The sequence below is a fragment of the Mustela erminea genome, chromosome 4 (genome assembly GCF_009829155.1).
Source record: "Mustela erminea isolate mMusErm1 chromosome 4, mMusErm1.Pri, whole genome shotgun sequence".
NCBI classification, from domain to species: domain Eukaryota; kingdom Metazoa; phylum Chordata; class Mammalia; order Carnivora; family Mustelidae; genus Mustela; species Mustela erminea.
In genome coordinates, this window is record NC_045617.1 from 47,437,139 (window position 1) to 47,581,317 (window position 144,179).

A 144,179-nucleotide genomic window follows, 5' to 3' on the forward strand; every position below is an offset into this window, starting at 1 on the left:
ATGGCACACAGTACTGGCAGGGTAGATGGAGCATGTTAGAACTGGCTCCTGCAAGCATCCTGATATCTAGGCTGGGGGAGGGCATGAAAAATGGCATTTACTAGCACCTATGATCTCAGAGAAATCTCTTGCAGATCTCTGCCCTCTGGCACACATTCTAAAATTAGTCAATAAATCACCTTCATGTGTATCCTAGGCATGTTTCAAACATGCTTCTGTGCTTTCTCAGACCTGAGTTATTTAGTTTACTTGCTCTTTAAGAGAGCACTGGGCGTGGTGCATAAACAGTGAATTCTGGAACACCAAAAAGAAATAAAATAAAATAAAAGCAAGATTTAAAATGTAAAAAAAAAAAAGTGGGGACTCATTTTCCTGTTGGCCTCAGATTTCCTAGACCTAAATCTCACTAATTTTCAAAGCTCTTGGAGTTAGGCTGCACTTCTTTTCAAGGCTAGATATTATGGAGACTTGTCTTCCCAGTGCAAGTTCACAGGACCAAGGGTTTCTAGTATGGGGTCTGATCTTCTTACTCCTCCATGCTTGTGATGTCCTTCCTGTTTATTGTTAGTCATGCTGGGGATTTGATTGTCAACCACATCTCTGCCTCTCCTCTTCCTTTCAGTGTGGGCTTCTCCCTAGGATTATATGTAAAAATCTCTTCACCCAGTCTTCAGGTCATTTTCAGAGTTGGGTGCATAAATGTAGCTGTTGCCTTCATATGTCTGTGGAACAAAATAAGCTCAGGATTCCCTTACTCTGCCATCTCCTCCAGTATGCTTCCTCATTTCTAATTATCTTTGTATTTTGTTCTATTCTGCTAAATTTATTAGAGTATTAGTTTTTACAGAGAGTCAAATTTTGAAATTTTAAAATCAACTTCTATTACTTTCAAATTTAAGCAATTATTTTAATTATTTTTTTTTCTCCAACTTTGCTTATGTTCTCTTTTGTTGTTCTCCTGACTTTTTGAGCTTAAATAAAACCCTGGACATTGTCTTCATAAATAAATTTGGTCATATATCTAAAGTTTCTATTTTCATGTCCATCCTCATTCTTTTCTCCTCTTTTCTCTTTTAAGATTTTATTTATTCATCTTGAGAAATAGAGAGAGAGAGAGAGAGAGCATGAGAAATAACATGAATGGGGGTGGGGGGGGAAGGAGCAGAGGGAGAAGCAGACTCCCTGCTGAACACGGAGCCCAATGTGGGGCTCAATCTCAGGACCCTGAAATCATGACCTGAACCAAAGGCAGTTGCTTACCTGACTGAGCCACCCAGCCACGCCATCCTCACTATTTTCTAAATCAGTTTCTCAAGTGATTTAAAGTGTTGACATATTAAATTGTGCCACAAAAAATCTTGTTGGCTTCAGGAAATTTATTGAAAGATTTTTCCTTTTTAATTTTTTTAATGCAGCCAAATATTATGCATAAAAGGGCAATCAGTTAATCTTTATAACTTGGATACTTGAAAGATTTTACTGGTAAATTGTTTGGACCTCAGTAATTTTTTAAAGTTAATTTTTGTAAATATTCATTTATGTTAGTTTGTAAACAGTTTATAACTGAATTTAGAACAACTTAAGTGTCCTTGTCTTTTTTTTTTTTAAGATTTTATTTATTTATTTGACAGACAGAGATCACAAGTAGGCAAAGAGACAGGCAGAGAGTGAGGAGGAAGCAGGCTCCCTGCTGAGCCGAGAGTGTGATGTGGGGCTCTATGCAGGGCTTGATGTGGGGTTTGATGTGGGGCTCTATGTGGGGCTCGATCCCAGGACCCTGGGATCATGACCTGAGCTGAAGGCAAAGGCTTTAACCACTGAGCCACGCAGGTGCCCCCAGTCTCCTTGTCTTTAAAATGGGGGTTTCTACTTTTGCTTTTCATAGGTGATATGTTTGATGCTTTTTGTCTTGTGTTAAGTGTTTTTGTTTCGTTTTTCCCTTATTTGCTTTTTTAATGCACCCATTCCCTTTTTCTAGATTTTTTCACTATTTTAAACTATCTTTGTTATTATTATAAACTTCAAATTCAGAGATTTTAAAGATTTCCACTATGTTTTACATTTGATGTGTAGCTATACTTTTACTTATTCAAAAATATGCCCTAAGTTTTCTTGTCTAATCATCAGAGTCTAGTGTAATTTCATCTTTTGGGTTATTCTTTTGTTTGATAAGGAATATAGCATAATTTTAATCATCTGTTAATATATTTTATGCTTTATTCTCTAATTGTTGTAATTTCATTATTTTTTATAATATACATTTTTTCTTTCAAGAGGTTTTTTTTTTTTCTTATTCTGTGTTCAGTTTTACCTTAGTTTTAGCAATCCGTGCCCTCTATAATACCCACCACCTGGTACCCCAACCTCCCACCCCCCCACCACTTCAAACCCCTCAGATTGTTTTTCAGAGTCCATAGTCTCTCATGATTCACCTCCCCTTCCATTTTACCCCAACTCCCTTCTCCTCTCTAACACCCCTTGTCCTCCATGATATTTGTTATGCTCCACAAATAAGTGAAACCATATGATAATTGACTGTCTCTGCTTGACTTATTTCACTCAGCATAATCTCTTCCAGTCCCGTCTATGTTGCTACAAAATTTGGGTATTCATCCTTTCTGATGGAGGCATAATACTCCATAGTGTATGTGGACCACATCTTCCTTATTCATTCGTCCATTGAAGGGCATCTTGGTTCTTTCCACAGTTTGGCGACCGTGGCTATTGCTGCTATAAACATTGGGGTACAGATGGCCCTTCTTTTCACTACATCTGTATCTTTGGGGTAAATACCCAGGAGTGCAATGGCAGGGTCATAGGGAAGTTCTATTTTTAATTTCTTGAGGAATCTCCACACTGTTCTCCAAAGAGGCTGCACCAACTTGCATTCTCACCAACAGTGTAAGAGGGTTCCCCTTTCTCCACATCCTCTCCAACACATGTTGTTTCCTGTTTTGTTAATTTTGGCCATTCTAACTGGTGTAAGGTGATATCTCAATGTGGTTTTAATTTGAATCTCCCTGAGGGCTAATGATGATGAACATTTTTTCATGTGTCTGATAGCCATTTGTATGTCCTGATGGGAGAAGTGTCTGTTCATATCTTCTTCCCATTTTTTGATATGTTTGCCTGTTTCGTGTGTGTTAAGTTTGAGGAGTTCATTATAGATCCTGGATATCAACCTTTTGTCTGTACTGTCATTTGCAAATATCTTCTCCCATTCCGTGGATTGCCTCTTTATTTTGTTGACTGTTTCCTTTGCTGTGCAGAAGCTTTTGATTTTGATGAGGTCCCAAAAGTTTATTTTCGCTTTTGTTTCCTTTGCCTTTGGAGACATATCTTGAAAGAAGTTGCTGTGGCTGATATCGAAGAGATTACTCCCTATGTTCTCCTCTAGGATTCTAATGGATTCCTTTCTCATGTTGAGGTCTTTTATCCATTTTGAGTTTATCTTTGTGTATGGTGTAAGAGAATGGTCGAGTTTCATTCTTCTACATTTAGCCGTCCAGTTTTCCCAGCACCATTTATTGAAGAGACTGTCTTTTTTCCACTGTATATTTTTTCCTGTTTTGTCGAAGATTATTTGCCCATAGAGTTGAGGGTCCATATCTGGGCTCTCTACTCTGTTCCACTGGTCTATGTGTCTGTTTTTATGCCAGTACCATGTTGTCTTGGTGATCACAGCTTTGTAATAAAGCTTGAAATCAGGTAACGTGATGCCCCCAGCTTTATTTTTGTTTTTCAACATTTTCTTAGTGATTCGGGGTCTCTTCTGATTCCATACAAATTTTTGGATTATTTGCTCCAGCTCTTTGAAAAATACCAGTGGAATTTTGATCGGAATGGCATTAAAAGTATATATTGCTCTAGGCAGTACAGACATTTTAACAATGTTTATTCTTCCGATCCAAGAGCATGGAATGGTCTTCCATCTTTTTGTGTCTTCTTCAATGTCTTTCATGAGTGTTCTGTAGTTCCTCAAGTACAGATCCTTTACCTCTTTGGTTAGGTTTATTCCCAGGTATCTTATGGTTCTTGGTGCTATAGTAAATGGAATCGATTCTCTAATTTCCCTTTCTGTATTTTCATTGTTAGTGTATAAGAAAGCCACTGATTTCTGTACATTGACTTTGTATCCTGCCATGTTGCTGAATTGCTGTATGCGTTCTAGTAGTTTGGGGGTGGAGTCTTTTGGGTTTTCCATATAAAGAATCATGTCATCTGCGAAGAGAGAAAGTTTGACTTCTTCATTACCAATTTGGATACCTTTTATTTCTCTTTGTTGTCTGATTGCTGTTGCTAGGACTTCTAATACAATGTTGAACAAGAGGGGTAAAAGTGGGCATCCTTGTCTTGTTCCTGATCTCAACGGGAAGGCCACTTTCACCACTCTTATTCTTTATTTTTAAATTGGGATTTATTTCTTAGTAGAAGCATATTTTCAAGTAATTTCTTTCCAAGATTGTGGATGATACATTTTTCTCAATATGTCTGTATTTTATAATAACTTTCTATTTCCTTCATGCCTGAATGGGAAGTTGGCTTAGCATAACCTCTTTAGCTCATCAACTTTTTTTCCTTCAAAATTATTCTGTGTTTTTTTTTTTTTTTCATTGCCTCTTGGCATTTCACATTACAAAAGAATAGTCTGAAGCCAACCCAATTTCACTGTATTTGTTAGTAACATGTGCTTTCTGGAGAATTTCTTGTTAGATTGTTTTGTTTATTCTTCTAAGTCCAATATTTTGTTACTCTTGGATTTCTTTTCAATATTATTATAGGCCCACTTCAACCAAACCATCATCTTTGACAAATGTGTCCACATTTCTTTTATCACAAAGTGCTGTTGATTTTTCACTCCTAATCATCTCTGGAATCGTTCTCAGTCTCCTCTGCTACCCATCAAGGTTAAAACAAAAAAGAGCCATTCTTATCTCTTACCTGGACTCTCACTGTAAGAGCCTCTGACTTGATTCTTTAGAAAAAACTCTGCATTGTAGCAAGATAAACTATTTCCCCCAAATTCAAATCTGTTCACCTCACATACCTGCTTAAATGACCTCAATGGCTTTTGAAGAAAAAGCAAAATTTCTAACATGGTCAATTTGTTAAATTATAAGAGCTTGAAAAAATTATATCAATGAAATACACATATGTGAATGTATGTGTATATATATGTATGTATATATATACACATATAATGTATGTACACACACATAAAACATAATGTACATAAATCTAAACAAAAGTTTTTATCAGCTGTTGCCTACTCTTACCATGAAAAAATTACTCTGATATGTCCTGCCATATTCTGTTCTATTTCATAGTTTTTTTTTAATGCTTTCATGAACTAGCAAATTGATTTCTATATATATATACATATGGGTATGTGTACTGGGCTATGGTGTAAAAAGTATTTTTTTTTTTGGTAAGAAAGAAAATGGTAAAATAATAATAATAATAAATGGCTGAAGTCTCTGATCTACAGCAGACCCTACTTACCCCTTCATTATCATCTTATACATGTTCCTCTTGAGTCTCTTGGCCCCAGTCTCATTGGGCTTCTTATGGTCCCTCAACCGTGTTATGCTCATTTTTACTAAAACACTTTACATAGTTTATTTCTCTGTCTGGGATGTTCCAGTTCCTTGGTTAATTCCCACTGCCTCTCAGGGCTCATATGAAATGAAATTTCTTCAGAGAAACCTCTGACTTCCCGACTAGGTCAAATCCCTCCATCACATACTCTTATACACCATCTGCTTCTGACCTGGTTGTAATTTTACATTATTTATATGATTATCTGTCTTTCTCTCCAATTACTGACAAAGGCAAGAATGTGGCACATATCTCTTTTGTTTAATTTATCCTGTGTATTTTGTAGAATGGGACCCCAAATAATTATGTAAGTAATAAATGAATGTATATTCACACATTGTTTTGTTTTAGTTTGGGAAGATTGTTTTTCACTGTACCTTTGGTGACTCTTTGTTTCTAACTTCTTACTTCTTCCTACTCTTATAACTTTCTTACGAACATCTAGACTTCATACAATGAATACATACATTATTTTCCTTCCATAGTGACTCAATATTTACTATTTTCCTTTACATTCTGAAACATATTCTCAAGTTTATTCTTCTCATTGATTACTCTATTTAAACTATGCCATTTTTTTGCTGTACCTACTTTTTATTTATTGCATATTTAATTTTCTTACTTGAACTCGTTATATCTCACTCCCTTATCTTTAAATCTATTTTACTCCTTATCCCTTTCTACTATTTCATCATATAAACCATATCTTCTTTCACCTTATGGAATCCAAATATTTTTCTAAAAATTTCTTCTGGTTTTTATCTTATAACTTATTATCTAAAGTTTATTCTTTTAGAACTAAGGAGAATCAGATAGTATTCATTTGAGCTTCAGGGATTTTTTTCCCCCTTAATCTCCTTCTCCCTCTTTCTCTCTCTATCTCTTTTTTTGGCTACACAATGTGTGTGTTAATCACTGAATACTTGGGAGTTGTAGATTCTTAGATCTCTAGCTGTAGGATGATGTGACACACCAAATGCCTAGCCCAAAACAATTCTCTAATGAGGCTCTGTTGGCATGAGATGGAAACTCTTCTGTTTCATTGTCTATTTCTCTGATGCACATTGTAATTGCTCAGTATTTTTATAGTTTTACTGGGTAGGAGTGTGGTATGGGATGAGAATTGATATTTTGGCTGATTCAGAAATTTGGCTAAACGTTGATAGAGAAGCCCTGCTCACTTACCAGGTTAATGGATGTGTACTTCTCTGAGCTGGGGAATAGACAATAGGGTGTCAGAATCTCTCTCTCTCTCTCTCTCTCTCTCTCTCTTTTTTTTTTTTTTGCCTACTCTCAAGTTCGCAGATTCATTATGTTTAATGAAATAAAACACAGATAAGTGAGTGCTTGTTTTTGAAACCAGCTCATTGTCTTTGTAATTAGTTAAAATTTTTTGTATATGAAAGCAACAGCTTAACTAGAAATCTTAGTTTTTATTGTATGTGTTTTTTTTCATCTATATTATAAAATGAAATTAAAATTGTGACAATGAATTCTCATAGATCAACTAATCCTTTGCAGGAAGCTTAGAGATTGGATATTTTTAATTTGAGAAGATAAAGGAATTCACGTTTTGGTATCAGGCAGGAAATCATACTTAACCATCTCTTTAGGATTAGTTTTTTAAACCAGATTGGGAATGCTTCATTTATCCATTTTGGGTAGATGCCAAGGCTGTATCAAAATATTTTTTCTAGGGGATATTTCTTTCTTATGAGATTAATGATAAATTATAATTATATATTCCCCACATCCTTCAAATGAGGGGGTTTCTGGAATCTACAAAATACAAAGAGTTTCTCTTGTACTGTGAAATCATAGAAATGTTAACCATCCCCTTTGTACCTTTACTTACCTGAATTCTCCAAGATAATACAAATTTTTGATTTTTAAGATTTCCATGTTAGCTGAAGGAAACTTTTGGATGTTATTGGTTGTGTTATTACCTTGGTTGTGATAATAGTTTCATAAATGTATGGTTATTTCAGACCCATCAGATTATACACATTATATAAGCATAGTTTTTTGTATATTAATTATACTTCAATAAAGCTGTTAGAAATAAATTGCCAAATTGGCATATTTCTCTTAATAGTCTTTGGGATATCTGAAATAATGAGAGTTTTATATATATATATATATATAAATATATGAGAGTTATATATATATATATAAATATATATATATATATATATATAGTAGAGTTTTATCATCTAGTTAGTAATGACAGGGTATATGAGAATGCTTCTGTTTGGGTTTTCTTATTGCTTGTCATGTTTGTCACCCTGATTCTCAGGCTTTGATACCCCAGAGCTGTCTAGTATTCAATGGATATTTATACTTTCATCATTTCTTTCTCAAAAATCTTACCATGAGTGACAATTTCCCAAAATATTTTTACTTATTATTACTCATCATTGAGCCTCTGTTTAGATGTATCTTTTAGCAACAGATATGAATAATAGCTCAAGGGAAAGGGGATATTGTGTTTTTCCCTACAGGTACAGTTAAATCAAGACATAGGATAAGCCAATTTTATTTCTTCAGCATAAACATGGTGAACAGTGGTTTCAACTTATCTTCTATCTGTGTACTTAAAAGAAGCATTCTCCCCCTACAGAAAAAAAGTGCTATCAATTTTGTTATTATTAATCTTTAGTGGTAGTGATAGAAATTGTCATTCCATTCTTGTTAGCTTATATCTGTTATGCTACTCACTCTAATAAATATGTGATGACAGTTTCAGCAAGCTGATGAAGTTCAGGTTAAGTTTTAGAAGAAAATTATTTCACATTTTATCAATTCCAGGTGAGAATACTAAAATGACTTAATCTGGAATATTTAGTAATGCTGGTCTCTTAAAAATATTTGTAAAACTATATTTAGATTTATCATAGAAATTGCACTTATTATTGTAAAGTTATGAAGATTATTGAGTTTAACAGCCTAAATTTCTTTTTCATTCGAAACTGCAGGCAAAGGCCTGGAGACAGTATGTGGAGAATGACCTAATAAATTTAGATTTCCTATGGATGAAAACTTGAATGAACCACTGGCACAGCTTATATTACCTTCTAGCACTATGGTATTATCTAATGACTATTTGGGTAATATAATCTTCAGTTATCTATTAAATTGATTCCACACAAAAAGTAATTGTATCTTGTCAATCAGTAGATACACATTGAGATTTGCCACATGAATGTCTTTTGGAAACTAAATTGAGAAATGTACAGTTGTCTGACATTCAATAGCCCAAAAGAGGCTAGCTAAAATTGGGTGTGCATCCAATGACTATTTTTATATTAATCTAAGTTCTAAAGAAGCCTGAGAGATTGGACATGGTAGAATTGCTTTTCTAGAATTCCAATGTGTAGGAATCACTTAGCAGTTTCTGGGCTTTTCCAGAGGGAATTTATTCAAATCTAGTTATAAATTTGGTGTGTCTTGGAAATGGTAAGTTCAGGAACCTTATATACCATTGCCTTGGACTGGAACCATCCTTAACTTTTATTTCTAAATAATATGTATGTATAGCTATTTCTTAGTTTATTGACTTTAGAAATCATATGTTGACTTCCTTCCATGACAGAGAGGGCTTATGTTGAAATACTTCTCATTCCCTTAGCACCATCTCCTCTTAACATAGAAGTATCAGGATTTTGGTTGGGTCAAATTAGTGTTTAAATTTTTACAACATTCAGGAGTCTAAGATGATGGAGGGGAGGGAGACCTTAGTTTCAGCCGGTCTCAAGATTTCAGCTAGATAGCTTTCAAATCATTCTGAGTACCTGCAAACTCAACAGAAGATCTCAGAAAAGTATAGCTGCAACTCTATAAATAGAAAAGTGACCATGTTCAGCAAGGTGGGAGGTTTGAAGAAGTAAATCTGAGGTGATGTATAGGAAGAGAAAACACAGGGGGAGGGAGCCTCCATAAGCTGGCTACCAGAAAGTGATATAGCAGAGAAGCACAAAATCACAACTTAAAAAAAAAAAGTCTGCTCTGTTGAGGGATGTCCTTGCCTGAAAGGCACTCAGGTGAAAAAGTGGATTGGAATTCTAAGAGGGACAGTGTGGTCTCAGGATCCTCGGGGCCACAGGAAGACTGGGGATGCCTGAGTATGGCAGAGTTCCCAGACATCAAAGCAGGGAAGTTGGCTTAAATCAGTGAGCTCAGTGGACTCTCAGCTTGGGGGTGCCATAAACCATGAACCACTACATAGTTGGGTGACTGTTCTCCAAGCAGAGGCCCAAACAAGTGGCAGAACTGGTGAGACATCCCTTTGTCTCCCAAGAGGAGTGGCAAGGGTGTGCACTACAGGAGTCTGCAGGATCTAGAGAATGGAAATGGGGTCCTATGCCTGAGACACAAATGCTCAGTCATAGGCTGGGTGAGCACAGAGTGCTGATGGAGACCAGGGAGCAGGAATGATTGACAGCTTTTCCCTGAGAGTGCACTGAGGAGTGGGGCCCCATGCTCTTGGCTCCAGGGGTGGAGATTGGAAGGCTGCCATTTTTTATTCTCATCCTCTAAAGTTGTACAGAAAGTCTTCAGGGAACAAAAGCCACAGAGAGCAATGCAGAACAGATTATTTAGCCTTGCCCCCTGGCAATGGTGGTTCAAGTGCCTGTAGCAAAAACACTTGAGAACCAGTGCAAAAGGCCCATCCCCCAGAAGATCAACAAGAACATGTAGCAAAGGCCAAATTTACCAATAGTTGAGAATGCAAAACTCCAGTGTTAAGGGAATACAGCACTTAGAATTCATGTCCCCCCCATAATTCTTTATTCTTTCAGTTTTAATTTTTCTCTTTCCTTTTTAAACCAATTTATTTTATCAACTCTTTTTTATTTATTTATTTTTTTAAGATTTTATTTATTTATTTGACAGAGGGAGATCACAAGTAGGCAGAGAGAGAGAGAGAGAGAGGAGGAACAGGCTCCCTGCTGAGCAGAGAGCCCAATGCGGGACTTGATCCCAAGACCCTGAGATCATGACCTGAGCCAAAGGCAGCGGCTTAACCCACTGAGCCACCCAGGCGCCCTCAACTCTTTTTTAAAACGTGTTAATTTTCATTTTTACTGTTACATTCTATCCTTTCATAGAATTAAATTTTATTTTTGTATATATGTAAGTTTTTCCTTCTTTACAATTTTGGGATACAGTTCCTTCTAACCTAGTGTACTAACCCAGGACCTAGTTTACTGCTTTATTCTATTCACCTTTCTGTTTATATTCTCTGTTTTTAAAAATATATGTTTATAAAAAATAAAAAATTAAAAAAAATAAACAGGTTTAAAAAATGTAAAAAAAACCAATTTTATGTATTTATTTTTATTTTTTTCATTTTTGGGTCTCTTCTGATTTGTTTAGTGTATATTTCTCTGGGGTCATTGCCATTTTACTATTTTATTCTCTTGTTCATCTATTTTCTCTGAACAGAATGACAAGATGGACAAACTCACCTCAAAAAAGAGAACAAGAGGCAAAGAAGCAGTACTGACTGCCAGGGACCTAATCAGCATGGATGTAAGTAAGATGTCAGAACTAGAATTCAGAATAAATGATAGTAAAGATATTAGTTGGGCTTGGAAAAAGCATAGAAGACACCAGAGAATCCCTTTCTAGAGAAATAAAAAACCTAAAATCTAACCAAGTTGAAATAAAAAAGACTATTAATGAGATGCAATACACAATGGAGGTTCTAACTGCTAGGATAAATGAGGCAGAAGAGAGAATTAGTGATATATAAGGCAAAATAATGGAGAATAAAGAAACTGAGAAAAAGGGAGATAAACAACTACTGTATCATGAGTGGAGGATTTGAGATAGTGATACCATAAAGTGAAACAATATTAGAATAACTAGATCCAGGAGAAAGGAAAGATAGAAAGGAATAGAAGGCATACTGGAACAAATTATAGCAGAGAACTTCCCTAACCTGGCATTCAAGTTGAGGAAACACAGAGAGCCCCCTCAAAATCAATAAAAATAGGTCAACACCCCAAAATATAATAGTGAAATGTGCAAATCTCAGAACAAAGAGGAAATCCTGAAAGCAGCTCAGGACAAGAGGCCCATAAACTACAAGGGTAGAAACATTAGACTGGCAGCAGACCTATCCACAGAGACCTGGCAGACCAGAAAGGACTGGTGTGATATTTTCAGGTTGCTAAATGAGAAAAATATGCAGCCAAGAATACTTTATTCAGCTAGGGTGTCATGTAAAATAGGAGAGATAAAAAGCTTTCAGGACAAACAGAAACTAAAATAATTTTTGGTCACCAAACTAGCCCTACAAAAAATATTAAAAGGGATCCTTTAAGTGAAGAGAGAGCCCCAAAGTAACCAGAATAGAACAGAGACAATATACAGAAACAGTGACTTTACAGGTAATTCAACAGCACTAAATTCATATCTTTTAATAGTTACTTTGAATGTAAATGGGCTAAATGCTGAATCAAAAGACACGGAATCATATTGGACAAAAAAGCAAGACCCATTTATATGCGATCTGCAAGAAACTCATTTTAGACCCAACGACATCTCCAGATTTAAAGTGAGTGGATGGAAAGCCATTTATGATGCTAATGGACATCAAAAGAAAGCTGGGGGTGGCAATCCTTAAATCAGACAAATTAGATTTTAAATCAAGGACAGTAATAAAAGATGAAGAAGGACACTATATCATAATTAAAGAGTCTATCCAATAAGAATATCTAACAATTATAAATATATATGCCCCTAACTTGGGAACAGCCAATTATATAAGCCAGTTAATAACAAAGTTTAAGAAACACATTGATAATAATACAATAATAGTAGGAGACCTTAGCACCTTACCCACAGCAATGTATAGACCATCTAAGCAGAAGATCAATAAGGAAACAAGGACTTTGAATGACACACTGGATCAGATGGACTTCACAAATATAGTCAGAGCATTTCATCCCAAAGCAATAGAATAAACACTCTTCTTGAGTGAATATGGAACATTCTCCAGAACAGATCACATCCTGGGCCACAAATCATGTTTCAACCAGTTCCAAAAGACTGGGATCATTTCATGAATATTTTCATACTATAATGCTTTGAAACTTAAACTCAATCATAAGGGGGAATTTGGAAAGAACTTAAATATATGGAGGGTAAAGAGCATCCTACTAAAGAATGAATAGATCAACCAGGAAATTAAAGAATAATTTAATAAATTCAAGGAAACAAATGAAAATGAAAACACAACTCTTCAAAACCTTTGGGAAGCAGCAAAGATGGTCTTAAGAGGAAAGTGTATAGCAACAGAAGTTCTTCTTAAGAAACAAGAAAAATCTCAAATACACAACCTAACCTTCCACCTAAAGGAGCTGGAGAAAGAACAGCAAATAAAGCCTAAACCCAGCAGAAGAAAAGAATGAATAAAGATTAGGGCAGAAATCAATGAAACAGAAAACAAAAGAACAATAAACATCTCAAAGAAACTAGGAGATGGTTCTTTGAAAGAATTAACAAGATTGATAAACCCCCGGCCAGACTTATCAAAAAGAAAGGAGAAAGTACCCAAATAAATAAAATCATGAATAGAAGAGAAGAGATCACAACAGTGAAGGAATACAAACAACTATAAGACTATATTATGAGCAACTATATGCCAACAGATAGGCAATCTGGAAGAAGTAGATGCATTTCTAGAGAGGTATAAACTACCAAAACTGAACCATAAGGAAATAGAAAACCTGGACAGACACAGAATCAGCAAGGAAATTGAAGTAGTAATGAAAAATCTCTGAACAATCAAGAGTTCAGGGCCAGGCTTCCCAGGGGAATTCTACCAAACATTTAAGGAAGAATTAATACCATTCTTCTGAAGCTGTTTCAAAAAACAGAAAGGATAGGAAAACTTCCAACCTCTTCCTATAAGGCAAGCATTACCTTGATCCTAAAACCAGACAGAGACCTCACCAAAAAGGAGAATTACAGACCAATATCCCTGATGAACAAGGATTCAAAAATTCTCACCAAGATAATACCAATAGGATACAGCAGTACATTAAAAGGATTATTCACCATGACCAAGCTGGATTTAGCAAGGGTGGTTCAACATCTGCAAATCAATTAATGTGATACACTACCTAAATACAAGAAAGGACAAGAACGATATGATCCTCTTAATAGATGCAGAAAAGGCATTTGACAAAATAAAACATCCTTTCTTCATTGAAATTTGCACAGTATAGGATAGGGGAACATAGCTCAATATCATAAAAGTTATATACAAAAAGCCCACAGTGAATATAATTCTCGAAGAGGAAAAACTGAGATCTTTTCCTCTAAGGTCAGGAACATGGCAGGGATGTCCGCTATCACTACTGTTGTTCAACATAATACTGGAAGCAGTCTCAGCAATTGGATGGTAAAAAGAAATAAAAGTACCCAAATCAGCATGAGGAAGTGAAACTCTCACTCTTTGCAAATACCATAATACTCTATGTGGAAAACCCAGAGAACTCTACCCCCAAATTGCTAAAATTCATACAGGAATTCAGCAAAATGGCAGGATATAAAATCAGTGCACAGAAATCAGTTGCATTTGTATACACTTATAATGAGTCAGTAGAAAGGGAAATTAAGGAGTCAATCCCATTTCCAATTGCACCCAAAACCATCAGATAACTAGGAATAAACCTAAGCAAGGAGGCAAAGAATCTATACTCAGAAACTTATAGAACACTCATAAAAAAGCTGAAGAAGACACAGAAATGGAAAAATGTTCCATGTTTATGGATTGGAAGAAAAAGTACTGTTAAAATGTCTATTCTACCCAAATCAATCTATACATTCAATGCAATCCCTATTGAAATATCATCAACTTTTTTTTTCCACAGAGTTGGAACAAATAACTTTAAAATTTATATGGAACCAGAAAAGACCCCTGTAAAGCCAAAGGAATGTGGAAAAAGAAAACCTGGTGGCACCATATTTCCAGACTTCAAGCCCTATTATACAAAGCTGTAATCATCAAGACAGTACGGTATAAGGCACATAACTAGAGGTGCCTCCACAGGGTGCGGCCCAGAATAAAGATGGCGCCGGCTTGCCGTCTCTTCCGGCCAACAAGGCGCCAATTTCACAGTTTCGGTTCCTGAAACCTATGGCACTTCCTCCTCTCGCCTGATCTTATTGGCTCTTCCCCCTCTGTCCTCACTTCCCTTCTGCTGCTCTATATAAGGTGTGCCCCCGCACAATAAAGTGAGATCCTGCTTCGACAGACCTCCCGAGCCTGGTGTCGTTCCTCTGCGCGTTCCGGGTTCGCGACACTCGCCATCCCGCTCAGCCCCTAGTGGGGGTCTCCGGCCGGCCCGGCGACGCGCCCCACAACTGGTGCCCCATGTGAGGAGTCTCTTCCGCTGACGGGCCAATCGGTCAACGGGTGAGTGCACCCCCATAAGTTATGGGGCAGTCCTCTTCTAAAAACGACCCCCCTGTTGAACCAAAGAGGTTCTACCCCTCGCTAGACCCCTTTGACGTGGCTCCTTGGCCCCCGGACCTCCAACCTGGATCTCTGGCTGAGGGCCCCCCTGCGCGCCCCCCTTCTACTAACCCCTTTATCCAACCGTTAGCGCCTACCCCTCCGCCTCCATACTGCCCTCCTCCTTCGGAACACCACACCCCCGAACCCCCGGGTTGCTCTCTTTACCCTGTTAATGTGAACCCCGGGGGCAATCGACCTGCCCCCTGGTACCCATGGGAACCCGGGGACCTCAAGGAACTTAAGAAGGCAGTTCTGGAGGATGGGCCTAATGCCCCCTGGACTGAAACCATCCTCCGCGGACTTGCATATTCTCCCTGTACGGCGGCAGACTGGCGCTCGCTCGCCAGGGCCGTAATTCCGGGTGCCCTATATATAAAGTGGACAGCCTTATATAAAGAGGAATGTCAGCAGATTGCAGAAAGAAATGCCCGAGCCAATCCAGCCATCCCTATAACTATGGGAATGCTTGCTGGGACTGATGGCCAGTATGCCTCCGGAACCCAACAGGCAGCCATCCCCCCCCCTTACCAGGACCAAATCCGAGCCGCTGGGCTCGCGGCTTGGAGCAAACTTGTAGAGGGGCCTTCTGAGTCACTAATAGCAGGGTTACACCAGAAAACTAATGAAGATTTGCCCTCTTTCATTGATCGGGTGGAGAAATCCGTTAAGAAAAAGATGCCCCCTGGGGATCTCGGAGACCATTTCGTCAGAATGGCAGTATGGGAAGGAATGACCCGAGATTATAAGATGGCCTGTGCTGGCCTAAAAGAAAGATCTATGGACTGCTGGGTTATTGCTACAAAAGACATTGGGTCCACATCGCATCAGGCGCGAGCTATGGCGGCAGCCTTAAGAGAGCATCAACAGGACAGCCTTGAGACGCTAGTGTGTGTAATGCAGCAGGCATCATTGCAGCCCCACCAGGCCAACCTTCCCCGCCTGTGCTTTGGCTGTGGGCAAGAGGGGCATTTTAAGAGAAACTGCCCCCTAGGGCGCAAACCAAGCTCCCCACAACCTGCTGATATGCCCCGAACACCATGTCCTAAATGTAGGAAGGGGTTCCATTGGGCCAAGGATTGTAGATCTAAGTTTGATATCCAAGGCAAACCTTTAAACTCCAATCGGGGCAATCCCCAGCCCCGTTAAACAAGGGGAAAACACCTGTCAAGGCTCATTGGACAGTTCCTTTGGTCCCAGGCCTCCGCCCCAAAATGCGTCTTACCATCGGAGATAAGTCCTTTAAATGCCTCATTGATACAGGTGCTGAACGCACTGTCCTCAGGCAAGAGGAAGTCCCCCCTTCTTGGAAACTTGTCCCCGGCCCTCCCCTACTGGGGGTAGGAGGCCAGTCCAGCTCTTATGAGACTGCTAACCAGTTATGTTGGGTAGATCCAGATGGCAACAGAGGACAGATTCGCCCCCTAGTGGCCCCTGGCCTCACCGCTAACCTACTTGGTCAAGATATTCTAGGGGCAACGGAGGCCTTCATTACTACTGACCATAAGGCCTTCTTTGATGATGTACTAGATGAGGAAAAATACCAACAGCAGTTCCAGGAAGGAAGGGACTCCCATCCTAATTACCGAGAGGACCCCTATCTTGAGAGCATTAGGCAAAGGTATCAGTCCCCCCCAATCCTAAAGGCCACTGCCCTGCCCCAGGTCCCTAAGATTACCTGGAAAGAGGGACCTCCCATTTGGGTGGAGCAGTGGCCTCTCCCTTCCCACAAACTACAACAACTCCATATCTTAGTGCAGCAACAGTTCGACCTAGGACATATACGCCAGTCCCTTAGCCCTTGGAACTCACCCATTTTCGTTATCAAAAAACCCAATGGTACATGGAGATTACTACAGGACCTGCGACAGGTCAACAATAAAATGGTCCCCTTTGGAACCCCCCAAAGGGGACTTCCATGGATTCCAGCCATTCCATCCAACCATTTTATTACCACCATTGATATAAAGGATTGTTTCTTCTCCATTCCCCTCCACCCTGATGATATGGAAAAGTTCGCCTTTTCCCTGCCCGCTCTTAATTTCTCCGGGCCCGATCAGAGGTTTGAATGGACGGTCCTCCCCCAGGGGATGGCTAATAGCCCATCAATCTGCCAGAACATATTAGCCCAGATTTTTACATCATTTTTCAGAAACCCAGACATTCTATTTTACATCTATATGGATGATATTATCCTAGGAGCGCCTGACCGCTCTCAGCTTGACCTCCTCACTACTGAGTGCCTCTCTATTTTGGCCCACCATAATTTCAAGGTGGCCCCTGAAAAGATCCAAAGGATCCCCCCTTTTAAAATCCTTGGATCCTTACTCTCCTTGGATACAGTGTCCCCGATCAGACCCCAATTAAAGATTCAACCCTCGTACATCCTACCTCAGTTACAAAAACTACTTGGTGAAATAAATTGGATGAGGCCATGGATCTCTATTTCTACTGAGAAACTCACCCCTCTATTTGACCTACTCAAGGGCTCAAATCTTTCGTCTGATATCATTCTAAACACAGAACATATCCAAACACTCAATGAGGTCCAACGGGCCATTGATAAATCTACCTTAAAGCGATTCACTCCCTCCGTGCCCTTAATTCTATATGTTTTCCCTGGGGAATCCCTAATGACAGCGCTATTAGCCCAACAAGGAGAACCCATTCAATGGATCCACCTTTCAGTGGGGGGCACCCCGCGAGTATACGCGGCGACTGACCAACTCGCTGACTGCATCACGAAAGGGAGAAACAATTCGCTCCGTTTATTTGGACAGGATCCAAGTAGCATTGTTATTCCCTACCGAACTCAGGACTTCACATGGCTCCAACGCAATAATGCTAGGGTGGCCATAGCCTTAGAAGGATTCTCCGGAAATATAGATTGCCATTATGGGCCTTATAAATGGATGAATTCCTTCGGTAAGCTGCAGTGGAAGATCCCCATGCTATTCATCACCCAAGCAGATCCATCCTTTCATACAGCCTTTACAGATGGAGGAAAAGTAGGATCTTCAGTAGTGATCTTCCCCCCTCACTCTGATACTGATAGAACCCCTACCCTCAGAAATCTCTCATCCACCTGGTCCAGGGGTCCGCACAATTTAAAGAGCTTTATGCTGTGGTCCTAGCCCTTTCCACCATTAAGGGTCCCCTCAATTTATTTTCTGACAGCCTCCATGTGGTAAACCTCCTACCCAACCTAATCGATGCTCACATCAAACTAGATTCTAACCCCATCACCCCACTTATGATCCAAACCCGAACCCTCCTAAAACAAAGAACCAGCCAAATATACATTCAACATCTCAGGGGACACCAAGGACTTCCGGGTTTCCTATCCCAAGGTAACTCCTTGGCTGACCAACTTGCATCTACTCCCCAATGTTACTCTGTAGAAGAGGCTGCTCACTTCCATAAACTTACACACACCAATTGGAGGGGACTCCATCAACGCTTCCCCCAGGTACCCATTAAAAATCTCAAAAAAATCATTCGAACCTGCAAATCCTGCCAACCTTTCCTACAAGTTCCCCCACTCCAGGGGCCGGGGTGCAATCCTAGGGGGCTACACCCCAATCACCTCTGGCAAACAGATGTAACCCATTACCCCTCCTTTGGTAAACTTAAATTTGTTTTCGTGTCCGTTGACACATGTTCACATGCTTTCTGGGCAACTGCCCATGCCGGCGAAAAGACTAAACATGCTGTCAGCCATTTCTTACAATGTTTTGCCACTCTAGGACTCCCCAAACAAATTAAAACTGATAATGGTCCTTGCTTTACTAGTACAACCTTTAAAACCTTCCTCTCAGAATGGAACATCTCCCACTCCACCGGCATTCCTTATAACCCTCGAGGACAAGCCATTGTGGAAAGACAAAACCGTACCCTCAAAGACCAATTACAAAAACAAAAGGGGGAATCCCTTCCCCCACATGATCAACTCAAAAGGGCACTGTTCACCCTTAATATTTTAAATTTTTCAAAATACGATCATTTGACAGCGTTCCAAAGACACTGGTCCGCCATAACCCCTTATACCTCAATATTGGTCAGATGGAAAGACCCCCTGACTGGGTACTGGAGGGGACCTGACCCCCTCCTCACTACAGGTAGAGGGTTTGGATGCATATTCCCCCCGGAAGAAAAGAAGCCTATTTGGGTGCCCGCACGAGACATCAAATACCTCCCAGCCCCAGAAAACAACAATAACCCAGACCCAGAGAGCCCACGACTCTCTGAGGAACCTTTTCTCCCTATCTGACCCACAGATCTACAGTCGAAAGATGATATTATCAATGTTCCTGACCCTACTGGCTCATGCACAAGTCACTAAGAAGACCTGGAAAAGAGGCGTCGCGAGATGTGGAACAGTCCGTTCGGGACCGGCTTCGGTGGCCTTCTCCCATACTTCCTCCCTCTTCTGGGCCCCCTCTTTATTCTGCTCCTTGTCGTTTCCTTTGGATCAATAAGCTAACTCAATTTATACAAAAAAGGATGGAAGCCATTCAGTTAATGAATGTTCAAGTACATTACCAGAGACTGGCCACCCATGATGAAGAAATCTATCATTAATCTTTATTGGCCAATGACGGGTAAGACCCCATATCGGTTGGGGCAACCTAAGACAGGCCTTAAAGGAGATGCCCCCCCGTAGCAGCATGATATTCAGTGACGGGTAAGACCAATGAGAGACACAGAGCAACCTAAGACAGAGGACATACCTATGCTGTATGACCCTCAATGACGGGTAAGCCTGTTGTCTTGTCACTGGCAACCTAAGACAGAAGTCATGCCTACAAAAACAAAAGGGGGAAATATAAGGCACATAACTAGAGGTGCCTCCACAGGGTGCGGCCCAGAATAAAGATGGCGCCGGCTTGCCGTCTCTTCCGGCCAACAAGGCGCCAATTTCACAGTTTCAGTTCCTGAAACCTATGGCACTTCCTCCTCTCGCCCGATCTTATTGGCTCTTCCCCCTCTGTCCTCACTTCCCTTCTGCTGCTCTATATAAGGTGTGCCCCCGCACAATAAAGTGAGATCCTGCTTCAACAGACCTCCCGAGCCTGGTGTCATTCCTCTGCGCGTTCCGGGTTCGCGACACTCACCATCCCGCTCAGCCCCTAGTGGGGGCCTCCGGCCGGCCCGGCGACGCGCCCCACAGTACGGTACTGGCAAAAAAACAGACACATAGATCAGTGAAACAGAAGAGAGCCCAGAAATGGAAACTCAACTCTATGGTCAACTAATCTTCAACAAAGCAAGAAAAATATCCAGTGGAAAAAAGATAGTTTCTTCAACAAATGGTGTTGGGAAAATTGGACAGCCATATGCAGAAGAATGAAACTGGACCATTTACTTACACCATACACAAAAATAGATTCAAAATGGATAAGAGACCTAAATATGAGACAGGAATTCATCAAAATCCTGGAGGAGAACACAGGCAGCAATGGCTGTGACCTTGGCTACAGCAACTTCTTGCTAGACATGTCTCCAAAGGCAAGGCAAAAAAAGGAAAAAAAAATATATTGCTGGGACTTCATCAAGATAAAAAGCTTTTGCACAGCAAAGGTAACAGTTGACAAAACCAAAAGACCACAGACAAAATGGGAGAAGATATTTGCAAATATTTTATCAGATAAAGGGTTAGTATCCAAAATCTATAAGGAACTTATCAAACTCAACACCCAAAAAACCCCCAAATAATCTAGTCAAGAAATAAGCAGAAGACATGAACAGATATTTCTCCAAAGAGGACATCCAAATGGCCAACAGACACTGCTCAACATGACTCAACATCAGGGAAATACAAATGAAAATCACAATGATATATCACCTTGCAGCGGTCAGAATGGCTAAAATTAGCAAGTCAGGAAATGCCAGATGTTGGTGAGGATGTGGAGAAAGGGAAATCCTCTTACACTGTTGGTAGGAATGGAAGCTGATGCAGCCACTCTGGAAAACATTATGGAGGTTCCTCAAATATTTGAAAATAAAGCTACCTTATGACCCAGAATAGCACTACTTGGTATTTACCCCAAAGATAGAAATGTGATCTGAAGGGGTACTTGCACTCCAATGTTTATAATAGCAATGTCCACAATAATATCCAAACTATGGAAAGGGCCCAGATGTCCACAGACAGATGAATGGATAAAGAAGATATGATCATATATATATATATATATATATATATATGATATCACACACACACTGTATTATTACTCAGCCATCAAAAAAATTAGATCTTGCCATTTGTAGGGATGTGGGTGGAACTAGAGGGTATAATGCTAAGTGAAATAAGTCACTCAGAGAAAGAAAATGATATGATCTCACTCATATGTGGAATTTAAGAAAAAAAAACAGAGGATCATAGGAAAAGGGAGAGAAAAATAAAATAAGCAAAATCAGAGAGGGAGACAATCTGTAATAGACTCTTAATCATAGGAATCAAACTGGATTTGATTCCATAGAAATCATGGGAATCATGATGGAATCATAGGAATCATGCTGGAGGGGAGGTGGGTTGGGGGATGGGGTAACTGGGTGATGGACATTAAGTAGGTCACATGAGGTAATGAGCACTGGGTGCTATATAAGACTGATGGGGGGCACCTGGGTGGCTCAGTCTGTTAAGCATCTGTGTTCAGCTCAGGTCATGATCCCAGGGTCCTGGGATGGAGTCCTGTATCAGACTCCTTCTCCTTCTGCCTCTGCTGCTCCCCCTGCTTGTGTTCTCTCTCTCTTCCTTTCAGATAAATAAATAAAATCTTAAACAAACAAACAAAAAGACTGATAAATCACTGGCCTCTGCCTCTGAAACTAATAATACATTATGTTAATTAATGAATTTAAATAAAAATATGCCTTAACAAAGAGAAAGAAAAAAATGAAAATAAATAAATTTTTATAATATTCAAGTATTGTTTACTTTTTAGCCAATGGGTACATTACCTTAGTATGATACTTTTATTTAGAGTCCCTCATTCAGTAAGTTAATGCTTCTGCATTAACATCTTCCTCTTTAATTGTTCACTCCTCCCCTTGAAGTTCAATAAGGCTGTCATTTAAAAGTATGAATTGCCAGAATAGGGCATGTAATGAGTAAATGTCTAAGTGCTAAATTGGGAAAGAATGAGTGTAATGTACAGCATACTGGCTTGTTGCATGCACTTAGGTCTGATAGACTTAGGATGAAATTCTACCTGTGCCTCTTACTGGCCATATGACCTTGGGAAAGTTATTTAACTTTCTATATATCTTTGCTTGTCTCAGTTTCTTCATTTGAAAAATGAGAATGATAGTAAATATAATTCATGGAGTATCTATCATATACTGGGCATAATATATACATGCTTTCATTTAGTTCTCATATTAAAATGGTTTTATTTTTGTATTATGGATGAGAAAACTGAGAGAATTCAACTGATTTGATCAGTGCTTTGCAGATAAAAAAGTTGAGTGAAACTGGGATTTGAACCAAGATAACAAAGGCTATACTTGAGCCTGTACCTTTTTATAGGATCAAATTACAATTTAAATGAGATAGTTCCTAATAAGGTGCTTTTGTAATGGCAACTTATCTGTAGCAGATGTTCCACTGATGATACGAGTTGTTATTAACTTATTAATTTTGCAATAATCTTCATCCTGGTATTAAGCATTACTTGAATTTCTTAACCCAATTTTACATGTGATCTATTTTCATTTATTTATCCAATAATAATTTTGGTCTCAGGCAGTGTTGCTAGTTTCTAGAGATACAGTGATGTCTCAGACTTCATGGAACATACAGACTTAAAAGAACTAAAGCAATTTAAATATCTTTTAGAATTATAATTAATGTTTGGTGTAAATATAGATGTTATAAAGGCACACAGAATTAACCAACACAATCTTGGTAGAATTAGAAAAGGCTCAAAAGCAATTTCTATACTGAATCCTGAAGGAAAAAGGAAGCATTATATAGCTAAAAGGGTAGAGAAAAAAAGAGAATGTTCCAGGTATGAAGTACACAAAATAGACCAAGCAACACCTGGGAATTTAAAATAGTTTAATACAGCTAGGTTGTGTATGACTGCTTATTTTACTTTTCCTTGCTGTGTAGCAAACTATCCCACAAGTCCATGGCCTATGTTTTACTCATGAATCTTCATGCTAGGCAGTTCATCAGAATGTTTATATTTGCTCCATTCACCATAGGTTTAGCTCAAAGCCTTGGAGTTGAAAAAATATGAAGGTGACTTATTCATATATCTGGTGCCTAGACATAAGTTATTAGGGTTGGAAAAGCTGGACTTTATGCCTCTCCCTCTATCTCTACATGATTTCTCATCATGATATCTCCAGTATAGTAGCTGGGCTTCATATTTGGTCATTCAGGGTAGAGGAGAACATCAGTCTGAAACTATATTGACATTATGACCTGGTACTGGAAATCATGCAGCATTACTTACACAGAATTTCACTTATCAGAAGTGAGTCACTAAACTCACTTCTCTCCATCTCCCAAGGTCCTCTGTGTTATTCCTTATGCTCCACAAGTAAGTGAAACCATATGATAATTCACTCTCTGCTTGACTTATTTCACTCAGCATAATCTGTTCCAGTCCCATCCATGTTGATACAAAAGTTGGGTATTCATCCTTTCCAATGGAAACACAATACTCCATTGTATATATGGACCATATCTTCTTTATCCATTCATCCATTGAAGGGCATCTCGGTTCTTTCCACAGTTTTGTAACTGTGGCCATTGCTGCTATGAACATTGGGGTACAGATGGCCCTTCTTTTCACTACATCTGTATCTGTGGGGTAAATACCCACTAGTGCAATTGCAAGGTCATAGGGTAGCTCTATTTTTAATTTCTAAAGGAATCTACACACTGTTTTCCAAAGAGGCTGCACCAACTTGCATTCCCACTGTAAGAGGGTTCCCCTTTCTCCACATCCTTTCCAACACTTGCTGTTTACTGTCTTGTTGACTTTGGCCATTCTAACTTGTATAAGGTGGTATCTCAATGTGGTTTTGATTTGAATCTCCCTGATGGCTAATGTTGATGAGCATTTTTTCATGTGTCTGTTAGCCACTTGTATGTCTTCTTTGGAGAAGTGTCTGTTTATGTCTTCTGCCCATTTTTCGACATGCTTATCTGTTCTGTGTGTGTTGAGTTTGAGGAGTTCTTTATAGATCTTGGATATCAGCCTTTTGTCTATAGTGTCACTTGTGAATATCTTCTTCCATTCCGTGGGTTGCCTCTTTGTTTTGTTGACTGTTTCCTTTGCTGTGCAGAAGCTTTTGATCTTGAAGAAGTCCCAAAAGTTCACTTTCACTTTTGTTTCCTTTGTCTTTGGAGACATGTCTTACAAGAAGTTGCTGTGGCTGATGTCGAAGAGGTTACTGCCTATGTTCTCCTCTAGGATTTTGATAGATTCCTGCCTCATGTTGAGGTGTTTTATCCATTTCAAGTTTATCTTTGTGTATGGTGTAAGAGAATGGTTGAGCTTCATTCTTCTACACATAGCTGTCCAATTCCCAGCACCATTTATTGAAGATACTGTCTTTTTCCACCGTATATTTTTTCCTGCTTTGTCGAAGATTATTTGACCATAGAGTTGCAGGTCCAAATCTGGGCTCTCTACTCTGTTCCACTGGTCTATGTGTCTGTTTTTATGCCAGTACCATGCTGTCTTGGTGATCACAGCTTTGTAGTATAGCTTGAAATCAGGCAACATGATGCCCCCTGTTTTGTTTTTATTTTTTAACATTTCCTTAGCAATTTGGCATCTCTTCTGGTTCCATACAAATTTTAGGATTGTTTGTTCCAGCTTTTTGAAAAATGCTGGTGGAATTTTGATTGGGATGTCATTGAAAGTATAGATTGCTCTAGGCAGTATAGACATTTTAACAATGTTTATTCTTCCGATCCGTGAGTGTGGAATGCTCTTCCATCTTTTTGTGTCTTCTTCAATTTCTTTCATGAGTGTTCTGTAGTTCTTCGAGTACAGATCCTTTACGTCTTTGGTTAGGTTTATTCCCAGGTATCTTATGGTTCTTGGTGCTATAGTAAATGGAATCAATTCTCTAATTTCCCTTTCTATATTTTCATTGTTAATGTATAAAAAAGCAAGTGATTTCTGTACATTGATTTTGTATCCTGCCACATTACTGAATTGCTATGTGAGTTCTAGCAGTTTGGGGGTGGCGTCTTTTGGGTTTTCCATATAAAGTATCATGTCATCTGTGAAGAGAGTTTGACTTCTTCTTTGACAATTGAATACATTTTATTTCTTTTTATTGTCTGATTGTTGTTGCTAGGACTCCTAGTACTATTGGGAGATGGATAAGAGAAGTGAGTTGGGGGAAATTGGAGGGGAGACAAACCATGAGAGACTCTGGACTCTGAGAAACAAACTGAGGGTTTTGGAGGGGAAGGGTGTGGGGAGTTGGGTTAGCTTGGTGGTGGGTATTATGGAGGGCATGTATTGCATGGAGCACTGGGTGTGGTGCATAAACAATGAATTTAGGAACACTGAAAAAAAATTTAAAAAAAAGAAAGGAAGAGAGAGAGAGAGAGAGAAGGAGGGAGATAGAAAAATAATTGAGTAGAAATAGTAGAAAAGTAACGGGTGTGGAAAATAGGGAGGGGTTGGTAAAATGATACAAAATTTCAGTTTTGAGTAAGTTTTGAAGATCTAACATGTAGCATGGTGACTATAGTTGATAACATTATATTGTACAATTAAAATTTGCTGAAAGTAGAATTTAAATTTTCTCACCAAAAAAGGGGTGAAGCATAAATATGTGATTTGGTTGAAGTTTTCATTAACTTTAGGAGGGAAATCATCTCACAATATGCATGTGTATTAAATCACCAGGCTGTACACTATCTGACAGTTTTGTCAGTTATTCCTTAGTAAAGCTTTAAAAAAAAAAAAAAAGTGAGTCACTAAAGCTGGACTATATTCAGGGGAGGGAAATTAGCTTTCACTTTTTTAAAAAAAATCAATGTTTATTTTTTATTATTTTTTAAATATTTTATTTATTCATTTGTGAGAGAGAGCATGAGAGGGGAGAAAGTCAGCTGGAGAAGCAGACTCCCTGCAGAGCTGGGAACCCAATGTGGGACTTGATCCCAGGACTCTGGGATCATGACCAGAGTTGAAGGCAGTTGCTTAACCAACTAAGCCACCCAGGCACCCCTAGACTTCACTTTTTGAGCGGGAGTAGTATGCCTCTGTATCAGCATCATGGAATAGAAATATTGCTGTGGTCAATTTAGATACTACAATCTGCATGGCATTTCTATTTTGGTGTGTTTTATTGGGGAAGGGAAACATGAGAGCAGGGACTGGTGAGAGGGAAGTCTAGAGACGTAAGCAGTCACGGGATTCTGTGTGGTCATTTAGAACATCTGATAGAGTTAAATTATATTATGAAGGCAGTGTAGCACTGTGAGCGTATGTGTGTGACATAATCAAATTAAACTTTTTTTCAGAATTATGTGGGCTGTGGAGTAGAAGAAGGAAAAGTGGAAGCAGAAATTACAGTTGGGAGGTTGCTGTAATAATCCAGTCAGGAATTAATGCTGCCCTAAACTACAGAATTTGGAGACTGGTGGAAGGCAGTTTTGAGATCTTTAGGAGGTAGAATCATTAGCACTTGGAAACTGATGGGCCAAGAGAGGTAGGTAGTTTTCTGACTTAGATGACTATGACAAGGCACATTGGGGAGGGTGCTGTGATATAATATATGAACATAAGAGACAGAACCAGATATGGGGGGGATGGAGAATAAAAGATATTTAGTTTTATACATGTTAAGCATGAATAAAAGTATGTGGGAAATAACCTGTTGAGATATCTTATTGGTCATTAATAAAAAAATGTGGAGCCCAGCAATAAAATAAAGTTTGGTAGTCTTCAGCCTATAAGTCTTATAACTAATTAAATTAAAGGAATAGAAGTGGTTGCGGTCACTTAAAGAATGTTTGTGAAAACTAAAAAGAGAACAATTCTAGGACAGGACCCTGAGAAACATTACAATTTAAGGAAAATTATAGCCACCTGAATCAAAAACTCCACATACATCTTCTAAAAATTATACAAATAAAAGAGTAAGTAAAATCACACAGATACATGCCCACAACATAACTAGGAGATGAAGAATACCATAAATTAATTTATGGAGAAGAAGGGAGATAGATAGATAGATGGATAGACAGATAAACGCAAGGGCAAATCTGGAGCACACACCAAAGTAGAGTCAGGTGGAGACTTCATGAAAGAGAGAAGGCAATGTTAGTTTAGTGGCAGTGTAATAAATTTCATTTTTAATATGACATTGTATTTCAGAACACTTAACTCCAGAAAGTCAAAAAGAAGTTGGCTCAAAGGTTCAGAAAATCTTAGATAGAAATCTGGACAGGGTCCCACTTGTGGGGAATTAAAAAGACTTGGTAGTGAATAAATTGAGGGGAAAAAATGGGAAATGAAGCTACAAGTAAGCAAAGAATTACTAACTAAAAAGACAAACCAATTCTCTTCATAAAAAATGCAATGTAGTAAAGAAATTACAATTCATTATACCAACAGAAGAGGGTGCTCTTGAGCTAGGAAAACTAGTAAGTCACCAAACGCCTCATACCTGTCTAGATAGAATTATTTATTTTTGATAATCTAATCTAAGGCATTTAAAATAAACAGAAAATAGCTGACAATAACCATAAAGAATATTATAAAAATAAGACAGTAAGAATCAAAACATTTATGTTAATGAAAATTTTTTAAAAAAAGGACCATAAAAAGTAGGAAAATTGTATTAAATACTAATAATTAAGCATTTAGGTATATTGAGAAACCGATCATAATCATAAATTCAGAAGGGGATGGGGAAAGGAATATGATAATTAAGAAAACTCCAGAAAGAAACAGAATTAAAAAACAAAATCATCTCAGGAATGAAGACTTAACTACAAGCTGACCAGGATAGAATAGAATCAATTGAAAATATAACACAGGGGAAATGTTTTTAAATATTTAAGAGCATAAAAACAAAATAGAAAAACAGAGGGAGTGATAGCTATAAAAGATAGGCAAAGATGATCTCACACACATATAATTGGAGTCCTTGACTAAGAAAAACAAAATGATGGAATAAAGATGTTATTAAAGTTATAATTTAAAAAACTTCCCAGGTGGTGAACTCAGAGAAACATACTGGTAAAACTCTTAGACTTTAATGAAAGACAAAAAAGCCTCTGGGACTTCAGGCAAAAAGACCAAATAACCTACAAGGAAACAAAGTTGAAATCAGAGTTTGTGAAAGCAAGATAGAAAGCAAGACAACTTTGGTGCAAAAATGTTTATAAAGCAAGAGAAAAACATGTGAGTTGAAGACTTTATATCTAGACAAGTTGTTCTTCAAGTGTCACTGCTATATAAAAACAGTTTGAAAATGTGAGAACTTAAAGAGTACTGTATTCAAAAATATAACTAGAGGGTGAGCTTTATCTAACAAAAAGAAGACTGAAGAAACCCAGGTACAAGGATTGATGGTATATATTGAATATATTTTAATGTAAGGGTACATACAAATGGTAGAGGAAGATTATGTAAGCATTACCTGTTCTGACAAAATAGAAATAAACCAACTGCTTACAAGTGATAGGGGAATGGGGAGGGAAGATAGAGAGTAAAATAAACTCCTTGGTGTACAAAAAATATGTGCAGTCAAATATATCATTTAGAATTAACAAACCAAACATAGAAGCCTCAGGGAAAAGCTGTTTTTGGCAAAAAACAGAGGGAAGTTATAACCTCTAGAAGAAAAGAAAAAAATCCTTCTAAATACCAAAGAAAAAGTGAAAAGTGAAGAAATACCACATAGAGAGGGAAACATGGTAAATACAAATTTTATATATATATATATATAAAATATAACATAAAATAATATTACAGACCATAACCATATAGTTAAATGAAAAAAGCAAACACAAGAAATGTATATAATATGGTAGCATTTGTGAAGAAATATGGGTGAAAAAAGAATAAAGATACCGAATTTTTATAAAAAAAAAAAGTGCAAGATGGATGTACCAGGACTTAATGAAAATGATTACTCATCAGGGGCAGGTGAGACTGGGATGGAATGATAGGATAAGAATGAGTCTTCTTTTAGTTCACTTTCCAATTTGAACCATGTGAAAGTTTGTGCATATTCCAAGAGTAAAATGAGTTTTTTTTTTAAATGAAGAAAATAAACCATAAAATTACATACAAGTAGAAACAAATTAGCATTTTTGTCCAAGTGATAAACTAACCATATATATATAATTGATTTGAGTAACTTTGAACTAGTACTCTGACTATAAACTTGTAATTATATTCTAAAGACAAAAATATTTGTGATAAAATATTGAACTTCATATGATAATTTTCTTTTTGGTGATGAGATTGTAGTAGATGAGATTGTAGTAGTCTAAAATAATTTTTATATATTATATGATAGAGCAAATTATTAGGTATACTGCTACAATAGTTAGAAATCGGAGTTCTCTGTACAAATATGCAATAGAGAAAGGCAAAGAACCCTGTGAGATTGCATTAAATTGTTGAAGAATGTGAGGTCAGTGAAGAAAAGAAAAAAAACAATTTTGAAAGGCTTGAATATATTGAATGCTGGTGGGAAAGAAACAATAAAAGAGAAGAGTAAAAATAGAAGAGAAAAGGAATAATGGATAAAGCAAGTTCCTGAGGGTGTGAGAAGAATGGGATCCTACTTTTAGGCAGAGGCATCAAACTTAAATGGAAGAAAGGATACCTCATCTACTAAGACAGGAAGGAAGATGGAAAGGACAGGGACAAATGCAAATAAATGTATGTGTTTGGGATAGGAAGCTCAAACACTTGAATAACGGCTCCTGTTTTCTCTGTGAAGCAGGACAAGGTCATGTGTTAAGAGTGGGGGGGTGATGAGGTAGTTTAGGTGTTTCTAGGAGAGCTGAGATTTGTAATCCACTATGGAGAAGGAGTTAGAGACTTGACTGAAATAGCATGGAAGAATTGCCAGCAGCACTGTGGATCTTGTTCAGGATGAAGACCATCAATTTGCATTGGCATTAATGGATGTGTTTTTATGATTTTATTCTGCTGTGTTCTTCAGCCTTAAATATAGATAAAGTAGACATGTAGATTTGGTCCACAATGGGGGTTTCACTAATCCAGAGCAATTGGAAAAACAGTGGGTTAATATTATTGAGAATGTTGGCAAGAAAATGTTTATATAATAAACTATAGATTCTTAGATAGAGAAGGAAGCAAAGACAGAAAGGTGCACATAGGGAAAAAGTAGAATCATCAGGTGTTTGTTGTATTGAAGAATATGTAATGAAGAATTAAGCGAGGGATTTAGAAGGAAAGGGCAAATGTAAGGGCCTATTTAACCAGAGCAGCTCCATCCTGACCCTGCCCACCCCCACCCCCTTTCAGGGAACTTACTTAAAAACAAGTCCCAGGTAACAAAGCCCAAATACAAGGGTGGGTCAGGCCAGGTGGAGTCATCAATCAGTGGGGGCACATACTGTCTCCTAGCTACCAAGCAGTATGGGTCCAGCTCTTTGGGTGCCTTTTGGGCACCCATTCTGACCAAGGTGATAGGCTAGTTCAAATATCTACTATAGGGTAAATTGTAATTCCATTGGTCACTTATGTGTGACCTAGCAGGACTGTGCAGCTTTCTCTGTGTTATAATCTCATTGGCCACCTGTGCATGGCTAGGCCCAACCACATGGCCTTTGTCCTTAAAAGCTAGTCTAAAAGGCAGAGTGTTGTCATCTCTTTGCAAGAGACATCCCTGGCTGGTCAGTTTAATTCTTGATGCTTGGCGCGAAATAAAGCTTTTCTTGACCTTTGCTTTGTATCAGTCTCGCTCCTTTGACCACGGACCCATTATTGGGGGACCCAACAGTAAGAAGTTGTGACAAAAAAATGAGATAGTTGAATTTAGGTTTTTGGAGGTAAAGCAGTAATGTTACAATACAGGTTTGTCATAACAGAAATGACTGAAATAAAGTGGAGGGAAAGGTAACAGAAGATGAGAAGGTTGGGAAATTATGAAACTGGGATTATGCCTGACAGGATGTCACTCAAAATGATGGTGAAAGTGGCATGTAAAGGAAGACTATGTCAGGTGCTGCATTGTTCAGTAAATATGAGGGAATTGTCCATGGAATCCAGGGGTACTCTGAGTACAAGGAAGGGTGGAATATGGTATGGCTGGAGAACTTGGACCTCTAAGGATGTTGGGGTTAATGTATAGCATGAAATCATCCATAATACCTGGCTTGCTAAAATGTAACACTGAGGCGGATGGGGGCAGGGAAGGTTATGCAGAAGGGCGTAGGCCTTCGAAATGCTGAGGCCTACCTGAGGGCTCTGCTTTTGGAATGCTGCAGGGAGTTGGCTTCCCTGAAGCTTTCCTAGCCCAAACTGCCGCCCTGTGATCTAAGAGATGTATGTATTGTCCCCTAGGCTATGTTTAGCAGAACTCAAAGAACACACTGATTAGCATACTGTATTTTTCCTATAAACAGATCCTCCTAGTTCCTGTAAGACCCCTGGTCGCACATCAGTGCTTAAGAAACAGTGATAAGGATTTGTAATTATCCTGAAGGACCAATAAAAGCAGGAGCAAAGAAGAGCAAAGGGTTTTTGTCTCTGAGCATTGACCTCCCTTGTCTTCTCTCTTTTACAACAAAGTCTGGAATAACCTATCATCCATCAGTACAGGGATTGCTGGCCATTTCCAGCAAGTGGGGACCCCGACATGATCATCTTGCAATGGATACTGGACAGACCCCCTGCATAAACGTAAAGTTAAGTGTGCAATAAGTTGGCATCAGCTCACAGCCAAGCTCAGGGAAGTTTCAGGCTTGAGTATTTTTACGGAATCAAAAGTTCTCTAAGAACTCCAGATACGGGGCAAAGTCTCTCTCTCGAACAGAGACAATATATTAAGGTTTTAAAGGGCTATGGGATTACTATAAATGAGAAACACTTCCCTTAAGGTGAGCAGGGCCTCCCTAATGGAGGGCCAATGTCAGGGTTTGTTAGAGGTTGTTATTGAATAAATCCCATGGTTCCCTGACTGAGGAACTTTAGATTTAGAAGTACGGGAAAGAACCTGAAGGAACTTGAAACGTTGCCATAAGCAAGGTAAAAAGGTGTCTCTTGCTTCTCTTACTATGTGGGGTCTAGTCAGGTCAGCCCTGGCCCCTTTACATACTGAGGATACTTCAAAAGTCTTTAAAGAAAAAGAAGGGGAACCTATGACTCCTTCAGCTCCCCAGATTTGCCCTTTAACTTCTCAAGTTAGACCCAATGTAGGGAGAGGGGGATTTTACATGATTGGTTTGTAGCACCACCAGATGCAGAGGACCTGAACTCTGCGTCTTCATTCTGAGACACCAAGGGTGTAGACAGCCACCCTCTCCATTTGGGGAGACCTATGAAGAAGCAGTGAGTATCTCAGAGTAGAGTGAGGTTTCAATTAAGGCAAGAAGTTGAAGTGAATTTAGTGGCAGGGCCAGGGACTGAGGGCTTCGGGAAGCATAATGATAGTATTAGGAATGGGACGACAAGGTCAAGAAAAGTCAGTCACAGAACACTATCATAATGCACATCTCTAATTGGTTGCTTCAGAAAAGAATCACGGTAGGCTATTTCCTGTTCTCCAAACATACACAGTTACTCAATGACTTATAGCAGGAAAGGCAGACTAAAACCTGTAAGACTTCACAAGTAGCAGTGTTCAGTTACACATATTCCTGTCTCCTTTTATGATAGATTTACTATAAAAAATTTTTATTTTCCCATTAAAAAAGCATTTAAGGAAGCAAATAATATAAAGTCCAATGTGATCATTAAAATGGAATCTAATGTAAAACTCAAGCTGATAATAGCTCCTAAAGTTTTAACTATGGACATATAGGAGTTTATTTCAAAATTATCATGGCCAGTGAAATTAAATGGACTCTGGGTTAGAAACTGACTTCCAGAAAGTGAGTCATAAACTCAGAACTCAATTTCATAGTAACAAAAGCCCACAGAACTTGTAGCCATCTGTAAAGCTGTAACTAGGAAACTCAGAAGTAAATAGGTCTCTTAGGAAATGTGGCCATACAGTTAAAAAAACAGAAAAGTAATGAAAGCACTGAGAGAAAATTTTGAGGCAAAATAAACATTCAGATGATTTGCTGTACTGCACACTGTGATACACATAACATATACATCCAAATATATACATACATTCATACACATATATACACATGTATCATATGTATATTCTACATATAAAAATTGGAGATATATGTGTGTTTGTGTGTATATATATATACAATTACTATTTTTAAAAAGAAGGAACTTTGGTAGAGCTGATGGCAGTAGCAGCCAAAAACCTTTCAGAGATTTGTAAAGAAACAATTCCTACTCTCAGACAGAAAGGTTTATTTGAAAGTTCTTTATGATAAACATTTACCTTTAGTAACATCTCTACATTTTACAAATATCAAATAATTGGTGTTTTTAAAGCCAAACTTCTAAAAAAAATCCAGTATAGTTAACATACGATATTAGTTTTAGGTATACAATACACTATTTAATACTATATATATAGTTTTATATCCTATATAGTACTGATTTAACTGAGCAAACATATATACAGTGCGTGTGATAGAATAAGGGGAAAATGTGGGCTCCTTGAGGAGTGGGACTCTATTTGATTTCTCCTTATATCTCCAATCAATAGTCTAGTGCTTGGCCCACAGCTGCCACTCAATAAACGCTTGTTGAAGGAAAGAGTAAATTAAATTTAATCCAACCTTCATGGAGCAGATAATATAATATTAACTACACTGGAATTGGTACAGGCAATAATAGAGGTGGAGTTACAGTGTGATGGGAACAAAGAGGAGGAGGAGATTAATGATTGGCAAGAAAAAAGCTCTTTAACTTCCCATACGATATGCTTGAGTTCAATAGTAGCACTCATAAAATGAAAAGCCCTGTAATATATTTATCTGCCAAAAATTTGATTGCAGGTTGCTGTTCAGAGAGGGAAACTAAAATTAGAAAGAAACTGCCTGCGTTTTGATACGGAGGAAAAATATAGTTTTCACAACATACTTACGGGAAAAACCAAACCCAAAGACAAAAGCAACCTCCATTCTCCTAAGGTACTGAGTGGAAGATGTTTAACTAAATGAGGTTCTTATGCAGATTATAATAAGAGTAAGAAAGAAGAACAAAACAGGGTAGAGTGAGATGATGTATGAAAGGAAGAAAAAATGATCATTAACAACTCTTCTGTTCAGAAGAAATGCCTTTAGTTTTTCAGTTGAAGGCTTGCAAATTACCTTCTCAGAAGATATTTAACCCATATTTAATGCAAAGAAGCAGACAGAAGAGGCTCTCCTGTCTCAAACTTTTTGTTTGTTTGTTTAAAACTCATTCCTCTGCCCATTTATTTCTTCCTTCGTTTAGATCCTCTGGTACTTGAGACTTTATCTTGGAAGAAACTTTGGAACTTAGGATAGGTCTCTGAGAGGTATGTGAATCAGTCCAACCCATTTAGATGAAATGAGGCAGGTTTGCCTTGGTCTAATTATCCAATAGTTTTTGGTGGCAGAAACACTGTTTCACACTTTAATAATATTGACATAATCCTTGCTGAATCATATTGACAGAATATTAGGATTTTTACTTCTTTTCACTGTGGTCAACTCTTTATGGTCAAAGTGGCAATAACAGGTGGAATTTACTTGGCAACATTATAATACACCTGTGCAATTAATCATGCAAGATAAAGCATTAACTTTTGGCCTAAAGCATTTACTTTTTTTAGATTACTGAGAAAAAAGTGTAATGAAATTTTTGATAATTCTTGAAAGCATCTTAAACAGAGAATTAAGACAACCCTTCCAGGCTTATGCTTGGGCATACTGGCTCTGGAATGCACTGGTATCAATTCTTCTCACTCTGACTTCTGGATACTGAACATCTCTTTCTCTTTTTTGGACCAGGAGGGAGAGAAAGAGAGGGGGAGGAGCAGAAAAAGAGAGATATCTTAAGCAGGCTCCATACTGCAGCATGGAGCCTGATACAGGGCTTGATCTCACAACCCTGAGATGATGGTCTGAGCTGAAATCAAGAGTCAGGCACTTAACCAACTGAGCCACTCAGGCACCCCTTGAAAATCTCTTTTGCCTGCCATCTATAAAATATAGTTCTCCACTTCTTGGGCAAAAATTTCACCTTCAAGTTTATTGTTAAATTGAGTAAACTGCCTGAAATCTAGTAAGAATGGGAAAGTGGATATACTGGATAATTATATAGTCTGGTGAATACCAAATACAACATATGAAAGTTGTCAAGTTGTAAGAAATATAACATTTCTTTGATTCAGAGCTGTGGGGATTTTTTGATGGTTGCAGCTCAGGCTCTCTCTGTGACCAGCCTTCACCAATCTTCCATCCCTTGAATATACTCTATATTTTCATATTCCTTTCCTTTGTCCATACTCTCCCTTTGTCCAGAAATATCTTTCCCTTCTTTCTGTTTAGAAGTGACCTCTTCTGTGAAGTCCTAATTCCTACACCAGAATCTTTCCTAATCCAGCTATTTACTCTGTTATACTTCCATAACATTTTTTGTAACTATTTTTTGTTGTGATAAAATATATGCAACACAAAAATTGCTGTTTTGCCCATTTTAAGTGTGCAGTTGCATGGCATTAAGCATGCTCGCTTTGTTGTGCAAACATCACCATCTACTCCCAACCGTTTTCCATCTTCCTAAACAGAAACTCCATACCCATTTACAAGTAACTCCCCCTTCTCTCCTCTTAGCCCTCAGCAACCACCACTCTGCTGTTTCTACGAATCTGACTACTCTAAGTACCACATATAAAGTGCAGTCATACCATATTCGTCCTTTTGTAATTGGTTTATTTCACTTAGCTTAACATCCTCGAGATTTACCATATGGTAGCATGTGTTAGAATTTTCTTCCTTTTTAAAGGAAACATACTCTGTTGTATGTACAGGCCACATTTTGTTTATGCATTCATCCACTGATGGACAATGGGGTGTTTTGACTTTTTGGCTATTGTGAATAATGCTGCTATGAATGTTGGTGTGCAAATATCTGTTCAAGTCCCTGCTTTCAATTCTTTTTAAAATATGCTCAGAAATGGAATTGCCATATCACTTGATAAGTCCATTTATAATTTTTATACAGCTTTCCACAGTGGCAGTGCCACTTTACATTCCCATCAGAAATGCGCAAAGGTTCCAATTTTTCCAGATCCTTGCCAAGAAACTGTTATTTTCAATTTTTAAAAAATAATAGCCATTCTAATTTGTGTGTGGGGGTATCTCTTTGTAAGTTGGACTGATTTACATTTCCCTAATGATTAGTACTGTTGAGCATCTTTTTATGTACCTTTTTGGCTATTTGCGTATTTTCTTTGGAGAAATGTATGTTTAAGTCTTTTGTCTCTGTTTTAATTGGGTTATTTGGTTTTTGCTGTTGGGTTGTAGGATTTTTATATATTCTGGACACCTTATCACATATAGGATTTGCAAATATTTTCTCCCATTCTGTAGATTGCCTTTTTACTCCTTTGATAGTATATTTTAATGCATGAAAGTTTTAAATTTTGATGTAGTCCAATTTTTCTTTTTTTTTTCTTTTGTTGCCTGTGCTTTTGGTGCTATAGCCAGGAAATTAACAAATCTGATGGCACGAAGTCTTTCTCTATGTTTTCTTTTAACAGTTTTATAATTTTAGTTCTTACATTTAGGTGTTTGATCCATTTTATTTTTTGCATATGATGTAGGTTAAGGGTCCAACTTTAACTTTTGTACATGTATATTTAGTCTTCCCAGCACTATTTCCCATGATACTTTCCACATGTATTTATAATTATGTACTTTCCTAACTGGAGTAATGTCCTCATAAGCTGGATGTCATGCAGGGGCAGGAGTAGCATGGACAGAAGTCCATATTTTCAGTATTTTCTGATTTCTCTTGTGTTAATACTCTCACCATGGCCAAATTTAAGCTAAAAACATGACGACATCACTGAACATGGAGTTAGGGGTACAAACTTGCAATTATTTTACTTTGTATTTCTAGCACCTGGTATATAGCAAATACTCAAATCTCACTTGTTAAATTTTCATTTTATAAATACTTTTGAGTGGCTTTCTGTGTGCTAGGAAATTGTACTAGGTACTATGAATGCATTTTGATGGAAAAAAAAATACACAGTTCCTACTACCTTCATGCATCTTACACTCTAGTGACAAGAGAAATAACTGCAGAAGTAAATCAGAAAATAACTAATAATTACCCATTAGAATAAGTAAGATGAAAGAAATAAATAGGGTATGAGATGGGATTAAATAGTCCCCTTTAAAGAGAAGGAATTAGGGGAAACAAAGCAAGCATGGTGCTACCATACATGGAGGGAAGGAACTGATTATGGGAACAGCCAGGGAAGAACACTTTTGGTAGAAGGAAAAAAACCTGTGCAAAGGCCTAAGACAAATGACCATGGCCTCTGTGAGAAGTTTAAGGGTGCTATGTACCTGGGATAGAGGGAGATGGGGAGAATGACTCACAGTGAGTTGTAGAGGTTGGTGGGGGCCAGAACATATATGGCCTTGGAGGCCACTGTTGGGCGTGGGATTTTATTTAAAGGGTAATAAAAAAGCCACTGAAGGGTTCTAAGCAGAAAGCAGGCATAATTGGTTTCTAAAAGCGGATTTTTCTGGTTCTATGTATAATTTGAAAGCCATTGCCGAAACAAGGAAGCAGTGTAAAGTTTTAAAGGGCTGCAGATGAAATATGGATATGAGAAGGGAGAAAGAGAAAAGTGGTTATATATGAGACTTTATTTTGAAGATGAAACAGAGAGGACTTTATGATTTATTAGATACCAGAAATTAGCGTATGAAGTGTCCTTTAGCCAGTAACTCTGGGAAAAGAAAGTTGGAAAATAAGCAATTCATTCTTTTTTTTTTTAATTTATTTATTTTTAAAATTTGTTTGACAGACAGAGATCACAAGTAGGCAGAGAGGCAGGCAGGGGGTGGGGGTGGGGAGCAGGCTCCCCGCTGAGCAGAGAGCCCAAGTCAGGGCTCAATCCCAGGTCTCTAAAATCATGACCTGAGCTGAAGGCAGAGGCTTAACCCACTGAGCCACCCAGGTGCCCCAGTTCATTCTTTTTAAGAAGTGCCCAGCTATGAGCTAGGCACTTTGAGTTATATAAAAGAGCTAGATGACACAGTCTTTATACATACAGATTCATACTCTAGTGACACAAATATTTGAAATTGTAATAACCAGAGTATACAAAGTCATAAGCTAATATTCTGTTTGGGGTGGAGGGTATAAGTGTACAACAAATTCTGGAAAAAAAAAAAAAAAGATCCTAGTAGGTCGAAAGTTTCATGGGGAATGAAGTCTCTGAAGGAAGTACAAGACTCAGCTGGGCAGACAGGAAGAGCCAGAGGCCCTCACAAGTTCAGGTAACTAGAAAACCACAGACTCTGTCAAGAAGGCGGCCTATGAAGTGGAGAGGAAGACAGCTAGCCCAACTATACAGTTGCTGGATGAAGATCATTGGAGGATTAATGGGAAGTGGCATCAGAATCATCAGAGATTTTGGTACTTAATTTATAAAATCCTTTCCCTTAATTTATTTTATTCAATGCTCATCATGAAGTAGGTAAAGCAACAGGATTACTTCCTTATTTTATAGACTGGAGGTGGGATATTTAAATGGTGAAGTGTTTTACCCAAGTTTACAGGGCCAGAGTTTGAATTAGAAGTAGGACTCAAAGCTTCTCGTTCTCTTAGCACTTCTCTTTTTACTACAAAACTTGTTTTGCTGTGGCAGAATCAAAATTAATGGTTTGGTTGTCTGTTTTGTTTTTTGAGGCAGACGGTTATGAATGATTTAAAAAAGAAGACTATACTGATTTCATTTAAAATTGAAAGCCATGTCAAGTTTGGTTTTCAGGATATTGATCATGTTTACTTCCAGATTCATGTGGAATACGTCATTTTTTCCCTAGCACAATTTAGCTACCAAGATGACAGGGGCTGGAGTTTCTAAATTAAAAGGGATTTTTTTTTTTAAAAAATTAATTAATTAATTTATTTGAGGGAGAGAGCACAAGCAGGAGGAGGAGCAGGCAGAGGGAGAGAGAAAAGGCTCCCTGCTGAGCAGGGAACCCAAACAGGGGCTAGATCACAGACCCTGGGATTATGACCTGAGCAGAAAGCAGACAGCTTAATCAACTGAGTCACCCAGGTGCCCCTGTAAGTTAAGAGGGCTTTAACATTTACCTCCATCCTGACCCATGACCCATACTTATGAAACCACTATTAAAGAAACAAAACAAATCTTGTCATGGAGCTTTCTTTTTGAGTCAACTGCATGATTTGATAAAGAAAAAAAAAAAAAAGAAAAAAAGAAAAGCCCCTGGCTACTATGTTCAGTTTCCATAGATTTTACCAGAATGACTGAATGGGTAAAATATGATTTTTATGATTTCCTGATTAGTTCAATTCTCCTCTTTCATTTGACTACATGGTGGTTTCCATAAAGATTCTGAAAGCATTTTGTAGACATGAGACTTTTCAAGAGGATGATGGTCAAAATCAAACTTTAGAAAACTGAAAATACACTCTGCATGGTGACCTTGTCTCTGTAAGATTAGAATCTTTGTACTTTCTCCATGGAAGCTTAGTGTACAGGTATCACTTTTAAAAAATTATAAATTTATTGGGCATAGTACTCTATTATAAAATAGTGTTGTTTGTGTGTGGCTCATATGTGTGTGTCTATAAGAATCATGCTTGCTTCAGTTAAATTCAAAGGTTTATTAATATTAAGAGGAGCAAGCCTTATGCCATGGACACAGAAAACTCTCAGTCCAGCACAGAATGGGATGAGTAAAGTTTACATGAGAGACAGAGAGCCATGGAAAATTGAAGAGGTGAGAGGAAATACTTTAGACATTTAAACAGAATCTAGAAGAATGTGTAGGACTTTATCAGGTAGAGATGGAGGTAGGACATGCTCAGCAGGGGACAGCAAAGACTAAGGCCTGATGTGAGAAAGAGATAACTGTATTTGGGAAACTAGGAATAATAAAAGTTTATAGATTTATTGGGTACAGATTAATGGTGAAAAGTAATATTGCAAAAATATTTAGGCCAGATTTTTAAAAGTGAACTTAATTTGGTATACAATATGTAAGCATTGAAAAATATGGAGTAACAGAGCGATAAAAATCACAGTGGCTTTGATATAGAAATAGAATTAGAGCAGAGAAAAATCAATTGCTATAGGATTGTCTAACAATCCATACAACTATGTATCCATAGTGATATGGATACATAGTTGATTAATGGTCAGCCATGGTTATTTCCTAAGTACATTTTGTCAGGCATTTTTAACTTTTATAAGAGCAACGTATTTTTTCCTTGAGTGTACTTTACTACTCTGGCTGCCATTCTGTATGAGATCAAAAATGTGAGAAGCAGAGGTAGAGAAGCTTCAGTATTTTCTTGTGCTTACTCGACTGATTTTGCTGACAGTTTGCTTCTTCCTTAACTTGTGAGGGCCTTCTGGAGATGTGGAAAGGGACAGTCTTAACTGGTAAGGGGCCATCCTATAGTTAAGATTGCATAAGGAGAAAGGATTAATCATATGTAGAGAAAGCCCTGAGACCAGTGCAGGAAATTCTGAAGGAAATCATGAGATGAGAGAAAGATCTAGAAATCAACTCCAATATTCTACCTTCCCATCCTCTGTAAGTCTGGTGTCTCTAAATATGTTTCAAGGCCCAGCACACCTTTTCCCAGGATCTTTCTGAATCATTTGGACCAACACGCAATGGCTCAGCATCCTCAGCCATCCAGTATTGACCCAAGCTTGATAAGCATCTTCTACTTTGATCCTTGTGTTCAAAGCTCTATTCTAGTCCCCTTCTTGTGTACCCACATTCCCCCTTGTACTTGGACCCCGATTTAGTCTTGTTTGTTTTCCTGAGTCCCTGACTTTGAATGCAAATGCAGGATCCTGAGAGACATACCACATAATAAGTAACCTACTGGATAGCCACTATCTCCACCTTGCTTTTCCTGAAACTCTGCTTTTGCCACTACCTTAAGATGCCCACCTCTCATGCTCTCACCTTGTTTTTCTTGTTGCTTGGACTGTAAATGGAAATGCCATATTCCCCAGACCACCATGAGACTCCACTTTCACTCTGCTTCCAGAAGGTGGGTTTTTTCAACTCAGCTATTCAGTGAACACCTCTGATGTTACTAGCTTTGCCTGATGATTCCTGAGTTCAAAGAGATAAAAGAACATTTTAAGAAGTCAGGCCCAAATGAGGAATTATGGAGGTAAGGAACAGAGTGCTATGTGAGAGAGAGAGGAAATATGAAGACTTTGTTAACTTTGTAATTTGCTCATTTTTCTTAAATGGGAAGCTCAAACTTGAAGCACTTCTCAAGTTTAAGAAATGAAGCTAATTATATCAAATAATTTTTGTTGTTGTCCTTTTACTTTATTAAAAATAAACTAGGGGGGAGCCTGGATGGCTCAATCGTTAAGCATCTGCCTTTGGCTCAGGTTATGATCCCAGGGTCCTGGGATCAGGACTCCCTGCTCAGCACTGAGTCTGCTTCTCCCTTTCCCACTCCCTCTGCTTCTGTTCCCTCTCTAGCTGTGTCTCTCTTTGTCAAATAAATAAACAAAATCTTCAAAAAAGTGAAATAGGGGTATATTTTTATAGTAATATAATTTATATGACAATAATCATTATGACTCAAGAGATTTTCTTGACTTAGGACTATAAAAGAGATTCTTTCACTCCAATGGTAGGGATAGGGATGGGGAGTGGTGGAGAATACCACTTGTGTGGATGTGATGTGATTACCATAAATCTATGTACACTCTACTTACCTCTCCTTGATCAGGTAGACTTGTAAGTGTTTTCATCATTTAAAGTAGTTATACAAATTGTCTACACTATACGTAGCGGTAATGACTGTGGGTGTTGTGTATGCATGTGTGGACGGGCATTATTTTTAAGGAATAATATTTAACTATTTGGAGCAGACTAGTTAAATACTAGTTGCCTTCCTCTTCCTTTAAAGGAGGAAGAAACCACTCATCCCTAAGTGGGATGCTGAACAAGATCATCCCTCAGGTACCTTTCTAGCTAAACGTTTTGATTTTCTCTGGAAGTTTCCTAGGTGACGATGTGTACAAATAACTTCTTTTGTTTTCTCTTTGGGGAACGTAGAAACCCAACCACGTTCCTATGTAGGAATCAAGAAGTGCTTTTTGTAGCTTAAAAATAACATATTTCAAGGATGCTAGATATTACTAAAAATCAAAGATGCAAATCTGAAAACACTACTCAATAGACTACAAATATTTGATCAGGATAATACTTGAGGGGGATAAATTCTTGATCTATAATAGGCAAAATAATTAGAATTTGCAGCAGTAATGATTGTTATAACAAGAATGGTATTTTTTCCCTCTGGGTTATTATGATTTTAACAGATCTGAAACTGTTTAGCATTCTTGTTAGAGATATTAGTGTTAATGTCATGTTAGCCATTACATCAAAGGCAATGCATTATAGTTTAAATGTTATTCAGTATTCCAAATTTTTCTTCAATAAATATTTATCGAGCATCTACTATTGTCAGGTATGATGTTAGTGCTGTGCATACAATGAGCAAAACAGGTTCTCTTCTCTCACAATTTCCTTGCAATGACACAAGAATGTTACAAGAGCTTAATTTATTCATTAAGTAAGCAGTGATTACTGACAGGCAGATAGTATGTTTATAGCCTCAGCATGAACCAAGTGAACTGTCCCCTGCCTTTATGAAGCTGGCTTCCTATTAGCAGATAGAGAGACGTAAATGGACACTTAAAATACATATTTGCATTACATGAAGAAGTACCTGGGGTATGGGGAAAATACAAAAGGCACCTTGCCTTGCCTTTAGGAGTATGCAAAGTTTTCCCAGGAGAAAGGCCCAAGCTAAGTCCTCCCAGACATATAGGAATCAGTCAGAGCTTTGGGTAAAGAACAGCTTGTGAAAATGCCTGAAAGCAAGGTAATGGGAGAAATGTGGTACGAGTAGCCCAGAGAATATTTGGGGGCAAGGAGTGAACTGTGAGGCAAGAGGAGTCAGATCATTAGGGCTTGCCTGCCATTCTGAGGCTTGGACTTTGTCTACAATGAAACAGGAAACAATTGAAAGGTTTTAAACATGGAAGATACATGACTAGGAGCTGCTCTGTGTGAAGAATATACTTATACTACCACTCCATCTCTGAAAGGTCTGCAACCCCAAAGTATGGTTTTTATGTATGTTTTAATTTGGCATGGGATTTAGGCTCAGATGTTTCAACTTATCTAAAGTCAAATGTCAATTTAAAATTACTGTTTACAGAGTAAACTGCCTTTTTAGTTTGGATGTTTTTCCTTGCTGCTTTACCCCAGTAAGCACCATAATCTTGGGTCTCTATTTAGACATCCCATCGCGGATACTCTCCTCATTTAGAATGTGAGCAGGAAGGTTCTAGTGATCCCACAAAAGACAAATACTTGGAATGTTTGATCCTGTCACACTATATATTCCAGAGATGCAGTTTCTGCCCCAAGTATTCTTTTTTTTCTTTCTTTCTTTTTTTTTTTTTTTAAAGATTTTATTTATTTATTTGACAGAAAGAGAGAGGGAACACAAGGAGGGGGAGTGGGAGAGGGAGAAGCAGGCTTCCCACTGAGCTGGGAGCCAGACACAGATCATGACCTGAGCTGAAAGCAGACACTTAACGATTGGGCCACCCAGGCACCCCTGCCCCAAATATTCTTTAATCTCTTCTGTTTACATCTGGGTGAGCCACTCATCTAAATACTAACATGTCTTTAACACCTGTTAATCTTCATTCTAACAGAGAAGTTAGTCCTAGATTCAGTCTGTCTGCAGGCAGTTGCTGCTGAAGGATGGGAGCATAAGGCACTCAGGCCCAGGCAGCAAGCACAGGGAGCCTTCTAGGACCAGAAACTTGAACTGTCAAAATTGGGAAGTTGCAAATGAGGAAATCCAGTCATTAAAGTTTAATTTACTGCAAGGGAGTTAGAACCCCATGTCTGTTTCACTGTATACTGGGGATTCAGCTCTCCTTTGGATTTCTTGGTCAAGATGATTTAAACACAGTGCCTCTGTGGTAAGACAATTTCTTGTTTTCCTGAAATAAGACGTGGATTCCTAGGCTCACATACAATAAAGTATTGTCTTGAATGTTTGATGGATCACTGGACTGTTAGTATATGATTATGATATGGAATGATATTTTTATTTTATTTTCAGTGGTATTTTATATCAACTATCATAACAAATCTTTTCAATGCAGAAAAATATATCACATACAAACCAAGATTTTACTAATGCATCCTCCTCTTGTTCCTTTCTCTCTCACATTCAAGAATATTATTCCTGAATGTAATACAGAGAGGCTCAGAGCTGACTGCAGGACCTGAACTGGAGGTGCTTTAGAGAAAAAAAAAAAAAAAATCAAGCTGATGGTTTTAAACAGATATAAGCTTCTCAAGGATTATATTGCTGACCTAAAGCAGACAATGGAAACTTTTAAACACTGAAGCTTGAGTTACAGGACAAATGACAAAAGGAGACATTAAAAAAAAAAGCTGCCGCAATCTCTATCTGTAACACCAAGGCTAAGAACATAGTTGTGCACTGGTAATTATTTAGTTTCAAGAACATATTCTTTTTCTTTTAAATTCCCTCTCATCTTCAAAAACGTTAAATTTTAAAATTAAATAATAAATGGACATACATTTTCTCTTTCCTGAGTGACTACTTTGAGCCCTGTACAGTCATTAGTACAGCTCTTAAATGACACTTGTCTTTAATCCAGTAAATTCCTCTGAGGAGCTCGTGGCTTAGAAGGATTATAGGTTATACATACATAAAATCCCTGGAAAATAGCTGCTAAGGCCATAGCTACACTATACAAACATATGGACTATCTGCCAAATAACAAGATCATTTGCAAAGCATATTTTTTTTGTTTCAAGTTTTTATTTAAATTCTAGTTAGTTAGCATATAGTATAATATTAGTTTCAGGAATAGAATTTAGTGATTCGTCACTTACATACAACACCCAGTGCTCATCACAAGTGCCTTCCTTAATACCCATCACCCGTTTATTCTCCACCCATCTCGCCTCCAGCAACCCTCAGTTTGTTCTCTACAGTTAAGAGTCTGTTTTATGGTTTGCCTCTCTCTTTCTTTTTTTATCCCCATGTTCATTTATTTCATTCCTTAAATTCTGCATGAGTAAAATCATACGGTATTTGTCTTTCTCTGACTGACTTTGCGTAGCATAATATACTCTAGCTCTATGCAAATCACTGCAATAGCAAGATGTCATTCTTTTTTTATGACAAAAGACCCTGAATAGCCAAAGTAATCTTGAAAAAGAAAAGCAAAGCTGGAAGCATCACAATTCCAGATTTCAAGCTGTTTTACAAAGCTGTAGTCATCAAGACAGTATGATGCTGGCATAAAACCAGACACATAGATCAATGGAACAGAATAGAAACCCCAGAAATGGGCCCTCAACGATATGGTTAACCAATGTTTGACAAAGCAGGAAAGAATAACCAATGGAAAAGACAGTCTCTTCAACAACTGTTGGGAAATCTGGACAGCAACATGCAGAAGAATGAAACTGGACCACTTTCCTACTATTGGGAAATCTGGACAGCAACATGCAGAAGAATGAAACTGGACCACTTTCCTACAACATACACAAAAACAAATTCAAAATGGATGAAAGACCTAAAGGTGAGACAGGAAACCTGCAGAGGGTATCAATATTTAAGTGGTAATTGTAAATTATAACACACAAATATGTTATTTCTGTGTTCACAGAATGCCTTCTGATTCTGGAAAAGAGTCATAGATTATTTGAGTTTGCTCAATAGTTAAGAGGTATTTAAATATATACACATCTTATGAATGGCTCTAAATCTATCTTTGTGAGTTCTAAACAGTGGTGTCCTGGGAAATATATAATAAATTGATCTGAAAGAAACAAAGGGACAGGGAGAGAGGAAGGGAGGGAGAGAAAGAGAAAGAAAAAAAAAAGAGAAAGGATTGAAGGAAATAAAGGAAGAAAGAAAAAATGAAAGGGAACAAAAGAGATAAGAAAAAGAAAGTTCAGAATTATAGTGTTTGCCAATTCCCAAAGTATAAATACTCTTAATATGGATTGTTTCAAACTACCAGTGAGACATCATTGCATGCAGAACTGGGAAAGAGATACACACCACTGGCTCCTGTAAGAGTAGAGTTTAGCTCCAGCACATCACTGGCTGTAGTAATTTCTCAGGACTCCAAATCCCATTATGTAGTCAGTGCTATAAGCATGGGTTCTGTAAAACAAATATATTTAAGATAATTTTAGATTCTTTATCTTACAGACTTAAAAATTAAATCAACACTACATAGTACATACAGAACAAGACATTCTGCTAGGTATAATAGAGTATAAAAAAAAATGTAAGATATGCTTGTCCTTAAGGAATTACAGTCTGGTTTGGAATACTGAACAAAAATTCTTAACACCAGAAATCACAAAGATTGAAATAATAGTATAAATAATAGTTTCGGGAAGTAGAGATAAATAACAGTAAAAAATGAACTATCAAATGATAGGTGTAGTCAATAATTACCTGATGAAAAAAGCGTGAAGATATTCTTTTTTTAAAATTTTTTTTTAAGATATATTTATTTGACAGAGAGAGATCACAAGTAGGCGGAGAGGCAAGCAGAGAAGAGTGAGGATATTCTGAGGGGTGATTTTATGAGGATGCATGGCAGACAGACTTGATGTATGATTAGCATTTGGATGTGTGGCATCTTCTGAGAAGGCATGAAGATGAGGCAGAATACATTTTAGTATATCATGTATATCATGAGTAAGCAACTGGCAGGAGCAGAACATCTGTGTAACTACATTTTAATAACAATGGCTGATGGTTACTAGGCAGTTACTCTGCCAGACACTGGACAGCTTCATCTAAATCAGCTAATTTAATCTTCACAGAAGCATTATGAGCCAGGTTTTTTGGAGTATAAATGAGACAATACACATTTCATAAATAAGAAAACTAAGGCCTACGGACAAGAAACAAGTGTTGAGGTCCATCAACAGGCAAATGGTGGACCTTGAGCTGGAATTCAGGTTTCTCTGGTCCTAAACCCTTAAGTCCACTGCTAAATTGGGGAGCAAATCTAGACATACAATTTTTAGGATAAAGTTACAAAAAAAGTTGAACATAAAGAATAAGGAGTTCAGAAATTATTAGGCAGGGTAATATTTTATAGAAAAATAATAACCAGACCCTTGAAAATTAAACCAAAAAGTGAAATATTCAAACATCTTGTTTATCCCCCTCCTGTGATATTTTTTTCTTTTTTGATTTTGGAATCCACTTATGACAAACTGGGACATAATATGTGCAAAAACTGAATATTACAAATGTTTGAGATAATGCCTTATGAGTTATGTGAGTCTATCGTCAGCTTCAAAACTTTTTGATACTTAATCAGAATATATATAAAGATAAGGCTTCAATACTGGGAGTCTATGGCTTCTTCAAAAGATCTCTTGAATTGTGTTTATATAAAGTTAATAAAACTGGTTGAATAAATAGTCAAAGAACCAAGCATTCTTTACGTCTGCATGATGCACATTGACAATCAAACGTTTAATATTTATTCCTAATTGTGTTGACAAGTCCTTTGCCATTGTACGGGGAACTTTGGACTATCAGCTTTGTAAAAACTCTTTTTGTCCCCCATATGCAGGATGCTTTAGATGTACAGAAATCTGGAAAAGAGGGGCGCCAGGGTGGTGCAGTTGGTTGAGTATTAGACTCTTGGTTTCACCTCAGGGTCACATGATCAGGCCTGTGATAAACTCTGCACTCAGCACAGAGTCTGTTTGGTTTTCTCTCTCCCACTCCCTCTGCCTGCCTCACCCCCGATGCTTGCTTATGCTCTTTCTCTCTCTCTCTCTCTCTCAAATAAATAAATAAATCTTAAAAAAAAAAAAAGAAAGAAAGAAATGTGGAGAGGAAAAATACATCTTTTGGATAAAAATCTCCTGGTCTTTGCTCATTTCTTTTGGACAGCAAAGAAGAAAAACTATTCTGGTTTTTGTTGTTGTAGTTGTTGTTGTTTTATGAGATTGTTCTGGAAATGAACACTGCCTATTAGTTTAAGTAAAAAAGTCTGTATAGTTTAAAGTTACTATTTAGTTGCAAGTCATTAAATATATTGCCAAATAACTTTTTATAAGATACACATAGTGCCAATGAATTTATTTAAAACACAGGGGAAGAAAGCTTTTTTCTCTCTCTGAAAAACAATAAAAAAATGAAACTTCTTTGAAATTTATAAACAGTAATATTGGGCAGTATACATGTATTTTCATTTTGGTTTTAAATAAATTCTCTAAGGTTCTAAGAACACTCTTACTAGCCTATAAGCTAGTCTTTATTCTATCAGACACTTCTTACCTTTTCTCTGCACAGCATGGATAATGAAAAGAAATTTGGATTGTGCAAGGAGTGGGTAGACCAAATATTACAAAAGTTTGAGATAATGCCTTACTAGTTGGGTAAGTATAACAATCTTTAGTTGGAAAACCACTCCTAAAAGAAAAGCAGTACTGGTTACTAAAAAGATTTGAATTGTGTAAGATGTAGCCTTTGGGTCAGTGTTTTTAAAGCTTTCTCATTTATGTCCTGAAGCCATCTGAAGTTTGACGGAAGATAGCTTCACGTAGGTGCACACTTTTTTCATACAATTATAAAGGATATTCTGTCTGAAATCTGTCCATAGATCTTCAAGGGTCCAATCAGAATATGCTTACAAAGCATACCATTTGATGTAAAGCTATAAATATCAGTTACAAACTGATAATAGATATTTAGCATCTATATTTTATTCCCAATTTTTAGTAAAATAAGTCAACCAGACTTCATATTAATACTTCCAGTGTTTTTTTCAATTTAGGTTCTTAAAACGTTTCATTAGGAATGCTTAAAAATGTTTTTCTACAGAAATAACATGTTTATAAAAACATGATTTCTTCACTGTTATTATCCTATATTGACTTCATATTGACTTTTTCTAGGATTATTTAAAGCTTAACTTTAAGTTTGTTTTTTTTTTAATTTTTTATTTTTTATAAACATATGTTTTTATCCCCAGGGGTACAGGTCTGTGAATCACCAGGTATACACACTTCACAGCACTCACCAAAGCACATACCCTCCCCAATGTCCATAATTCCACCCCCTTCTCCCAAACCCCCTCCCCCCAGCAACCCTCAGTTTGTTTTGTGAGATTAAGAGTCACTTATGGTTTGTCTCCCTCCCAATCCCATCTTGTTTCATTTAGTCTTCTCCTACCCACTTAAGCCCCCATGTTGCATCACCACTTCCTCATATCAGGGAGATCATATGATAGTTGTCTTTCTCTGCTTGACTTATTAACTTTAAGTTTTAACTCTACAAAAGTTTACACTAGTTTTTAAGTTCATGGGAGAAAGAACTATTTTATCTTCATGCTTGTGACCCTCTAATTTCATGATCTTTATTTTATAGATCTAATTTTATAGATCTTTATGATCTATACTTTGTGCTAGATCCTGGAACTGTGGAGCCAACATTTTACAGACTAGGACGGAAGAGAGGCAAGGGAATCTTTATAGAGTGGTATCCAGGCATTAAGGTTTTTAAAAAAGCATAACAATTAAAGGATTTTCTCAAAATTGATGTCTTAATCATAAAAGCAAACAGCTACAAGCTCTAGGACTTAAAGCAAGCAAACAAAAAGTAGTTTTGAGCATACTTGGCAGCCAGGGGAGCTTTACAACAGCATTACAATTCAGCTCCTTTTGCATTTACATTAATTCGTGTGCTCTCTAGTGACTAGAACAAGTGTGCCTTTGATGTGTGCTATCCAAATTCTACTGTATGTATATCCAAAGGTCCTGCCCTTAGGATTCATCATGTGTTCTGCCACTGAGTGTCTGGGCTCCTCCATCCAGTAATCTGTAGGGATAACTAGTTCATGGGGTTGTGTGTGTACACATGAAATTGATTCAGAGGCATGTGGATCAGGACCAGGAGACTACATACTCTGGTTCAGTCACCCCTTGCCCACACTATTCTAGCTTTTCTAAACATTTCTTCACATATTTCTCTTTTCCTTCTTCCCATGGACACACACCCCCAGTACTCTCACAGTTATAAGTGAGTCATTTGAAGGGAAGATGAAGGCAACGTCTAGCACAGCCTTTATTGGATGAGTTTCCTCTATGTCTGTCTCTCTGGACTTTTTCTCTCTTGGTGTCACAACATGACATTGCTCTCAGTGGTAACAGATAACAGATTACAGTCCTACTGGTTTGCCACTTCCTTCATGCTCAAGACAATAAGAAAAGACGGTTATTTGGGCAATGAGGTGGTTAGGCATTGCTAACAATTTTTAATTTATATGCTAGTGACTGTACTGGTGAGTTTATGAAAGGGAATGATTAACTGTTTGTCTTCCTAGTGTGTTAGCACAGCAGTTCTTTGGTTTTGATACCAATGCAAGAGTCTTTAAGGGTATCAGTAACTGTGCAGTTTCAAAGTTATGCACATTCAGTTGTACATAATTTCAGTTATGTATTTTACCCATACCTAAATGTTGAATTGACTGTCTACTTATTCTTGTTTTTCTATAGGACCTTCTCATATGTGTATACTCCATATCCATGATTTAACAAAACAGCAAGAACAGTTTGTTTTGAGACTATCTGCTAATAGTGTACAGAATAATTTAGAAAATTATTCTAAATTGTTAGAAAAATGTATACACATAAAATACATTCTTCGAGGAAATAGGGTATGCCAATGCTATTTTATTATTAATCTATTGGATGGCCTTAAGCAAGCCTCTCAACCAGTTTGCTTCTGTTCTATTCTTTGTGAAGAAAATATGGGGAAGGCAAGCTGTAGGGGAAAAGAATGCTGCAGAATGGTCCTGGAACACTCTGTAGAATTTTAAAAAGGAGTAGCTTTGAGTGCTGAGGATACTGCTTCTTCCAGGGGAGACTTAGGTTGAATTACCAGACAGCCTCAACAGTTCACTGTTTGGGTCAAAGAATTTTCAGAATTTCTAGGAAGAATGAGATGATAGATGAGTAATTAAGATATAAGAATAAAGGTACAGATGTATGCAGGTTAAATTGATGTCACAGAATTCTGCCAAATCCTTTTAAAAACCTGGTATAAATATAAGGCAGATTTTTTAAAAAAATGTGCTTACAGAGGATGACACCTAAAGTATTCAAATCTCATTGCTCATGGGAATGTGTGCTTACCAGTGAGAAGATAATGGTTTAAATACATGATCTAATAAAAATAAACATGTGGTATAGTGTTATAAAAATAAATTATTAAAAACAATCTGAGGGTTTTGAAGGGACGGGGGGTGGGAGGTTGGGGTACCAGGTGGTGGGTATTATAGAGGGCACGGATTGCATGGAGCACGGGGTGTGGTGCAAAAATAATGAATACTGTTATGCTGGAAATAAAAAAAATATATATATAAAAAAAAATACACACTTGAATTTATTGTTAAACTCTTCTAAAATTGGACCTTGAATGTTTAAAAACTCAATAATCTTAAGCTGTTAATGCCAAAGTTTTCCCACATTCACATTTCTACTCAATAAGGGAAGCCAAGGTCAGCAGTGGGAACTAAATGTACAAAATAGGATTCTGTCAGATTAAGGCTGCTATTAAGTCTAGTCATTTTGGCTTTTCATGGAAGGGTGTTGCTACTGGGTATCTAAAGTGTAAAGCTGGGAACTCTTTACAGCCTTAGAGCTGATTTCTAAGGTAACTAGCATCCAAAACACAGACAGTTTTATAAATCAGAATTAACACCTTGAATTGTTCTTGGAAGCCAAATGGAAGTTCTCAAAACTTCTGGAGGCCAGCTGATGTCACCCAGTTCCCATTTTCCTGGACAGCTCCAGCTCCAGCATTCTCACCAGTTCAAGTTTCCTTCTGGTAGCCTTGTGTAGCTATTGAGACTAGTCTTGTGTAGGGCACCTAGTTGTAATTCAACTGAGAAATTAGATAGCCAGACATCACCATGGTCCCAGTGAAACCAATTTGTGAAACCAATCTCAAACCAGACCAGGGCTCCATTCTCATGTTTCTCACCTCTTTCTGGAATGGGAAGAAATCCACACACCTGATGGCACACTCAAGTTCTAATTAAATTGACCTTAACCCCAGCCAGCTTGCCTGGCTCTAATAAGGTGTGAATAGTTTTTAGGGTCAAGTTCAGAAGCCGCAGAACAAGGATGACAGAGGGAGGAAGGAGTTGTTTATTTTGGAATCCCTGAGGTTTTAATTCTGATACCTTTCAAGGGAAGGAAGATGGCCACTAATGGAATAAAGATGGCTAAATTAAGGAATCTTAGGCAAAAACAGTTTGTATATTCAGAGGCTGCCTTTTTTTCTGGATAATTAGGTACTCCATCTGTGTTTGTGTGTGTGTGTGTGTGTGTGTGTGTGTGTGTGTAAATGTGTGGACATAATAATCCAACTAGCAAAATGGGTTAACAGCATTGCACATTTATCTTCAACTCTTCCATGGGAAAATAGTAGGTTAACAAAAATGAGAGGCATTTCAAGGAAACGAGTTTGGCATAAGCTCTTAAACCATATTTTTTTTTAAAAGATTTTATTTATTTATTTGACAGAGAGAGATCACAAGTAGGCAGAGAGGCAGGCAGAGAGAGAGAAGAGGAAGCAGGCTCCCAGCTGAGCAGAAAGCCCGATGTGGGGCTCGATCCCAGGACCCTGGGATCATGACCTGAGCCGAAGGCAGCGGCTTAACCCACTGAGCCACCCAGGTGCCCCTCTTAAACCATATTTAAGAGTTGATTAATACAATATCCTGTCTTAAGTTTAGTCTGCAGTAACTTGGAAAATTTTCAAAATGATCCAGTTATAGAAAATAAATAATTAGCTACATTCTGTTGGCCTAAAATTTCAAATTATGCGATAGAGCAACCTGAAAAATTCACCCCTCCTTGATGAATTTCTCAATTTTATCTTGAATTCCAGTTTTAAAGAGATCATCATTGTCTAAGTTTAATGCAGTTGCTGCCACTGCCATTGTTGTCACTTGTCAAGAGTAATCAGTGAGTTCGTTAGCTGAACCACACACACGGTATTAACCATGTTCTTAAGTTATAAAAAGTGAAAGAAGATAATGGACTATGAAGTGGGAGCCAAAAAGGCATTTTTCTAGAAGCAAAAAACAAAACACAAACAAAAAACAAAAACTCTGGAGTTTAAGCCGGTCGGCAGTAGCTAGTCTTTTCCTGAATTCCTTCATTAGAAAAACTGTAGCATGGCACATTCTGAATATGTGGCTATGGTATTTCTCAGACATTTGCACTCATTCTCAGCTCTCACAGAGCTTTTCTCAATAACCAGGTCTCTTGGAACAACCAGACAGGAAGAGGGATAATCATGAAGAAAGCCATGTTCACAAATTGCTGAGATAATGTAAGTTACATAGCCAAACCCACATAAGATGAAGTCATTTGCATGCTGCCTAGGACATGCATTTTCCATAATCCTTACCACTGACTCATTGTGTTTAGTCATAAACATTCTTTGGCCCTCAATGTCCCCACCTTTAAAATAGGGATAATAGTATCGGTCACATGAACAATGATGAGATGAGTCTGTTTTTGAAGGACTTTAACCTTGTCAGTAAGTTAAAGTCACATACCTGTGTTCTTTGTTTTAACAGTTTTGTGTAAAAAAATATATAGATAAGCAATTATCTCTGAAATGTTTTCTGGGCTTTAAGTTTAATAAAAATTGTGTTTTTTATGTCATAAAATTCCCCTTTGTGTAATGTTACTTTTTAAAAAATTTTGTGATTCTACCATTTTCGATCATTTAAAAATTGATATTTAAGTAATCCTCATCCTAAGACTACATCATTTAAACTGAAACTTCTACTCTGGTACTGTGGCATTTACATTATTCTATTCTGATTTTTTCTTCCTCTATTGCACTTCTCTTCCTTTTTCAATATAGTTGATAATTTATTTGTTCATTATGTTAATTGTTTATTATATCTTTCCCTACTGAAACAAAATCTCTGAATTTATAGATTTCTATTTTGTTCAGTTATATATCTTCCATGTCTTAAATATCTGGCAAAGTATTTATTAAATGGTTCCAATTCCACTGAATGTATAAAGTTTCTGTTTAGAAACAGATTGTTTGGAAACAAATTGAGCTTCTGTTCAGTTTCTGCAACTTAGAATTGAAATTTGATTTAGGCTTTTGAACTAATCTGGCCCTAAATTCATCCACCAACCCACGTCTCCTTCCTTCTTAACTTCCTTCCATCTATCTGCCCTCAGCTTCTAGTCTGTATAGATTTTGTTCTTCCTATTGCCACCTGAAATTTGGTTTTTGATACTGTCCTCTAGCTATTAGCCTCACTTCTCTGACTTAATGATACCATAATATAGTGAACCATTTATTTGAAGAATTATGAACTTAAACAGTAAGTACAAAATGGCTGCCAATGTTTCGCATGAAGAATATACATGTGGATGCTGGAACTGATAGTTCCTGGGACAGTGCTGCAAAAGGCCCTTCTGGCATCTGACTGTCTTTCAGCGAGAATAGCGTGCACACCAATTGATGTTATGTAGCCTTTTAAACTTTCAATTCATTTCAGATGTGGCTTAAAGTAATGTGTCATCCAGAGTTCGTTCGCCTGTTGGATGATTCATTCATTGAACTTCCAAACAAACAGATGTGGGTAGGAGAGAAGACACAAGAAAAAGGAAGGAAAGAAAGAAGAGGAAAGGAAAGAGGAAATAATTTTGACACTAAAACATCAGAGTTGTGATTATCTCTTAAAAAAGTAGAAATAAGCATTTTGGTTCCCCATGTGAAAATTCAACCTAGTAAATACCATAAACTTGAGGTAAGTTCTGTGATTTAAAGTACTTGTGGTTTTATTTGATGTTAAATTAAGATGATATTTATACATGAGAGAGACTAGAATGTGAGTAATATAACAGAGCTTATGGCTCTACAACAGTTGAAAATATTAAAAATTTGAAGTGAAAAAGAATCATATCATGAATGATTCTTTACTTTTTATGAGTCAAGTTGTAAAATTTATTGCATATTGTATAGAAAGCCAAAAATAGTGTGTGTTTTTGTCAAGACACTTTTTTGTGATTCATTTAACAAACACGATTGAATATCTTTTTTTTACAGATTTTATTTATTTGACCGAGAGAGAAAGAGAGAGAGAGAGCGAACACAAGTAGGCAGAGAGGCAGGCAGAGAGAGGGAGGGAAGCAGGCTCCCTGCTGAGCAGAGCCCAATGCAGGGTGCTATCTCAGGACCCTGAGATCATGAACTGAGCTGAAGGCAGAGGCTTAACCCACTGAGCCATCCAGGTGCCCCAAGACTAAATATCTTTCAAGTGCTAGGCAATGTGCCTAGTGTTACAGCAGGAAAGCAAGAAGTGGGGAGTGACAAAACAAAGAGCACTACCTATCATATTTCTATGAGAGTACAAAGTGCCCGTTTCTTTCAAAAGTTACTTTAACCCTAACAAAGCTCTTCAACATAGATATTATGATGTTTCTTTTCCAAGTGCAACAAACTGAAGATCGGAGAAATAAACTAATATTCCAAAGTCACCCAGCCTGTATATGGCAGAACCAGTATTTAAACTAGTATTTTTTTTAAGCTTTTTATTTATTTATTTATCAGAGAGAGAGAGAGAGAGAGCACAAGCAGGGGGAGCAGAGCAGGCAGAAGGAGAAGCAGGCTCTCTGCTCAGCAGGGAGCCCAATGTGGGACTCCATTCCAGGACCCTGAGCAGAAGGCAGTTGCTTAACCGACTGAGACACCCAGGCATCCCCAAATCAGTGTTTTGATAGCACCAAACCTTTGCTATTTTGACTAAGCTGCCTTCAAGCATTTCACAACCTAGAAGAGAGAATCTCCCTTGGATTCATGAAGTAGTCAACACTTCATGAAATAGCCAACAAATTCAGTGACATGCATGTATTGATGAATGTCTGTTTATACCATGTATACATGGTAAATACTAGAGATATGCACACACCTAAGATCTACTCCTACCTTCAAGAGCTCTTAATTTTGTGTAACAAATCGATATATCAAAAAAAAATGTTGCAGTATTGGCCATTTATCCATTCCTTTTGAAAATTTACCTGTTAGAAAAACAAAATGTTACCACTTGCAACAGAGTAAAGTGGCTAAAGTGCTAGAAACCTGTACTGAAAGGCAAGGGGGACTTAAGTATTGCAATGAAGCTTACTTAAAGAGAAATACCTTGTATTGGCTTTTCCTATTTTCCCCTTTCGAAATATTCCTTTAAGACTATATCCTTCATAACATTCATAATATTCATCCTCTAGAAAAAAATTATTTTTCAGAGTTTACATATGGCAGTTGAATGATAGGGTTATGGAAAATAATTATTTAAAACTTCACAGAGAGGCTCTTGGGTTTCACAGTTGGTTCATCATCTGCCTTCAGCTCAGGTCATGATCTCAGGGTCCTGGGATCAAGCCCCACATCAGGCTCCCTGCTCAGTGGGGAATCTGCTTCTCTCTCTCTCTCTCTGCCCTCTCTCTTCCCTCTGCCCCTCTCTCATGCTTTCTTTCTTTCAAATAAATAAATAAATAAATAAATAAATAAATAAATAAATAAAACTTCACAGAGTTCCTGGGTCCTTGGAGAAAAGTTACTGCGTAACTACACATGTCATAGATGGTGGTTATACTATAATCAGTTGGCTCAATACAGCAATCTACTGGCCTGCAGGTCACAAATTAAGATCTAGTTGGGGGGATGCTGAATAGTCCGTTAAACTAAGAAAAATCATATTTCATTTAAAACAATATCAATTTAAGATACCTTATGGCTTCAGATATGGTAAAATACAAAAAAAAAAAAAAAAGTATATCTTAGAACTGACAGGGGTGCCTGGGTTGCTCAATTGCTTATGTGTCTGCCTTGAGCTCAGATCATGATTCCAGTGTCTAGGTCTTAAGCCCTGCCTCAGGTTCCCTGCTTAGCAGGGAGTCTGCTTTTCCCTCTCCCTCTGTTCTCCCCCGCCCAAATAAATAAATAAACAATCTTAAAAAAAGAAGTGATAAAATAAGGAGTGTATTAGTCAAATGTCTCCAGAGAAATAGAACAAGATGTGTGTATACACACACACACACACACACACACACATATACCTGCATATATCTGTAAATGTATGTATGTATCTATCTATATAAAAAGAGAAAGAGAGATTTTAAGAATTAAATTAAATTAAAGAAGCTTTAAAAATCCAAAATCTGAAAGCTGGCTGGCAGCCTAGAAACTCAGGGAAGAGTTGTAGTTTGAGTCCAGAGGTGTATTGTCTGCTGGTAAAATTAACCTTTCTTCCAAGGAGATCAGTCTTTTTCTATTAAGGCCTCCAACTGATTGAATATGGCCCACCTCATTATGGAGGGTGATCTGCCTTACTCAAGGTATATGGATTTAAATGTAAATCTCATATAAAAAAGATATTCACAGAAATGTCTAGAATAATGGTTTACCAGATACATGGGTGCTGTAACCTAGACAAATTGACACATAAAATTAACCATCACAGAGTGACATTAGGAAGTGTGGGAAGATTCTCCTCATTGTCAGAAACATCAGTGGTACAAACTGCGCCTCCCCACCCCCACCACAGAGTCCAGAGACAAGACAGAACAGCACTTTGCTCTGCCTTTCAAGCTCCTGTGGGAGCTGGGGTTCATCCTCTCTAATCTCTTCCAGCCCTTCCCTCAGAGGGAAACATCCACAATACAATCAGACTCACTGCCTAGAGCATAACTGGTGTGCTATGAAGGGGAGAGTATTCTGTCCTTTTCTCTACATTAATAAAGTTTACACTTTTCTGTTTTTCTATCTTGACAGAGACCAGATCTTCATATGTGGGTTGGGACGTGGATAGAAAAATGTGCTTTAAATATATGAAATAGAGTATTTTTTTCCCAAGTTTTAGTTTAGTTCTTCTTAGTTGGAAGCTGTATAAGTGGATCGATGAAGAGTGGAGGAGGAGGCAGGACAGAGAGAAATTGTGGTAGAAGAACAGCTGGGCTTCTAGGCTCCCTCTAGATACCCCTGGTCAGACTCCACCTTGCCCTTACCCCACTGACATCCCCCCCCCCCCCACCACCAAACTCCTGTCCAAACTCCCCTGGACCCATTACTCCTGCATTCTGTATAAAGTGCCAAAGGTCTATGTTTGCAAGTAATAATTCCCTGTTAAATTTTACCTACATTCAATATCTTTGCTCTACCTGATTGCACAACACTTGAACTGCTGATTCACACTCCTGCTTTATCATAAGTATTTACATTTGGGTTAAAATCATGGACTTTGGAGTCATGGAATCTCTGCTTACAATTTTTTTTTTTTTTTTTTTTTTACTCTAGCATTAGTCTCTTCATCTGTAAATTTGGGATAATGATAGTACTTTTATAGTAAGTTAGCTGGGAAGAGTAAATAAGATCGCATATGGTACATCTTGGTACAATGAGCATGTGTGCAAGAAATGAGCACTCAGTGTTTGTCAGGTATTATCACTCCTTTATATCTGCTCTGGTTTCCCCATGAAATCATGATGCCTGGTATTTGTAAATTGGTTAGGCACACAGAATACCAAGATAAAGTAGCAGGGTCCCTGTCTTTGTTCAGCTTCTAGGATAACTGGAGTAATATTATAATATGTTTCTGTTGGTTTTCACCCATGTTAACCATGAAAAAGGTCATTGATCCCAGTAGTGTTGTACAACTTTCTCTGTGGTTGAGGATTAGAAAGATGAAGTTTGGGTGATGATCCTGAGCAGCTTCTTGGCTTAATATGTCCAATAAACAGGTTTTGTTAGGCCTAGCAAAATTTCTGGTTTGGGTTTTGTTTTCAGTGAAATAGCATACCTTTAGAAAGGGACTGCACTTTCTCCAGCCATGCCCTATTGTCTTATAATCATCATGTCACTCATTCACACATATATACCTGTTCGTTCACCCCATTGTCCATGAAGTGCTGACCCTACTCTGTATTATAAGGAGTTAACAGCTCACTGTTTAACAGCTACTATAGTTACCTGCTCCTCATTCTTAGAAACAAAAGACGCAACTAGAAACAAATAGCATAGTAAAAAAAAAAAAAAATCCTGTCTAGGAGATGAGGTAAGAAGTGAACATTTGATCTTCTGAGTAACTTAAAGAAATGTTCTCCAATTTTTCTATTTGTGCCTAATTTAAGGAACCACGTGCCTCCGAAGTCCAAGGAAATTCTTGATAAAAGTAATGGGACCCCTTTGATAGTATGAGTCAGAATTTCATCGCATCCTCATTGAGAGTCCCTAGGAGTGTCTCACACATGCTTAGGTGCAGATCCTATGACACACCGTAGCATGTACCATTTTTTATTCACCTGCTCCAGTCTTCTTAAGCAAAGGCTATGACTAGCCAAACAGTATGAAACTGCTCCCTAGCAGCCTTTTCTAAACATGATACTTCCATCATGGCATCAGCCTCTCTGTGAGCACCAATACATGTGCAGGCTTGAAACCACTCTGGTCACACTAATACCACTCTCTGTCACTCACTTCCACCTGCACACTTGCTCCAGACACTGTAGTCTGTATACTGGTCAATTAGGTGCCTCAAGTTATGCAGGCACCAAAATATTATCTGTTCCTTGCAGAACTGGAGTGATCTCTCCCTACAAACCACCACTTTTGGGTCACATGATAGCATATACACACCACCAGGGCACTTGCTAAGTGTCAGTTTCTTAGAGTTCTCTAGTAAAGAGAACTTTTACAATTTTTCTTAGAATACCTATTCCCCTAGACTCAGCTGTTTGTGTGTTTGGGGTCAGAGCTGAGAGACAGATGCCCATGCTGCATTCAGAATTGCCATGACTCTCAAACACCTGAGATTTAGTTACTGGGTCAGACTCATTTGCCTGATTCTCCTTCTCCCCAGCATGAGTTCTTCCTTCAGAGGGCTACTCCTTGATTTGATAAGAGTTCTTGTGGGCCTGCCCCAGCAGACCTCCAAAGGTAAGTGTATATATGTCTAATAGAGTATCCAGAGGAAATCAGATTCAGATTTTTCATAGGATGGAAAATCATTTAAGATAAGTTCTCTTTTCCCATGTTTGAAGAGGATCTGTCCATCCTCTTTCGGGTGGACTCCCTTGGTCTGGGAAAAACCATTTTTATGATATCTTTTAGTTTCATAGAGAAGTAAATAAAGCAAATACTCATCCATGTACTGAAGAGAATACAATGGGACTTTTGATGTAGACAGGCTCTAGTTCTGTAGGCAGATGGACTCCTCATGCCTCACTGTGCTTCCAGTGGTCTATAGATCTTAGCGGTTATAAGATACACATTCCAAAAACTGCTACACAGAGTCGTCACAGGATGAAAATACTTCAGATCTCAGTTCTTTCACTTTGTGATTCGAAGTTTTAAAAACACACCCAAGGAACTAACAATAATCTTTATGGAGGTGAGATGGCAAGAAAAGACCATCGAACTTCTTTGAAATTAAAGTCATTAAGAGATAGCCCAGGGAAACTGAAGGAAAGGAGATCCAGACTGGCTTCTTGGTTTGCACCCTAAGCCATGGGTTATTGGCATAGAGAACTGATGCTGGAATATTCCTTTTATTTTATTTTATCATTCTTTAAAATATTTATCTATTCATTTGACAGAGAGAGAGAGAGAGAGAGAGCACAAGCAGGGGGAGCAACAGGCAGAGGCAGAGGGAGAAGCGCACTCCTCACTGAGCAGGGAGCTCAATGCAATGTTTGATCTCAGGACTCTGGGACTGTGACCTGAGCCGAAGGCAGGCACTTAACTGACTTAGCCCCCAGGTACCTCTGATTCTGGAATATTCTGCCTGGCACTGGGATTACCCTAACCCATCCTTGGAGTGTTTTGGGAGAATTGCCTGCCTCTGAATAACAGGAAGTATTTGCCAGTATTGTACACGAGGCAACCAGGTAGGTTTTGAGGGTAAGCTTACTGCTGGGGAGTGGGAAGGTGTCTTCTCCTTCCCACCAGGAATTCTGTGTTTTGAAAAAGATAACAGCAACACTGGTTGCTAGACTTGCCGTGGAGTATCTTGGTTTTGGAAGCGATGCTGAATTTCAGCAACAATAGAGTGGAATGAGGTACATTTCCCCCAAGGGCTTCATTATGTATGTGGTGACATTTTCCATGGAATGTACCTAACTTTCCCAGCTTAACAGCAAGACAAAAGTAGCTTTCAATAGCTTTATATTCATTAATATAAAATAGTAAACTGTAGTAGCAGTATTATTCACAATAGTCAAAAGGTGGATACAGCCCATATGTCTATTAATATATGAGTGTATAAACAAAAAATGTTATGTACAAATAATAGAATAGTATTTTCCTCTAATAAGGAATGAAATTTTGGCATATACTACAACATGGATGAATCCTGAAGACATTAGGCTAAGTGAAATGAGTCAGTCATAGAAGGACAAATACTGTATGATTCCACTGATAAGAGGTATTTAACATAGTCAAATTCATAAAGACAGAAAGCAGAATGGTGGTTGCCAGGGACTGGCGGAAGAGGCAAGAGCCTACTGCTATTAGGTGCAGAGGTTCTCTTTAGAGTGATGAAAAAGTTCTGGAAATATATAGTGGTGATGGTTTCACAACAATGTGAATGTACTTAATGCCACTGAAGTGTATACTTAAAAGTGGTTACAATGGTAAATTTAATCTTATCTGTATTTTACTACAATAAATTTTTTTAAGTTAGTAAGGCATTAGAGGTTGGGTTGGTGAATAACTTCATTGCTCCTCTGATAACTAGGGAGCTAGAAATCTATGTAATTTTAGTATAAAATAATGATACCGTTAGGCTGAAAATAAATAAATGAAAAAAATTAAAAAAAAAGTAAGTCTGATCTTATTTTTACTTGTAAGCTATTGATGTCAGGAAAATTCTGAATTATATTAAAAAATATGATATACTAAATTATAGGCAGAACTGTGGCATCTATCAATGGGTGCTTAGATTGCCTCCATATCTTGGCTATTATCAATAATGTTGCAATAGACATATGGCTGCATGTATCTTTTTGAATTAGTGTTGTTTTTTTCCCCCCATTGGGTAAATAACAGTAGTGGAACTATTGGATTTTATGGTATATTTATTTTTAATTTTTTTGAGAAAGTCCATACTGATTTCCACAGTGGCTGTCCCAATTTACGTTCTCACAAAAAAAAAAGTATGAGGATCCCTTTTTCTCCACAGTGTGGTACTGGTACAGAAGTAGACACGTAGATCAAAGGAATAGAATGAACAGCCCAGGAGTGAACACCAACGTATATGGTCAATTAACTTATGACAAAGGAGATAAGAATATACAAAAAGGGAAAGACAGTCTCCTTCAATAAATAGTGCTGGGAAAAATGGACAGTTATATGTACAAGAATGAAACTGAACCACTTTCTTACACCATATAAACTCAAATGGGTTAATGAACTAAATGTGAGACATGACAAGAATGAGACATGGATGTGCACTTTTATCACTGTTATTTAACATAGTAGTGGAAGTCCTAGCTCCAGCAATCAGACCACAAAAAGAAATAAAAAAGCATCCAAATGGACAAGGAAGAAGTAAAACTTTCACTATTTACAGAAGACACTATATTCTATATAGAAAATACAAAAGACTCCACCAAAAAAACCTGCTAGAACTGATATATGGATTTAGTAAAATTGCAGTGTACACAATCAACATGCAGAAATAGTGGAGTAGCAGAAAGAGAACTCAAGGAATTGATCCCATTTACGATTGCGCCCAAACCATAAGAAAACTAGGAGTAAATCTAACCAAAGAAGTAAAAGATCTGTCTTCTGAGAACTACAGAACACTTATTAAAGAAATTGAAAATGACACAAAGAAATGGAAGAATATTCCATGTTCATGGATTGCAAGAACAAATATTGTTAAAATGTCCATATTACCCAAGGAAATCTATACATTTAATATAATCCCTATCAAGATACCATCAACATTTTTTCACAGAGCTAGAACAAACAATCTTAAAATTTGTATGGAACCACAAAATACCTCAAGCCTGAATATCCAAAGTAAAACTGAAAAAGAAAAGCAAAGCTGGAGGCACCACAATTCCAGACTTCAAGCTATATTACAGACTGTAGTCATCAAAATATGGTACTGGCATAAAACAGACACACAGATCAATGGAAAAGAATATAAAACGCAGAAATGGACCTACAACTATATGGACAATTAATTTTTGACAGAGCAGGAAAGAATATCCAATTGGAAAAAAAAAATCAGTCTCTTCAAAAGGTGTTGGGAAACAGACAACTACATGCAAAAGAAGGAAACTGGACCATTCTCTCTCAGCATATAGGAAAATAAATGCAAAATGGATGAAAGACCTAAGTGTGAGACTGGAAATCATTAAAATCCTGGAGGAGAACAAGGCAGTAATCTCTCTGGCATTAGCTGTACCAACTTCTTACTAAATATGTCTCCTGAAGCAAGGGAAACAAAAGCAAAAATAAACTACTGGGATTTCATTAAAATGAAAAGCTTCTGCAGAGTGAAGGAAACAATCAACAAACTAAAAGGCAACCTACAGAATGGGAGAAGATCTTTGCAAATGACATATATGATAAAAGGTTAGTATCCAAAATAGATAAAGAACTTATAAAACTAAATACTCAAAAACCAAATAATCCAATTAAAAGTGGGCAGAAGACATGAACAGACATTTTTCCATAGAAGACATACAGATGGCTAACGGACACATGAAAAGATGCCCAACATTACTCATCACGAGGTATATACAAATCAAGACTACAATGAGATATCACTCACATCAGTCAGAACGGCTAAATTAACAACACAGGAAATACCAGGTGTTGGCGAGGATGTGGAGAAGGGCCAACCCTTACTGTTGGTGGAAATGCAAACTGATGCAGCCACTTTGGAAAACAGTATCAAGGTTCCTCAAAAAGTTAAAAATAGAGCTATCCTATTATCCAGCAATTTCACTACTAGATACTCAAAGAATACAAAATGCACCCCCACGTTTATAGCAGCATATCAACAATAGCCAAATTATGGAAAGAGTCCAAACTGATGGCCAATGGCCAATGGTGGATTTGGGGTAGAGTAGGGTGAGAATGGTTTAAACAGGTGACAGATATTAAGGAGGACATGCATAGTGATGAGCACTAGAACATACACAGTGATTTCTCTGACATAGGCCATAGAAACATTTTTCTAGCTAGATCTCCTGAGGCAAAGGAAACAACAGCAAAAGTAAACTATAGGGACTATACCTATTTGGTAAAATCTTTTGCACAGAGAAGGAAACCATTTTTTTTTTAATTAAATTTTTTATTTTTTTTATAAACATATATTTTTATCCCCAGGGGTACAGGTCTGTGAATCACCAGGTTTACACACTTCACAGCACTCACCACAGCACATACCCTCCCCAATGTCCATAATCCCACCCCCTTCTCCCAAACCCCCTCCCCCCAGCAACCCTCAGTTTGTTTTGTGAGATTAAGAGTCACTTATGGTTTGTCTCCCTCCCAATCCCATCTTGTTTCATTTATTCTTCTCCTACCCACTTAAGCCCCCATGTTGCATCACCACTTCATTTTATTTCTTTTTTTCTTTTTAAAGATTTTATTTATTTATTTGACAGAGATCACAAGTAGGTAGAGAGGCAGGCAGAGAGTGGGGGGAGAAGCAGGCTCCCTGCCGAGTAGAGAGCCTGATGTGGGGCTCAATCCCAGAATTTGGGGATCATGACCTGAGCTGAAGGCAGAGGCTTGAACCCACTGAGTCACCCAGGTGCCCCTATTTCATTTTATTTCTTTTCAGTGTTCCAAAATTCATTGTTTATGCACCACACCCAGTGCTCCATGCAATACGTGCCCTCCATAATACCCACCACCAGGCTCACCCAACCACTCACCCCCTTCCTCTCCAAAATCCTGTTTGTTTCTCAGAGTCCAAAGTCTCTCATGGTTTGTCTTCCCCTCCGATTTCCCCCAACTCACTTCTCCTCTTCATCTGCCAATGTTCTCTGTGTTATTCCTTATGCTCCACAAGTAAGTGAAACCATATGATAATTCACTCTCTCTGCTTGACTTATTTCAGTCAGCATAATCTCTTCCAGTCCCGTCCATATTGATACAAAAGTTGGATATTCATCCTTTCTGATGGAAACATAATACTCCATGTATCTGTGGACCGTATCTTCTTTATCCATTCATCCGTTGAAGGGCATCTCAGCTCTTTCCATAGTTTGGCGACTGTGGCCATTGCTGCTATGAACATTGGGGTACAGATGGTCCTTCTTTTAACTACATCTGTATCTGTGGGGTAAATACCCAGTAGTGCAATTGCAAGGTCATAAGGTAGCTCTCTTTTTAATTTCTTAAGGAATCCCCACACTGTTTTCCAAAGTGGCTGCCCCAGCTTGCATTCCCACCAACAATGTAAGAGGGTTCCCCTTCCTCCACATCCTCTCCAACACTTGTTGTTTGCTGTCTTGCTAATTTTGGCCATTCAACTGGTGTAAGGTGGTATCTCAATGTGGTTTTGATTTGAATCTCCCTGATGGCGAATGGTGATGAGCATTTTTTCATGCATCTGTTAGACATTTGTATGTCTTCTTTGGAGAAGTGTCTGTTTATGTTTTCTGCCCATTTTTTGACGTGCTTATCTGTTCTGTGTGTGTTGAGTTTGAGGAGTTCTTTATAGATCTTGATTATCAGCCCTTTGTCTGTAGTATCATTAGCGAATATCTTCTTCCATTCTGTGGGTTGCCTCTTTGTTTTGTTGACTGTTCCCTTTGCTGTGCAGATTTTGATCTTGATGAAGTCCCAGCAGTTCATTTTTGCTTTTGTTTCCTTTGCCTTTGGAGACATGTCTTGCAAGAAGTTGTGTGGCCAGTGTCGAAGATGTTACTGCCTACGTTCTCCTCTAGGATTTTGATAGATTCCTGCCTCACGTTGAGGTCTTTTATCCATTTCAAGTTTATCTTTGTGTGTGGTGTAAGAGAATGGTTGAGTTTCATTCTACACATAGCTGTCCAATTCCCAGCACCATTTATTGAAGAGACTGTCTGTTTCCACTGTATATTTTTTCCTGCTTTGTCGAAGATTATTTGACCATAGAGTTGCGGGTCCATATCTGGTCTCTCTGCTCTGTTCTACTGGTCTATGTGTCTGTTTTTGTGCCAGTACCATTGTGTCTTGGTGATCACAGCTTTGTAGTGTAGCTTGAAATGAGGCAACGTGATGCCCCCAGTTTTGTTTTTCTTTTTCAACATTTCCTTAGCAATTTGGCATCTCTTCTGGTTCCATACAAATTTTAGGATTGTTTGTTCCAGCTCTTTGAAAAATGCTGGTGGAATTTTGATTGGGATGGCATTGAAAGTATAGATTGCTCTAGGCAGTATAGACATTTTAACAATGTTTATTCTTCCAATCCATGAGCATGGAATGTTCTTCCATCTTTTCATGTCTTCAAGAAGGAAACTATTAATAAAAAAAAAAGGCAACCTACTGAATGGGAGAGTATATCAGAGTCTGCATTCCCAACAAACTCTCAGATGAGAATTCTGAGAACCACCATCTGAGCAGCAAGGTTTTCAGTCAAGCTCCCTGTGTTTGGTTTATATGACTTTTTCTCCCAATAAAAAGAAAGATACCTGGAGAATGGAAACCGTGACTATGCATCTAGCATAATGCTTATGCAAATATAGGAGCTAAATAATGCTGGTAAAGATGATTACATTCAAATTACAAAAAGTAAAAAGAAAGTAGAAAAGAAAAAGGGAATAAAAATATTTGTCAGAAAATAAAAATGGAAAAATCTATGAATAGTCTGTGGTATCTCAAATGAATCAATTTTGCTAAATAAAAGAAATGAATTTTATAACATTTGAATGCACAGATGATCTTGAGGAAAGAGCATAGCTCCCAGGAAAATATTTAGGGAAAAGCAGATGATGGTTTTCTTACAAGATTGACAAATGATACTTCATAAAGAAACTTCATTTTTTAAATTTCAAAGAGGTATATCCCATTGTACTCACAAAAAAATAGCTAAATTCATTTCTGAGGACTCTGTGTATGAACACCATGTGATAATTTCATGATGCATTCAGCATACTGCTTTATCTTTAAACCATGATTCCCCAACACTGCTGTAATTCCTTAGCACATGTGGCTTAGGAAATGAATACCTTTTTTGAGTGTAAGAAAATAAGATAATACCATGAAAAATACTCATGTGTAGAGCTGATCCTTGTTGGTGTATAAAATATCTTGCCAAATAGACTGCCAGTGAGAAATGATGTTGAAGTGGTTGTGAATTTTAAGTAAGTACCAATTCTGTTTTTTTTTTTTTAAGATTTTATTTATTTATTTGACAGAGGGAGAGGGATCACAAGTAGGCAGAGAGGCAGGCGGGGGGTGGGGTGGGTAGGAAGCAGGCTCCCTGCTGAACAGAAAGCCCCAAGCAGAGCTTAATCCCAGGTCCCTGAAATCATGACCTGAGCTGAAGGCAGAGGCTTAACCCACTGAACCATCAAGGTGCCCCTCAATTCTGGTTTTCAAGCATAGAAACAGAGTCCATGCTGTGGAATTCCTATGATGTGAAATCTTTTGAAATCACCACCTTTTCTTTTATTATTAAATGGGCAGATTTATTTTTCCACATGGGTAGCCTGCATTTGATATGCTTAAATTTTCCCCTGTAATTTCTTCCATTTTCTGTAGTGTAGAAAGTGAAATATTATATTCATTTTTCTATATCAGGCAGGTTCTTCCAATACAGTTCTTCCCACAGGCACTGTTGACAAAGGAAAGTCGAATCATCATTCATCTTGGGGTTCCCATATGGAGAATGTTCAGTCTAACCCAGCTTCTGAAGGAAGATTTGATGAGCAGACAACCACCTTCCCTGACAGTTTATTACGCCTTGGTCTCTATACATTAGAGGTTATAAATATGGCAGCAGCATTACAGCTTCGAATTAAATGTACAGTTTACCTTATACACTCATGTTCTTCACTTCAATTGTAATAACCCAAATGTATGCTGATTTTCTAATGTGGATTCAGTTTTTGGTGAGTTTGCAAGCTGACAAGCCTTGAGCCTTTAATAATATGAATTCTTAAACACTGGTTTCTTCAATCTACTAATTCTCATCTCTCTCCACCACAATTTTTTATTGAAAGATTTTGAGGTTTCTTATTCCAAATTACATGAAATATTGATGAAACCCATAGATTTACTTACGTGCTTTTGTTATTAGAGATTTTAGAAAGACTTGTGGAGGCAGGAGGGCAGAAATTCTGTAATTAATCAGGATTGCCTGGCTCTGTTGCTACAGTGGCAGTGAATTGGTTCCCAGTAGGAGAGTTAATAGAAAAACATTCAATTTGAAAATGGCCTGGATACATCAAAGGGATTAAACGTAATGTATTTAATCTCTGTAACTCAAACAAAGAGAAAATTTTCCTAAGCAATGAACTCCATAATGTATTTGGGGTCCTGTAAATGATCACTGTGGAACATCAGCTAAATGGCCAACTCTGTAGCCCAGGGATTTTACTGGGCCCAGCCAGAGTGACAGCCCAGGGGATTTAGACACTTTTAAACTCTAGGTTTTGAGTGAAGCTAAAATGAGTGCTGTTTTGGAAAGTTCTAGTCTTTGGAGCTCCCAAGCTGTCAGAGATCCTACTGATAAATGTTTAAGTTAAATCTCCAAACTCCAGGTCAGGAATGGCAACTACATGGCACATAGGCTGTAGATCCCTCCATCTTCAAGGCCCACAACAGACACTGCTCTTTCACCATAACCCCCTTTCCTATCAGCAATACCCCCAAGAGCCAAACTATGGGTGGGGGTTGTGGGGGGTAGAGAGGGAAAAAAATGAAACAAGATGAGATCAGGAGGGAGACAAACCATAAGACACTCTTAATGTCACAAAACAAACAGGGTTTCTGGAGGGTAGGAGGTTAGGGGTAAGGTGGTTGGGTTATGGACATTGGGGAAGGTATGTGCTATGGTGAGTGCTGTGAAATGTGTAAACCTGATGATTCACAGACCTGTACCCCTGGGGCAAATAATACATTATATGTTAATAAAAATAATTAATAAAATAAAATAAAATATCCTCAAAAAAGGTTGAAAATAGAAGAAAAAAAGAATGCCTCTGAGTTAATACTATTTACAGTATCTTTTCCAGGTCTCTCTCTCTCTCTTTTAAAAAAATAACATTAATTATTTGATCTCCATGATCAAAATTTTCAGTTTCTAAATACCTGGTGGAAGATAGCAAGTATATATATGTACAACTCAAAATGTGTATTTTTCAAATAACCAGTGTTTATTTTATTTTGGAGACTTCTTGGTATTATTTATTTATTGTATAAAGCTTTTTTGGAATTTCTTTTTTAAAGATTTTAATTATTTATTTGAGAGAGAGAGAGAGAGGGCAAGTGAGCATGAGCAGGGGCAGAGTGGATGACAGGCAGAGGAAGGGGGAGAATCAGGTTTCCCACTGAGCAGCAAGCCTGAAGCAGGGGTCCATCTCAGGACACTGAGATCATAACCTAAGCTGAAGGCAGATGCCCAGGCAACCCAGAGTTGGTTTTTTTTTGTTGTTGTTGTTTTGTTTTGTTTAAGAAAAGTATAGATTCATATGCAATTGTAAGAAATAATACATAGATATTCATGGACCCATTTCTCAATTTCCCCCAATGGTAACACCTTGTGGAACTAGAGTATGTATATCACAACTAGGATGCTGACATTGATACAGTCAAGATATGAAAACAATCCTTTACCACAGGATCTTTCACATTGTCCTTTACAGGTACATCCATTTCTCATCTGTCCCTATCCCTTGCTTAACCCATGGGAACCACTGATCTGTTCACCATTTCTATAATTTTGTCATATCAAGAATGCTATAAAAATGGAACAATGTAGTATGTTATCTTTTCTTTTCTTTTTTAAAGATTTTATTTATTTATTTGAGAGAGAGACAGTGAGAGAGAGCACGAGAGAGCAGAAGGTCAGAGGGAGAAGCACACTGCCAGTGGAGCTGGGAGCCCAATGCAGGACTCGATCCTGGGACTCTGGGATCATGACATGACCTGAAGTAGTCAGTTAACCAACTGAGCCACTCAAGAGCCCTGTTATCCTTATTGATTGGCTTTTTCCACACAGCATAATTCTCTGGAGATTCATCCAGATCATTCTGTGTAGCAATAATTTCTTTTATTGCTCAGTAGTATTTCATGGTATGGATGTACCACAGTTTGTTTAACCATTCACCTGTTGAACTTCTGGGTTGTATCCAGTTTGGGTGTGTTATGAACAAAGCTGCTATAAAAATCTGTGTTTAGTTTGTGGTCAGGTTTTCGTATAAACATGTCTTTTTTCTCTGGAGAAAAATGTATCTAGTAGTATAGTTACTGGGCCGCATGATAGTTGCATAGTTACTTTTTTTTTTTTTAAGTTTTTAATTTTTTAAATTAGTTTCAGAGGTAGAATTTAGGGATTCATCACTTGCATATGACACCCAGGGCTCATTACACCAAGTGCCCTCCTTGAAACTATACTTTCAGGGATCGTTTCTATAGTTTGTTATATTAAGTGTCCTCCTTAACGTCCATCACCCAATTACCCTTTCCTCCATCCACCTCCCCTCCAGCACTCCGCAGTTTGTTTTCCTAGAATTCAGCATCTCTTACGGTTTGCCTCCCTCTCTACTTTCATCTTATTTTTCCTTTCCTTCCCCTATGTTCATCTGTTTAGTTTCTTAAATTCCACATGAGTGCATGTTTACCTTTAAAAAGAAACATCCAAACTGTTTTTGCAGAGTGACTATAGCATTTTATGCTTCCAGCAGCAATACAGAAGAGATCCAGGTCCTCTGTATCCTTGCCAACAGTCTATGTCACTACTGTTTTTTATTTTAGCCATTCTCATAGATTCACAGTGATGTCTTATTGTGGTTTCAATTTGTATTACCCTAATAGGTGATGATGCCAAACATCTTTCACATACTTATTATTTGCCATCTGTGTATTCTCTTCCATAAAATATCTCTTCATGTCTTTTGCCCATTTTCTAATAGGATTTTGATGCTGTTGTTGTTGCTGTGTTTGGAGAATTTTAATATATTCTAAAAATCAGTCCTTTGTCAGATATGTAGTTTGCACATATTTTGTCTCAGCATGTAGTTTATCTTTTCATCTTCTTAACAGAGTCTTGTGTGGGCCAAAGTTTTTAATTTTGATGAAGTACAGTTTAGTTGCTTCTTCTTATAGATTGTGTATTTGGTGTCAAGTCTAAGAACTCTGCCTGGCCTTAGATCTTGAAGATTTCCTCCTATGTTTTTCTAAAAATTTTAGTTTTATGTCTTGCATTTAAGCCTTTGATCTCATTTTATTTAATTTCTGTATACAGTGTGAGACTTAGGACTAAGTTCTTTCTCCTCCTTCCTCTCCCTTTCCCCCTTCTTCTCTTCCTTTTTCTTCTTCTTCTTCCTTTTCCTACTCCTTCTCCTTCCTATTCCTCTTCTTTCTGCCTCTCTTGTTCTCTCTCCATGCCAATGAATGTTCAATTGCTTTAATACCATTTGTTAGAAAAGCTGTATTTCCTCCACTGAAACGTTTTTGCAGCTTTGTCAAAAACTGACTTGTCATATTTATGTAAGTATAGTTCTGTGTTTGGTTTTAACGATCTATGTATCTATCCCTACATATATACCACAGGATAAATTACTGTAGCCATGTAATAAGTCTTAAAATCAGATAGATTTGTTTCTCTCATTTTACTTTTTTTTGAAATTATTTTACCTATACTAATTCCTTTGCCTTTCCACATGGATTTTAGAATACCTTTGCCTATATGTACAAATAGTGTGGCTAGGATTTTGCTTAAAAAAAAAAAAGATGTTAAATTTATATATCAATTTCAGAGAGAATTTGTCCTTGGTCAGATATGTGGTTTGCACATATTTCATCCCAGCCTGTAGTTTGTCTTAATCATGTCTGGTATTTCAATCCATGAACATAGTATGTCTCCCCATTTATTTAAACCTTTATTTCTTTCACCAGCATTGTTAGTTTTTAGTTTAAATCCTGCACATGTATTGCTAGATTTATACCTGAGTATTTCATATTTTGAGCAATTGTAAATTGTATTGTGTTTTTAATTTTGGTGTCTGTGTGCTATCTGCCAGTATATGGAACTATAATAGACTTTTATAGGTTTGCTTTATGTCCTATGACCTTGCTGGACTCCGTAGCTCTTACAGTCTTTTTGTAAGTTACTTGAGCTTTTCTATGTAGATCATGATGTTATGCACAAAGAGGAACAGTTTTATTTCTTCATTCCTGACATGTATGCTTGTTACTTCCTCTTCTTGCCTTATTGTGTTGACTAGAACTTAAAGCACTATGCTGAATTAGAATAGTAAGAGGGGACATCCTTACTTTATTCCTGATGTTAGGGGGAAATTACTCAGTCTTTCATCATTAAGTATAATATTGGCTATAGGGTTTTTTTTTTTTTTTAAGATGCTTTTTCTCAACCTAAGGAAGCTCTCTATATTTCTGTTTTGATAAGAATTTTTAACATGAATGGTTTTTGAGTTTTGTCTAATTTTCTACGTCAATGATATGATCATGTCACTTTTCATCTTTGGCTTGTTAATATGGTAGAATAGAGTGACTGATTTTTGAATACTGAATTAGACTTCCATTTATGAATAAACCCCCCACTTAGTTATAGAGTATAATTCTTTTTATATTATTACTGAATTCTATTTGCTAATATTTTGCTAAGTGTTTTTCCATCTATATTTATTAGCATTATTAGTCTGTTTTCTTTTTTTGTACTGTTTTTATATTGTTTTTTGGCATCAAGGTAACACTAGTCTCATAAAATGAGTTGGAAGATGTTCCCTTCTCTTCTATGTTTTGCAAAACAGTGTGTAGAAATGGCTTTAATTCTTACATATACTTGGTAAAATACTCTAGAGTGAAAACATCTAGATATGGGGATTTCTTTTTTGGGGGGTTTTAAATTATGAATTTGGCCCCTCTGTCTTTTAATTGGTGTATTTATATTTAATACAATTATTGACAAATTAGAACGTAAGTCTGCCATTTTCTCTTGGTTTCTGTTTGTTCCCTCAGTTTTTCTTTCTCTGTTTTTATACCCTACCTTCCTGTGGGTTACTTGAATATTTTTTAAGAATTCTATTTTTATTTATCTATAGTATTTTTTAGTGTATCCCATTGTGTAACTAAAAAAAATGCTTTTCCTATGACTAGATATTCTATTATACGTGCATAACATCACAATCTACTTATGTTGCCATTTTACCAGTTTGGGTGAGGTACAGAAACCCTATCTCCCATTACATCCCTTTATCCTATCAAATTTATAATATAATTGACTTAAATGTTTCCTTTACATTCACTTAGAAGTGCAAAATACAATATGAAAACTTTTGCTCCAGCCACTAAACTAATTTAGAAAATTCAAAAGGAGAAGAAAAGTGTATTTCTTTAACCCATATTTCTGCTTGTTGTACTGTTTCACCCTTGCTCATGGTCTAAAGTTCTTTCTTTTATTATTTCATTCTTAGCAACTTTATGTAGCTATACTTTTAGGGTAGGCCTACTTTACTTAGCTATACTTTTAGGTAGGTATAGGTTTCTAACTCTTTGTTTTCCTTCATCTGAGAATTTCTTGATTTTTCCTTCATTCCTGAAGGACATTTTTCTTGAGAATGGAATTCAGAGTTGACAGTTATTTTCTTTCAGAACTTTAAAAATATTGTGTCACCTCAAGTTTAATTATGATGTATCTGGGAGTGGATTTTTTGGGCTTTATTCTATTTATGGTTTGCTAAGCTTCTTGAGTCTGTTACTTTATGTCTCTTATGAAATTTGGGAAGTTGTCAACCATTATTACTTCAAGCTTGGATAAAGTATAAGTTTAAAAAGTATATGATTTCAGCACCACTTTCTTTCTTCTCCCCTTCCAAGATTCCAATGACACAAATGTTAGTATTCTGTTATAGTCCCATAGGCCCCTGAGTCTCTCCTCCTTCCCTGCCTCCTTCTTCCTCTAGTGTATTTTCTCTTGGTTTGCTGCTCATATTGGTTAATTTCTTTCTTATTTTATTTCTTTTTTATTCCTTCCTTTCTTTCCTTTCATGTTGGCTAATTTCTATTGTTCTAGCTTCTTGTTCATTGGTTCTTTCCTCTGCCCCTTCCCCTCTGCTGTTAGGCCCATCTCCTGAGCTTTTTATTTCAGTTGTTGTATTTTTAATTTCTAAAATTTAAATTTGTTCGTTTTTGATAACTTCTATGTCTTTGCTGTGGTCTTTAAATGTTTTGATTGATTCATTAGCACTTCTGGGTTGCTGATTTTTCAACTTATAGTCTGGGATATATGAAATACAGAAAATCAAAGAACTCATTGCTATGTTGCTCCTTGGGTCTTGATTTCCATAACTAGTCTGCCTTCTTTTCTCTATCCTTCAGAGTTTTCTTATGTTCATTTTATATACAGTATCACTGGCTATTAATTGTACTTAGTGGGAGGAATAGAGAAAGGTGTGTCTACTCTTGTCGTCCCAGAAGTGGAAACTCAGGTCTATCTTTTTTATTTACTAGGAAATTTTAGAAAATATCCTGGAGTGTTTTATTAAAAGCAAGGTAATCATTGGTCATAGAATCTGAGAATGCTGAGAATGCTCAGAGGTCATAAATAACATTTGGAAATAACTTAAATATCAGAACTACATTAGGAAATTTACTGTTGTGTTAGAAAACAGAAACATCTAGCTCCCCCCAACACAGAAGATATACCATCTTCCCTGTGTGTTAGTCAGTTTGCAAACTTGTTTACTGGTTCTGAGACAAATTCCATACACCTACTAGATTTTTGTTTTCCTTTTTCTCCCCTGTGAGGCTCACTGTGCATTCAGGCACCCTTAATATCTTCTCTGGATAATGGGAACTGAGGCTTATAATAAAAGTACATAAAGTTTTTCATTACTTAGTATGCTACTCTTCCAGGAATATTTACATTTTAAAAGAGGCATACCACAGGGGCGCCTGGGTGGCTCAGTGGGTTAAGCCTCTGCCTTCGGCTCAGGTCATGGTCTCAGGGTCCTGGGATCAAGCCCCGCACCTGGCTCTCTGCTCAGTGGGGAGCCTGAATCCACCTCTCTCTCTGCCTGCCTCTCTGCCTACTTGTGATCTGTCTGTCAAATAAATAAATGAATAAATCTTAAAAAAAAAAAAGAGGCATACCACAAAAAGGGCAATGCTGAGCAAAAGAAAGTAACTCATAAAATATGCTTTCCAACATCAGTATATAGAATTTGCTGAGAAGGGAGAAAAGATTTTACCAGAATTCTTCAAATTACCAGAAACTGATAATCATCTTATCAATTCACTAGCCCTATATACTGATGTTCATTTTCTTTTCAAAGATAAGGCTGTTAGTAAATATCTTTACTTTCTGAATATATTCATGAGGACTTTCTAAGTCAAAAGTGTATGCGCAGGGATAGGAGTACATTATATTCTGCTTGATTAAAAAAAAAAAAAAACCAACCTTGCTTATGGTACAAGAAGATTGGTTGTGCAGGTGATCACAGTGGCCAGGCTGTTCTGTCTCTAAAGAGTTTCTTCTTCCCATGGAAGTCCAGCACAACAATTAAGAGTGTGGCTTTAGGTTTAGTGAGGTCCAGTCAGACCCCTGTTCTGGCTTTTACTGTTGTTATTGCTTCAGTGACTTTCTAAGCCCTAGTTTTGTCATCTGTAAAGTAGACATAGTAATATTACCTATTTTCTCTGAGAAAATGCATATAAAGTGCTTAGCATAGTGCCAAAAACATGGCACAGATTCAGTAAGTGTTGGGTACTGGGATTAAAATCTTTGAATTAATAAGGTAGTTTTCCCTTAAGAGGCATGGATGTGTCACTCTGGGGATCAGCATTATATTGCCTTCCTGGAAAAATGCTCTGCAAGGATCGGAGTTTAAGAACCTTAGGGGATGTGAGAGAAACTTGTGATCACATGTGGACCAAGTTCACCTGCTTATGTACCATTTACCTCTTAACTTCTCTGATGGTTGGATTTGAATATGTAAATCCTTTATATTTTTGAAAACTCTGGAACTACCATAGATAATATGTCTTGCTTCTCTCTCGTAATCACATTGTCATTCTTTTAAGCCATTTAAAAAGGAGAGAGATATAGTGAAGGATTAATCAAAACATTTTAGGGACCAGTGGAAAATGCCTGAATGATAAGAATTTTCCTTGAGCTGGTAAAATTGTAGGCATGAACCAATTTGTCAATAGTAGCATTTGGAAGTAAACACTTTAAAAGTTTAATTAAAAGCTTTATTGCTGGGCACCTGGGTGGTTCAGTGGGTTAAGCTGCTGCCTTCAGCTCGGGTCATAGATCTCAGGGTCCTGAGATCAAGTCCCAAATCGGGCTCTCTGCTCTGCAGGGAGCCTGCTTCTCTCTCTCTGCCTGCCTCTCCATCTACTTGTGATCTCTCTCTGTCAAATAAATAAATAAAATCTTTAAAAAAAAAAAGGCTTTATTGCCATAGCCATACCCTATGCTTAAAAGAAAAGATGTGCCTACTTTTTAATATCTCTATCACCAAATCTTGGACATCAGATAAACTTAGTCATGACCTCAATAAATTGAGTTTATCTGGGCTCCAAAGGCAGCAAAGTTGCTCTTTCATTCAAATCTGGAACTATGATAAAACCAAAAAAGCATTCTGAGCATGGTCAAGACACTGTAATGCCTTTGAATGAAGGCCAATGGACCTCCTGAACCTCAAGTTAAAAGTGAGAAGACCAGTGAAACCCATCTATGAGAAACCCTCGAGCCATACTGAATGTGGCTTTAGTTTCTCAGAATTATTAGGTGTCTAGGAACTCCATGGTTGTGCATTTTGAAATCTCAGGTAATTGTGCTCAGGATAGCATATAGTATTTAAAAGATACTGCCCCAGCTTTCTTTTGAGGCCCATTGGCATGAAAGATGGTTCTCCATCCCTTTAGTTTCAGTCTGGATGTATCTTTAGGTTCCAAATGAGTCTCTTGTAGACATCATATTGGACAGGTCCTGTAGTTTTATCCAATATGCAACCCTGTGCTGTTTTATGGGAGTGTTTATGCTGTTCACGTTGAAAGTGATTATTGAAAGATACGTTTTTATCGACATGTTGCCTGTGAAGTCCTTGTTTCTACAGACTGTCTCTGTAAATTTCTGCTCTATGTCACACTTGGGTTCTTTCTTCTTTTATAGAACCTCCTTTAATATTTCTTGTAGTGCCAGCTTGGTGGTCACATACTCTATTAAACCTTGTTGGTCTTAGAAGCTCTTTTTTTTATTAATTTTTATTAACATATAATGTATTATTTGCCCCAGGGTTGTAGGTTTGTGAATCATCAGGCTTACACACTTCACAGCACTCATGCTATCACATACCTTTCCTAATGTCCATAACCCAACCACCCTCTCCACTCCCCCTCCCCCCAGTACCCCTCAGTTTGGTTTGTGAGATTAAGAATTTCTTATGGTTTGTCTCCCTCCCAATCCCATCTTGTTTCATTTTTTCCTTCACTACCGCAAGTCCCCCATTCTGTCTCTCAAATTCCTCATATCAGGGAGACCATATGATAATTATCTTTATCTGATTATTTCACTCAGCCTAATTCCCTATAGTTTCACCCATGTTGTTGCAAATGGCAAGATTTCATTTCTTTTGATGGCTGCATAGTATTCCATCATATATATAAAAAGATGTGGTGTATATATATATATATAACAACGGTCTTGGAAGCTCTTTATCTCTCCATCCATTGTGAATGTCAACCTTGCTGGAAAAAGTACTCTTGGCTATGTGTTCTCATTTAGTTCCCTGAATATGTTTTGCCAGCCCTTTCTGGCTTGCCAGGTTTCTGTGGACAGATCTGATGTTATTCTGATGGATGTAAGGAAACTCTTCCCCCTAGCTGCTCTCAGAAGCTCTTGTCTAAAATTATAATTCATCAGTCTCACAATCAAGTGTCTCGGGGTCTTTCTAGATTTGTTGATCTTGGGGGTGTTCTTTCTGCCTCTAGGACACAAATGCTTGTTCCATTTCCCAGACTGGGAATATTTTCATCCAGAATTTGTTCAACTATATCTTCTAGTCTTCTGTCTTTTTCCACCCCCTCAGGGATCCCAATAATTCTGACGTTGGAATGTTTCATGGCATCATTTATTTCCCTAATTCTGTTTTCATGGCTTCTAAGCTGTTTGTTCCATGCCTCCTCCTGACCCTTTTTCTCTATCATTTTGTCCTAAAAGACACTAAATATTTGTTGAGTTGAATTTAATGAAATTGAGTTATGTGGAAGAGAAACCAAAGCTCGAAAACTCATTTCCTCTGGAACAAGAAGAAACAGAGACTCAACATTGTTTTGAAGTCCTATCTTGTGCCAAAAGGAAGAGGTAGTACAGTAGACAGGATAATGTGTTATAGCAAATAATAGAGACACACAAGAAGTTTTTACTTATTATGACCCCTAAGCCTGGACCATTTAGTTGGAGAATGAGCATGACTCCAGCTATGTGATTCTTTTACCTTATTTAGTGGAGAAGCAAGTACAAGAGGTACAGACACGGAAGGAGGAATTTAGCTTTCATTAAGCACCTACTATGTGGCCAATACCATGTTCATTAGTTTACAAAGATTCTCATTTCATTGCTACATCTCTCAAGTGAAGTGAAGTGAAGTGAATCTTTGGAGTACAGTCACACTGCATTAACACTTTGAGCCCTAGAGAGTATTGATGTCTGACAGAAAAATACGTGATTTTTCCAATGAATATGCATTTTAATATTAACCAAAGAAGCTGTGTAAATACGTGACATCACAAACTTCTTTCTTCTTTCTTTCTCTATCTCTTTCTTTCTCTGTCATCATCTATCTTCTATCATCTACCTACCTACCTAACCATCTATCATTTATATATCTATTATCTACTTACCTACTTAATATCTATATACCAATTTATCTACCATATATCTATTATCTACCACCTACCTAACCTACCTACTTATCATCTATTTATTATCTACCTACCTACCTATATATAGAGAGGTATAGTTAGAAGAGGAAGACACAGAGTGAGTACTCAGAGTGCTGGAGTGCCCTCACTCAATAGGGCTTAACTTCATCTACCAATATTGTTGATGTTACCATTTTACCCTGAGGGTTATACCTGACTTGAAAATGTTATTAATGGAAAACAACTGTGATATATTACACTAACCCAAAATAGATGCTGGTGATATGTACTTAACTTTATCTTCCTTTATCATTCTGCCCCCTTTTTTTCCTCCTCTCTACATTCCAATAGTTATTTTCATGAGGCTGATGCTGACATAGTCAGAGTACCTTCTTTATGCTACTCCAAGGTCAAGGATCAATTGGGCTGCGTTTTCCCTTTTGTACTCATACAGGTTGTGTTATTGGGATTGCAGCCAGGCAATTTGGTGAATATAAACTAGAAGCATCTAGCAGATATTACATTTAAAGAAGAATATATAATTTTCAATTTTTTTAAAAAAGATTTTTATTTATTTGAGAGATAGAGAGAAAGCATGAGCAGGAGGAGGAGCAGAGGGAGGAGAAGCAAACTCCTTGCTGAACCCTGGGATCATAAGCTGAGCTGAAGGCACTTTACTGAGCCACCCAGGTGCCCAAGTTTCAACTTTTTATAGGGCCAGCAGAACTTAAATGCCTAAGTTGATTATTTATATGTTGTTACTACTGGGGCCCAGAAGGAGACCTCAATGAAAATTCTAGGCCAGTAAGGTTACCACTTTCAGAAACACCCTCCTGAACCTGGAAATCTGCTTCTCTCGTAGGGATCTTACTCCTGAGGAACTGCCTTTGCAGTTGCTACATTGCAGAGGGAAAGGAGGTTAGCTGGTTCTGGTTTTGAAGACTGGTGCTCTCTTTCTATGCCCCTTCCCTTAGAATTATCTCTTAAGTCAAGCCCTGCCAGTCTACATGGGTTCCCAGTCTGCCAGCTTGCCTTCTTACATTATATCAGTATCCTCCAGATGAGAGGTCTCTGTTTATCAGAACATCCTTTATTGTTCTTAGCCTCCCTAGCAACTAGAATGAACAGCCGAATCCAGATGCTCCACAAAATTAATAAATGAAGGAAGGAATGACATGAATTTTTAAAATGAATTATAAGATAATCTTTTCAATATCTGTTTAGATACTTTCAGTGATGGGCCCTCATTAGCTCCATTAGGCAGCATTTTCACTTTAGAATTGCTTTAATGTCCCTAGTTTGAAACATATTTGGTCACCCTATATTCCACCATTTCCCCCTTTGCTTTGCCCTTTTGAACCCACAGACATAGAAGCCCATTATAAGCTTAGAGATATGAAATCCTCTGATCTAATTCAGATTTTTTTCAGGCTAAACATCAACCTTTCCTCATAAAATATGATTTTCAGACCCTTTATCATCCACAGTCCCCATCTTCTGGAAGTTCCCTGGATTATTACATTCTCTACTTAAAATATAGCACCCATCCCTGAATGCATTTCTTAGACATGGACTAAGCAATGACTTGGATATTCTTGTCTGCATCTGTCATCCTGCTACCTACAGAGCTCAAGGAACCCAGACAATGCAGCTAAAGTTCATCTCAGCCAAATGCAATTCCTTCCTTCTTGGATCAATCCTTCTCTAACTTTCTTACCATGATAGACTAGCTGGAAGGAAACTTAAGCACACCCTTTCCCTGTCACCTTTAACAAGAGATACAAGATGGGTGCCTGGGTGGCTCAGTTGTCTAAGTGTCTGCCTTTGGCTCAAGTCATGATCTCAGGGTCCTGGGATCAAGCTCGGAGTCACAGTCCTTGTCAGGCTTCTGCTCAGCAGGGAGTTTGGTTTTCCTTTTCCCTCTGATCCTCTTTCCTGCTTGTGCTCTCTCTCTCTCTCTATCTAAAATAAGTAAATAAAATCCTGGGGCGCCTGGGTGGCTCAGTCAGTTAAGCGGCCGTCTTTGGCTCAGCTCATGATCCCAGGGTCCTGGGATCAAGCCTATCAGGCTCCCTGCTCAGTGGGGAGCTGGCGTCTCCCTCTGACTCTGCCTGTCACTTCCCTCTTTGTACACATGCTCACTCACTCTTTCTAATAAATAAAATCTTTTAAAAAAGTAGATAAATAAAATCTTAAAAAGAGAGAGAGAGAGAGAGAAAGAAAGAGAGAGAGATAGAGAGAGAGAGAGATAAGAGGTTTCATGAGTAACCAGATTCTACTTGTATTCTCTCCCAGGTTTCTATTCTGATGGTTCTTTCTGCCTGAAGTCAACAATGCTTCTTAATAAAAAGGAATCCCTCAACCCAAAAGCACATCTCTATAAAAGCACTATCCCTTAGAGAAATGAAAGAGATGAAGAAAGTATTATTAATTTTCTTATGCTTTTTGACAAAATGGCCATCATCTTTGCTTCATCCTACCATATCTTATGCTGTCTTGACCCTGGAAGTTGGAGAGCAAAAGGAAAGTGAGAGCTTTACTCTTGTAAAGTGAGTAGAAAGTCAGAGCTTTTTTTGCTCTTCCCAATCTTTTTTAGTATTTCTTTCAATTTCTCCTTTCATTGAGCCACATAATATCTTCTGCCCCTGAAGTGGGATATGAAAGAGCAATGGAAGCTGACAAACATAGTAGAATGGGGATCATCTCTGGGATTTATCTGGTCATTTAATGCCTATTAATGTAGCCCACAATTGCACTGGTTCCTTTCTTTGTCTACCATTAGACAGTGCAGGTTCTTACTGAGTTTGTGGCCATGAAAATCCCCAAAGGCTTGTGCAGTTGCCATTTGAGGCACATATTCAGGATTAAAAATGTATCTTTTTCCTTAAAATAACTTGTTAATAACTAAAGCATTTAAACTCTTAGATTTGACTCTGGCAACAATTTGTATCTAAATGGCAAATACTGTTTAAATTTCTTATTTGATATGAATTGTCAAGTTGCTTTTATTTATATAAAACCTCCAAGCCACTTCATTCTATTTGCTTACACTTTGTCTAGTGTTATTGCTTTGCAAATAGATTGTATATAGTAGATACACTTTTTCAGAGTTATGCTTTCTTTGTGAGAGTGGTGCTGTTTTTTAGGTTTTAAACAGGTGCCTAGAAAAAGATGTACTCTATTTTGGTCATGGACTTTAATACATATCTACTTACTCATCCTTTATTTTTTTAAAAAAGTTTTTATTTTCATTCAAGTTATTTAACATATAGTTGTATTAGTTTCAGGTGTACAAAATAATAAGTTCATCCAAATCTTTATTTTTTGTTTCTTACTGTTATTGTTGTTTGCTTACTTAACTGTCAAAGACTGAGTGGTAAAGGCCATTATTACAATAAAATCAAGTTTCTGTTAAATTTTCCTTGATCTTCTAATAGTTCTGATTTGTGTATTTTGCCTCTTGACTATTCAGCTTATAGAGTTTTGTGACTATTTTATACTTCTTACAGATTATTCCCTTATTGATATGAAATATACTTGTTTCTGTTTTTATTTTGTTTTGCCTTGAATTCTAATTTTTCTTATACCAATATTGCAAGCTTTATTTGCTTGTTATCTGCCATTAACTGGTGCATGAGTTACTATCCTTTTACCTTAAATAAATAGTATTTTTGATAAGAGTCTTCTAAAAATTTGGATTTGGATTTTTAAACTCTTTTAGAAGCTCTTCTGAATAATTTGAAATTATAAGTAAAGACCAATTGAATTATGGGAGAAGTCTGTGAACAGATAATTCCTTAAAAAGGAAAAAACAAGTGTTCAATACATATATGAAAAATTCTTGAACTCAAGGTCAGAAAAGAAGTACAAATCAAAGTAAACATTAATACCTAGGGTTTGTGGATTTGAGTAAAATAGATACATTGGGGGATAATATTGAAGTATATATCCAAAGAATGAAGATGTGCATTCTATTTCCCAGCAAATTTACAAAGGTGTCATAGAAAATAAAATTATTTTAGAAAATAAGAAATATGCATAAAATTTTTCTACAATTTTATTAATCATTGATATTTAAAATTATAATATATTAAAAACAAAATTAGAATTCTAGTTAAGAACTGGTTACATAAAATAAATTCATAAGATGCAACATGAAGCAGCCATTAGAAACCGTGTTTTAGAAGTCATAAAATATTTTATTCATAAAATACTTCACATGAGGGAAGCCTGGGTGGCTCAATCATTAAGCCTCAGACTCTTGATTTTGGCTCAAATCATGATTTCAGGTAGGTGGGATAGAGCCCCACATTGGGCTCTCCACTTAGCATGGAGTCTTCTAGAGATTCTCTCTCTCTGCCCCTTCCCCTGCTCACGTGCACGTGTGCTCTCTAAGTAAAACCTTAAAAAGATATTTCATGTGAACAGAATGTTAAAAAAAAAAAAGTTGTGTATAATGCAAAGCCAGTTTGTGGTTGTGTAGACACACACACACACACACACACACACACACACACACCCCTTTTGGAGATTAAAAAAAAAAAAAAGAATGAAGGATATAAACCCAGGGTTAATATTAGGATCTGGAGTGACATTCATTTATTTCTTAAAATGTTTAAGATTTTGAATTCTCAAGAATGAACATGTTTTATTTGCAATCATTAAAGAAATAATAGATGTATAAATGAAGCTAATGTAACACTGCGGGTCAGCTCTACTTCAACTAAAAAAACACTGGTACTCTTCAAAGAGCTGGAGCAAATAATCCAGAAATTTGTATGGAATCAGAAGAGACCCCAAATCGATAAGGAAATGTTTAAAAACAAAAATAAAACTGGGGGCATCACGTTACCTGACTTCAAGCTTTATTACAAAGCTGTGATCACCAAGACAGCATGGTACTGGCATAAAAACAGACACATAGATCAGTGGAACAGAGTAGAGAGCCCAGATATGGACCCTCAACTCTATGGGCAAGTAATATTCGACAAAGCAGGAAAAAATATACAGGGGAAAAAAGACAGTCTCTTCAATAAATGGTGCTGGGAAAACTGGGCAGCTATATGTAGAAGAATGAAACTTGACCATTCTCTTACACCATACACAAAGATAAACTCAAAATGGATAAAAGACCTCAACGTGAGACAGGAATCCATCAGAATCCTAGAGGAGAACATAGGCAGTAATCTCTTTGATATCAGCCACAGCAACTTCTTTCAAGATATGTCTCCAAAGGCAAAGGAAACAAAAGCGAAAATAAACTTTTGGGACTTCATCAAAAATAGAATACTTCTGCACAGCAAAGGAAACAGTCAACAAAACAAAGAGGCAACCCACGGAATGGGAGAAGATATTTGCAAATGACAGTACAGACAAAAGGTTGATATCCAGGATCTATAATGAACTCCTCAAACTCAACACACACAAAACAGACAATCATATCAAAAAATTAGCAGAAAATATGAACAGACACTTCTCCAATGAAGACATACAAATGGCTATCAGACACATGAAAAAAATGTTCATCATCACTAGTCATCAGGGAGATTCAAATTAAAACTACACTGAGATATCACCTTACACAAGTTAGAATGGCCAAAATTAACAAGACAGGAAACAACATGTGTTGGAGGGAATGTGGAGAAAGGGGAACCCTCTTCCACTGTTGGTGGGAATGCAAGTTGGTGCAGCCTCTTTGGAGAACAGTGTGGAGATTCCTCAAGAAATTAAAAATAGAACTTCCCTATGACCCTGCAATTGCACTCCTGGGTATTTACCCCACAGATACAGATGTAGTGAAAAAAAGGGCCATCTGTACCCCAATGTTCATAGCAGCAATGGCCACGGTCGCCAAACTGTGGAAAGAACCAAGATGCCCTTCAATGGACAAATGGATAAGGAAGATGTGGTCCATATACACTATGGAGTATTATGCCTCCATCAGAAAGGATGAATACCCAACTTCTGTAGCAACATGAACGGGACTGGAAGAGATTATGCTGAGTGAAATAAGTCAAGCAGAGAGAGTCAATTATCATATGGTTTCACTTATTTGTGGAGCATAACAAATAGCATGGAGGACATGGGGAGTTAGAGAGGAGAAGGGAGTTGGGGGAAATTGGAAGGGGAGGTGAACCATGAGAGACTATGGACTCTAAAAAGCAATCTGAGGGGTTTGAAGTGGTGGGGGGGTGGGAGGTTGGGGTACCAGGTGGTGGGTATTATAGAGGGCACAGATTGCATGGAGCACTGGGTGTGGTGCAAAAATAATGAATACTGTTATGCTGAAAAAAAAAAACCAAAAAAACAAAACAAAAACTCTAGGGTAGTATGCAGTTTTGGGTAAAAATAAATAAAAATAAACAAACAAATAAATAAGTAAGTAAAACCTATTTTAAAAAAAAAGGAAAGAAAGAAAAGAAATGTTGGGACCAAATGCTGATAAAATGCTAAGTAAAATGAAGACAAAAAATACCCCTATATACATCTTATAACTGGAGGTTTGTAATCCTTGTGGGGGGGAATCAAAACACATTTCTAAAAACGAAGGAGGGCCATTGCAAAGCCCTGGAAATTTACTACTAGACTGAGGTATAATAATCTTCACTATGGTCATCTAAACAGTCATGAATCCTCCTAACTGTACAAGCCCTACTTACTGTCCTCATGCCCACAGGATAATCGTGAGAAGCTTTGTGAAATTCTTCACAGGATCTAAATACATTTTGTTTACTTAAAAATAATCGAGGTTATTTAATATGAATATCTTTTAGTGAATATCAGGCTCATTGTCAATATATTTTTTTTTTTATTTCCAGCATAACAGTATTCATTATTTTTGCACCACACCCCGTGCTCCATGCAATCCGTGCCCTCTATAATACCCACCACCTGGTACCCCAACCTCCCACCCCCCGTCCCTTCAAAACCCTCAGATTGTTTTTCAGAGTCCATAGTCTCTCATGGTTCACCTCCCCTTCCAATATCCCCCAACTCCCTTCTCCACTCTAAGTCCCCATGTCCTCCATGCTATTTGTTATGCTCCACAAATCATTGTCAATATTAATAGCTTTCTTTTAAAATAGTATCAATAAGCTCCTTTTGTTTGATTTGTAATTTTATTTTTTTCACTGTTCCAAAATTCATTGTTTATGCACCATACCCAGTGCTCCATGCAGTACATGCCCTCCTTCATACCCACCACCAGACTCACACAACCCCCCACCTCTCCCCTCCAAAACCATCAATTTGTTTCTCAGAGTCCACAGTCTTCATGGTTTGTCTCCCCCTCTTATTTCCCCCAACTCACTTCTCCTCTCTTCTCCCAGTGTCCTCCATGTTATTCCTTATGCTACACAAGTAAGTGAAACCATATGATAATTCACTCTCTCTGCTTGACTTATTTCACTCAGCATAATCTCTTCCAGTCCCATCCATGTTGATACAAAAATTAGGTATTCATCCTTTCTGATGGAGGCATAATAGTTCACTGTATCTATGGACCATATCTTCTTTATCCATTCATCTGTTGAAGGGCATCTTGGGTCTTTGCACAGTTTGGTGACTATGGCCATGCTGCTATGAAAATTGGGGTACAGATGGCCCTTCTTTTCACTACTTCTGTATCTTTGGGGTAAATACCCAGTAGTGCAATTGCAAGGTCATAAGGTAGCTCTCTTTTAATTTCTTTTTTTTTAAAATATTTTATTTATTTATTTGACAGAGAGAGAGATCACAAGTAGGGAAGGAAGCAGGCAGAGGGGGAAAGGGGGAATCAAGTCTCCCACTGAGCAGAGAGCCTGATGTGGGACTCAATCCCAGAACCCTGGGATCATGAGCTGAGCAAAGGCAGAGGCTTCACCCACTGAGCCAACCAGGTGCCCCTTTTTAATTTTTTAAGGAATCTCCACACTGTTTTCCAAAGTGGCTGCACCAGCCTGCATTCCCACCAACAATATAAGAGGGTTCCCCTTTCTCCACATCCTCTCCAACACTTGTTGTTTGCTGTCTTGCTAATTTTGGCCATTCAACTGGTTTAAGGTGGTATCTCAAAGTGGTTTTGATTTGAATCTCCCTGATGGCTAATGGTGATGAGCACTTTTTCATGCATCTATTAGCCATTTGTATGTCTTCTTTGGAGAAGTGTCTTTTTCTGTCTTCTGCCCATTTTTTTATGTGCTTATCTGTTCTGTGTGTGTTGAGTTTGAGGAGTTCTTTATAGATCTTGGATATCAGCCCTTTGTCTGTAGTATCATTAGTGAATATCTTCTCCCATTCTGTGGGTTGCCTCTTTGTTTTGTTGACTGTTTCCTTTGCTGTGCAGAAGCTTTTGATCTTGATGAAGTCCCAGCAGTTCATTTTTTGCTTTGTTTCCTTTGCCTTTGGAGACATGTCTTGCAAGAAGTTGTGTGGCCAGTGTTGAAGATGTATTGCCTATGTTCTCCTCTAGGATTTTGATAGATTCCTGCCTCACATTGAGGTCTTTTATCCATTTTGAGTTTATCTTTGTGTATGGTGTAAGAGAATGTCCAAATTGCACTCTTCTAGAAATAGCTGTCCAATTCTCCCAGCACCATTTATTGAACAGACTGTCTCTTTACCAAAGTATACCACTGTATACTTTTTCCTGCTTTGTCGAAGATTATTTGACCATAGAGTTGCAGGTCCATATCTGGGCTCTCTACTCCTTTTAATAAATAGGAATCTCCAATATAAAAAGAGCCATAATGTATTGAACCTCTAACATATGTTTTCTATATACGATCTCATATAATTCTCACATGCATATTAAAAACTGGTACCATCATTATAATCTTATTACTGAGAAAACAGATTCAGCATAATGTGGAAGTGACCCAAGATTTCACAGGTGGTGTTACAGATAAGAGTTAGGTCCTTTTCCTGTCTGGAGGTCTTTTATTCTTCCCTCTATCTCCATTTAATCAGCCATGAGATTGTTCTGAATTGTATTTTTATGTTGTGACTTTTAGATATAATTGAAACATCTTGAGAGGCTATGAACTGAATTTCTAATTAAATGGGACCTTTATTGAGGTTATTGCTATAGCAACCCCCCAGGTCATCATTGGACAGGGCTAACTGGGGAAGCCTGACTGGTTCGGATTTGGAAACAGCTGTGTGGTTACCAGGTCAAGGGCTTCTTTCAGAAGGAAAGGGGTGCTCTTTGGAATATTAGGTAGGGTTCTTGCCAAGTCTCTGAATATTATGCCCCAGATGGGTTTAGATTCTTTTCTATCCTGACAGTTCTCTCTTTGGTCATTTAAATAGAGGGTTGATAACTCTAGTCCTCATGGTAAATTTCCTTGGAGTAGATTAAGTCATCAGTCCTCCAGCTGCTACTTAGACAATAACTTTGAAGACCAAAGGATTCAAGTATAGTAAAAGAAAGCTATTGCTAGGCCAGAATTGAATGCTATCTCTATCATTTACTCCATGGTTGGTCTTGGCAAAATATATAACTTCTCTGGCTTTTTTTTTTTCTTCAATAAAATTAGAATAATATCTGCCTTAAAAATTGTTAGAAGGATTAAATAAGATAGTATATGTCAAGTGTGTACTATTAGCACTCACCTGCTTTCTGTCTATGGTTTTCTACTGTTGTTAACTAGACCACCCTAGGCACTGACATGCTGGTTGTGCCTCATGCACTGTTATTGTGCCATATTCGATCTTAACGAGATACTGCTCTAATAAGTTGTATCAAAATGCCCAAGTTTAAAGAAGTCAGTGGATATATTACACTAGGTAGTTAGTCTTCAAAACGTACACACATATACAACAATACTGATATGTAGGATCTGAGTGAGTCAAGCAGTGAGTCATTTCTTAATAGGTTAATAGCCCTTATTATCAGTTGTTTGTCAACTTTTATTAAACAATCTTATTTATTTATTTGAGAGATAGGGAAAGAAAGAGAGCATGAAAGCATGAGTGCAGTGGGGGGAGAGGCAGAGGGAGAAGCAGACTCCCCACTGAGAAAAGAGCCAGAAAGAGGGCTCACTCCCAGGACCCTAAGATCATGACCTGAGCCAAAGGCAGATGCTTAACCAACTGAGCCACCCAGGTGCTCCTCATTGTTTGTAAGGTGGAAATACAGGCCTAAAATATTTTAATTAGTGTTGGGAGGGAGTCCAATGGGCATTCATAATTTTTTTCTAGAAATATTCACTGAATACAAATATTCACCCATTCTGGGATAGGTAGACAGAACATAGAAAACGAGATGTTTTGTGTCCTTTAGGAGTTCACAATCACAAACAAAACAAAACAAAAACAAAAACAAGAAAAACCCTACAACCCAAAAAACTAAAATGAACTTTTGGGACTTCATCAAGACGTTTCTGCACAGCAAAGCAAACAGTCAACAAAAACAAAGAGGCAACCCACAGAATGGGAGAAGATATTCACTAATGATACTACAGACAAAGGGCTGATATCCAAGATCTATAAAGAACTCCTCAAACTCAACACACACAGAACAGATAAGCACATAAAAAAAAAAAAATGGGCAGAAGACAGAAAAAGACACTTCTCCAAAGAAGACATACAAATGGCTAATAGATGCATGAAAAAGTGCTCATCACCATTAGCCATCAGGGAGATTCAAATCAAAACCACTTTGAGATACCACCTTACACCAGTTGAATGGCCAAAATTAGCAAGACAGCAAACAACAAGTGTTGGAGAGGATGTGGAGAAAGGGGAACCCTCTTATATTGTTGGTGGGAATGCAGGCTGGTGCAGCCATTTTGGGAAACAGTGTGGAGATTCCTTAAGAAATTAAAAAGAGAGTTACCCTATGACCTGGAATTGCACTACTGGGTATTTACCCCAAAGATACAGAAGTAGTGAAAAGAAGGGCCATCTGTACCCCAATTTTCATAGCAGCATGGCCATAGTCACCAAACTGTGCAAAGAATGCCCTTCAACAGATGAATGGATAAAGAAGATATGGTCCATAGATACAGTGGAGTATTATGCCTCCATCAGAAAGGATGAATACCTAATTTTTGTATCAACATGGATGGGACTGGAAGAGATTATGCTGAGTGAAATAAGTCAAGCAGAGAGAGTGAATTATCATATGGTTTCACTTACTTGTGTAGCATAAGGAATAACATGGAGGACACTGGGAGATGGAGAGAAGTGAGTTGGGGGAAGTCGGAGGGGGAGACAAACCATGAAGACTGTGGACTCTGAGAAACAAATTGATGGTTTTGGAGGGGAGGGCGTTGGGAGGTTGTGTGAGTCTGGTGGTGGGTACTAAGGAGGGCATGTACTGCATGGAGTACTGGGTGTGGTGCATAAATAATGAATTTGTGAATACAAAAAAAAAAATTAAATTTAATTAAAAAAAAGAAAAAAAGAAGTTCATAATCTAGTTGAGAGTGTGGCCAGGTGGACACTCAGGTGATTGTAACTCAAGGCAATATGAGGTGCTGTAGGGGCTGGCATGGCCACTTCATTTCAGTGCTTGGGCCAACTGAAGGTGCCAGGCATCTGAAAGGCATCAGGTTGCCTCCAGGGAAAATAGGGTGTAGCAAAAAAAAGAGCATGACTGCCAGCTTCACAGTTTTGCCTTTCACTGGCTTTATTATTATTTGTAAAACTGAGCCTCAGGATCTGGAGGCAGATTCACTGAGCTCTTTTTAACATTCCACTACAGCTAATAGAGTTATCAGGGTCTCCAAGGAGGGCTCAGAAGTACAATGTGATCTTAAAACATAAATATAGACCAATACTGGCTACCTAGCACAATTCATAGTGCATACACCTTACAGCCCTGCTGATCACTCACTAATAGAACCTAGAGAAATAATTTGTCTTGGAGTTTTGGTTTCCTCCTGTTTTGCCTGGGGATAATTATATTTATTTAAAGTTTGTTGTGAAGATTAAATGAGATACTTCTAGAGAGAGTTCTAATTCATATTAAGCCTTCTACAATTATTAATTTCCTCCTTGCTCTTTCAACCATCATCACATGCCTTGCCTTAACTTGGATATGAGTTCTACAGTATTCACTGTGGTTAATGGTGATTACGGTCTCCTTCATTCCTTACTATTTGTTATTTTGAAAGCACAATGTTGTCCAGGATAGACGACAATGTTGCCATGAACCACATGTGACTGTTAATAAACTCTGATTAATAATTAACTCATTATTGCCATGAATTTTTGGAATTTTAGAAATTCAATGGAGTCATCTTTAATATGCAAATAGAGTATAAGTTTGTTTTAAACTGTTCCCCCTTTCATTGAAAATCATATTACCTAGAGATAATTAACGTTTTTCTCAAAAATCTCAACCAATTTGCATATACTTTATTCCAACCAGTGATGATAATAAAAAATGTTTTAATGTTAACTTTTTAATCTTCAAAATCATAAACAAAGATATTTATTTAGAATAGAGGGAAGTGGGATTTATCAGGTTGTCCAAATCAGTAAACTCATTTTTCAGAGAGAAGACTAGAAGATATAGTTGAATAAATCCTGGATGAAAATTTTCCCAGTCTGGGGAACAGAACAAGCATCCCTCTCCTAGAGGTAGAAAGAATACCACCCAAGATTAACAAATCAAGAAAGACCTCAAGGCACTTAATTGTGAAACTCATGAATCGTAACTTTAGACAAGAGCTTCTGAGGGCACTGGGGGAACAGTTTCCTCATGTACAGAGGAAGGTCCATCAGAATAATGTCAGACTGTCCACAGAAACCTGGCAAGCCAGAAAGGGCTGGGAAGTCATATTCAGGACACTAAATGAGAACATGCAGCCAAGGATACTTTATCCAACAAGGCTGACATTCAAAATGGATGGAGAGATAAAGAGCTTCCAAGACCGGCAAGGATTAAAAGGGTATGTGACAAGCCAGCACTAGAAGAAATATTGAAGGAGGTTCTATAAAAGAAGAAAGAACCCAAGAGTGACATAGAGCAGAAATTTACAGAGACAAACAATAGGAACAAGGAATTCACAGGCAACACGATGTCGATAAAAATGTATCTTTCAATAATCACTCTCAACTTGAACAGCCTAAATACTCCCATAAAATGGCACAAGGTTGCAGACTGGATAAAACAAGGGATAAGGACCCATCCATATGCTGTCTAGAAGACACCCACTTGGAACCTAAAGATACATCCAGACTGAAAGTGAAGGGATTGAGAAGCACCTTTCATGCCAACGGGCCTCAAAAGAAATCTGGGGTATCAGAGAAATTAAATTTTAAGCTAAAGACTGTAGTCAGAGATACAGAAGGACACTACATCATTCTTAAATGGCCCACCCACCAAGAAGATCTAACAATTGTAAATATTTATGCCCCCAATAAGGGAGCAGCCAACTACAAGAGTCAACTGTTAATCAAAATAAAGAGTCATATTGATATGAATATATTAATTGTAGAGGATCTTAACACACCACTCTCAGTAATAGCAGATCATCCAAGCAGAAAATCAATAAAGAAACAAGAGCTTTGAATGACACTTTGGACCAGATGGACCTCACAGATACATACAGAACATTCCACCCTAAAACAACAGAATACTCATTCTTCTCGAACACACATAGAACTTTCTCCAGAATAGACCACATACTGGGTCACAAATCAGGGCTCAACCACTACCAAAAGACTGAGATTACTCCCTGCATATTCTCAGACCACAGTGCTTTGAAACCGGAATGCAACCACAAGAAAAAGTTTGGAAGGAATTCAAACACTTGGAAGCTAAAGACCACCCTGCTTAAGAATGTTTGGATCAACCAGGAAATCAAAGAACTTAAACAATTCATGGAAACCAATGAGAATGAAGACACACTGGTCCAAAACCTATGGGATACAGGAAAGGTGGTCCTAAGGGGGAAATACATAGCTGTCCAAGCCTCACTCAAAAAAAAATGGAAAAATCCAGAATACACCAACTCTCTTTACACCTTAAAGAACTGGAAAATCAACAACGAATTAAGCCAACCTGATGCACAAGAAAGGAAATAATCAAGATTAGAACAGAGATCCATGAGGTAGAAGCTAGAGATAGAGTAGCACACATCAACGAAACTACAAGCTGGTTCTTTGAAAGAATCAATAAGATTGATAAACCACTGGCCAAACTAATCCAAACTAAGAGAGAGAGAAAATTAATTAATTTATTATTAAATTATTAATTTGTTGTTAATAAATTATTAATTTATTATTATTAAAATTAATAAGATTATGAATGAAAGGGGAGAGATCATGACTAATACCAAGGAAATAGAAACAATTATCAGAAATTATTATCAACAGTTATATGCCAATAAGTCAAGCAACCTAGACGAAATGGATGCATTCCTGGAAACCTATAAGCTTCCAAGACTGATTCAGGATGAAATTGACAACGTGAGTAGACCAATATCTAGTAACAGGATTGAAGCAGTGATCAAAAACCTCCCCAAAAACAAGAGCCCACGACCTGACAGATTCCCTGGGGAATAGAAGAAATAATACCTATTCTCCTGAAGCTTTTTCAAAAAATAGAAACAGAAGGGAAACTTCCAGACTCTTTCTATGAAGCCAGCATTACCCTGACCCCCAAACCGGGCAAAGACCCCATCAAAAAGGAGAATTTCAGACCAATATCCCTGACAAGTATGGATGCCAAGATTCTCAACATGATCCTAGCTAATTGGATCCAAGAGTACATTAGAAAGATTATCCACCATGACCAGGTGGGATTTATCCCCGGGATGCAAGTGTGGTCCAACAGTTGCAAATCAGTCAATGTCATAGAACAAATCAATAAGAAAAGAGAGAAGAACCACATGGTCCTTTCATTTGATGCAGAAAAAGCATTTGACAAAACACAACATCCATTCCTGATTAAAACTCTTCAAAGTATAGGCATAGAGGGAACATTCCTCAACTTCATAAAATAGATCTATGAAAAACTCCACAGTAAGTATCATTCTCAATGGGGAAAAGCTGAGAGCCTTCCCTTTAAGATCAGGAACACGACAAGGATGCCCACTCTCACCACTGTTGTTCAACATAGTACTAGAAGTCCTGGCAGCAGCAATCAGACAACAAAAATAAATAAAAGGTATTCAAATTGGCAAAGAAGGGGTGCCTGGGTGGCTCTGTGGGTTAAGCCTCTGCTTTCAAATTGGCAAAGAAGAAGTCAAACTCTCTCTCTTCGCAGGTGACATGATACTTTATATGGAAAACCCAAAAGGCTCCATCCCCAAACTGCTACAACTCATACAGCAATTCAGTAATGTGGCAGGATACAAAATCAGTGCACAGAAATCAGTTGCTTTGTTATACACTAACAATGAAAATACAGAAAGGGAAATTAGAAAATCGATTCCATTCACTATAGCACCAGTAACATAATAAACCTAACCAAAGAGGTAAAGGATGTGTACTTGAGGAACTATAGAACACTCATGAAAGAAATTGAAGAAGACATAAATAGATGGAAAAGCATTCCATCCTCATGGATAGGAAGAATAAACAATTTTAAAATATCTATACTGCCTAGAGCCATCTATGCTTTCAATGCGATCCAGATCAAAATTCCACTGGCATTTTTCAAAGAGCTGGAGGAAACATTTGTATGGATCCTAAAATTTTGATGGAATCCTAAAACTTGTATGGAGCCAGAAGAGACCCCGAATTGTGAAGGAAATGTGGAAAAGAAACACAAAACTCGGGGCATCATGTTGCCTGATTTCAAGCTGCACTACAAAGCTGTGATCACCAAGACAGTATGGTACTTGCACAAAAACAGACACATCGACGAGTGGAACAGAGTAGAGAGCGCAGATATGAACAAATAATATGGTCAAATAATCTTCAACAATACAGGAAAAAATACAAAGTGGAAAAAAGAAAGTCTCTTCAATAAATGGTGCTGGGAGAATTGGACAGCTATGCATAGAAAATGAAACTCAACCATTCTCTTACACCATACATAAAGATAAACTCGAAATGGACAAAAGACCTCAACAGGAGGTAGGACTCTGTCAAAATTCTAGGGATAACTTAGGCAGTAACCTCTTCAACATCAGCCACAGAAACTTCTTGCAAGACATGTCTCCAAAGGCAAAGGAAATAAAAACAAAAATGAACTGCTGGGACTTCATCAAGATCAAATGCTTCTGCACAGCAAAGGAAATAGTCAACAAAAACAAAGAGGCAACCCACGGAATAGGAGAAGATATTCCCTAATGATACTACAGACAAAGGGGCTGATATCCAAGATCTATAAAGAACTCCTCAAACTCAACACTCAAAAAACATACCCATGTCAAAAAATAGGCAGAAGACATAAACAGACACTTCTCCAAAGAAGACATACAAATGGCTAACAGATGAATGAAAAAATGCTCATCACCATTAGCCATCAGGGAGATTCAAATCAAAACCACATTGAGATACCACCTTATACCAGTTAGAATGGCCAAAATTAGCAAGACAGCAAACAACAAGTGTTGGAGAGGATGTGGAGAAAGGGAAACCCTCTTATATTGTTGGTGGGAATGCAAACTGGGGCAGCCACTTTGGAAAAGAGTGTGGAGATTCCTTAAGAAATAAAAAAAAAAAAAAAAAAAGAAAAGAAAAAAAAGAAATTAAAAAGATAGGTACTCTATGATCCCGCAATTGCACTACTGGGTATCTACTCCAATGATACAGATGTAGTGAAAAGAAGGGCCATCTGTACCCCAATGTTCATAGCAGTAAAGGCCACAATCGCCAAACTGGAGGCAGCCGAGATGCTCTTCAGTGGATGAATGGATAAAGATATGGTCCATAAATACAATGGAGTATTATGTCTCCCTCAGAAAGGATGAATATCCAACTTTTCTATCAACATGGACGGGACTGGAAGAGATTATGCTGAGTAAAACAAATCAAGCAGAGAGAGTGAATCATATGGTTTCACTTACTTGTGGAGGATAAGGAATTATACGGACATTGGGAGAAGGAGAGGAGAAGGGAGTTGGGGGAAATTGAAGGGGAATAGGAACCATGAAAGACTGTGGACTCTGAGAAACAAAGTGATGATTTTGGAGTGGAGGCAGTTGGTGGTTGGGCGAGCCTAGTGGTTGGTATTAAGGATGGCACGTATTGCATGGAACACTGGGTGTGATGCATAAAAAATGAATCTTGGAACATTGAGAAAAACAAAGTTAAAAAAAAAACCCTCATTTTTCTTAATAGAAAGTGGCTATTTCATATTCTTTCTCAGAGTGAATGGTTTGGATCCCCTAAAGAACAATCAATTTATCTGTTTTCTAAAAATTACAAATTTTGAGTCACAGTGTTCAGGTATGTCCACTTAAATGTGTTGATTATGATAATATCTTATTTGTGAGTTTAGAACATTTCACTATTTCTCAAGTTTTTCTTTTTCTCTTCAGTGCCTGATATAAGACTTTGTTTCAAATTATTCTAATAAAGATTACTTTTTATTTTTTTTATTTTTATTTTTTAATTTCTTTTCAGCGTAACAGTATTCATTGTTTTTGCACCACACCTAGTGCTCCATGCAATCCGTGTCCTCTCCAATACCCACCACCTGGTTCCCCCAACCTCCCACCCCCCACCCCTTCAAAACCCTCCGATTGTTTTTCAGAGTCCATAGTGTCCCACGGTTCACCTCCCCTTCCAATTTCCCTCAACTCCCTTCTCCTCTCCATCTCCCCTTGTCCTCCATACTAGATTACTTTTTGGTTTATAATTTTGGCTCTTGGTATTTAGGGATTCCTATTGTAAGATATGCTGAGATATGAGGTGGGCATTACATTTCTAGATTTAAAGGAGTAATCTAACATAAAAAGGGGCATGTTGAGATGGGGTGATGTTATCACAATGTCATTCTTTTGGGTTCTCTTTCTTTGGAAAATACTAACTTCCCTCCTTGAAGGGCAGGCTCTGATTGGCTTTCCTAAGTTAACACAGGAACTGGGAAAAGTGCTACTAGACTACCTGTGTTAGTATGTAGTAGCCAAAAAGTATGCCACAAAATTAAGTTGTGATATTAAGTTAAAATACTTTGTCATCCCATTGGTACATAGAGTGAGACTCAGTTTCACCTGGCTGGGCCACAGGAAATTACAAATCTTTGTATTTCTTAAGTCATTTCCTTCTATTTACATTTAAATTGTAGGAATGGCATGTATCTGCAAAGAACCTTCTGGGTGTCCTGGGTAGAACTGGTTTGTTTTTCTGTTTTCAGAGAACGTCAAGGTTGTACAATGTTGATTTTCCTGAAGACAATTTGGAAGGTAGAATGCTGACTGTGCTAATGATGGTTTACTCTAAAATTTCTATTTCTCATGTCATAATAAAGCTCCAAATTTAAAATAGAAGTCTAAATTTATAGTAGGTGATTTTAGTATGTTGGTCTCTAAATTCAAAATATGTCATAAAAAATAAAAACAAACTGAATAATAATTTGGAGGGCTTCATTGGTCACCATAGTACTTAGTGAAGTAGTAGTTAATTGGCTTGTGCTAGTTACCAGTCAAAAGAATTTGACGGGATAGGTCAGGAGATTAGGTACTGGAAGTGCAAAATTGGAAAACATCGCCCCTCATTTTATAGATCACAAGGGCTAAACATTGCTTGTCTCCTTCTACTACAGTTTGGACCCATCTTCATTCAACAAGTCTGCTGAGCTGTATCCCATCACCTCTCTGATAAGAGGTTCACATTCCTCAGAGTTTTCTACAGACTTCATATTGTATTTGCACCCCCCCCCTTTAAAATGGTATGAGATTTTTAGCTTTTGGGAAAAATATTAGAAAGGCAAGAGTGACAACACAAGTTTCCAAAATCCTGTGAAGTCTTGTTCTAAATGAGTGAGGGACATCCAAACTATTTCCTGGTTCTATTGCCTTTTCTATTCTCTTGATTTTACTGAAATAGAACCACTGATTGAGAGTTTGGCTAGAAACTCTCGGAGACTTGATACTCCATATCTTAGTGTGTTTGGGGTATTATAACAAAGTCATAGACTGGGTGGTTTATAAACAATAAAAATACATTCTTCACAATTCTAGAGGCTGAAAATTTGAGATCAGAGGGCTAGCATTGTCAGGCTTTGGTGAGGGACCAATTCTGGGATAGAGAAAGAGAGCTAGTTGCTTTCTGATCTCTTCATATAAGGACATTAATTCCATCCATGAGGACCCTGTTCATCTGACCTAATCTCCTTTCAAAGGCCCCCTCCAAATCCCATCACATTGGGGGTTAGGGTCTCAGTTTATGAATTTTGGAGGGTTGCAATGTATAACAAGCAGCTTTCTGTTCCTGGTGCTTTAGCATGTTTGGGGAATGGGGATGGGATATAGTATCTCAATATTGTTCACACATATTTTCATCAGAAAACTTAAGAGAAATGTGTTTCAACTACTGAAAACCTATTAAAGGCCATATATCTATGTTTATTTGGGGCCTAATATGTGCAAAGCAGACACGATTTTTGCCTCATGGAGCTTCCATTTTAGAGCATTTCACTATAGATGATGGGACAGCAACATCTTCAACCCTTTCATGAAGTTTATAGTGGGAACCACTAGCAAAACTAAAATGCATCAGATTGGAGACAATTTGAACAAAGAGACAGGCAGGAGTAGAAAGAAAAAACGAATAAAAAGAAATGTGTTCTTAGCTGCAGAGGTAGGGATAGGGTGAAAGGCACAAGCAATTCTGTGGGAGCCACTCAGTGGCCCAGACCACCCAGCCCTGAAGTACACATTGCTCATTGTTATAAGAACTTACACCACTTCAAAAGTAAGATCCTGCCCCCTTAGCATGTCAGGGACCTGATATTATCAGTTTGGGCCAGTCAGTTATTGTGAGTCAGACTCCGTTGAGTTGCTGAAAGAAAGCAGCAGGCTTTTTGAGTGCCGGTCTAGACTATACTTTCCTCCTTTTATGGCTCATTATAAAAACATTTGTGCTGACCTATAAGCTGATAAATGCCAATTGGAGTCAACTCACTTGAGAAGAAAATTATGATTATAATTTGGTGGCATTTCTTTTAGTATTTCTTTTACCCTGAATCAAAGAATTGGAATTAGGGTCAAAAATTGTATTTTCTCACCTCTGTGGGAAAGACCTTCATAGCTTTACTGGATCAGAGTAGATCCTGTCCTTAGGACAAAACCCAAAAATTGCTGCTTAGCTTTTCTCAAATCACACACAGTCCTTGCTGCCGAACTCATCTTCCTACTAAACACATTTCTTGACAAATTTTCCCTTTTCCTTAAAAATTCTCTTCTGGTCTGTCTGGATTATGTATTGACCTATTTATTTTGTGTGTGGGTGGTTTCAGTGACTCCTCCTAGGTCAAAAATTTAATGACTGCATCTAAATTTTTAGCTCTGAGCACAATGGAAATCCTTACCACAATGCATGTGCACCTGTTTCACTTCCAAAGCCCACTGAGTTTGCATATCTGTGGTTGTTTAGCTCAGGAGACTGGATTGTGTTAGTGAGGCCTAGGTTATAGTTTTGACATGTAGGTGACAGTTAGCGTACATGTCCTGAAGGCCAGACTGTTTTCGGAACCCAGACAGGTACTCTGCACATGTATGGCCATGGTCCTGGAGGACCAGATGAGAGGCTGAAGGCAAATCCGAGTAAATCTGTCATCATAAAAACAACTCAGTTGTAAGCCTTCCTGATGAGGTGTCTCATCTCAGTAGCAACTTCTTTGCATATGAATGTGAGTGCATAAATATGTGGTGGATGCATCTGCAAGTTTTTCAAGTGAGAACTTGACAGGTTTGGGCTAGTCCCAGAAAGTAGACTTGGCAAAATTACCATCGTGCCAGTACACAGGGTGGAGTTTCCATAAGAGTTAGGCCACTGCTGCTCAATTTCCTGCCTCTTCAGCCACGGGGAAAAAAAAAAAAAAAACCCACAACCGAAAAAAAAAAAAAAACACCCCAAAAAAGCCAAGCTGTAGTTTTCTTCATAAACCATTGTATAAATTACTCTATGTCCTCAGGGGTGGTCAGATCCAAAGAACTCTGTACAAGGGACTTCTCTGGCCATAAAAAATCATGGATAGAGTATATATCTTATGGCCAGTTACCACATGGAGAGAAAGGAAACAAAAGGGAATATTCTTACCTTTTATTGGGTTAGGGGGAAAGACTTCAAAATATGAACATGTGAAGACACAGATAAGTCAACAATGATAACAGGAAGAAATATACTTACCTAAATACAATTAGACACAGGTAGCCAAGTAGTCTCATCCATGGACAGCTTCACACCAGAAGTAATTCTTGAGTAGAGTTTTGAAGATATATCCAATCTAGTAGGAAGGATATTTCTGCGAAGAAGTTAGATATGAATGATGTTTACTTTGTAGGCTGCACAGAGGTGCAAAAGTGTGAGTTGTGAAAATGCATTTCTTTAGTGCCTTTGGTACCTCCTCTTAAAAACCAAACAAAATCTGTCCTTAAACTTAATAACCTTTTGTATCTAATGATGCCCTAATCCCGTCATGAAGGCTGTACATGAATATCCTAGTTCTTTTTCTAGACACAAGGTAGTATTGTATTTCTCAGCTTTCTGTGACCATATGACTTGTGTTGGCCAGTAAAATAAGAATGAAGTGTCAAGTATTGCTTCCAGGAAAAAGTATTTAGTTGTCATTTGGTAGTTCTCTCTTTTTCTTGTTACAACAATTGCAAATGTTTGTGTTAACTGGAGTCTACTGTGTTGAGCAGAGTCCCCTGATGACCTGCATTAGATGCGTAACACAATGAAAAACAAATCTTTGTTCTGTCAAGCCACTGAAATTGGAAAGGTGCCCCAGCAGCATAACCTAGCCCCACCTTGGTTGATTCAAATGTCATATTTTCTCCATGTCTGGCCTTTCTTTGAGTCCTCAGCTCCCTACACTCTGATTTCTATGCCTAACATTTGAATGAAACTGTTGTGGAAAGGTTACGGAGTTGCCATATAATACTGTTGACCACTTCTTTCTTAAAACTCTCTTCTCCCTTGATATCAATGACATCAGTCTTTTGACTTACCTTTTAGATAACTAATTATATGTTTTAGGTATAAAACCCCAATAAATCTCATCTACTTTCCTGGTTTTGAACTAATATGATGTGACTGTTAGACTGATAACTCCTAAATATGTATCTCCTACTCCAATACATGCCGTACAGCAAAGGCTTATTCACATACAAAGGTCATTCAAAACAACATGTCCACAATTGAGTTTACATCTCCTATCAGACCTGATTATTTTTCAAAGTCACAAAATCATCAACTGGGAATCTTGTTTGATTTCTCTCTCTCAACAACAGTTCCCCAATAAAATTTGTGACCAGAGTTTTTCTGTTCGGTTTCTAAATTTCATCTGTCTACATCTTTCTTTCCAGACTCTCCGTATATATATAATAGCTTCCGGATTGGTCCTATATCAAACCATTCTCCATGGAGCTTTTGGAGAAATCTTTCTAAAATATGAAAATTATCATATTTCAGGCCACCTTACATAGAATCTTTGATGTCACCTCATAATACTAGAGTTAAAATCCAATGCTATGTGAGCTTTTAGTGAGTTATCCCTTACCCAACAGAATGGTTTCATGACCTACCACATATGCTTTATACTTTGGTAACATGTTCTTCCTCCTTTACTTCTCTGAACCATGTTCTTTCTTTTTGCCTTGTACATCATGCTGTTCCTTGTGTATAGACTTCATTCACCCTGATAATGTCTCTTTTCTTGTTGTTCTAATTATAACAAAGAAACAAACAACAACAACAAAAAGCCTAATGTGGGACCTGAACTCAAGACCTTGAGATTGAGACCTGAGCTGAGATGAAGAATAGGATGCTTAACCGACTGAGCCACTCAGGCACCCCATGAACTCTGCTTTTAACTGAGGAACTCTTGGGAACCATTATAGAAATTTAAGAAGGTGACAATATCCAGATGGTACTTGCAGAGAGTAATTAGAATGGAAGGGAATTGCATGGGTAGGTATTAAGAAGCTACAGGATCATGGCTTTTGATTCCACAGAATTTCGGATTTTACAATTCTGTGATTCATGCCTATTATGTTTAATGCTGGTATAAAGTATCAAAGGCAGAAAATTATTAAATACTTTTTAAGTTTAACAGAAGAGAATACAACCCATTTTTAGAAGTGATAATTTAAGCCTTTAATTTAAATCTTAGTCTTCCACAGTTTTTTTTAACATTAATGTTAAACTTAATTTGACTTTGATGAAATGATCAAAGCTATTTATACTATATGTAATATGTCTCTGGTTTTCTTTCTTATTGCCTTTACTAGAAAGCCTAGCCTCTTCTCTTATTCTACTAACTATTCTTCACTATTCTATTTTACTGTGTGTGTGTGTGTGTGTGTGTGTGTGTGTCTCAGTGGAATGTTCAGAATCCTGGAAATGGAGAGAGGGTGATTGAGTGTGGTTGGCTCTTATTAGAATCATACAAACGGGTGAGGAATAAACCTCCCAACACTTCTTGGGCTCTCGAATCCTGTGTCCTCCCAATTCTTTTAGGGCTGGCAGCCTACTTATCTTTAGCAAAAGCTAGGCATAATTTCAAATGTCACATTGCAGAGAAATCACTCTCTGTCACCAAAAAAGAGAGAGACGGGGGAATGATGCCTTTTTATATCTGCAACCTGGCACTGTCAGCCATTTGGAATTTGTCTCCCAGACTGTCTGGCCTTGGCTTGGAGATGGCAGGGTTGCTGTGTAGCACAAGGAGGTGCAAAAACAAACATGGGCACAAAACCAAATACTTGACTGTAAGAAATGTTCTGAAAGTTATAAAAGTGAAATACTACTTCCAGCTGTCACTTTATGCAAGGATTAAGTTGAGCTCAAGGGGCTGCAGAAATGAAGGAAGAAAGTAAATTATTCATTACAGTAACTATGCAAGTTGCAGGAGATGCCTGGGTTTTCTACTGATGGATTACTTGTGATCCCTTTGTCTATTCATCTGTATACTCACTCATTCACTTTTCTTTATGTGTATATTTGAAGACATGTTGTTGCTGCTTAGGTGGAGAGCAAAGCTTAATATTCTTTCCTTCCTATAGCCAAGAGTACTCTGCCCACTGGTCACCCTTTCTTTAGCACATGTTTCCCCTTGTAGTGGTTCCTTCTTAGGCTCATGATCTGTTCCAAGCATTATTTTTTTTTAAGATTTTATTTATTTATTTGACAGAGAGAAATCACAAGTAGGCAGAGAGGCAGGCAGAGAGAGAGAGGAGGAAGCAGGCTCCCTGACAAGCAGAGAGCCCAATGCGGGACTCAATCCCAGGACTCTGAGATCATGACCTGAGCCGAAGGCAGAGGCTTAACCCACTGAGCCACCCAGGTGCCCTGCCCCAAGCATTGTTGAAATGAACATTATCACCCAATAATCAGAGTGTAAGTCCATCGAACACAGTTAAGTGCATATTAAGAATTTGATTGATAGAGTGTGCTTAGATGTGTTCCTGCTACTGTTTTGTAGCCATGGATATCTACAATGCACAGCTCTTCTTCATATTGTTCTGTGAAAGGTATTGCTCACTGGCTCAGTATCCTTAAACTGATTACATAACATGATCATCCATGTCCATACATGACTAGGACCAGTGTCAAGTGTCTGGGAGGGCTTTCAGTTGACTCAGTATTTCCACATTTCAACACCAGTTCAGAAGCATGTAGCAGAGACAAAGAAGGTGATTTAGCCACATTTTGCACTGCGCCAATCCTATATCTAGCTTTCATTTTTAACATGGCAGTTGCTGTAAAACTCATAGATGTTTTACTTGTTTTCAGGGAGAGAGGGCTTACTTTCAAATATTGGTTAAGAACCCAAGTTTTCCCCTCTATAATCTAGCTTGCTAAAATAAGATATTGTCTGAAATCTAGTATTTCTCAAACAGATTGCCTTTATTAGACTTTGATTATTCATGACTGTAGGAACTCTTGAAGCACATGCTTAACTTATTCCTGCCTTAAGAGAAACACTTCCACATGTGGATTTGAGAGCCATGCACTGGGAGGAAAATAGGCTAATCTGATCATAAACCATGGAGCCCTCCTAAAACTGTGTAAACACTGACAGAGGTATTTCTCAAAGTCCAAGCCAGAAGGAAGGCAACATTTTGTGAGGTATGTGAACATTCATTCAAATTCAAAGCCTTCATTCAGCCTGTGGAATTCGTACTGAGCAGTGTGTCTCATCCTCTGCCAACCGGCACCCAGTGTAATATTCTGAAAAATTAAATATTTTTGCTAATGGTGTTGTTTCTTAGCTATTTAAAAATATTTTCTAATAAAGGAAAATGTCAAGCCATGTCAAGAGTAATATTTTATGCTATTCAGCTATTAAAATCTTGAGCTGTATGATGAAATTCTTAACTCACCATAACTTTCACCATTCTATGTTAACAGTCATACTGTACAAGGGCTGAGAGCTACCATTTGACTTTTGCTTATAGATAAAATACAGTAGGTATTAATTACATAGGCTCCTTGAATTTTGTTTCAAATTTTATCTTGACAGTATTAAACTTATTTTAAAAAATCTTTTAAGAAGAAACTATCAAACAGCACTGTGATGCAAGAATACTAAAAGAAGGAGAAGCACAGTTATATTTTTATCACAGAAGAGTACTATAAATAACTTTACACTCAAGAGTCAGAGATGTCCTCAGTGAAGAGTTTGCCCTTGTGAAAAAATGAAATGTTATAATGTTCACAAGAGAGGATATCCATTTTGAACAAAGTGAGGGAAATTAAGGCTGATGGATTATGGATAAAATAGTAGCTACTAAGGTTTATTTTGTACTTACTATGTGCCAGGCACTGTGCTAAGTACTCTCCTGACTTGAAATTTTCTCATCTTCCAAACACTTCTTTGAGATCGGTACTTTTGTTATTTCCATTGTATAGCTGCAAGAACTGAGGCACAGATGAATTTACGTAATCAAGAGTTATGGGCAAAATTTGTGGGACAAAGGGAACAGGTTTTGTTTTGGCAATGTAACATTCTTGTATCTTGAGATTATTGTTGGCTTTCTTATCAATCATTTATGAAGATGATTTTTTAATGATTGTTATCCATTTGGATGGTCTTCCTGTTACACAGAATTATGCCAGCTTGCAAATTTTTTTGAGGTACTCTAGGACAGGAATTCTCCAACTTTGTTCCTTGGATTCCTAAGTATCTTTGAAACACTTTTAGGGTGTCTGCAGGTCAAAATTATTTTCATAACAATTCTAAGCATTATTTGCATTTCTCACTGTGTTACATTCGCACTGCTGAGAAAAACAATGGTGAATAAAACTGCTGGTGTCTTAGCACAAATCAAGGCAGTGGTTCCAAACTGTACTAGGGGTCATTGTATTCTTCCCCACCAAATAGTAACAATAAACATACAAGCAAACAATTTTTTTTAAAAAGCAGCTTCACTTAAATTGTCCTTGCTGAAGCAGCATAAATTACTAAATTTATTGTCTTGACCCTTGAGTACACACATTTTTTTGAAAGATTTTATTTATTTATATGAGAGTGAGAATAAGAGGGAGTGAGAGAGCATGAGAGCAGAGAAGGTAAGAGGGAGAAGCAGATTCCCTAGGACTCCAGGATCAGGACCTGAGCTGAAGGCAGTCACTTAACCAACTGAGCCACTGAGGCGCCCAAGTACACAAAACACACATTTTTGATATTCTATGAGAGGTGCATGTAAATCACTTCTACTACATATCAAAGTATTGTGGTTATCTCAAACACTTGTGCAGTTAATTTGGTTGTGGGCTGAACTAGCCACTTTCCCCATGGAACACTATTTTTTATCTGATAGAATGTCTGACAGACAGACCATGGTAGTTCAGAGTTGGGTACCCATTTTCTCAAAAATGAACAAAGTGAGCCTGACTCTTCAAGGAAAATAACTGATAATATTTGTTGTCAATGATAAAATACAAGTTTTAAAGCAATACTCGGAATTTTGGAAGACATATCCACCAGCATGAGTTGAAAGCTTTCTAATACTTCAAGACTTTTTTATGGACTGTGATCTCACAGATGTGATTTTTTTTTTAAGTTACTATATGCTAACAACTGATGAATGCACAATGTTGTAAAATCATACATAAGTAAAAGATCCATTCAAAATAGAAGATATACCAATGGATTTTAGTGTAACAAAATATGAAAATTTGATTGATAACATTCCAGATTTCACATTGCAACTAATCTTTAAAAAATTAGTACTAGTTGATTTTGAATAAGATAGTGGAAGAATATCCATAATTCTCTGAAAGGTTATTAGAATAAATTTCCCTTTTCAATCTACATATCTGTATGAGACTGGATTTTCTTATATACTTCAACCAAAACAACATAGCCCAACAGATCAAACATAGATGTAAATATGAGAATCCAGCTTTCTTCTGTTAATTCAGACATTAAAGAGATTCACATTGAAAAGTGAAAAAAAAATGCTACCCTTCTCACTAAATTGTGTTTGACTTTAAAATAGTTATTTTTATAAACTATGTATAAAACTGTGTATTAAACTGTGTTTAATTTCCAATGCATTAAATATTTTTAAAAAGATTTTATTTATTTATTTGACAGATGGAGATCACAGAGAAGCAGGCAGAGAGAGAAGAGGAAGCAGGCTTCCTGCTGAGCAGAGAGCCTGATGTGGGGCTCTTGATCCCAGGACCCTGGGATCATGACCAGAGCCCAAGGCAGAGGCTTTAACCCACTGAGCCACCCAGGCACCCCTACAATGCATTAAATATTGATAGAAACAACACACATACCAAAAAGTCTTTCGGATTTCTAATTTTTAAGAGTTTAAAGAGTCCAGAACGAAAATATCTATAAACTTCTGTTCTTGGAGGAAAATAACAAAAACAGAAACCTGAAAGAGAGAAGAGTTTACCTGCTCCTAAAGACTGTTAGAAGAAAGACATTTGTGTGGGATGTCAATGAAATGAAGGTAATAACATGGCACAGCAGGGCGGCGGATCAAGGCCAGCCGGCTAAATGGATTAGATTGTCTACGTTTTATTTTAGTTTAGTAAGGAAACTTTTCCTAAAGTGATTTTTAAAGCAATAGTACTAGCTTGTTCTCTCTCTCAAGACATTTTGTTTTTATAAAATTACAGCCTGGAAAACACACTATGTGTTTAGTCTGAGTAGGTAGCCTGAGTTGTTTGTTAAATACCAGATCTCAGATTTGTGGCTGTTCCTCAAAAATAACTACATGACACCGGCAATTAAATTTATGTATCATTTTGATTATTTATACCCTAGCGAATCAAAGGAGGTAAATAGTGGTCTGCAGCAGAGCACTTCCATCAGCATTTCTTCAGCAAGCCTTGTAGATTCCCTCCATTATGGGCCTGGATACAACACACAATCATCCCATTAAACAGTCTGGAGGGAACTGTCATCCATGCTACTCCCATCCCAACATCTGTCCCTTTTTGCAGTTGAGTGTCGCTGCGTTGCAAACATGCCCTTTGAACCGTGAAGAGCAGGCATATTTTAGTCTCAACTCTTTTCACATTGTCTTTATTTTTGCTTAAGATATTGTTCATCATTCAACATGAGGGTTTCTTCAGCCCAGCCTCTCAAAGTTCCATGGTGTAAGATGCAAACACAATATTGCACTGAATTGGGGAAGCAGTCGATGGCCTGGTAGGGAGATTACTGAATAGGTGGGCTCTCTCTCTCACTGGTGTTCCTGTGCCAGCTATTTTGACTTTTCTTCATGTGACAAACACATCCTTAATTCAGTTCTGCTGAATAAGGGGGATGGGTAACTTCTAACTACCTCAGAAGATAATCTTCAGTGACGAGGAACTGTGCATTATATGGGTGTGAACTAAATCACGCCTTAGGTCCCTTCCCACATTTAACATTTGGTGGCTCCTAGACTAATCTGCCCACTAAATGAAAAATAGTTAAATGACGGTGGAGGAGAGCATTTAAAATAACTGGGAGTGACTGTATTTGGCTTGTGCCTCATTTGAAAGGCTGAAGTGGGGGGAACTCAGCTTCTCCTGTATACGCGCCCTGATGAACATCCACCTCATGATATACCACATAGCAAACGTAAACCACAGCACTGCTTATGACATCTAAAAGTGAAAAAGTAAACTGCATCTTGAAGCAGACTCTTTGGGAACAATCAGGTATTTTGGAGAATCTCTGAGTAATTTGGTTTGAATTAAGAGAAAATCTAGTGGGCCTTGGAAACTGCAAGTCAAACCAAGAAATAATTTAGGTTTAAGAAAGAGTTAGATTGCACAATAAAAAAAAATGTGTTTTTAAATCTGTCTCTAGATTTTTGTCATCAATAACAGTAAAAATCTCCTTGATATACTGAAAAAAAATGTTGAATATCACTGGAAATTCTGTACAATTAGGGAAAGCTGACTGGTGCTCTAGGTTGACAAAGATTTTGAGGATCAGAGGGAAAGAACATCATGTCTGAATAATAATTGTAATAATAAATAATAGTAATAATTATAGTTAATTTTCCCTTTGGTTTGTGCTGAGTATTATTATCCCTATTTTATTCATGAACTGAATGTAGACAGGTTGAATAACTTGCCAGTAATACATGGCAAAGTTGGGATTCAAATACTAAATTCCTCTGAAAGACTACTAGTCACTGTGATACCATGGATAAATTATGATTTCTTAGGACCTTCATTTTCTCATCTCTAATAAGTTTTGGACTGTGCTGTTTTCTAAATTCCCTTTCAACTCAAATGTACTTTTGTCTCTGGATAGTCTACTCAAATGCCTCATACTCTGGCAATCTTGCCCTACTTTGAATCCCTGGAATATTTATCATCATCTGGTCATTCAGTGCTATGCTGGGAATTGTACCACTGGTTATATTATCCTTTTATGTGTTTAGATCCTGTTTCTCCACATACATAGGAAATGCTTTGGGAAGAAGGATGCTTCCATGTATCCCCACAGGGATTAGCACAGTATCTTGCACATGGTAAAGCTAATAAATATTGGTTGATTTTTTCATATGACCCAGACCATCATGCTGTACTACATTTTAATAGGTTGAACCTAGCATTTGCCACAGATTGAGGGGCAATCATTTGGTCATTTCTGAGTATTACCTAGATTTAGTGATCTAGATTGAAGGTGCACTCTATCTCACAGCCAATGCTCCCTGCCCTTCTGACTGTTATGAATGCCTGTTTATCTTCTTGCCTTCATCAACAGCAACTATTTATTTAGCAGCCTGACTTAAGACATTCCGAATATATACTCAATGAAGGCTTTCTTTCACTATTATTTTTCTGTGGAGGGTAAAATGCTGTCTTGTTTTTCCAAGTCTCCTCCTAAGTGTGATGATTTAGATGTTCCTGCTGTTAACTGGATGCTTTTCCATTTCCTTCTAGCACTGAGTGCCCCAGACTTCTCCACAGAAGCCACTAACGAGCTTTTTGCCTTTTAGGCCCCCAGTTCACTAATAACATAGAATTTCAGCAATGCCCAATGTTCTGGACCTTATCCTTTCTCTTTCTTTCCATTAGAAAACAAACAAAGGAAAATTTTTATTTGCTATAGTCACTAACTCAGCCTCGTCTGCTTTAAGATCCTAAAACCAAGTTTATGCAAGAGGCTTGGATCCAGCTTTTCATTTGGGCTAAAAGCTTACAGATTTGACCACAACTTTCCAAAATGAGTATGCCTTCTCCATTTTTTTTTCTGTTTTTCTCTAACCACGTTCAGTCTTTTTCAATGGTACTTCATGCCTCCAAGTGTGCTTCTTCCTTCTTTGTAATTAATATTGACCAAGTTCCCAAGTATATGGGGAACAATTCTAGGGACTGTGTGGATGGAACATAGAAATGAAAATGTTCCTGCCCCATCCCTTCTGCTTGACTTCTGGCTCTAAATGATGCCATTCATTCTACCCGCCTGCTGGCCCCTTACACAACTTTCTCTCATTCAGACAGTGCCAAATAAGCATCAATGCCCTTTTGTCCCTGCTTCCCTTATAGCTTTGCAGCAGCACAGAGCACAACAGAACTGTCAGCAGCAGAAATACCATTCCTGTCAAACCTGCTCTTCCTCCTGTCCTCTGATGAACCAGCAGTCTTTACAGCTGTGTCTTCCCAGAGTGGATTTCTGCATATGAGACATGGCCTTTCTCCTCCCAAGTTCTTTCTCAGTGCTTCTTGGAGAGGCTAAGCCAAATAGAGAGCCATGCCTGTGCCTCTTGGTGCACAATTCCCCTGTTGGTCTCTTTGCCTGCAGGTTCTTGCATACCACACTTCAGTGGAAACTGTGGTATAGTTTTGCTGTCTTCTTGATTTTTTTTTCCCTGCCTCTGTCCTAAGGCTCACGAATTTCTGTCCCTCAAAAATGCATAGAGATAATTGCAAAGAAAAATAAATATGTTTCCGCCTCCTTGAAGCATGCATAAATCATCATTCCCATGTTCATAAACACATGTTGAGTCTGCCTTAGTGCTCTTGCCCAAACATGGATGATGTTTTATTTCCCCTTCTTTGAAAAATTCTAAGTTTCATCTCTTGTGAAATTGTCTTGGACTTTGCTTCAGATTCAAGTCCAATGTGTGTGAAGTCATACAGATGGGTGAGATCTGTTCCCAGAATCTGTGAGGTAACAGCAAGCTTTTCCCAGCCTTCCCAGACATCTCCCTATTTGGTCAACTATGGGAAGTTATAAGTGGTAGCTTTTCATATCATTACATTAATTATGCACAGTGGGAGCATTTGTAAGCTTTCTGTAAAAAGAAAGAAAATCTACAGATTACAATTCTTTAATATTTGTGAAGTACTCACACTGCTCTACTTGCTCTACTTGTGGTCTTATATCTTTTACTGCTTCTAAATGTTCCACTCCTGAATTTTGAAAACTTGGATGTTTGAATTAACCCAGAATTCACTAATGGGGATTAGTCCTTATCTGAGACTTCAGACCTAACTTTTTCTTTTCTTATCATTGAAGCATGTTCATGAATGGTTTCCTTGCCTTTATTTTTCTAAATGGTTACAGAAAGTTCATTCATTTTGCTGAACACAATACTCTTCAAAATTTCACAGTGCAAACATACTATTTATTATCTCTTGGGTATTATCTAACATACCATGGAGAGATGAGAGCTTTGCCCAAGCCTCACCCTCCAAGAACTTTTGTAAATTTACTTGCTGGGCCCCTGGTATCTCCAATCTCATCTCTAACAACTTCATCTGCATTCACAACTCAATTTCGGTATCTACTGAGCACTTACTATGTGTCACATCTGTGCTAGGGACAAGAAGATAACTAAGAAATGGCTCTGCTCCAGTGAAACCCAGGTCCTGAGGTAAGGTAGAGAGGGGCAACATGGGAAGAGGTGACACACATAGACTTAATTACAATATAATGTGCCCAATTCTATAAAAGGAAAGAAATCGATTTTGTGGGATACCCTCCGGGGGAAAGTTTTTAACTCTGTTGGGGGGGTCTATTGGGAAAAAGACTTCACAATGGACTTTTGAGTTGGTTTTGAAGAATGGATAGCAGTGTACCACAACCTGGAGAGGAGAAGGGAGTTCAGACAGGAAGTTAATGCTTTCAAATGTTTAGTGGCCCTGAATAGGCCAGGGTGGTTTGAAGAAGGTAAGAAAATTCATATAGTTGTAGCGTAAGGTATATGACCAGAGAATCTACAATATTGACTAGCTTCCCTTTATCATGTAAATAATTATAGATTATTCTGTTTTACTGAATTTATAGGCACAGATTGAAAATGGGTAAGAATGGATATACCTACTGTCTTTGTCATTCTTTTGCTTAGTACTAACACTCAAAAGAGTTAAGAAGTCAGTTAACTGATATTCCCCTTCTCAAACTGGTTAATTTCCTGGAGCTCTGTATCTTGGTGTAGATAATCCCAGGCCTTGCTCTTATTTATCAGTTCAATGGCTGAGTAATCAGACCATGAGTGTCTCTCTTACTTGTATCAGCTCCCTGCCTCGCTGTCAGGAGCTGCTAGTTTCCAGATAGAGCTGCTGCGTGCCAGCTTTGAATACCAATTTAAGATCCCAAACTTATTTTACTTCAAAAAGGTAAGGTGCTTCTAGCAAAAACTGACTGTTGGTACTGACATGTTTTATATAATTTTCTCCTTTACTGGAAGAGTACACTTGAGATGGGGCCCAGGAGAGAAGTCTCGGGTAGCTTTTAACAGGTCTTTTCAGGGTTAATCTGGGATCTTAACAGATAATGTGACACCCAACATTACCTATATGTAATGCAAAATCATACCCCCTCCTCTGGCAAAGTAGAAACTAAATATTCAGTTTGTGCATTTTGCTTTGTGTTTATTCCTTGCCTGACATTTCAAAAAGTGTAAGAACTGATGGGGTATATATTGTATTAGAGGTATCACAATCAGAGAGAAGGAGAGGTGACAAAGAAAAACAAAAAGAATGTGAGGAAGAAGAAAGAGTAGGAAAGTGATTGGGTGAGGGCAGGATTGGTGTGCTCTCTGTGAGTCTAGACGGAGATGCCACATGATTTAATATCAAAGGTCAATAGCTGGGAGATGACAGAACATATAGAGGTAGACAGCCAGGGAGGAATGGAGTAAAAATCCTTTTTGTTGAAAGCTGTGTATAGCACTTGTGCAAATTTCCCTTGGGATTGTAGCCTTCTCTTTCATGAACTTCTCACTCCTGTTATTTCTAGTTCCGGACCATCTGATCAGAGACTACTGGAATTTCCAGCTCTCCAGGCACTAATTTTAGGGGCTGAAACAGCAACCCCTCTGCAGCTCCTACCACAACTGCCACTGCCCTGCTGGGCTGTGGGGTTGTGCCAGCCCAGGCACTCTTGCCCAGGAAATGGAAGGTGGCATTTAAGTGGCACTTAAGATTCTCCTATCCAATCCTAAAGGCTCTGAATCAGGCCAATTCTAAATTAAGCTTTCTTGGGTAAATGAATAAGGATCCAAGAAACCTCAGAGTGGAAAAAAAGAGATCTGAGAAAAAAGAGAGATAACCCCCCGTTTTGACAGGTATTAACATGATTCAATGTTTCTCTGACTTATTTTTATGCTCCAGGTAGTTTAGTGTTAAAATTTTTAAATGCAATTTAATCAAATCTCAATATTTAAAATACCTAAATGATATCACAGATCTTGAAGAGATTTTTTTTTTAACTTACAAGGAAATTGTGGCTCAGGAAAAGCAAATGCATCAATCAAAGTCTCATAACTGGCAAAGAATGAAAAACCAAACCTGGTATAGATTAGAATGTCCTTTTCTTCAAAATATGTACTTTTCTAGGATATGCAATAAAAAGGATATAAAGGAAAATAAGTTTATTTGTATATCACAATATTTTTTAGGTCTTTCATAAAGTAATTTTGGAGTGACTACCTGCCATTTTTTTTATATTGCTCATCTAGAGGGTAATTGCCTGGTGTCTCCCAATAACATTACCCAGAACTAGTGCTATGAAGCAAAGCTGGTAGAAGTCTATGGCTTAGATGCTCTGTCTTGACCTCAGAACAATTACTTTTCCTGAACAAAATGCACACTAAGGAATGCCAGTGCCTACTGTTCTGGAAGAGGACAGTGTTTGTCTTAGGATTCATACCCAGATTTCCACAGAGTACTCTGAGACACAGCACTGGGTCACTGGGCTGAAGCTCTGTGCCGAAGCAAAGTAGTGTTTAAACCATCAGACTAAGAGCTTGTGCACCATGGGCCATAGCCATCTTTTCAAATGTAACCCAGCTGTGGTTTGAGATTTGTCTGTGTGGGGTACTGGAAAGAATGCTGGTTTGGGTTGGGCACACTAAATTCTAGTCCCTGATTGGGCTTCTAATCAGGTGGTCCAGAGTAAATCCTGTGAACTCCCTGAGCATTTTTCACTCATCTATAAAGTATCTCTGTCTTCTCTATATATAGAGTTGTTCCAACTGGCAAGTAAGGTAACAGATATGAGGAATATTTGTAAATGTAATGGGTTAAAGAACTATAGATTGCTATCAATGTTTATATTCCTAATATTTGAATAGAATTAAAGTTAAGCTTTTGACTGTATGCTGTCAAATGTATCCTAACAGGCCTTATATGCTAAAATACAACTAAGGATTATAGCCAAAGTTTCTTGACAAACATGATGCTACAGAGGAAAATACTCTGGTTTTACTGTGCTTTGGCATAATCAGATTGGCAAAGATATGTCAATAAACTGAGGGCTTATGGGATGTATTCACATTCCGTGCATTGTTGTTTCAAAAAATCTTTTTCCTTTTGACTTGTTCTCTGTACTAGATCTTCATTTCTCAGCAAGCTCCAAATACTAATTTTTTAAAATTAAAACTAAAAAAAAATTTCCTTCTTTTAGATTTTTTTCTCCCAATGATTTTGCTCCATTATATCCTGTCAAGTGTTATTAATAAATTCAATCATTCATTCAACTAATATATATTAAAAGCTATTGTGTACCATTACTACTCAAAGGATAGATTAATGAACAAAACAGACAAAATTCTCTGTCATCATCATCATGTTTTGTATTTATATGGTATTTCAACATGTCTCAATCTGTATGGTAGAATCTTCTAATGCATTTAAGTGACCAACTTCTGATGGTCAACGTTCTGTCCTACTTGTCTGCCTCCATTTCCATCCTAGAACACTGGGGTTCTAGATCTACTCTGCCACTCTTCTCTCCCCAAAATCAACTTTTGAACTTTATTCAAGGTAAAAGCTATCAGATAATCCATCTTTGGATGATCTTAGCCAAAGATGAGCAGTTCCAAGGTAATTATTTATCTATGAGATTCATAGCCTTCTACTTTGAATATTGTACTAATCCCCAGCCCCAGAACATATTTAGAGTCTTAATCCTCCTAGGTCACTTAGCATTGCTGCAGAAAGTTTACAGAATTTGGTAAATAGTCCATTGCACATTCTGGTTACTTAACATTGGTTAGGCCCTTACTAAGCAGAACAAAATCCGTATTTGTCTTTGTTGAAAACATAATGGCCTCTCTACCAATGCTAGTTGAAACTTTTTTTCCTCAGGAATCTTATCTATTTTCATTGCTACAACAACCATTTGTATTTAGATGTCTTCAAAATTTCTGGTCTAGTCCATAATACCACTTGAGCTCAAGCTCTTCTCCACTGGATATCTCCATTGGAGTCCTCTTTTGGAACTTAACAGTTCTGAATGTGTGCTTATCTTCTTTTGGTTCTAAATAGCTTTCTCTCAACATGGTCCCATATTTATCAACACTCCTAATAACTCAAAATAATTTTAGATTTCTCTTTCTCCTTTTTAATGACATTAGATATACCATTCAGATCAATTAATTCTTTCTCTGATATGTTATCTGATTCTTCAGTTACCTCCTATTTGAACTCCATCATTACAGTTCAAACCCCATGCTTTACCTTCTTTAAATATCTCAAATCTACTTCTTTAAATATCTCAAATCTACTACTGGCCCATGTACATTCTGTAGGCATTCTTATATTTGCATATTCTTTCTATTGTCTTGGAACATCCTTCTCTTCCTGTTCTGCTTACCTGTGTTCTACCTTTTTTTAAGGCTCAATCCAAAACTATAGTTCATTATAAACATTTCCTAATTGTACCAATCTAAAGAATCTCTCTCATAATACTTAATATATTTACTATATTTTGCAATTTAACATATATTGCAATGAAAATTTGTTTAAATATCTAACTTTCCAATTCATGACCTGGGACTGAAAAGCTGATTACAGTGATAACAGAAAAGTTCTTGAATTCTAGGGTAACAAATTTGTATTTGAATCAGAACTATTTTAAGAAGGTTTTCTAGTGTCAGTGTGCTCCATGTAGATATGTGTGTGTGTGAGTGAGAGGAAAAGGTGTAAATGAGGAAGGGGAAACTGAGTGGAGAGGGAGAGAGAGGACAGAGAGGCCAGTTACAAAGCTTGACAGTAGTCAACTTAAAGGTAATAAGAATTTGAATTAAAGTAGAGACAGTGGACAAAGAAGATATAAAAGTGAATGATATTATAGAAGCAGAATCAACAAATTTTAACAGCTGAGTTGTTAAGAGTAAGGGAGAAAAGAAATAATTATAAGTCAAGTAACACTGAATATTCATTCAACAGATAGTCATTGAACACTCAGTGTAATACACGCTCTAGGTGATGCAAATTGAGTAGTAAAAAAGGCAGGCACAGTCCCAATGCTCATAGAGTTCACATTCCACTGAATAACACCAAAATTGCAACCTGAATGATTGGAAGATGATGAGGCCATTAATATAAAAAGTAAATACAGAAATAGGAAGTTTCAGAGAAAGGTTAATATATTTAGTTTTGTACATAATTATCGTGTGTTCACTCTGTGTCACACACAGTACTTAAATCTTAACTATTTCACATGTACTAATTAATCCATGTTATAACCCTATGAATTAGGCATTATTATTATTCCCTTTACACAGATGAGGAACAAAGGCATACAAGAGCTAAATAATTGAGTTAAGCTTTATATACTATTAAGTGAAGGAATAAGGATCAAACAAAGGTAGACCAGCTCTTTTTCTGTTGTTGTTTTGTTTTGTTCTGAGTATAGTTGACACACAATGTTATATTAGTTTCAGGTGTGCAACATAGCAATTTAACTTCTCTATAAATTATGCTATATTCACCACAAGTATAGCTACCATCTTACAATGTTATTACAGTATCATTGACTATATTCCCTATTCTATGCCTTTTATTTCCATGACTTATTAAATCCCTAACTGGAATCCTCTACCTCCCACTCCTCTTCACCCATTATGCCCATCCTCTCCCCGCTTCCTTTTAGCAACCATTAGTTTGATCTCTGCATTTATAGATCTGATTATGCTTTTTGTTTATTGACTTGTCTTGTTTTTTTAGACTTCCCATATGAGTGAAATCACGTAGTATTTGTCTTTTTCAGTCTGACTTACTTCACTTAGCATAATATCCATCAGGTCCATCTAAAGCGTAGCCCAGCTCTTGAGTCCACAGTCTTATCACTAAGACATATTGGTTTGTAGATGCTTTGGGACTTGACAGAGAATTTTGGAATGTAAATGGAATGCACAAAATTGGTTTAGAAAGAATTAAGTTATCTATATACAGATAAACATTTGGGAATCATCTGCATATGAGAAATACTGAAATCATGAAACTAAATGACATTGTTCAGAAAAATTATGAAGAAACAAATTAATGTTTTCATTTACTTTGTAATTTATCAGTGATACATCCTACAATTCTTACATTGGCTTTTGTGTACATTATAAGTTTCTAATTCATTTCATATTCTTCTGGCTCCTTCTTACCAGTCTCTTTTCCTTTATTCACTTCAAGTTGGCTTCTCAGGACTCCTTTTTAATATGTCCACTCTTCTTACTCAACATATTCTGCCTGGGTGGTCTTATATTGACCCATGACATCTGTTATTATTTGTGTGGTAACAAGTCTGAATGCTCAGTCCAGTCATCTTTCCTGAGCTCAAGATCCAAACATTCGATAACCTCCTATTCAGTTAGACAGTGAAGTCACCTTAAATCCAATGTGAGCAAATGGAATTTATCTTCTATATTTCCAAACCTCCTTTACTTTAAAGCCTCATCTTCATGAATGGAACCATTATTCACTGCAGCATCAAGACTAGAAAAATTGGGGTCATTTTGGACCTTTCTTTTTCATTTATTCTTCCATTCCTCCATCTAATAGGTGAGCAAATATGTTTTAAATCTTTCTCATATGCATCATAGCTGATCCAGTTTTGCTTTCATTCAATTTCCATCACTTTTATGACGGATTTATGCAATTGCTACTTAATGAGTATTCCATAACACTTCCAGCATAATTGTTAAATTTAAATATCAAATTCTTGTCAAATTCTTTCTTAAATTTCTTCATTGCTTTCCAACAGGTTCCAGAATACTTCTTAAAATCTTTAGCACAGTTTCCTTATCTGCCTTTTAACCTAATTTACTGTTGTCATTATCATGCACACTTTACTCTTTAGCAATTTCCCAAACACATCATTGAGTCACTATTATGTGCCTTGTCCATTCTAGTCCCTCTGTTGAGAATACGCCTACCCTGTTTCATTTGGCTGAAACCTACTAGTCATTCAGAATTTTTAAAATTTTTTTTACTTTTTAATTTTTTCAGTTTTCCAAAATTCATTCTTTATGCACCACACCCAGTGCTCCATGCAATCAATACCTGCCCTCCTTAATACCCACCACCAGGCTCACCCATCTCTGCATGCCCCCTCCCAAACCCTGTTTGTTTCTCAGATTCCAGAGTCTCTCATGCTTCGTCATCCCCTCCGACTTCCCCAGTTCACTTTTCCTTTCCTTCTCCTAATGTCCTCCATATTATTTCTTATGCTCCACAAGTAAGTGAAACCATATGATTATTGACTTTCTCTGCTTGACTTATTTCACTCAGCATAATCTCTTGCAGTCCCGTCCATGATGACACAAAAGTTGGGTATTCATCCTTTCTGATGGAGGCACAATACTCCATTGTATATATGGACCATATCTTCTTTATCCATTCATCTGTTGAAGGGCATTTCGGCTCCCTCCACAGTTTGGTGATTGTGGCCATTGCTGCTATGAACATTGGGGTACAGAGGGCCCTTCTGTTCACTACATCTGTATCTTTGGGGTAGATACCCAGTAGTGCAATTGCAAGGTCATAGGGTAGCTCTATTTTTAATTTCTTAAGGAATCACCTCACTATTTTCTAAAGTGGCTGCAACAACTTGCATTCCCTCCAACAATATAAGAGGGTTCCCCTTTCTCCACATCCTCTCCAACACTTGTTGTTTACTGCCTTGTTAATTTTGGCCATTCTAACTGGTGTAAGGTGCTATCTCAATGTGGTTTTGATTTGAATCTTCCTGATGGCTAATGATGATGAAAATTTTCTCATGTGTCTGTTAGCCATTTTTATTGTATCCCTTCTTTGGAGAAGTGTCTATTCATGTCTTCTGCCTATTTTCTGACAGGCTTATCTGTTCTGTGTGTGTTGAGTTTGAGGAGTTCTTTATAGATCTTGAATATCAGCCGTTTTTCTATACTGTCATTGGCGAATATCTTCTCCCATTCCATGGCTTGCCTCTGTTTTGTTGACTGTTTCCTTTGCTGTGCAGAAGCATTTGCTCTTCGTAAGGTCCCAAAAGTTCATTTTTGTTTTTGTTTCCTATGCCTTTGGAGACATGTCTTGCAAGAAGCTTCTGTGGCCAATGTTGAAGAGGTTACTGCCTATGTTCTCCTCTAGGATTTTGATAGATTCCTGCCTCATGTTGAGGTCATTTATCCATTTCGAGTTTATCTTTATGTATGGTGTAAGAGAATGGTCAAGTTTCATTCTTCTACACATAGCTGTCCAATTTCCCCAGCATCATTTATTGAAGAGACTTTTTTCCACTGTATACTTTTTCTTGCTTTGTTGCAGATTATTTGACCACAGAGTTGCAGGTCCTTATCTGGACTCTCTGCTCCATTGGTCTGTGTGTCTGTTTTTGGGCCAGTAGCATGCTGTCTTGGTGATCACAGCTTTGTGAGTGAAGCCTGAAATCAGGCAACGTGATGCCCCCAGTTTCATTTTCCTTTTCAGACATTTCCTTAGCAATTTGGGGTCTTTTTTACTTCCATACAAAATTTAGGATACTTTGTTCTAGCACTTTGAAAAATGCCGGTGGAATTTGGCATTGAAAGTATACTCTGAGCAGTATAAATATTTTAATGTTTATTCTTTTGATCCATGAGCACAGATGCTTTTCCATTTTGTGTATTCTTTAATTTCTTTCATAAGTGTTCTATAGTTCCTCACGTACACATCCTTTTCCTCTTTGGTTAGGTTTATTCCCAGGTATCTTATGGTTCTTGGTGCTATAGTAAATGGAATCAATTCTCTAATTTCCCTTTCTGTATTTTCATTGTTAGTGTATAAGAAAGCAACTGATTTCTGTGCACTGATTTTGTATCCTGCCACATTACTGAATTGCTATTTGAGTTCTAGCAGTTTGGGGATGGAGCCTTTTGAGTTTTCCATATAAAGTATCATGTCACCTGCGAAGAGAGAGAGTTTGACTTCTTCTTTGCCAATCTGAAAGCAGAGGCTTAACCCACAGAGCCACCCAGGCACCCCTTCTTTGCCAATTTGAATAGCTTTTATTTATTTTTGTTGTCTGATTGCTGCTGCCAGGACTTCTAGTACTATGTTGAACAACAGTGGTGAGAGTGGGCATCCTTGTCGTGTTCCTGATCTTAAAGGGAAGGCTCTCAGCTTTTCCCCATTGAGAATGATACTTACTGTGGAGTTTTTCATAGATCTATTTTATGAAGTTGAGGAATGTTCCCTCTATGCCTATACTTTGAAGAGTTTTAATCAGGAATGGATGTTGTGTTTTGTCAAATGCTTTTTCCGCATCAAATGAAAGGACCATGTGGTTCTTCTCTCTTTTCTTATTGATTTGTTCTATGACATTGACTGATTTGCAACTGTTGGACCACCCTTGCATCCCGGGGATAAATCCCACCTGGTCATGGTGGATAATCTTTCTAATGTACTCTTGGATCCAATTAGCTAGGATCACGTTGAGAATCTAGGCATCCATACTTGTCAGGGATATTGGTCTGAAATTCTCCTTTTTGATGGGGTCTTTGCCTGGTTTGGGGGTCAGGGTAATGCTGGCTTCATAGAAAGAGTCTGGAAGTTTCCCTTCTGTTTCTATTTTTTGAAAAAGCTTCAGGAGAATAGGTATTATTTCTTCTATTCCCCAGGGAATCTGTCAGGTCGTGGGCTCTTGTTTTTGGGGAGGTTTTTGATCACTGCTTCAATCCTGTTACTAGATATTGGTCTACTCACGTTGTCAATTTCATCCTGAATCAGTCTTGGAAGCTTATAGGTTTCCAGGAATGCATCCATTTCGTCTAGGTTGCTTGACTTATTGGCATATAACTGTTGATAATAATTTCTGATAATTGTTTCTATTTCCTTGGTATTAGTCATTCTCTCTCCCCTTTCATTCATAATTTTATTAATTTGGGTTCTCTCTCTTAGTTTGGATTAGTTTGGTCAGTGGTTTATCGATCTTATTGATTCTTTCAAAGAACCAGCTTGTAGTTTCGTTGATGTGTGCTACTCTATCTCTAGCTTCTACCTCATGGATCTCTGTTCTAATCTTGATTATTTCCCTTCTTGTGCATCAGGTTGGCTTAATTTGTTGTTGATTTTCCAGTTCTTTAAGGTGTGAAGAGAGTTGGTGTATTCTGGATTTTTCAATTTTTTTTTTGAGTGAGGCTTGGATGGCTATGTATTTCCCCCTTAGGACCACCTTTCCTGTATCCCATAGGTTTTGGACCAGTGTGTCTTCATTCTCATTGGTTTCCATGAATTGTTTAAGTTCTTTGATTTCCTGGTTGATCCAAACATTCTTAAGCAGAGTGGTCTTTAGCTTCCAAGTGTTTGAATTCCTTCCAAACTTTTTCTTGTGGTTGCATTCCGGTTTCAAAGCACTGTGGTCTGAGAATATGCAGGGAGTAATCTCAGTCTTTTGGTATTGGTTGAGCCCTGATTGTGACCCAGTATGTGGTCTATTCTGCAGAAAGTTCCATGTGCGTTCGAGAAGAATGAGTATTCTGTTGTTTTAGGGTGGAATGTTCTGTATGTATCTGTGAGGTCCATCTGGTCCAAAGTGTCATTCAAAGCTCTTGTTTCTTTATTGATTTTCTGCTTGGATGATCTGCTATTACTGAGAGTGGTGTGTTAAGATCCCCTACAATTAATATGTTCATATCAATATGACTCTTTATTTTGATTAACAGTTGACTCATATAGTTGGCTGCTCCCATATTGGGGGCATAAATATTTACAATTGTTAGATCTTCTTGGTGGATGGGCCATTTAAGAATGATGTAGCGTCCTTCTGTATCTCTGACTACAGTCTTTAGCTTAAAATTTAATTTCTCTGATACCCCAGATTTCTTTTGAGGCCTGTTGGCATGAAAGATGGTTCTCCATCCCTTCGCTTTCAGTCTGGTTCCAAGTGGGTCTCTTGTAGAGAGCATATGGATGGGTCCTGTTGTTTTATGCAGGCTGCAACCCTGTGCCGTTTTATGGGAGCATTTAGGCCATTCAAGTTGAGAGTGATTATTGGAAGATACATTTTTATTAACATCATGTTGCCTGTGAATTCCTTGTTTCTATTGTTTGTCTCTGTAAATTTCTGCTCTATGTCACTCTTGGGTTCTTTCTTCTTTTATAGAACCTCCCTTCAATATTTCTTGTAGTGCCGGCTTGGTGGTCACATACCCTTTTAACCCTTGCCGGTCCTGGAATCTCTTTATCTCTCCATCCATTTTGAATGTCAGCCTTGCTGGATAAAGTATTCTTGGCTGCATGTTCTTCTCATTTAGTGCCCTGAATATGTCTTGCCAGCTTTTTTGGGCTTGCCAGGTTTCTGTGGACAGTCTGACATTATTCTGATGAACCTTCCTTTTCATAAGGAAACTATTCTCCCTAGCTGCCCTCAGAAGCTCTTGTCTAAAATTATGATTCATGAGTTTCAAAATCAAGTGTATTGGATGTTTTTCTAAACTTGTTGATATTGGGGAGTGTCCTTTCTGCCTCTAGGACAGAAACACTTGTTCCACTCCTCAGATTAGGGAAATACTCATCTAGAATTTATTCAACTATATCTTCTAGTCTTCTCTCTTTCTCCACCCCCTCAGGTATCCCAGTAATTCTGACGTTGGAACATTTTATGGTGTCTTTTATTTTCCTAGTTCTGTTTTCACGGCTTCTAAGCTGTTTGTTCTGGGCCTCCTCCTGATTCTTCTTTTCTATCAGTTTTTCTTCTAGATCACTAATTCTATTTCTGCCTTGGTTACCGTAGGTGTTAGAGTATTTAGATTAGATTGGATCTCATGGATAGCATTTTTAACTTCTGCCAGATCAACTTTCATTTCTGACCTCAGAGATTCTATGTTGTCACTAATGGTCTTCTCCAACCTTGCCATTGCCTGGATAATTGTTACCCTGAATTCCCTTTCTGACATACTGTTTATGTCCATATCCAATAGGTCTGTGGAAGAGGGCACAGTCTATTAATTTTTCCTCTGTTGTGCGTTCCTCCTCCTAGTCATTTTCGTGAGAGTTGGTTGAGGGGATGTATAGCTGAATATATCAACCACGATCCAGACTACATGCACCCAGGTCCAAGCAGAAGCATTGATCTGTTTCAGCAATGAAATTACATCAGCACTTAGTGGCTCCAGCTACTTTAGATGGATCCAGTGTCACCAGGCTCTTGGCTAGCTCTACTAAAACTGCACCCCCAGCACGTCCAGGTGCCTGCTGGCTCCCACACACCAGGATTCTCCTGGCACACCACACAGTGTCCTCCACCAGAGGTTCCTTGGCCAGAAGCTGTCCTTCATAATTTTTATGAAATTTTACCACCATCAACCCAGAAGCCTCCATAGAGTTTCTTCTCCCCCCCCCCCCCAGTACTGATCTGGATGTCCTTCTATATTCCTATCTTGTACCATATGTTCCTCAGCCATCATATGAGGACAGCACAGTCCTCAACATCTCATATTTGTTGATTTATTAGTCTACTTTCTCTTTACCTGTAAGTTCCTTGAACAAGAACCATATCTACTCATCTTTGTAGTCCTAGCATATATTACAACCTGGGTACACAGTGTGAACCCAGTAGATTTGTTAAAAGGATGATTAATTAGGAAACAGGAAATATTCCTTCCAATAATACCCACACCCCATTTGGAACTCTATAGTGTGAGAACTTTTTCAAAGAAAAATGGAAATAATTATAGAACTATGAGGAAAGACAAATGGACATTGAGATTATTCATTATTATTATTGGTGACGTAGAGAGATGACCCTGTAGCATCTCATTATTATTAAATGCTCTTGTATAAGTATCAAATCTGAACTGTAAGCTACATGAAAGAGTGGTATAACTCTTATTTTGTTTATGCTGAACTCACTGCACTTGGCAGGTGTTAGAAGTAAATAAAAATTTATTAAAATTTGTTGAATGAGAAAGTAGCAGGCATTCAAGATAGATAGAATATATGCTGCTAATACTGATAAAAATTAAAATATGTTTCTAAAAAATGTTTTGTGTTGATATTTTTGGAGGTCTTTTTGCATTATCTTTTAACCTTTATATGCATGTTGCCAGTGTCTCTCACCATTTTTGTTTTGTTTTATTTAGTTAAACCTTTAATTTTTCTTTTATTGTTTTTGTGTTTTACATTATGCATATGAAGGCTTTCCTACAGTAGGGCTGGGAAAATATTTCTCGACATTTTACAGTTTTATTTATCTATGTTAAGATCTTTAATCTATCTGGAATTTATGTTTGTATACAATATATTTTGATTTAATGATTAATGCATACTCTGTTGTATATTACTTTGTGCCTTTGTAGTTTTCAATTTTGTCCTGGCTTGACTGTAAAAGACAGGGAATATGTGTTCAAAGCATCTTATTTATAAAATCATCCTAGAATGTGTTGGCAGAATGTTTCCAAAGCTACTTCAATGCCTTCAGTTCCTTGAATTCTTTTTTTCCTAATTGAATACACTTGATCTTTTGTGATAGGACTCCTAGTCATTAAACTTGTACTTTTTGTAAGTACAGTATATGTTTTTGGTCAGAGGTCTCTAAGGTTTTTATTTATGGATAATTCATCGCCCCAAACCAATAGTGAAAACTAGTGATCTTTTAAACATGGAAACACCCTGTAATTTTCTCTGGCATTGCAACAACTTTGATGTTCATCTTTCTCTTTTCTGGCTAAACCTATATACACTTAAGTACAGGATCACATTAAGAAAATGCTCAGACCACATGTAAACAACCTGTGGCTAGACAATTCCTGAACCCTATGCTATGTCCAATTTTCAAAGGATGTAAGCTTCTGTGTTGTTTTCTCTACCATATATTTTTCCACAAAAGTCCTACTTACTACTTTATCATGAACCGATGTATTTGGGCATAAGTCTAGACATGCTGTGATTTGAAAGAAGTCTATCCCTTCCTGCCTACCCCACCCTTTTGTCCTCTGAAGAGGGGTTTGAGTATCTCTTGCCCTGTGACATAGTTCTGTGGGTATGTCTAGCCAGTGCATCCTGGGAAAAAGATCTAGAAGGAAGTGTTAAGAAATCAGAATAAATTTCAATCATCTTCAGATGAAAATAAGATGACTATTATAATAAGAAAAGAAAAGAAGGGCAAAGGAGATTGAGTTAAGTTCAGTAAACTGGTGATCAGTTTTATTTTTCAAAAAAATAAATTTACCACCTTAAAGGAAAGGGAAAAAAAAAAGAAACTTTCTGTGAATGTATGTGATAAATCAGATGATTCCATAACATTCAAGTATATCAGTTGGTGGAAAATAAACCCGGAACTTCTGTTCATTTTGTCAGTCGATTTTATACACTAAATCAGGAACCTGTTTCTCTCAGCTTTTCCTTCATCCCCTTTCCCTTAGTAGTTATGACTCACCAGAATTGATTACACAGCTGACAAAAACAACCATGAGAAGGCAGGATAAGGGAGAAGTGGGGGTGAACAACATTCATTAAATATGATAGAAACATCCCCATTTATAGCTCCTATGCAGGAGAGTTCTAAGCATGTTCCAGAGCTCAGAGGTGGAAAACTGAGCCTCTATAACAAGCCCAGGACTAAGAGTCCCCATGGAATATTCTGTCAGAATGGGCAGGGCCACAGGATATAAAGTGGATGGGCCCTGACCACTGCACATTGTAACCAGAAACTTGAATGAAGAAGTCAATGATGTACTTTACAGAAGGACATAAGCACAAGCCTAGGGAGGAGGATTGAATGTAGTGAACTATGGCCTTGCAAAACAGGCTGGCAGAATGGTTGAAACAAACAAAAGTTTAACAGGGATAAATATAATGCAGTCTTTTAATTTAAAATGTAGAAGATTCAGTCTTTTAATTTAAAATAAATATGCTCTTTAACCCAGTAATTTCTAGCTATACTTTCACATGTTCAAAGACACATACAAATTCATGATCTTTGCAGTCTTTTGTGTAATTGCACACTGAAGACACAAATAATACTCTTCAGTAAGAGCTTGATTAAATAGCTTATATTATGTGACTCAGTGGAAACTTGTAGTGGATTAAAGATACATCTATATATGCTGGTACAGAATAATGCAGTATGGATAATCCAAATGTATTATCAGATGAGAAAAGCATTCTATGATGCTAACCATACAGTATTCCCTAATACTAAAGGAAAAATAAAGAAAATGGAGTCTTCAGGGGTAGCTGGGAATGCACTGTTGGGAAAGAAAGCGTATTCTAAGCAGCGAAGATGGAATGTGCAATTAACATAGGTGAGAAAGAGTGTAAATATTTACGAAATAGTGAGTAGTCCACTTAGGATATATACCAAATCACCTAGTTACTAATTTTATATTATCATTTCCTTCTCTTGAATATGGTCATGAATGTCAGTGTAAACGTGTATGTAACCAAAAAAGAAGACAATTCCTGGTCACTTAAAGTAATACCAACATTATTAGAAATGACTCCAACAAACACATAGGCAGGGCCTGATCACATAGACAACACCCTGACTTTCAGTAATAGAAGCCATCCGCTCCTCCCAAAGTAGAGATATGAACCCTTTTGGTTATAGTGTGAAATCAACTTTAACCATCTTCCATAGCAACAACAGAATCAATGCCAGCCTTCTAAGTAAACAGGCACCTATTATACCACCTATTGGCAGAGAAGGCAAACATTTACTTGCTGTACTGATAAATATGATAATTTAAGTTTCCTTCTGTAAGATTGAGTTAATTTTGGGATATTATTTGCTAGTGTATGTGTATTAACTTGTAGCTTTACACTATATTACTATATTTATCCTAATTTGTAGACCCAAATTCTATAGTAGATTTGCTTAGATAAAGTCTGTTTTAGAATCATGGTCTCAACCTCATAAGTCTTATGGTTAAGCCATGATGGTACCACAGTTAGTGCAGGTATCACATCATCGACCAGAGTATAAAGTGGGGACAATTTCTCCTTTGTGTCCTCCCAGTCTTTGCATGCAGGATCCCATCTTAATGCTTCTGTTCTCCTAGTGACCAAAGCATTCTATTCATAGATCCCTTGCTGAACCTAACTCTCTGAAAGTCACCTTGGAAACCAGATATACATTGGTCAAAGCTGCTCTGAAACAGAACAGAAGATGTCCCAGTGAAAAGGACTTTTTCACTTCTTCAGCAACTGTTTCTCTAATTCATTCTTAAGATTTGTAGACATAAGTAAATGGAGTATGATGATAAATGTTTGTTTGAATAATTTCTAATAATGTTGATGTTACTTTAAGTAACCAGGAATTGTTTTCTTTCTTGGTTATCATACACATTTACACTGACATTCATGATCATATTCAAGAGGAGAAAATGAGAATATAAAATAAGTAACTAGGTGATTTGGTATATATCCTAGGTGGACTACTCACTATTTCCTGAATATCTATGCTCTTTCTCATCTATGTTAATTGCACATTCCATCTTCACTGCTTAGAATATGCTTTCTTTCCCAACAGTGCATTCTCAGTTTCCCCGAAGACTCCATTTTCTTTATCTTTCCTTTAGTATTAGGCAATACTGTATGGTTAGCATTATAGGGTGTTTTTCTCATCTAAATGTAATTTCTATTTTTTTTCAAAGGACTCTTGACTTTTTGTTTTCTTACTCCATAGTATCTTGAAGCTCTTCCCCAGCCACCTACATATATGGCTAGTCATTAACTGATGTGTCACTTGATTTTCATTGTGGAAAAATTCTGGGCTGCTCTAGATGAGCTCTAGGATGCTCATCTCCTTCAGTATAATGGGTTGTGAAATATGAATGTTGGACTAGGTTTTCTCTAATGTACTGCTGGGCTTTAAAGCTCTATAATTCTGTGATTCTTATTTCTGTAAGTCAGCTGACGATATTTTTGGTGACTTGGAAGTTGGTTTCCACAATTATACTCCCCTGCCTGTTTGGCACGAGCTGCCTGTTCACCCTGTACTCCACAGACCTCCTTCTCACACAGAAATCTCTTTGATCTCAAAGACAGCTCTGTAAGGTGCAGAGCAAAACAAATACCAGGCTATTTCCCTCAATGGTGCTCATGGCAGTATGAGTTGTCCAAGGGAATAAGGAAGCTTGAAAACAACTGATAGTACTATCCTTGAAGCAACATTTGCAAGTGCCAAATTAATTTCTATCAACACAAATATGTTATTTCAGGGAAGTTTCCCAAACATAAAAGGAATAGAATGAATGACATTTAAAAATGGTTTTGATTATCCATTTTCATAAATATAACAACACCCTGGGGGAAGGGGGGGAAACAACTCCTGTTTTTACCACTAACTACATTTTCTAGAGCCTTGAGAAGATTTTTATAGCAGTCCTTTATTAAGCAGTCATATTAAATTATTCTATCAATGAACTGATACATTTTAAAATATTCATTTTCTTAAAAAGTAGGGATGAATCAGGTATGGCTATACTTAAATTAATTTGATAATCAATATGCAGAAGGAAGAAATATTTAATCAAAAATGACCCTCACAAAAATGGTGCCTCACAAGTAAAAAGTAAGGGTATTTTAATATTAAAGGCTAGCAAAGAATTGACTATGCATTAAATTTAGAGCCTGGGGATGAACAAGAATCATCAGATCTGAGTTAAGATGTGTTGCTTTTTGAGGAGCCTGGGCGGTTTAGCTGGTTAAGCTGTCTGACTCTTGATTTCGGCTCAGGTCATGATCTCAGGGTCCTGAGACTGAGCCCTGCATTGAATGCCATGCTGGGCGTGGAGCCTGATTAAGATTCATTCTCTCTCTCTTTCTCTCTCTCTCTCTCTCTCCCTCTGTCCTCCCCACACTTGCAAAAAAAAAAAAAAAGTTGCTTTTTACGTGAGGTACTTCTATAATAATAACAGTTGATAACAAAGAATATACTACCAAAGAATACTAAACTAGAACACATATACATGGTTTCTATTTAGGAGAGGGGACTCTATAATTGCATAGAACTCCATTTATATAGGTGTCCAATATTTCACTTAAATGTGACACATGAAAATGATGGATCTCATCCATTTTATGAAGAAACCAAAACAAATCCTAACCCCAAAAAGACAACAGGTTTTCTCCTAATACCCAGGGAAAGTGCTTTAGTGTTCCTACCTCCTACTTCTATAGGGATTAAAAACACAGCCTTTGGGATTAGAAATATTTAATATACTTTCTAGGGCGGCCTGGGTGGCTCAGTGGGTTAAAACCTCTGCCTTCAGCTCAGGTCATGATGCAGGGTCCTGGGATTGAGCCCTGCATCGAGCCCCACATCGGCCTCTCTGCTCAACGGGGAGCCTGCTTCCTTCTCTCTCTCTCTGCCTGCCTCTCTGCCTACTTGTGATCTCTGTCAAATAAATAAATAAAATCTTTAAAAAAAAGAAATATTTAACATACTTTCTAGATAACCTTGAGAAAATTATTTGGGGAAACTCTTCTAAATATCATATTTCTAAACTAGAATACATATATTTATTTCATAGAATTGTTGGGAGAATTAAATAATGTTTATTAAAGCATTTATTTTAGGGTCTGGCCCATAAATAAGTTATTACTTATTTTTATTTTGTTGTTACTACTTATTTTTCTGGACTTTATGAGCTCTCTGTGGCTGATGGACATGTAAGGGCATTTATCTCTGACTGTCCATAGGTATCTTTGGGTTTGAAAAGAGTTCTGGTGCAAGGAAGTGGATGAAGCAATTCTGAACCATGCTGATTATATATGAGGACTGGTCATATGGTATATAGTAGCTGGAATTTGAGCTTGATTTAGCATTTTGACTGAGAAACGGACAAGTGGTAAGAGAAAAAAAGGTATTGCAGGGAGGGTAGAGATGTTAACTATTCAGCACTTTGAAAACACAATCTTCTGTCCTAACATGGCCTCAGAACTCAACAGAGCACACCAGTCAATTATAGTTGGCCCAAGAGATAAATCTCGTTTGCCATCTGTTAGAATGGTCAATGGTACTTAAAATGTGTCTATGGACCAGCAGCACCAACATTACCTGGGTATTTGTTAGAAATACAAATTCTCAGGCCTAACCCAAGGCCTACTTTTCTAGAGGTGAAGCTCAGGAATCTGTGTTTAGCAAGACTTCCAGGTGGCTCTGTTGCATGCCAACGTGTGAGAAGCCTCCTTAGATATTCTGCTCATCAACGAATTGGGACTTCTTGGATGGCAAAATGGTGAAATGAACATAAACCATTCCAGGTGCTGTTCAGTGTGCCCTCATATGCTTATCCTTTCCAATAATCTTTTAATATAGATAGTTCTAGATAACTTAGATAGATGGTAGATAGAGAAGGAAAAAAGGAGAGAGAGGAAAGAAAGAAGAAAGGAAGAAAGGGAGGAAGGAAAGGAGCAAGAGAGGCAGATAGCAGGAGAGAGAGAGGCAGGAAAGAAAAAAGGAGAAGAAAGAAGAAAGAATGACAAAGGAAAGGAAAGAGGAAGGGAAGGGAAGGAAGAGAGAAGAGAAGGGGGGTAAGGAAAGGGAAAGAAGCCAGATTTCTGAGTAGATATATAGATTTCAGGTAACTGAAATTACCTCAGTTACTGAGTTACAGGCTGAGTTAGAACTCAATTCCAGTTTAATTTTAAAGCGTAACATTTTTTTTTCTCTTCCATTCTGCCACACTATGCAATATAGGTAAGAATCAAGCATTTCTATAAAGCCAACAAAATGTAATTGTTTGAGATTGTAAAAACAAAACAAAACAACCCAAAACTGGAGAAATAGATCTCAGTTCACTGGTCCCTTCACAGAATATCATTGCTCACAAAATCATTAGGAATCAAAAAGTCATCAAATTCCTAAAATATTGGAATAACTTTATCCACAATGAAAACCAGAGAGGCTGTGGGAATAAAAGCATTTGTCAATGCAGAATATGGCCTTTAGAGATAGAAAAGAAAGTTTTGGTTAGAACATCAGTATTAATAAAAATTCCCAGTCACTTTTAAAATTTTTCACAGATCATGTGTTATGTTTTCTAAAAAGACTTTCCAGATAAAGTTTCAGGAAGAGATCTGAATAAAATGTTCTAGCAACTGTTTCTTTTTCTTCCATGTTTTCTTTTTGAATACTTCTTTTTTTGGCCAAAAAGAATTTTTCTTGTGCTTGACAAAATAAAAATGCAAACCAGACAAAGAACAATGTACCTTAAAAATTAATGTTTGCACACATTTATTTTAGCTAATGCAAAAATTTTTAAAAAACCCAAAGTATTTATGCTAGCTACTTTAATTGAAACCTTTGTATGATCAGGTAGATAAGAAATATGAATACATTTGCAGAAAGAAGCAGAACATGAAGATCACATGGATTCCTCCGGACTCAATGCCCAGCTGCTTATTGTCTGCAGCACTGTTACTGGTGGCCAAAGGCCAAAAGTGCTGGTGTGATCTGGTGGGCTGGTGTCTTGCCAAATGGCATATCTTCACTGTGTAGGATGAAGGCTGGTCTGTGTGTGTGTGTGTGTGTGTGTGTGTGTGTGTGTGTGTGTTTTGTTTTCTGCAGGTATCTTTGAGATACCTGCAATGATACAGTATTTTAAAGGGCAAATTGAACGAGTCATGCATCACTTCTGAAAGGACAAATGGTTTGTTTCCCAATTGACGGTCAGAATATTTATGTGACCTTAGTCATAAGGATTTCTTTATCTGAACTATGGCATGGAAAAAGAATCACAAATTCTCTTTGTTCAATACTAGTTTGTCAGAAACTACTGATTAATTTTTCTGTGTGGTTTTTTGAAATGCCTCCAATTATTCTGAGAAGTTTGTCTTTTTTTTTCCTCCTGATTGTAGTTGTTCTGTAGGTTATTCTATAGATTCTTTTAAAGCTCCCATGCTCCCACTCTCTGCTAAAAATAATTCAAATCATGAAATACAAACAAAATATATTATACTTCTATAACCAGTTTCTCCAGTTCTCAAATTTCTATGCTAATTATTTCCATGAGGTTTTCCATAGTAAGTGACAGGATTCCTAAGTTTATTTTTTTATTTTTTTTTTCCTATTTTAAATTTTTATTTTTTATAAACAATGGAATACTAAGTTTGTTTTTTTTTAAAGATCTTATTTATGCATCTATTTGAGAGGTGGGGTGGGCTGAGAGGGCGGGAGAGGGACAAACAGAGTCCTCGCTGGGCTCAGACTTCCATGCATGGGGCTGAATATCATGATCCTGAGATCATGACCTGAGCCAAAATCAAGAGTTGGATGCTTAACCAACCAACCCACCCAGGTGCTCCTGGAATTCCTCAATTTATAATATGGTCTTTTACCAGCCATTGTACTGGTTGCCTTCTTGTAGAGCTCAACAAATACTTTCAGGCAATCTGTGTTTGTTGTTGAACCTTAAATGGAAATTGGAAGGAGAGGTGAACCATGAGAGACTATGGACTCTGAAAAACAATCTGAGGGGTTTGAAGTGGCGGGGGTGGGAGGTTGGGGGAGTCAGTTGGTGGGTATTGGAGAGGGCACGGATTGCATGGAGCACTGGATGTGGTGCAAGAATAATGAATACTGTTATGCTGAAAACAAATAAAAGAAAAAAAAATGGAATCAGAGATTTGAACCTCCAGATGTTTTTAATTCTCCAGCTAGCTGAAGCTTGCAGATAAGGTACTCCAGTATCTCATTAACCAGAAGATACACTCATCGTTCTTCTGATACAAATGTGTCCTCAGTATCTATGAACAATCAGCAACATCATAGGTGGCAACTCCCAACAGTTCAGATGGAGGAGCAATTTTATAGATTGAAGGTGGCTGTCTCCCAGCTGCAAGAGGACTGGGATTTGTGCCATTTCCAAATGGAGCCCTAACTCTGTCCTCAACATGATGACTTACCTTACGAGTTTAGCTTAGTAAGCAAGATATTTGACTAAAATGTCAGCAGAATTCAATGCATATTTACTGAGCACTGTATGTGGCATTCTGGATAAATGGAATGCAATAGGATACCTGCCCTTAGGCAGCTCCTAGTCTGGTTAAATTGTAGTGGAGGCAAGGCAAAGTTACAATCTATTCACAGCAGCAGAACAACAGCCTTTCCACAGAGCTCTTGAAGATAGGTGTTAAGCACAACAGTAATTAGGAATGATGATCGCATATTGGGAAATTACTATATAGCAGATATGGTGCTAAACTTTATGTATGTATGCTTTACTTCAATCCTGAGATTAAAAATAAACTGTACATATTACTATTTCTGTATTACAACTGAAGAAACTGAAGCTCAGAGACATTAACTGCCTTAACAAACCTTAACTACTCAATGTTGCTGAAGTCTGACTATGGTTTCTATACTACCTCCTTTTTTATTCTGGACATTACTGGTCCTGAAACTAGCAATTATCATGTTGGCATTTTAATAAAGAGCTATTTGGGGAAAGATAGTGGCTAGTTTGCTCTTTTATAAAGAATATGAGTTATGTATATACATGAAATTCAAAATGGAGAGAGATGAAAATCAGGTAACTAACACAGTTACAGAATCATAGCAACCACATAAATAAATACATCTTATTAGGCTAATATCTAAATAATTATCATTTTAAGTATTTTATGTGAATTAACTCTCTGAAGCCTATAGCAGCTCTATTATCCCCATTTTACAGTTAAGGAAATACCCTACAAATTCAAAGAAATAATAACCAAGGAAAATTTGAAGCATAAGTAATGATTAGATTTTTAAAAGTTAGAATAAGGAATGTGTGCCAGGCATTATGTTATAGCAATTGGTATAAAGTTTTAGTTGTGTAAGATGAACATCTATTGATACATTTGAACAGAACCTACCAGTTGATTGGTTGGGGCAGAGTAAAATTCAGTAGACTGAAAAGTGACTGGGTAGTGCCAGAATTAAGACTGTGAATGTAGACTACTCTGTCTGTAAGTTTGACTGAAATGAGGAGAAATAAAGGAATATATCAGTGGGGTCTCAGAGTCAGAAGATTTGATAAAATTGAAGAATCTTGGGCATGTTTATATTTACAAGTTGTGGGAAAAAAGATGGCAATATGAGGAATATAAAAGATAGAAGATACAGAGCAATTATTCTAATGTTGTTTCATCTTATGGTGTCACTTATCTCTCGAATTCTCCCCTCGTGGTCCAGTAGCTGTCTGTCCCTCTTTTGTTCAGCTTCTTTTTTCTCTGTCATTTGGTCTTCTATATCGCTAATTCTTTCTTCTGCCTCATTTATCCTAGCAGTGAGAGCCTCCATTTTTTTATTGCACCTGAATGTTTACAGCAGCAATGTCCACAATAGCCAAACTATTGAAAGGACCTAGATGTCCATCAACAGATGAATGGATAAAGAAGAGGTGGTATATATACACAATGGAATACTATGCAGCCATCAAAAGAAATGAAATTTTGCCATTTGCGACAACGTGGATGGAACTAGAGCGTATCATGCTTAGCGAAATAAGTCAAGCGGAGAAAGACAACTATCATATGATCTCCCTGATATGAGGAAGTGGTGATGCAACATGGGGGCTTAAGTGGGTAGGAGAAGAATAAATGAAACAAGATGGGATTGGGAGGGAGACAAACCATAAATGACTCTTAAGCTCACAAAACAAACTAATGGTTGCTGGGGGGAGAGGGGTTGGGAGAAGGAACGTGGGGTTATGGACATTGGGGAGGGTACGTGCTTTGGTGAGTGCTGTGAAGTGTGTAAACCTGGCGATTCACAGACCTGTACCCCGGGGATAAAAATATATTATATGTTTATAAAAAATAAAAAATAAAAAATTAAAAAAAAAAGAAGATACAGAGCAAATAAATGGTTTCACTATTTCCTAGTCAACAATTTTAATTTTGACAACTATACACTTTACCATGGAAGTTGAAAGGCAGACTTCAATTTTTCAAGAAAAAAAAATCAGTGTATTACAAAGTAATAAAATCTTTATGAAGGCCTGAATTGTTCAGTGAACTGAGCTAGAGGTTCAGAGGCTGAAGGTTTTAATCATGGCTAGATGACTGATTTTACTATATAATTTGGGCAAGTTATTTTGATTTCTATTGGTTAGGAGGCATGCAAAGTTTAGCCCATTCAAATCAAATTTACCTCTCTGTCTTGTTTTCACATATATAATGTAAGGGTGAGCCAGTCCCTGAATAACTAGAAAGTAGAATTACATAGAATGTTTGCAATAAAAAATATTTCGCAAACAAAAATGCTGTATAAACATTTCTCAAAAACATGTCACTTTACATATAATTTTAAATTGTTTTATTGTATGTCCCATTTTGCACCTGAAAACCTAATTTTGGAAGAAAATTGATAATGGTAGAAGTTCAAAGAGTGAAAAAGCATGGGTGTTATTTAGAAAGGAGTCAGGGAAACCACAATCAATGAATCTTGGAACACGACACCAAAAACTAATGACGTACTGTATGGTGACTAACATAACATAATAAAAAAATTTTAAAAAATGAAAAAAAAAAAAGAATTCCCTTGAATGTATTTCAAACACCACAGGTTAGCAGATACCACCAGCCCCACAAAAACTCTAAAATAACACCTTTGGAGCCATCTAGTTCAGACTCACTTTCTGATATCCCAATCAGAAACTTGCCTTTATGAAATGGGGCAGCCCTCTTGTTTTCACATAGACAAGCATTTGGCATATTATCTTTTGAGGACATGATATATGTTGCAATGTATTGTTGCTCTTCCACACTTTAGTTCACTTAGTTCACTTTTTAATTTAAAAATTATTGAGCATTGTTCATTCTTGCTTGGTTGCTAGCCTGGCAAGCTTCCTTTCAAAGTTGTGGGGATATGGCCTCTCCTCTGCTTGCAACTCTAGCCTAATCTGAAACAAGAAGAATATTTAAACTGTAGTCCTTATTTATTTCATATAAAATGCATTTTCAAATTGTGGGGGAGATTTTGAGCACTGGGTTGATAAAGATAGACAATGGGAAATAATATGGCAATGAAAAATAGATGTCTGCCAGGGGTGTAGAAAAAAGAGGGGCAGCTTAAGTACCAGGTATTTACAATCCCCACTGATGACACACACTTTGGGATGAAGCATCTATATCATTGGGAACTCTATGTCTGTGCTTTAGCTATCACCAGTACTTTTCTGCCCTGTTCTGTGTTCTGGGAATGTGCCCTGTTCCTAAGTCAATTTTACAACCTTTAGATAACTGGCTGAGTCTTGGGCTATGACAAGCACCTGTCATATAAAAAGTCTTATGCTAATTATTACAGAGAAGAAATGATTAAAAAGCCAAGGCTCTTGTCCGTATGCATGAATTGTTTCAATTTGCTTTCTTCTTTGGTTTATTTGTTGTGGTTACTTTTGAATTTGCTTTCTGTGGTGAGTTTTTATATGGTCGACTGGCTGTAAAACACTTATTCTAAGTTGGCTGGGCAGAGAGAGAAATCGAGAAATCATGTAAGCATCAACTTTTATCTTTGCCAAACGTAAAACAATCTCTACACTTCAAACTATATTTTCATTGTGAAATAAAACACTCTAATCAGTTTAAAAAGCATTAAATGAAATGCTTTAGAAGACCTACATATTTAAATATTAATAATGTTTGATCATTGAAACTTTGATATCCAATGCATATAAAATCATATCACTTGGGTTCTGAAAAAAAGCATTTAAATAAAAAGATGTATACTCCAATGAGTACGATGACTAGTCCACATTCAAATTGTCCCAGTTCTTCCAGTAATTTTTTGCCCATTTTTTCCCTATAATGTACTTTTGGCTAATTTAAAAAATCTAGAATCCAATCACAGAATGTGCACCTTGTACTTAGTTGTCCTGTTTTTAAGACTTTTTTTTTTAATAGTCCAAAACATTTTTCTACCTGTTTTGCCTTTAATGAAATTGCCATTTTTGAAGAGTTCAGGGTGTTTTGTGGAATATCTTTGAATGTGATTATATTCTTGTAATTAGAGTCAGGTTAAACATTTTCAGTAAAAATACTACACAGATGCTATTATGCATATCCCACTGCATCACCTTACGTGATAACAGTATGTTAGTTTTGTGCTAAGTTTGGTCACCTGGTTAAGATGATGTCTGCCATTTTTTTTTCATTTTAAAATTATCCCTTTCACTTTAAAATTAATAAATAATCTGTGGAATATTTTAATACTATGAATATTATATTCCCCAACACATTTTCATCCAGCACTTTTAGCATGCACTGATGATCCATGTCTGAGCCACACTGGAGACTACAAAATGATTTCCTAATTTTATTATTTCTTCTACATTTATTACCTGGAATCTTTGGTGAAAACTCTCTCCTCCACTATCTCTACGTACTTGTGGATTTTTAAAAAATTCAATTCGTTTTTTCTTTAGTTTTTAAATCCCCATATTGTTCTAACTGTTCATTATTTGGTCTGTCATTCTTGCGCTTGTCCTTTTGACATGTACTTATCATTCTGTGGACACTTACTGTGCTTTCTCACATGAGATATTCCTGACTCACCTTGTATGTTCTCTGTCTCTGATCTGGAGTCAACCCTTTCTCCACAGAACACTGATTTTTTTCACTGGTAAATGGTATTTTAAAACCAAGATCTTGACACTGAAATGTTCATTTCTTCTGGGTAAAATTGCTTCTGGACCCCTTTGGTGGAAAAAGCTAGGAATATTTATATTTTTAAAATCATAAGTTTACAATGTCAACTCTAATTCAATCCACACCTCAGGGCTTCTCCTTACCTTCCCCATTCCATATTTATACATTGCTTCTCCCACAGTGAGAACCCTGAATCTGAACACCACCAATATATTTACCCATTGGTTTTATCCTACAATACACACACAAAAAATAATTTTAAGAATCATCAACAAGGGATGCCTGGGTAGCTCAGTTGGTTGGATGACTGCCTTCGGCTCAGGTCATGATCCCGGAGTACAGGGATCGAGTCCCGCATCAGGCTCCCAGCTCCATGGGGAGTCTGCTTCTTTCTCTGACCTTCTCCTCGCTCATGCTCTCTCTCACTGCCTCTCTCTCAAATAAATAAATAAAATCTTAAAAAAAAAATCATCAACAATTATACTAAGTAACGTTCATGATGTTTTTTTCTACCTTGAAAAAAATGTCTCATTAAGGGTATAGAGTCAAAAAAATGTGTTCAAGAGTTATCTGAATACCCCTTTTAAAACTTGTGTTATCATTGTAATATAACATTGAGTTCATTTGTTTTTGTTTGAATTAAATTTAAACTTATATTTAAATTTGTTTGTTTAAATTAAATCTGTTTTCTTCATCCTTGTTGATATAATTATATTTTTGAAAATATGAAATATTGACAGGGCTCAAAAACATCCACAACTATAAAAAGTTGTACTCATCGAAGCCTCATACACCTTCCAATTCCTATCATCACTCCCTTCTTTCTCTTCTGACCTCAGAGAGGGAACCATTTATATTCTTTTGAGTTAGCTTTTTAAAAAAATTATTTATTTATTTATTTATTTATTTATTTATTTATTTACTTGAGGCTCAGAGAGAGAACACAACTAGAGGAAGGAGCAGAGGGAGAGGGACAAGCAGACTCCATGTTGAGCGTGGAGCCCGAAGCAGGGCGCCTCTCAGGGTCCTGCAGTCATGACTTGAGCTGAAACCAAGAGTTGGACATTAATGGGCACTTAACTGACTGAGCCTTCTAGGCACTCCCCTTCCCCTTATTTTTTTGGTCAAAATAAACACCATATATTTATATAGGTAGATATATTTTAAAATGGTACCATATTTCTCAGCCTGCTTTTTTCCACTCCATGTCCATTCTTGGAGGTGATCCTCATTCATTCTTATAACTCTAGTGTGAAAGAGTGCTCTACTGTTGGATGTAGCAGGGTTGCTTCAAATAGCCTCCTATTGATAGAGTTGGGTGGTTTCCAATGTTTCAATATGACAAATAATAATAATTTGCCACAGTGACTAACCTTCTATAGATAGATAGATAGATAGATAGATAGATAGATAGATAGATAGATACTTGTACCTACAGCAGTTTATTCCTTGGGGCAAATTCTTTTGAGTGGGCTCTCTGAGTGAAAGGCATTTTGATAGATATTGTCAAACTCTCCTCCATCAGGGTTCTACGATATTTTATATTCCCACCAGCAATGTTTGAGACTATTTCTATAGTCTGGCCAACAGAGTGTGTTATTAGGCTTTTGAATTTTAGGAGTATATTTTCTCAAAAGTTTCTTAGGTAATTCTGATATACGGTCAGGTTGAGAACCACTGACTTAGATTGTCAGAAATTCTAAGAGACCGCAAAATGAAAGCAATGGTGATGTAATAGAAAAGAGTATCACAAAAATAACTTGAAAAAAAAGGGGTAGGGAACAAGTCATATTAACTTCATTCAAATTCCATTTTCCTAGATTTGACATTGTCTGGGGGTAAGAATTAAACATTGTGTGATATTTAAATTAAAAAAATGTATCCCATGCCCACCTTTAAAAAGGATTTCCCTGTTGGCATCATGTTTATACTTTAATGTTATGTTAATGTCCCACTTTGGTTGATATCTATTTAGGCATCAGCGGGAGCATTTTTAGGGTGCATGGCATCCTAAACGATTCATTCAAGTTAACATTCATCCAAATATTAGTGACAAATGAACTGATAGAATACAGGTACAATACTTGATAGGCTCTAAGAGATTCCTCCTTTTTTTTAATATCTTTATGATTTACAATTGACAATATATCATAATACAATTGGCAGCTTTTTTTTCCCCTCTCTTAAAGAACAGTTGCTAGTACATTTAGTACAGGGTTTTAGAAATACAAGGATAATTAATTGAAAAGAATAAAAGTGACATTCTAGGACAATTTGTATGCATGCTTTCTTAGTGATCCTGGGCACACACATAAATAGAGTAGAGAATAATGCGGTTGTGGTCAGTTTCCAATGTTTCTACCCTAAACCCTGTGGCCCATGGTGACTATAGGCAGTCTTGGTTCTTTCATTTTTGTGTCTCAGTGGCTCATCCTTCATTGCACTCTTTTCTCTCAAGCTGGTCTCTAACAATTGGTTATGGGGCCTTTTGGGCTCCCTCCCTTTGCCCCATTGTCTAGTTATTTATAAAAAACAGGGTTGGGGGTCACGGGTGGCTCAGTTGGTTAAGCATCTGACTCTTGGTTTTAGCTCAGGTCATGATCTCAGGGTCATGAGACTGAGCCCCCTGTGGTGCTCCATGCTTAGGATAGAGTCTCCATCTCTCTCCCTTTCCTTCTTCACTTCCCCCTGCTCATGCTCTCTCCAAAATAAATAAAACCTTAAAAAAAAAAAAAAAACAGGGTTGACTGCCTTTATCCCCAAAAATGTTCTCTGTCACAGCTACCATTGTATTACTTTCTCTGTCAGACACTGTACTCTTTACCAATGTACAGGGCCACCTATACCCCAAGGCCAACAACAGTTTTCCCAGATAACGAAGGGATCCCAGCCTCAGATGGCTTCAAAGTTCAGTAGGCCCCCAGCCATATCTCCCTAGTTGAGCTGATCAATCCCAAACAATTTTATATATTGTTTATTTGCACCTTCAGATCCAGACTCTACCCTGCCATTTCTCCAAGAGTCTGACCTGTATCAATAGATTCTCTTATCCTCTGATGCCAGCTATGCAGCTCAAGGATCGGTTCACTGTGGGTGGCTGCATTTATCTACTGTAGACCAACCTCTTGCCAACAGCCTTTTCCAAATGGATCTCTCTGTCTCTGCTCTCTGTCACTAAGTTCTGTTAACTGCCTCCTCCTCTTGGTATTTCAGGCCCGAATGATATCAATCACTCCTTCTGACCCTACTGTTCTTAACTTCTGTGAACTTGTGGTTTCCTTACCTTTTCCTCACCTTCATAGATAGTACCTATGCAAATCTTTCCTCAAAAGACCTAATTTGACTGTACAATCTGTTTCTTCCTACAATCCTATATGATATACTTCATTATGGTGGAGTACTACTGTATTAAATGTTGGAATGAACCCTTGGTGCACTCAATATCCCATAGTCAACCTTGATCATCTTCTGGTTCCCTGGAAGTCTGGGCTGTTTGTCCAGGCACAAATCCAGGCACAACAGGGAAAACTTTATTTTGTAAGTCTCTCCATTTAAAGTGCCAAAGTTTAGGACTTAAACTCCAAAGTCTGGACGTTTAAGAAAACTCAGGAAAAACATAGTTCTACATCATAATATTTTACTCTAAACTTGTAGGTGTATGGATCTTTTATATTGTGCAGATTAGGGGGCCACAATGTGACATGAGGCAAATGTGACAGGAGGCCACAAATAGTAGTTTATGAAGACAAAATTAGAAAAAAGGAAATGAAAGAGCTTAGAAGTCTTCAGGAGAGCCCATCCAACACTCTGCCTTTTTCTTAGACCACTTTTGTAGACAGCTCTGTTAACCAGGACTGGATACATCTAAATGAGTGAGTTTTTAGTTAAGAGAAACAGATGCAATATCTGAGAAAAAGAATGCAATGTGAGTTTGTCTTACAGTATGTTCTGTGTTATACAACTTTTCTAAGCCAAAATTTTAATGTGGTAAACAATCAGTTCAGTGATGTCCCTATCAAAGAACCATAAATTAAAGATAAGCAATGGTTCAGACTTCCCAAGGCCTTGACTTAGAGGTAACTCTGGAGTCCTAACCAAATCTACATTTGGTTAAGCAATTTGGCACAATTTTCTACATTGAAACATTAAACTATAATTACAAGTCACTCTTTTTTCATTCTAAATAAAAGTCCCTAAAGTAGGTGTTAACTAGGGAAGGCTCTTCCTTCTCTTTAAAGGAAAAAGAAAAAAAATCCAGCAAATAAATAAGACCAAAGAAAAAAGAAAAAAAAAAAAAGCAAAACAAAACTTGGTGAAGCTGGAAAATTTTGTATATGGTGTGTTTTATAGTTTGATTGTTGTATAAAATCGTGCTAGTACATCAGGAGGATTCAGATACTCAGAAAGTAATCTGCAGACATCTCTCATCAGAGATAAAAAATTAATGTTCTTCCGAAAAAATCAAAATAATCAAGGATTGTGATAATTTAACCTCCTTACAAGTTTTTTGTTGATTAACCAATCTTTTCACTATTTTACTCTAACATTTGTTCTAAATGGTTCAACAAGAGTAGTGTTTTCTTGGTTTGAAGTATAAACTAATAGGAGTGGAGAGAAATTTATTATAGAAAAAAAAAGTTTGAAAGTCAAAATGAAAGGAAGAAAGGAAAAGAAACAGAGGCCTGGTGGAGAGTGACTATTCTCCCTCCTTACCACAACAGACCAAGAGCAAATCCCACTATAGATGCTTCAGGTCCCCAGGCAAAAGGTTTCTGTGCTGAATTATGTGCATCTACCTGAAATCAGGATGATGAATAAGGACACTTCTCTGACTCCCTTCAACTCTTATGATTTATTCATTCAGTGTCATTTCATGTATAACTACTAGGGGCAAATGTCCTCATTTTTAATGTCAGATGACTAGAATAATAAAATGTAATTTCTGCTTTAAGAGTGACTACAATGTAGAAGGGTATTCATATACTGCTTCAACAAACAAACAAACAAAAACCCCCTATTTTCTATCATCTATCTAATATTCCTATAAATTCTTCCCTTAGCCCTTCCATTGTACTCCTCTGGGTGGCAAGGAGAAAGGTAAGTATTGCGAGATAATGGTTTCTCTTCCTCCTCCAGTTTAAGCAGTCTGTTGAGATTTCAGATCTCTTTTTGAGGTAAATATTCCCATGAGTTCTAAATTTGAGTTCTTATCTTGGTGGCTTCCCCTTTTCCTTCCCAAGATGGTATCTGTTTGTCCTTTGACAATGGGAAGAGGAGTCACTTGGTCTCATGTTGGTATTTTGCTGATTTCTGCCATGAGGTGGCTGATCCAATTCTTGAGTCAACCCAGCTCAGGTGTGCTTTGTAGAGTCATGTGTCTGAGCATGAGAGTGAAATTTGTTGCTGAAGTCAGCAGCAAAGGAATTCAAGATCTACTTATGACGAGACATGGACTCTTTCCAGTCTATATTTGTGGTTTTATGGAATTCCTTGAGGCTAGCACTGTGCCTAACCAGAGTGGTACTGGATAAATTTTTGTACTTTTGAATCAATCATAATTTTCTTGTAATACTTCCAGTGAGAAGTCATATTTTAAAAAAGTTTACATACTGCATAGTAGATATTTGGTTCTGCCTCCCATTCTTTAT

The 144,179-nt window shown here is 37.4% G+C and overlaps 1 long non-coding RNA gene across 1 annotated transcript; it reads right to left on the minus strand.

The window, feature by feature from the left end:
* Positions 1–40,663: 40,663 nt before the first annotated feature.
* On the minus strand, positions 40,664–101,038 carry LOC116588293. Its single transcript, XR_004284877.1, has 3 exons — positions 100,927–101,038; positions 46,606–46,710; positions 40,664–41,561 (listed from the first exon to the last, which is right to left on the minus strand). It is a non-coding gene; the product is annotated as an uncharacterized LOC116588293 (long non-coding RNA).
* Between the last annotated feature and the right edge of the window lie 43,141 nt (positions 101,039–144,179).